We start from the raw sequence: 144,179 nt of genomic DNA, 5'->3' as shown, positions 1-144,179 counted from the left end.
CCTCGCTGCTCTTTCTGGGAAAATCAGCTCAATTAGTCAATGTCAGCTTCATCCCTTCCTGCTCACTGTCGTTTAGGGACTACGAACCCCCTGTCCCAGCATACCATGCTTGAAACAAGGCTGTGTGTGGATATATTCATGGATTTTGGCCTTGAGCTGGCACCTGAATTCGTTGCAGTCTAATTAATCTGATCACAAGATGTATAACAATCTAGGGGGATCAAGGAGGTCTCAAAGCCTACCCGTGGCAGACATCACCTGGGACAATGGACTCACCTCTTTGCCAAAATCCCCCTCAGGACCATTTTCTCAGCACAGGATGTACAAGTTGGCACGAGGTCCTTGCTGGAGGTTTTGCTGGTGCTGATGTGCCAACCGCTGCCTTGGCAGAGAGTGTTTTCCTGCAGAGGAGCAAAGGCTGGAGGAAGCATGGGCTGCCTTGTCTGTATTTTGCAGAGGGATGAAGTCTTTTCCTGCATTGGCTCGGGGCACCTGAGGAGTGTTTTGATTTTTCTGGTATTTTTAGGACCTGCGGATCTGAACTTGATTGCTCTGAGCAAAGCCTAAAGATGGGCAGAGCTGCCAATGCACAGGATTTTATTGCAAGCTCTGTGGTATTTCTTAAGTCCCAGTTCTTGGAGTCATGTGACTAAGACAGAATTTCAGTGTTCGTTTAAAAAGTTTTCTCAAGTAAGATGTGAAACCTGAGATCACCTTCAAGACTCAGAAAATACAAGGGACAGAAAATGAGGGTTCAAAAAATAGTGGGTTTTGAGTGAGTGTCATGGTTTCAGGGAGCTGGACTTGATTTTAAGTGTGGTAAGTTACGCTGAAGGAGAAGGCAACACGGAGCAAGAGCACAAAAGGCCATCCCTAGCAAGAGAGGCCCTGTCGGGTTTTCCCTGACCTGAACTTGTCTCCTACCACTCGACATGGGTCCCTCTCACCTCTCCCTCTCCAGGGAGAGCCCTGGAAAGGGCGATATGGGCCACTCCCAAACCCGTGGCACTGCATCAAGCCCAGGTGCCCTCTGCAACACACCTCTTCTCTGCTCCTGGACGTGGACCAGCATTCATGAAGGTCTGGCTACGTCTCCTCAGACTTTAGGTGCCTCCAGATGATCCAGTCCTCTCAGGCTTGCTGTAGAGTTGGTGGGCAGGAAGAGGTGCTCCCAGGATCCCATCCACCCAATACCTTCTGCTGCAAAAGGGGAGAAGGGCACCTTTGATTTGCCCATTTCTCCCTGATGGTCATAAAGGGAGCTTGTGGGATCACCACAGATGCAGGTCAGAGATACCTATGCCAGGTCAGAGGGGTGGGGAAGGTGGCCGTCCTAGCCTGACAGAGGTGACAGCAGGGTCCACCTTGCTTGCAGGACACTGCTTACAGGTATGAGGGTACCCAGTAAGGCAGGTGACAGCAGAGATATGTCACAAGTGTGGCTAGCAGGAAATAAAAAGATAGCCAAGTCATTTCACATCTGCAAGAGGTGCAAGTCTGTGAGGTGGGAGTGACCTCAGCCTTGTATCCACCTAGGAGGTATCCTCAAACATTATTGGGCCAAGTTTCTAGACCCCCATTGCTACACCTGCTGCCATAAAACCTAGGGAGTACACAGCCTCATCAGTGTCAGCCCTTCACTTCTGAGGACATCTTCCCTCCCTTTTCCTCCTTTCTCATCTTAAAGCAGTAGCTGAGGGAGCTGGAGTCAGTGCTGCTGATGCCATCACAAATCCTGGAATTTCCTTGGCAAGGTTGGTTTCTCTCCCCTTTCCACTCCCTCTGGCTGCATCCTTTCAGCCCCTCTTCTACCTTTGGAGGTCTTGGTGGACCTCAAACTCCAAAACCTCAACTGACATTTCAGCAAATCTAGCGTTTCTTCTGGTGAGTCCTCAGGAAAACTTTGTGACCATTGCACTTTCCAGCGAGACCAAGGATCTTGATTTATGTAGCTTCACCTTGTTCCTGCCTCCCATAATTAGTCTATCTCACGTTGATGACCACCATCCATGCTGAATTACGGATCTAGCAAGCATAGCTACTGCTATGATGTTCAGTGTATAAAGCAACCTGGCAGTTCCCATGGGTCCTCTTGGCTTTTGTTAGCGTTCAGCTCTGAGCTCTGTGCCAGTTCAGTTTGGGATCAGATGCGTGGCTTTGTTGGAGTCAATCATGGATACGGACACGCCAGGGTGGATCCCTTCTCTGCGCTCTGGTCTTCTATAGTTTCCTGGACATCTCCAAGCTGAAGAAAATCCCTCTGCATTAATCTTCTTTGTATCTGTTGTTTTTTGTTTGTATGGCAGCAACTTGCTGGGTTTTCTTCTGAAGATGTGCATTGCGCTCCCAGATGTTTTTGGTCAGCCAAGGCAAAACAATTAGGTGTTTTTATTTTCTTCTGAACTTTGCTTTTCTCCTGAATACAGAGTGCAGCCACACTTGCTTAAGAGGCTGTGATAGTTTGATGTGTGGGGGGGTGTTCTGGTGGCAGGGGAGGGGATTTGCTCCCTGTGCCACCAGATCTGAGTCCCATCCCCCCCGGGGGAGGTTGAGCCAAATCGGCGCCTCTGCGAATTGCCCTATTTAAGTTGGGACAAAGGGGCGGGAAAGGGGCTCTTTGCTCAGGAGCGAGGAGAGAGCAGGAGGGCGCTGCCCTCCCTCCCGGCTCCCGGCCGAGCGGCCGCTCGGGCCCGGGCCGGCGCCATGTGCTCAAGATGGCGCCGGGGAGCCGCATGGGGGGCTCGGGAAGCGCCTCGCTCCCGGGGTGCCCGCCGGGCCGAGCTCCCCTAGAGAGGGTTAATATCTAAGAGAAAACAACCACAACGACCGGGTCAGCCAAGATGGAGCAGGAGGAGGTGTACTGGAGCTGAGGCTTCCCTTGCAAATCGGTGTGAGATGGCAGGCGGCCCCCCTGCAGCCAGGGTGTACTTGGCGGAGCAGAGACCCACTCGTGGCCCGTGGAGAAACCCACGTCGGGAAGGAGATGCCTGAGCCCAGGAGAGGTCGTGGAGCAGGGGATGCGCGACCAGGTACTGTTGATAATGGGGCATGGAATGCACGACGAGGTCGTGGAGGCATCTGGAGACCGTGGGACGACCCACGCCGACGCGAGTGGCAGCAGCTCCCTAAGAGGCCGAGACTGGTAAAGCCCGAACTGGTGCGATCCATGGGGAAGGATTGCAATCCTGCGGGCAGGACTTACTTTGGAAAAGTTTGGGGACTTTTTCTTTGTGAGTAGGGGATCCACCGAAGCAAGGGAAAAATGGTGTAAAGACTCCTCCTCCTTTAAGAAAGGAGCGGCAGTGAACAACATGGATGAACTGACCTGCACTCCCCCATTCCCTGTCTCCCTGCGCCGCTGGGGGGAAGGCAGAGCCAGGAACGAAAGGAAAATAGGGGGTGGGGAGGTGTTGTTTTAAGATCGGGCCTTGTTTTCTCTTTTCTCCTCTCAAGTAACCGGTTTCGTTCCCTTATGTTTCTTGTTAAGTAACTGTTAATAAATTGTTTTGTTTTATGAAGACAGCCTGAGTCATGTTTTGCCCGAGACCATGTTTGGTGGGTGCTCCCTTTTCGGTTCTTGTCTCGACCCTCAGTCCAAAAACCACGACAGAGGCTTTCTCGTGACAGTACCACTTTCCTTCCTCTCTTACAGACAACTTTTTGTCTGTTAATTTCCACCAGAGTGAAACCTGGGTCTGACAAAGCCAGGTGATTTCAGCATTTGGATCTAGCGGGAGTGGATCTTCCAACTCCATACTTCTTGGACTCCAGCACAAAAAAACGGATCACAACATAATGTAGGAGTGTGGTATTGGAAAAAAAACCAACTGACAATCCATTCACCAGCTCTCCTGCACTGTCACAGCCACAGTTTTCCTAGGTCCATTGTTAGGTCCATCGTTAACCCTGGATATAGTCCTGCTGGACTGGACAATGCTGACAGCAAGCTGAAGGCTGCTTCTGCCACTGCTACACCTCCCCGGTGCACTGGGAACAACACACGGCAGAAAAAGATGATCTTTCTGAGAATTTGCTGGCTAGTTTGTTAACTGTTTGGCAGCCCTCGCCCTCCCAAAATGACACCATAATGTTAAAGAGCATAAAGGAAAACAGAAGAGAGAAAGAAAAATCTTTGCTGAATCTAATTAGTTGAATCTAATCAAGGGCTACAAACATAACCATGCTTGAATTATAACTGCGTCATTATTTCTTGACTGTAGGGCAGAGTTAAAGAAAGAATATCCTGAATGAACACACCCTGGACTGGTTTCGATTTCTTTCCCATTTCAATTTAATTCTGATTTTTCTAACCTTAGCTCCTGGGGTTTGGGATGAGTCCAACGTCTCTGTAATGGTGTTACTCCACCTGCAGCCTCCCCTTCAGCCCGAATGTCTGTTAAAGACTGCAAATTTTTTGAAATTGCAGTGATATCTGAAGACCCCCTCCAGGACCAGACCCCATTGTGCAGGAACTTGCACCAACACCTACCAACGAGGTGGCTGCAGCTCAAAAGGCATGCGGCTGCATTTGAGGGGGAGGTCCCATGGTCCTCCTGCTAACACAGTAGCTTAGATACTACTGCACCATTTCCTTTCCAATTTGTCACTAAATCCCACTTTGTGACTATGCTCTGGACAAAAGGAGCAGCAGATGGGTCAGCAAAGCTGTAATTAAGAGCTGAGGATTGGTTTAGGTCTTAGGATTGAGACAAATGCACAGAGAAAAAACACCAAGTGTGATCCTTGAGTATAATTTCTGGATATAAAGAAAAACGTCTTCATGATGAGAACAGACAACCATTGGAGCAGGTGACCCAAGGAGGCTGTATAGTCTCCATCCTTGGAGGTTTTCGAGGCTGAACTGGATAAAGCTCTGAGCAACCTGGGATGAGCTCAGAGATTGGATTAGGGGCATCCTGATGCTCCTTCCAGCTTAAGTTACCCTGTGGTCCTATAACACTTGCTTTTACCAGATCATTTTCTAGACCATGTGGTCACCTAGAGCTGATGCATCCTGTCACACCTTAGTGATGGGTGATAGAACAAGAGGAAATGGGTATAAGCTTAGTCAGGGGAGATTCAGGTTGGATGTTAGAAAGTATTTCTTCTCTGAAAGGGTTGTCAGCCACTGGAATAGGCTGCCCAGGGAGGTGGTTGAGTCCCCATCCCTGGATGTGTTTAAGAATAGGGTGGATGATCTACTTAGGGATATGGTTTAATGGGGGTTAGAGACGGTTGGACTGGATGATCTCTAAGGTCTTTTCCAACCTAGAAATCTATGAAATCTATGAAATCTATGAACCTTCAGCTTGGTCCCTAGATGTGCTACAGTCTGGCACGGGGAGTGCATGAACCTCACCTTGTCTCATGGTCCCAGCCCAGCCAAGTGCTGGGAACTTGCGTGGTATCCAGGCCTGGAGATCAGGGTGCCCACCCACTGATGACCATCCCATCGCTGCTTCCTTCTCTGTTCTACCCTTCACTGCTGTCTAAGGCAAGGACAGGCCTGCAAGGAAGGACCAGGCAGGGTCTAAGGAGTCTTCACATCCCAGGGCAGAAGGTGGCTCTTAAGATGTGTTGGTGTGGTATGGAAACCTGGGGCTGGATGAGCATGAACTCAAAAATCAAGTCAGCATAGCATCCATAGCATCTCTCTGGGATCAAGATACAGCCGCACCAGGGAACAAAATAAATCATGGAAGACATTCTACCTTCTTGGGACAAAAGCTTTCAGGCTCTGAAGCAAAATGAGGGCTTGAGAGTGAATTCACGACAATATGTTTAAAGAGCTACAGGCTGCCTTCCTTCCCTCCCTCAGCAGGAACATGGTCCTGGGGCACTCAAACCTCAAGGGATTGCTTCTACATTGCTAAAATTGCCAAAACTCAGCATGAGCAGCAAAAAGAGTTGTAAAGCAAAGCCAAATAACCCTCAATCAGAGAGGACTCTGCTGATAATGAGAGACCCCGTCTGGGGCTCTGGTGTGTTTGGGGAGAGCACAGGGTATCACAGGCTGAAGAGGTGTCAGCAGTGCTTTGCCTTTTGTGAGCAAAGCAGACATCAGACTTTCAGCGATACGCAGAAGACATGCAAAGTTATCCATCTGCTCCACACAGCCCCGAGAAGACCTTTGGCTGGATATTGAATCCAGCTTTTGGCACTACACTTGAGAAAAGATGAGGACTCCTTAGAGAGGGTCCAGAGGAGAAGAACAAAGAGGAACAGAGCTCTAGAAAACATGACCTGCGAGGAGACACTGAAAATCTTGGGGTTGTTTAGTCTAGAGAGGAGAAAACTGAGGGAATAGATGATAACAGCCTTCAAGTATTTTGAATTTCCCCACTGGATAGGAGATAGGAAGCAGTCCTCTGTGTCTCCTGAAGCTAACATATAAAGTGATTAGGCTAAGGGCAAGGGTGACTGAGGTCAGACTTTAGGAAATATTTTCCAAGGGCGAGAACTGGGATTCCTTGTGTGGGAGGTGGTGGAAACTCCATCATCGGAGGCTTTCAAGAGGAAGTTATTTAACTATGTGCCAGGATAGACTAGGTGTATAAGACCTGCAGGGATTAGAAGACGAGGTGTCTATATGTCATGTCCTATATGAATTCTCAGGCTGAGCTATTCTAGCTTTGTTCATGTGGACAAATTATTATTATTGCTAGTATTATTAATATAATACTAATAATAATACAATTAAAAGTAATAATGATAAAATAACAATAACAATAAATGAATATATATATGTAACGGTAATAATATATACAAACAAGTGATGCACAGGTAATTTCTCACCACCCGGTGACCAACACCTGTTCCATCCCAGCAAGTAATCCTGAAACATGTAAGTCCAGCAACGACAACCCCAGATAGGTGAGAGGCCTGAAAAGAGAGAAAGAGAGAGAGCTCCAAGAGACTGAGAGTCCAAAAAGAGGCCAAGAGAGTCCCCTGAAAGGGAGATCCCAACTTCCCAGGTAACCGTCATCTATATACTGGGCATGACATTGCATGATATGGCATATTCCATCGACCACTTTGGACCTCAATCTTAAATCTAAGCTCAAATCCTAAAATAGGAGTTGCTGGCCCTTCGTCCCGGCCACGCTCCCCCCCAGCCTGTTGTGCTCCTGCACACTGGCAAAACACGGGAAGCTGAAAGGTCCTTGATGTCTCAGTGCCAACTATAAACATCAGTGCGCTGTCAATACTCTGCTCATGACAAATCCCATACTACATCCAAAACACAGGGCTGTTCTAGCTGCTAAAAAGAAAACTAACTCTGTCCCAGCCGAAACCAGGACAGTACCGTGGGTGGTTTCATTGTAGATGTTTTCATAATTTATAGCTGGTGAGCCTGAAGTCTGGGAGGACTTTTTATGCTCTTTTGTATAAATCCAAATAAATAAATTCAGGGAGAATCTCTTAGGCAGCCAGGGCCCAGCCAACATATAGCTGTTAAGATTAATATCTGCCTCTTGAACTGTGCCAGGAGACCAGAGAGGGAGCTGGCGGGGATCTCAAAGCACTTTGTAGGTTCTCAGTGTGTTGGAAAGTCTGTCGAGTTGTATGTTGCTCCGGTGGGAACTGAGTCGTTGGGCAAAACCAATCCCAGAGGAGAGTGAAATACGGGATGTTCCAGCCTGAAGTGTTTACCTTGAGCAAAAGCTATGAGTGTTTCTAGAAGGAGGGGACATCCCAGCTATGGAAAACACGCTGCTTTGCTCGGCCCTGAAAATGCTGCCGGTATGTGGGATGGGGGGCCATCACCCTTCTCTGTCCCCTCAGATGTGCTGGAAAGGGGAATGAGAGCAAAGCCCACCCCAGAAGACAAGCCAGGCAGCCCCAGGATCACTGCATCCCCACCATGGTTTCAGCGGATGGAGGAGGACAGCAAGGGAGCGGCGTGTTGGTTTAGTAGCAGAACAGCCAGAAGGTCAACTTCTTTTGGAGGGGAACTGGGTGCCGCCAGTAAAATGTCACCGCCCAGTTGAAGCAGTGACAGAATAATGGATAGGGCTGAGTCCCGAGGAAATTTTGGATCCTGAACGCTCTCAGATGCTGTGTTCAATAATTTTATGACACGGGTGTTCAGGGGAGTTTCTCCCGGAAACATTTGTTTTATAAATGGCTCATTTTCTAATTACATTCTGCAGGGCTGAGCAGCAACAAGAAAGAGGAAGGGAAAAAAAAGAAAAAAAGAAAAAAAAAAAAGGGAGGGCCACGAGTCTTGCCAAAGCTGACTTGATGCACATTTGCTGCAGCTTCCACTTTGATGCAAATCAGAAAAGTCCATGGAACTCGAGTGGTAGCCCTTGCAGGAAACCCTGCACCTGCGGGACCAGGAGCAGTGGGGTGGCCAAGATGACTTTAACAGGGAGTGCCCAGGGTAGGGCGTCTTCTGCTGTGGGTGGTTGCGGCCATTCTCCGCAGGCTTCCCACCAAGCCCAGTCTCCCTCCCACGCAAGCCAGATCTGCAGTCTCGCTTGCTCTTGATTGAAGAGTGGGTTTGCAAACGGATCCCGTCGTGGGGCGGTGAAGGAAGAGTTAACCACTTCCTTCCAAAAAAAATACAGGAAAAGGCCACCGTTTCCTGACATTGGGCAAGACGAGAGGAGCAGCTGGGGCTGGTGGGGTGACCCTCACCCGTCCCCTTCAAAGAGGGGCAGGGAGAGGTTAGAGCATTGCTGGCTGGACCGAGGGCCCCAACCATCTCCTTATCTACAGGACTTTTTTGGCTCGGCGCTGTGAGGCCAGGGATCCTGCGAAACCAGGCGAGAGCGTCTTTAAAGCATCGCCCGGAACACAGGGAAGAGGGGAGTTAAAGGATGCGGCCCGTCTTCACGCTGGAAGGGAATCTGGTGGCCACATGTATCTACGCCCTCCGACTTGATGATGATGATGATGAAAGATGTCATGCTAGGAAACTCTGGAGATCAGAGACACGCGGACCACATACCGGCGTTTCAACACAAGAACACAGCTTCCAGCGTCTGCTGAACCTCGGAATTTGCACCTTGTAACACTAGAAATGGACATCTGTAGAGGAAAGAAAAACCCTTGTGTACACACGGATTTTACGAAGCAAGGGCTGGGGGGGCTCTTTCATCCCTCCAAGGCTGCGAGGGCAGCCCTGCTGCCAACTCTTCCCTTTTGGATGTGAAATGCAAGTTTAGAAGCATTTGTGTGTGTGTGTGTGCGCGTGTGTACGTGCATGGGTGCACGCGTGCGTTATTCTGGGAGTAGAAATCTTTTCCAGGCTCAACAACAAAGGGTGGCACATGGCAGCTATTGTCCCTGCTCACCAGGGTGAAGTCAGGGGAGGTCACAGATGTCCTGACCATATTTAGCTCTCAGAACAGGATTAATTTAGTTTAGTTTAAATTCATGGGGTTTTTTTTCTGCTTTTCTTTTTTTTCTCTCTAAGGAAGAAATTGCTGGCTGGCTGGCAGGAATGCAAGTCACAAGTTTCAGAACCAGTAAAGTTGATTCTCATCATGGAGAAAGTCTCAGGAAAAGGGTATTTTTCCAGGGAAGGGCAAGATCCTGGTGCCCTTTGGTGCCAGGGTCCTCGCTGTCCGGCTCACCAGTCACCTTTGATAATCAGGAAGCTGTTTCAAACAAAATAAGGGATTTTTGGCTGAACCCTTTCTGAGCAAGCATGGCTATCTTCTCCTGGCCCTCTCGCCTGCAGCCATTAATGTGAGGGGACAACTTTCCCCTGAGCAATTCCTTCTACCAGCTGTTTGCAAATCTGCCCCCTTAATGAAAATAAGAGGGAGAAAAAAACCATTCCAACCCAGTGACCCTCCTTCTTCTTGCCAGATGAGCTGTTCCTCAAAAACACCTGTCCGGTAAATTAGAGTGGGAATTGTAAACGCCAAGCACAGCATATTTTCCTTCGCCACTAATATATTGAAGTTGCATATGGTGCCCTAGGGGAAAGGTGATTGTTTCAAGTCAGATTTTCAAATCGTGAGCAAATCCTAGGGAGAGAGATTTGCTGATTTACAGCGGACCTTGAGAACATATCACCATCCCGTGCCTCGGGTAAGGAAAACACGGAGCAGGAGCTGGGGGTATTTATCAGGACCAGGACCAGGACCACCTTTCTGGCCAGGTCCACGAAGAAGAGGACAGTACCATATATATGGAGGCTGAAAGCAGAACCCGGGTGATTTCCAACTAAAATACAGACGTGAGTTTTAACCATTATAAATTAAAAAGCAGGAGGAATCCCCTCTGCATTCAGATATTCGGGCTAAGGCCAGGGAAACGCTTTAGCCACACACAAATTGCTAGCCCTGGTGCAAAGGAAAGAGAAGCAACAGAGAGAAATCAAGAGGCACACCGGGTGGTTTTCTCTTCCCTTTTCTGTCCCCTTTTTCTTCTCCCCATAAGCGATGAGTCTGATCAACTCCGCCACCCCAGAGATGGGAATTTCCATGCAGGAGCCATGCAAGATCCCTTAGGATACGTACGTGTAGAGGCAAAGTGAGCGACTTTCAGGTCATTTCTGGACAAATGTTAATGCAAATAAAAAACATTTAGGTAAGCGTTTTGTCGTTTGGTCCCCTCATAGCTGGAATAAGTGATTGTTTCAGATTTATGTGCTACGTGTTGTTTTTCTTGGCAGTTGGCGGAGTGCCGTGGTCTCAAAAGGCTTCCAATTTTAGGGTTATTTTCTGATATTTGAAGAGAGCATTTTGGCTGAAGTCCACAAACTGCCTATAGTCACAGATACTAAAACTTCTTTCCAGTGACTGCCACTAATCATGCAACACTTTTGCGCTTAACATCTTGCCCTCGAGTTGACCCGGGCACTAACGGATCCCCATTCCTGCGTGCCGAGGTTGCGGCTTCCCCAAAAAACGGTGCGCGGGCAAGTCCAGCGAGGTGGGAGCAGCCTGGGGAGCTGCTGCCTCTAACAGGTACTGGCTGCAGGCGTTCAGTGAAAAAAATCCCAAACATATATAAGGGGTTCCATGAAAAAAAAGAGAAAAAAATAATAAATATATAAATGCTGGCTGTTCCTGGCACTGTGCAAATGTTGATACAGAGCAGAGGCAAAAGCCAGTGATGAGAAAACGAGTTTTTTTTTCTGTGTGGGACATCAGTGGGATTCAGCTAGTAGTGGAAGGGAATAAATGAAAGGCAACATGGAAATAATAATAATAAAGTCAAGGTAGAGAGGAACTGAGGGAAGGGCAGGTGTTTTTCAATGTTATTACCAAAAATGGTCCAGCAGATTATTTTTTAAATTTTAGTTTATTAAAAATAGGACTAGCACTTCGTATGTCAAGTTCAGGCATTTATATCCCAGTCGAAGCTGCCAAAGAGAAGGAGAAAACGTGGATGCTGCTCCCACCTGTCCCCTGCCCTGGGGAAGCGGGGCCGCGCCACGCTGCTTCGTACGCTCATTACCAATCCTGCTAATTTTATTTCTGATTATTTATGTTTTTTTTTCATGAGCGGCCATTAAATGTTCATTTGTTAAAGGCTTAACACATTCCATTACACCACAAAATTTATATTTGTAGCAAAACGATGTCTCAGAGTGATTCAGAATTAAATTAATGTGACATGGACTATTTATCAATATGGCAGCTCAGCTGCTCAGGAACAAGGGATGATTTAGTGGCACGTACGTGTGCAAACCTGTGGGCTCTGCCCTGGTGTTTCTCTCATACTGCAGAGGAACTGATAAAATAATCCTCCAAAGTACCTCGACATATGGTTTGGATCATCAAAGAGAAAAATACTTGTAAAAGCACAAAGAAGGAAACCAATAAACATGTACATCTTACCAGTTAACTCCCCCTGTAGGAAATGTAAACCATGAAGGATGGTGGGTTTTGAGTCAAATTCTGTCATTTGTGTATTTTTTTAATTACAGTAACATGCTGGCTTAAATTACAGCGTGTCAGTCCGAACAATGGCAGTGCAGGAAGGAGGAGGAGGCAGAAGCTGGTGCAGACCAGCAGCGCTGCACTGATTTACACCAGGAAAAGACTGAGCCCGTTTCTGTTGCTGACCCTCTGAACCTGCCTGGGTTTGTCACTACTCCGCTCTTCCAGGCCTTGCTGGGTTGTTTTTAGTAAAAGAAAAAATTTATGACATAGTGCTGGGTATTGCAGCCCTTTTTATTTTTAAACAAGCATGGCTTCCTGGTATTCGACGATTCTTTTTAGAGAGGAGCAGAGCTAAAATCAACATATGTTTTGGCAGATTCACATCGACACTTATCACAAACTTTATCAATCTCATATATTTTTAAGGAATTCTCCACTGAAAATCTTAATGTGTTTGGGATTTGCTCTGCCATATACCACAGTTTAGGCGGTGATGTTGTGCCCAGACTGAGCATATTAAGATTATTTTTTAAAAATATGTCCACTTTGGCTACCTGGCATTTGGTCAGCAATCTATTTTCGAGCATGCAATTAAGTAAAAATAAAACTCTCCCTGCATGTGCTTGCATATACCAGCATTAAAGTAAAGCAGTAACTGAACTGAAGCACATCCAGACAGCTGAGGCACTACTGTTAGTGCACCTGAATTAATAATTTCCTGATTTTTCCAAAATAAATTGGATAATTGTTGAACGTTTGCCGAATTTAAAGTGTCAGATAATGCTCACAGCAGCAGATGAGCTCAGGAAAGGATGAATCTTTCTTCTGGTGGAGTTCTCTTTGTTTTCACGTATCTTTTTAGCTGTGTGGAAATTAATCTCACTTTCTGAATTTCCAGCAATGTATTGCAAGATCTGCTCTCACACTATGTGTTTCAAATACTTTCAAGATCTACTCTTTCAAAAGACTATCTAGTGTTCTAGTCTTTTCCTAAGAAATTCCTCTGGATTCTTTTATATTCTGCCGTGTCAAACTTTGTGGTTACAGCAGAGCAGGAGTTATTTATGGCTTCCCCGAACATCCTCCATTTCCTAGAAGACATTGTCTGTCACCTGCAGTAACTTCAGGGAAATTTATGAAGCGCATCGATAGCTCCATTTGTGATGATGTCACTCTCTTTAAAGGGAATGACTCCTCCACTTATTGTCAATATTTCAAATTGAAAGTACCAAACTTAACCTTAAATAGATTCCACTCGCATTTCTTTCTCATCGATCACGTAGAAAAGCTCCATAATTTTGTTATCCCCCCTTCTCAGTCTTCTGAAAAAATGAAATTGGCTTTCCCCCGGGTCTGTTTTGCACAGCTCACCCTTAGCCCAGCCAAGAAACCCCTCCTGCCTACCCCTCCATTGCACCCCAAGGCCCAGCACAGATCCAGGACATGAGCCCAGCCCTCACATGGACCCCACAACACATCTTTTCCACTCGTTTGGCAACAGATTTCTTTGCATCCGGTAGCTAAACGCACTATTTTCAGATCATCCTCGTCTTCTGTCTTTAATGTGAAACCTACTGGTCTCTGAAGGAGATGGGGAATTCTTGGGCAAGGAAGGAAAATATAAGCGAAAAAGATTTTTAGCAGGAATTTACATATTTGCCATTAAATCTACTGAAAACCACACCGCTGTCCTCTCTTTTATTTACCCAGAGACCAAAAGACCCGAAAGACCAAAAAGACCTCAAATCGAGGCATAGAGAGATCTCAGAGTTTAGGAGCACAGTTTCTGGGTTTACTGACTTCACACCAAAACGAGGAAAGTACATTAGCAGCTGGAAATCCTCCTGACCCTGGAGTTTCACCCACAATTAGAGAAAACCGACAACTGCGTTAACCATCTGCTATTTCTTTCTTTTCCGAAGACGATCAAACACTTGAGAAAAATGTTCCTTTGTAAAGTGTTGTCGGGGGAACAAGTGCATGACGTGGGTCCATGTTTATCTAGGAAAGCAAATAAACCACTTGTCTCGCAGAGGGAATTAAATGGAAACTCCCGAGGACCCAGATCATGTGTGAAGTCAGCCGCAAGACCTGTTTCGGGATGTTCATGGCCTCAGTGTGTTTCTGTTGTGTTTTTCTTCACCGCACACCTCATGTGAGCAATGTGCTTCCAATGCTCTGCAGTTGCTTGCTCTCCAGCCAGGCCACCACGCCAATATATGCACCTTGAAGTTTTTAGATCCTCAGTCCCTTTTCATGTTTTTACTTCTGCTCTGTGCAATAATCATAGAATCATAGAATCAGAGAATGGTTAGGGCTGGAAGGGACATTCAAAGGTCATCTAGTCCAACTCCCCTGCAAGGAACAGGGATATCTCCAACTAGGTCAGGTTGCTCAGGGCCTCGTCCAACCTGGCCTTGAACGTCTCCAGGGATGGAGCATCCACCACCTCTCTGGGCAACCTGTAAGAATCTTGTGACAACTTCTTTTTGTAGCCTATTTTCTGAATAAAATTCACGTCTTCCAGTGCCATTCAAACGCTTAACATGGACGATGATCAGCAGAAGACCGTGGTGCTGTAAGAAAACTGATGAATGTTTGCTGGAAGAAAAGGGTAGCATGTATTTTTGCACCCAAAAATGAGATTTTCATAGATTCTTTTTCTTATTTTTTTAAATTCAATATATTTATTTATTCTTAGGAAGCTTACTCTCCTTCCCCCTAGGACCATTCCCAGTGCTTTACCCTCTCCTCCCAGCTGACCTCACCTGCTTGATGCTCGAGACAGCCTCAAATGATGCAGTTGTGCAGTCTTTGCATTTTCAGTCTGCTGTGGAGGAAGCCCATCTGATGGTGTCTGAGGTCATTCTGGCTCATGTTTTCCATGAGATGAGGGCTTTGGGCTGGGGCTCCTATTGTTTCAGCTCCTTTCTTCTGCCAAGGAGCTGAGCACCTTCCCTGGGGTCAAGGATGGAGGGTGGTTGCCCTGCCCTTAGCTTTGGAAAGGGACTGATTTCCTCCTGCAAACATGAACCTCCAGCAAGGAGGTCTTGCCATGCAGGCTGGTGACTTGCAGCTATGCTGTAGGTAGCAAGGGATCATCTCTCCAACCCTCTGAAAATGCTTAAGCAGTGGGCATCTGTCTATCTACCAGCAGCTCAAACTCTGACTGTCTTCACGGGACATCATCCCACCTCAAGAAGGACCCTTCAGCCTGGTCATGTCCCACCTTGGCTGCATGGGCAAACATGAGAGTATCTGGGGCGCAGGGGGGTGCTGGATTGGGGGATGCCATGGGCGTGTGGCCAAGGGGCACTCCATGGCACCTCAGCTGCATCCACACCACGCGGAGGTGAGTCTGGATGTGTGTCTGGCCAAGCCAGAGCAGCGCAGATGAAACCTCTTTCCAATACATAATAAAAGGAGAGTGAAGCCAGCTGGAATATCCTGTACATTAAGTGTGATGACTAACTATAGCAGATGTTGGTGCATTTGTTAAAGTTTCCACCAGAGAAGGAGGGACTGGAATATGAGCATTTGAAAATCAAAGGTAGCCCATGAGTTAGGGAGGAGAAACGGGAGATGAAAGGGAATGAAGCTGTGGTGAGGGGAGGCGGCTGCTGAGTTGGCAAGAAGGATGATGGGGGAAATTGTGGTCTGGGGTAAGGGACCAGGGGAAGCTTGCGAGGCCTGGGCAGGGCGTGTGTGTGGGACTCCACTGTCAGGAGGGGAAGGGCCGTGGAGCCTTCTGCAGCAGAAGGTTAAATGGCTCCGTTCCCAAGGGTGAAACAAATGGAAAATCACACACATGGCTTTGGGCATACATGGAAACTAGCACTGGGAGCCGTGCATGCATCTCCCACCCTGAGCCACTACCAGAGGAAATTTTGAAGTTCCTTATTACAGCTCAACCCCAGCTGTCCACGAGAAACCAAGAAGGAATTTCTTCCCTCTGAGGGTGGTGAGGCACCGGACCAGGTTGCCCAGAGAAGCTGTGGCTGCCCCATCCCTGGAAGTGTTCAAGGCCAGGTTGGATGGAGCTTTGAGCAACCTGATCTAGTGGAAGATGTCCGGGGTTCGAACTAGATGATCTTGAAGGTCTCTTCCAATCCAAATCATTCTATGATTCTATGAACCTCTCTGCCAAGGCATTTCCTTTATCTGTTGTGGAAATATTAGGTCTTCCTCCTTAACAGGTGTATTAATCTTGGTGTAGTTACACTATATGCAGGTGCGAGCCCCAAAGTCACAACACCATGTATACAGAAGAGGGGGTAAATGCATTTAATTAATGTTATCAATATGTAAATGTAATTGATGTACTTTCTTGTCAGTACTGTTTTCTGAGGGGTGTCTATCCCGTAAGCTGAGCCAATTTCTAAAAAACGTGACGTGAGCATTCCTGACTGATCTCTCTAACAAAAAAGAAGTGGATTGTAGAGTTGCTCAAAAAAAGTAAAGTCTATTTTAAAAAAGGATTAGAAAGCATTTTTTTGTGGCTTAAGAGACCTACATTACACTGGTTTATCTGTTTTGATTTTTCCCCAACACTGTCAAGATTACGTTGGAATATTTTGTTTACAGAAAAAATTGTATTTTACAGAAAACACAGCTTCCAGTGAGCAAAATGAGCCATACAAAGAAAATTATAGTTTTACAGAGAGGTTAGTAAGCTCTTTATTTCTTCAAATTTTGTAAATAACGTGGTGCTTTTTTAAAAATTCAGAGTAACAAGTGTATCCATCATTTGACTTTTACCTTCTCTTTCACCGATCAGATATTTCGCAAGTGTAAGTCTGTTGGCCAATACTTTGGCAAATTCAAAGAGAAATCTTATCCCCTGGAAAAAGGCAAATGGAGTAGGAAGCACCCAGAATGATTTATTAGTACAACTGCGCACCTATCTGAATTGATTTTTCTCCCTTTGATGTTAAAATAATTGTAACATGATGTATCAGCTGATATATGAAGCAATCTCGCTCAATATTTAGTAATTGCCTGCTGTGGGTCTGATGTAACAGTTTCTCAGATTTATTCAGCCAAATGTTCCTCTCCGCACAGGGCAACAAGACTCAAATTTTATATTTCTTACACACAAAATTATAAACAGTAATGACCAGAAAATGTATTTTACTGATCTAAGTGTTCCTGAAAAAAAATGCTTCTAGTTATTCTGCACAAAATAATAATTTGTCTGTGTTACATGACACCGCTGGTGCTTATATATGAGTAGTTTCAGCAATATCAAACAACCCGAAAGCAAAGATTTAATTATTTTTGTTTTTTTTTTCCCCCCAGAAATTAGATGATGCCAGCAGTTTAAGTTAGTGGCTTAGATTTCTTTCACTGCCACAGTTTTTCTATGTTTTTGCTAACAAAAGGCAAAGCAGATGATCGGCTCTGGTTAAGACAAGTTCTTTTAGCCCAGCTGGCTATTCTAATAAAATAATTGTCACTTTGGATATAATGCAATATTGCCTTAGCCTTTCCTTGGCAAATGAGATGAACATTAGTGGGGAAAAAAAAAAAAAGGCACCAATATTCAGCTTGGAAAAATGGAAGTTCTGGAAGAAAGATTAAAATAAATGAAATATCACTGGCTTGGCTAGCAGCAACTGGGAGAGAATGAAACAAATATTGGAATGACATAAATCCTGAGGAATTACAGAGTTATAAGGAAGGATTGAAAGTGAAGAAGGTAAAATTTTGGCTGTCTAGCCACAAAAGTTTCCTGGTGCAGATATCCATCAGCGAAGTGGTCTTAGGAGGAAATGGTGAAGGATATATAATGTACGACATTTATAACTAGACTAAACAAAAACTACACAATCCTTCCTTCACAGGCAAGCGCCCCAAAAATCCACTCCTACATCCCATGCGATCCCATGCACTTTGTGAGCAGTCACATCCCGTAGGAGGCACAACCCGTTGGAGCAGTGACTTTTTTATTGAACCACAGCTCAGCCAAACCTGGACTTTGAATGACGCTGAACTCCGACCAGAATGGCTTGAGCTAGAGCTCCAGTCACAACCAGCCCTGAACCGAAATATCCTGTGGCTCTACTCCCTGATACCAAGCCAGACTTTGACAAGATGTAAAAACCTGCTGATAATGCACCAAGGGTGATTCCACCTTTCTTGGTACTTCTGTGCCAAAGGTCTTTGATGATGTGTTGGGATGACCTTGGATTTGGGCCGTGCTGGAAAGCCTTGAAAGTCTTGGTATCTGCTCATCAGTTGGCCTTTCACAACAGCAAATGTAACTTTTGTAAACTGACTTTACATCTCTATATTTAACCGCCTGCTTCCTCTCTGTTGCTAGTATATAGGTTCTGCCTGCAGCAGAAGGTTAGAAATTTCCTTAATTCAGACACATTGTTTTATTCACTGTTCAAGGCCTGGAGGAGGATTTATCCAAGGTGACCAACTGAACTGTGATGATCTCCTCATTGAACACTGTAGGTGGTGTAACAATGAGATCACCTGGAAGAGGCTTCTGCAAAGATAAGCCCAGCTCTCAGTCCTACAACCCTGGTGCTGGTGCTCTTCTTCCACAAGCCTGCTCCCTGTTAAAGGTACTGCAACAGCTTTTATTGTACTTCAAGGTCTAAAGTTTCTTCTTGTCCAGTCTTGTTGGAAGTAGCTCCCTCCTCATTTTATCTTGCTTCTTGGAGGTTTTTTTTTAACGTCAGAAACCAGAGACAGCACTTTCTGAGGAGGATTGAGCATTTTGGAGCTATTTTTCTCTGCAGTTTTTCTGTTCCCTATTAAGAAAACTTGGCAAAATACTGAAGGGCAACATGCACAGTGAGGCCGTTTGAGAGTGGGATGCAAGCATGCACCCAGCTGAAATGGCTCACGTGAGACTGTGTCTGAATGCCAGGACAGGTTCATCTTCCCAGTTGTGCGAGGTCAATGACCAAAACTGAAAGAGTGGGAAGCAAAGAGATGCAAAGCACTTCATCGGTCAACTGCAGCTTCATTTCCTTCCTGCTTTGTCAATGAGTTTTCCGTGACAGATAGAGAAACTATGTCACTCCAATGACCAATAAGCACACGTATCTCCATTAACCCAGCGGTGCAGCAAGCTGGCCATCACAAATTGTTTTTGTTCATGGCTAAAGTGAGATTTCAGCTTCCGGAATCATCTTTGGGCACAAAGCAGAGGAGAAATCAGCTCTCTGTGACACTGCCAGTTCAGCGTGCAGCAAGAAAAGCCTCATATATCTACCACACATGTCTCCTGAAAGCGAGGAGAGACAATGAGGCCCGTCTATTGTCCTGCAGTTGCTCAGGATTTTTTTCCAGCCAGAAAAGAATTGCATTCAGTATGATGACTCCTCTTTATCCCAAGGGGCAGCAGTGGGAGAAATGTTCTCATTCCTTGAATACTATTGTACTGAGGTTCCCTCTGCAGCATGTACTCATAAGCTGGTGGGACGTCTCTCCATGATGCTGGCAATTACACCCCATTCAAGAATGGGTGGGAAAAGATCTGTGCTACTCATCTCCACAGGAGTACTGTTAAATAAGGCTTAAACACAGACCCAGGCTTACTGGCATCTGGAAGAAACTCTGATGATAGCTTTCAGACATCAGATGTGTTTCACATTCTCTCTATGTGATGGGGTCCACAAACCACGTCTCTTAAAACTGATGGGGACAGCTTAGTGGTGTTACTTGGTTGAATCCAGTTTCCATGTTCAGGAAAGGTCCCCACGAACCGAATATGACAAATCCAGTAAGTTTTCATGTAGAGAAAACATGTTTGTATTAAGGTAGGAGATACCTCAAGTAAAATGCCAGTGGAAGTTCTCCTGCTCACCTTAGTCAGCCATGCAAGCCAGAACTGGTGAGTTTGTCTTACCTCTTGCTCCTATTCCGAAATGTCCTTCTTTGGGATCTCTTGCCACCACTTTAGCAGTGGTCACTGGTACTGGGGCTAGTAGTACAAAATGTAATCTCTCAGCTGGGCTGCTAGCCACCTCCCTAGAAGCCATTCTACTGGACACGCTGGCTGTGGTCACTGTGTCCCAGACCCTCCAGGATGGGAAGTCCCAGGAAGAAAACCATACACTCCTGTGGACAATGCCCAAGAGAGATTTAATCTGTGGCTGTGGTGTTCTCATAAACATGAAAAACAGATCATCCTAAAATTTATGGCTTTCTGACAATTTGAGCTGGCCTCTCTGAGCCAAGTGGCCGCCAGCCTGAAGGAAACTATTGGGATAAGACTTAACGCCTGTCCCAGGCAAGAAGCCTCTGCTATCTGGGTTGCCAGGTGATTTCTTTAATGGGCAACCATTTTGTTTTTTAAAGCTTTTCTTCAGCATGACAAAGAACTGCAAAGAATTAATGTTAGTGTTTGTCATAGACAAGTCAAAGCAAATTGTCATCATCTCCATTACCACTGCTGTTAGTGTTAGCATTATGGCATGATCCCAAAAGGCTGTCCTGCTCATCTGGGAAGTCCAAGGCAGAATAGATCCTACCGCTCAAATCCTCCAGAACCACCTTCTGAACAGCAAGTCTTTCATCCATATCTACAAATTAACCTTTGCTATGTGGCTGGTGCCGCTATTGCCCTCCACTGCAGGGAGTGGGCAGCATCCTGTGCTGTGGCATTGGCCGGGGCGCAGAGGGACAGGGCATTTAGCTATTAGCATGGTCAGAGGGACAAGCCCTTCCCTGGTCTCATTAGGCATCCGAATTGCTGACATTCCTGTCAAATGCTAAGTGGGGACCTTTTCAAGAGTGGCAGCTGGGTCAAGATGTGTAGGCTTAATGAGTTCATGCAATTTGGTCCTTGGCAAGGAAACTACTTTTCAGCGAGGAGGTCTCCAGTGTGAGGAATGCTTTGGGTTGTTCCTTCAGCAAGGGGGAGATGGAGCTGGATGTGTGGGGCAAGCACGGAAAGGGATATGAAATGCAACCTCCTACGGCTAAAGTGTGTCACCTTCCTGAAAGGAGTCGGCTGGGCATGGGGGAAAAAATACCAGGGACCCTTTGATGGCAAACACTGGGGTCTGTCTGGTCCTCACACAGTGGATGGAGCAGTTTGGTGAAAAACGAAAGGATTAGAAACAGGTTGGGGAGGCAGTTCTTAGGTGGATTTATGCAGTTGCAGCTGAAAAGCAGAGCTGTGGCTTGGACCCCTGTGTTATGGCAGAGTGGCTCTTGGGCATGGAGATGCCACAGGTGCCATACAGATGGCACACAGCCCAGGTGAGAGCCCCTGGTGATTTCATCACCATTTCAACAGCCAGAACATTTCATTTGGGGTTGTTTTTTTTTGGTTTGTTTTTTTTTTTTCCTGGCTTGATAATATAAATACCCCCTAAGAGCAAAGCACTCTTTCCCTTCCTGCTTACCCCTCTCCTTGTAGGAATAGATTCAGCAAGGGCTAGAGAGACAGCGGGGAGCAGCTCCCAGCTGACTTTCAGGGATGCAAAAGATAACAACAACTGAGGTGTTGGTACCTGGGAGGTCTAAGATGCGGCTCCAGGTGTCCTGGCAGACAACATAAATGCATTGCACCAAGTGCCTGAATAGCTGTAGCATGAGTAGAAAAGAAGGAAGAACATACTGAATCCCTTCATTATCATCACTTTCCTGTGGGAAATACATGAGAATAGCTCTGATGTCTCCAAAGCCTCAGCTAACTCCCATGTCAACTGAGAGATGGGGTAAGGGTGAGGGGGGTTGGGTTTTTTCCACCGTCCTCTGGGTTGGGACCTGGAAGAGTAGAGCTTAACAGGAGAGTTTTAAAAGGCTCTAAACCCCAGGATTTATGCTGCAATAGCAATAAAACTCACTGGGGTATATGTTATAGAGGCAGCTAATACACACCTCGGGTGGCGAGATGCATTCAGGCCGTTGCTGTGTGGATTAATGTCCCCATAAAACACATCCCGTCGTGTGACATTGTTGTAAGGAGAATGAAGCAATAACTCTGAGACGCGCCGGGCGAGTGCCCGCCCCAGCTCCATGCTTGCAGATGGATTCCCAGCCCCGGGGCTGGAGGCTTTCAGGGCTAATAAGAAACATTTGTCATAAAACTGCCCCTCTGCTCCCATCCAACACCAAACGGCACAGCCCAGGGCCCCTTTCCCTGCTGGCTCCCCCTTCTTCCATGGCTGCCACACCACCAGCATCGCTGGCTCCCTGGTCCCCATCCGGGGCTGTGTGCACGGCTGGCTCGAGGTAATCCTTCGGCAGCCGGGCACGTCTCTGGGCAAGCCCAAGCGATGGCAAACAACAGGTTTGGCAGGGCTGAGGGTGTAAATAAAAGAGCCTGACTCAGCCAGGGCTGCTGAGCGGACGCTGCAGACAGCCCTGAAAACTGGAAAGTATTATATCATTTATTAATAGGCATTTCTGTTACACTCCCCACCGGAGCGTGCGTGTCCCTGATGACAGAAGTGCTTACTAGTGCTAATGAGGCAGAATGGAGAGGAAAAAATGGCCCTGTGGGTCGGGGACTGGCCAGGGAGCCGGGAGATGTGAGCTCAGCTCCTGGCTCTGCCGCCGCCTCTGCCACCGACCTTCGACGGGCTGCGGAGCCCCGGCGGTGCCTGGCGTCCCTCCCTGCCGGCTGCGGTGGATGGGGCTGCTCTGCCTTCACCTCTGGGTGTCGGGTGGGTAACGACTCCGTAATTAAAACGGGGGAATGATCACTGCAGGTTTGCCCCAAGCTATAGTTTTCTTCCCCCTCGCTTCTCCTGCAGGTGTTTCCAGGAGCAACGTCCTCTCCGTCTCCCTCCTCCGTGCTTTGCACCACCACAGAAAAGGGTTTTTCTGTGAAGGTGAAAATGCCGAATGTGAAGGGGAGGCACACGAACGGGGGTTGCTACAAGGCATACGCCGTCCCCCAGTGCTCCCAACCAACACGTTTCCATGGCTCATCTGGGGAAGGAGGTACCCCAGGGATCTGCCTTTGCCTTCTTGCTATGGTTTGGCAGACAAGACATCGAAATGTCCCCTAGAAATATCCGTCACCGCTTCAGGGTTACAGACCTGAACGGTGCCCAGGATGTGTCCGAAACACGCCGAAGAGCACTGACCGATGCACCTGGAGAGCGGGGAGAGAGTAATTGCTTTGCGGATGGGATCACAGATGCTTACAGGGTATTTGTGGGTGCTATTTTAAGGCCTAATCCCTAAAGGCAACTTTAGAATCAACAGAAAACCCCTCTGTTGACTTGGGTGGCCATTAACAGGCTGGGATGAGATACAGCACGTTGTTTGGAAAAGCAGTGGGCTGGGCTGTGTTTATCTTACGACCGCTGCTCCTCTCTATCCCTCTCCAACAAAGCTTCCTGGCACTGAGTGCCGAGTGTTTGGGGTTAGGACGGAAGACCTGGTGCGAGGCGGTACTTTTCAAGGACAAAATTCACGTGCACTGCCCTGTGGGAAGGTTGCAAGTGATGCTCAGCTGGTGAAGGCTCCTAAAGGACCACAACACAGCTGCTTTGTGTTGACCCACCTTGGTCTGAGCACCAGAACCACACAACAAGAGGTGAGGGCTTGTGTTATAGCCACTGGAGACATCCAGAAGCCAGGCTGGCACAAGCATGCATGAAACTCAGGTATTACACGCTGAGAAAGACAAATAACAAGGAGGCTGCAGTGAATTTTTACATCTTTCATTTTCTCCCCTTCCTCAGAGTGGCAATGTCTGCTCAGCACATCTTGTGAGCAAAAGGCAGCTGAAGTAGAGCAAAAAATAAACTGGATAGCTGAAACAGGAGAAGTGAGCACAGCTACAGCACAGTTTTGTGTAAAACCTCATTCCCTACTGGTAGTAAATAAAAATAGTTTTGTTTTTTTTTTTTCTTCTCAGTGACTCACAGCACAGACATTGCATGGAAAGGGCACTGGAATCAACAGCCAGGGGAAAAAAAAATACCGAAATGGAAAAATGATCATCACAGTGCATTTTTCCCATTCCCCTTTCATCTCTTACACCTGTGTTTGACTTCAGCCAACCTTACATAAATCCTTTAAACATCTGTCTAAGTCACTTATGAAATAAGCTGCAATGGTCTCAGCCAGGCTAACAGTTCATTCTGCTGCATATCTGAATGTTTAAACCCAAACAGGTTTGCGGAGTTTGCCAAGCCAGGCAGGCAGCAGGCTTCCCATCAAACCCCGCTCATTCAAAATGTGAAAAACTGTTTGTGCCAGAACTACTTCTGCAGGCACCACCTTATGAAAGCCCCTATTTATAGCCGTGAACTTAAGGCAGAGGCAACGAAAGTTTGCTTGAGTGCAGCGACTGACTCTTATAAATTCACAGTTTGCAGAGGACGGTTTTGCAGTCTGACTGTACCTAGCAGGGGATGGGCGCCATGGGGTGGGAAAACAGGAGTTTGGGCTAATATTGGAAAGATGCAATCCTTCCTAAGGTGTAGAGCATTAGTGGGGATGGTTGCATCCTCCAAATGGCAGAGGGTGGGATGGATGTGGTCCTTGCCTATATCAGGTCAGAGCACATGACTGTGATCATGGTCATGACTTCGTGCTAATACAAGGCAGGGTTGTGCTGTTGCTCTTCTTCTGTGTTTCGTTGGTGATTATTTCAGGTGATTACATCTGAAAACTTCTTTGCAGCCACCAGCTCTGCTGCCTGGAGAAATTCATTACGTCTGCAAAGATGATTTCCTTCTGTTCCATCTCCCCTGCACTTCATAGAATCATAGAATGGTTTGGGTTGGAAGGGACCTTCAAGATCATGGGCAGGGACACCTTCCACTAGATCAGGTTGCTCAAAGCCTCATCCAACCTGGCCTTGGACACTTCCAGGGATGGGGCAGCCACAACTTCTCTGGGCAACCTGTTCCAGTGCTTCACCATCCTCAGTGTAAAAAATTTCTTCCTTAGATCTCATCTAAATCTCCCCTCTTTCAGTTTAAAGCCATTGCCCCTTGTCCTATCACTACATGCCCTTGTCCAAAGCCCCTCTCCAGCTTTCTTATAGGCCCCTTTAGGTACTGGAAGGCCACAACAAGGTCTCTCCGGGGCCTTCTCTTCTCCAGGCTGAACAGTCCCAACTCTCTCAGCCTGTCTTCATAGGAGAGGTGCTCCAGCCCTCGGATCATCTTTGCGGCCCTCCTCTGGACCTGCTCCAACACTTCACTGATTGAGCCTACACTGAGGAAGACAAGAAGTAATAGGGTGGTTTGGGTCTAGGTTTTGTGTCTCGACTGATCTTTTGGGCTCGTTGAATCGAGAGAAGTTCTGTTCTGGCATGGAGCTAGCTCTGCAGCTGGTCTGGCCCTTGCCAGCTCCATGCTAGGGTCTGTTGCAGTCTATCATGGGACTGATTTTATACCAAAATACTTTGAAATCTGCTGCTGAGTAAGGTAAGTGCTTGGCTTGTGGGTGCTGGTGCTGCTCTGCTAGAGGCAGTGTGACCATAGGCAGCGATAGCTGTGGGATGCACGCAGTACCATGATGAGCATCCTGCACAGGAGAGGTTCCTGGGCATGCCACCCACTTTGGGACCTCGGTAAGCAGCCTGCCTCCTCAAAGTGCCCTTGCATTGTACAGCCCATGTTCAGCTCTGGTCCTGCTGCTTTCCACAAGCACAGGCCCCCAAAAAGCTTAGACCTCCTTTCAGCTTAGCAAAGAGAATGAAGGCCAGAGACTGCAAAGTTGAGGTCTCCGTCTCTTCTAGATTTACTGATGAGTTTAGAAGACAATTTAAGGTGTTTTGGTTTTTTTTCAGGATGGGATTTTTCCCTTGACAGAAGTCAGAAATAATAAAAGGGATTTGTTTAAACGCATCTGATAAAAGTCTTCCTTGGGTTGTAATCAAGGCAGGTCAACTTCTGCATTGGGTTTATCTCGGCTTGTAAATTTAGGCTGTCTACTTGCCTATGTAGGTTTCTGTTTCTGCAAAGGTACCTGCTGTTCATCAATATTTATTGGATATTTGTCATGTGGAATTTTGTTGACCTCTTTGCTTTATTGTGCATATTCACGGTAATGATTCTTCAGAATCTAAGGATGTTTCTCTTCCCCTGAGCCAAGATGCTTTCTTGATCCACAATCCTAACATGTGAGTACCTCACACACATTAACTATCTCACAACAGCTCCAAAAAATCTTAGGAGTCTTATTCTAGAAATCAGAAATTAGGAAGAATTCAAATCTCTTGCTTGATGTAATGGAGGAAAAGCTGCCAGCCAGCCACTGAACATCAAGGTATTGCTATATTCAGAAGACCTTCAGTGAACAAGGAGACCTGCACCAAGACCCACTGGTGGAATAAGATACTTTTCAGGACATGTTAAAGTGGCAAGCCCTAGCTCTTCCCACCATGACTGACTGGCAGAAACCCTGCTCTTCTGGACACTACTGTGTGAGATTGTCCCTCTGAGCAAACAGAATCAATATCAGTAGTTATCATGTTTGAAATTCATGTCCCATTGCTTCAGCCTACTTAATATCTCAAGAAGTTCAAACAAAAGGGATTTTTCTTTTGTGGAATAAGAGGATGCTTTCTAGGGAACCTGTACTATAAGGTACATCAGTAAGTAATACATCTCCATTTCTTTTGCTAGTGGGACATACCCCATCTTCTCTCTTGGTTGATTTGAGGTTTTTCATAACCTTATTGGGAGGCAATATACACACTCTTTTCATGTTGGACTTGTGCAGTGTCATTCCTTCCATGTCCCCAGGTAGTCAAACAGTATCTCCTCTTGTTTCAGGCTTCTCTAGCCTTTGGCACCCTCTCCATTGATATGGTATCACCTCCTGAAGGTTTGAGTATTCTTATGTGTCTTCTTCAGAACTGGCTTTTCCTAAGCTTTGCATGTGAAACACCACAGCAGAAGGTGAAGTGGAGATCAGAGCATGCAGGCAGGGGGGTTTGCTTATTGATAATGTCAACCCGAGCTCAGGCTTTGCTGATATACCTAATAAATCTGCGTGTACTCCCTTCTTAACACAACAGCATCTGGTCTCTGTCTTCTTGCATAGGAGATGATTTAGCATTGTATGTTTTCTGTTGAGACTGAAGGCTCCACTCAGGTCTTCTGTGCTCCCAGACAAGTGAGAGGGCTGGGTAACACCAGAAATGGGGTCATCTGCCACACTTTTACTGGCAGGATGTTTCACTTCGCAGAAGACTGGTATGTAAAGCATACCCTCCCTGGGTGAGCAGAGACATTAGGAATCTGGCCATTATAAAAACACAGAAAGTCTCCGTGTCCTGATTGCTTGCACACAGTAAAAAACAAAAGCACTTTGACCCAAAGCTACCCAAAATCACTTGAACTGAGGTGCCTACATCAGCTGAATTAAGCTCTGTCTCTGATGAAACGCAAGCAAGAGTGCTTTCTCCAGGGGCAGTTCCAATCTTCACTCCTGGCAGGTTCTAGCACCTCTGCTTTGATGAAAGTGGGTGCTCCAAGCAACTTGGCTATTTCTCCAGATCTCAGTTCAGCACCCACATGGAAGGAATCCAGGTCTTGGTGACTATGGCCAGGGCCCGTGGGCAGGTAAAGAAATTAAAATCAACCACAATAATTATTTTTTCTATGTCAGTCAGAGGACCCCATAACTACTTTTCAGCCGAGTGTGTCTAAATGACACATGCCTATACGCATTGTCACAGTCACCTGAGATGCACTGTTAGTGGAGTTCAAAGAAGAATCAAAAATTTATCTAATTAAGTCAGACATCAACCAATGCGACATACTACACAGATGACAAGAAGGCAAGAAACATCTATGATATTGCATTCAGGCACCTACACAACACTAAATGGGAGTTGGAATGGCAAAAGTACTGGAAAGGCTAGTTATTCCTCGGGTATTTTATCATATTTTCCTTGGGATTGCTATGACTACAAGTCACTACTAGAGATGCAACAGTGCAGATGAAGGACTAGTGCACAGTCTCATGTGGCTGTTCCTGCAAGAGCATGTGGAGATGACTGGATGATCAGACAGAGCACAAAGCTGAAAACCTGCAGTATTGGATAAGAAGTTGCAAGACCAAGATGAAAAATAGACTTGGGTTTTTTTTTGGGAAATCAGTAAATAGACTAAAGCAGAGAATAACGTCGCTGTGAAACACTGACTGTTCCAGCTTCGCTGAGAACTCCCTGGTCTCCTTGTCTTCCCAAGCAGCATGTTCCTGGTGGCTTGTCCATATTGTGCTTCTAAGAATGATGTTGCATTCCTAGGAGATGAGACCACTCCAGGACTTGTCCAAGGGAAAGGGCTTTGTAGGTGAAGGATGCAGATGTTCAGAGATGTTTTGTTCTCAAGCCCTGGAGCAACCCAAGGTAAGTCACCACAGCCTTCTGGACCTTGCTTTTCCTTGGTGGAGCAGAGATAGCCTTTCTTTGGTTTCTCTCAGGTTGTCTTTTTTTGCTGCATTTTGCAGAATGGGGAGATTGATTATAGCTGGGAGCGTAGTAAATAAAAGAATGAAACAAGGAGCTCGTAGGGGAAAGAAAAGAAAGTTTAGCTATGACTTTGGGCACTCACAGTTAACATACTGGACTAAAAATTTTCGAACTGGCATCAATACCAAAAGAGTAATGGTAGCAAAAGCCTGGATTTGTAATGAATTCTTTTATTCTTGAATTAGCTGGGACTGCTGGAGTGTGCCATAACATTAGACAGGATAGAAAACTGCAGTGACACCAAGTGCAAACTATAGTTTTGCACTGCATTGAACAGGTCAGGTTAACATATTTGTGCTGGTTGGGTGTGCGAAAAAAATCCAACCTCTAACCAACAAATAAAGGGGAAAACCCCCGTTGTAGGATCACTTTCACTGTTAAAACGTCCCATCCCTATGAGGTGACACCACGGGTAAGGCAGCTACCTTCTCTGTGCCACTTTCTGCTGGGGTGCAGGAGAGGACCGGAGCATTTTGTGACAGCCACGTAAGCTTTGCAGGGGATGTGCACTTTAGGAACAGGGAGACAGACCCGTTCCTCCCATGCAGTCAGCTGGCCTCCAGTCAAGACAGACCTCTGGAAAACCTCTGTGAATGAACACCCTATACCTTCATGTTTAAATATGCTTCTCTTCTCAGCCCATCTATATCACAAAGTGATTTTTCAGCCCATCTGTTCAGTGATTAGGCATTGCTGCCGATATAAAGGGCGCTGCCAAAACCATGAACGCAGTGCTGTGGTGTGGACAGACTTTTTGTGGATTTCAGCACAATTTCCTGATGCTCTCTTGATTGAATTACTTGGGGGTTTCAGTCCTGCAGCTCGTGAAGGTGCAGCCTGCATTGCAGCATCACCAGGCATGAGTGCTCACGTTGTCGTAGATCTAGGCAGGCTCTGGGGAGAAAAAAAAGATCTAGATCTCCCAGTGTGCTCAGGTGCCTGCCTGTGGGCACAGCTTTGTTTGCTGTCTACATTCGTTGCAGAGACCACCATCGAGGTACCCCAGGAGTAGATGGGACATGGTAGCGTTCAGTTTAAGGACAGGTGGCAGGGATGATGCTGCAGTGTGTCAGCATTTACAGAAGAGCTTTCATTTAGATGGTAGGTTTTAAATTTTGTTTTCACTCAAAATCCCACGTGCACAGAACTTTTTGGTATGTGGTTGCTTCTGAGGCACTTTGATGGCTGGAGATATTGTTCAGGGCTGTGGGCAGCTGAAACATGGTTGAAGAGGCCCCTTCCCAGGCCAAAGCTGGGTGCTGTGCTGATGCAGGAGCTGAGGTGGGACACATTGCTTGATGTCTCCAATTTGATCTGGATCTTCCCAAAGCTGGTGGGAGAACGATCCCCCTGAGACACCAGCCAGGTATCAGGTTGCCTTTGCTGTGTCCTGCTGCACAGGTGAATGGACCACACTGCTCTCTTGTCCTTGGCACTGTGCTTGTCTTCAGAGAGGAAAGGGAATGGACTATCTCCTGAGGGAGGACCAGCAGATTGCCCAGAGACACCCCTAAATAGGTCCAGCTGACAACTCAATATGGTCTTCTTTGGCCTCTCCCCATAGGAGAAGTTTTCCCTGTGTTGTGAGGATACCTGTTCAGGTATAAACAGTTAATAACAAAGTGGCAGCAGCTTACACCCACAGATCCTGTAGATTTGTAGCATGAAGAGCACTTCATTCCCTTCACGTTGAGCTTTTCCATCTGCTTTTTACTGCCTGCAAGGTATTCCCATGCGGAAAGTAGCTCAAGCCTGCCATTTTCAAGCCTCATCCAAAAATTATGTCAAGCATGAACATTTTATCATTAAGGGTATTAATACTTTGCACATACAGAAGATTTGTCTTCTGGCTATCCCCAGCTTGTATTACAATGCATTTTGCAGGCACTTTGCCAAACATTTTACCTTTGGTCAGATATATGACCTGCTGCTCTGGAGGGATCGGAGGCTGGTCCAAAGCCTATTCCCCTATAAAAGGGAACCTTTATACTGGTTTAGTAGAATTTGGATAAGTCCCTAAAGGCATCACAGATGATCTGAATTATCAGGAGTGATCCTAGGAAGTTGCAAGTAGGTAGAGATCAGTCTGCAATTGCCAAGGTATCTGAAGAAGTTGGACCAGATTGTTTCAAATCATCTGATGAGAATTAGTTCAACTTAATCAAATCACAAAGCAGTTGGAAATTCAATCTAGACTAGATGGAATAGGTTTATGGAAAGGTTTAGGACTAGATAGAAAGCTAAATATACTAGAAGAAAACAAACAGGCAAACAAACAAACAAAAAAAAAAAAAAAAAAGAAACTCCATTAGCTGGAAACTGCAGATAAACAGATTCTGACCAGAAACAAAGTGTGCATTTTTTCCATTTGTCTAGAATGAAATATTTTCAACTATGCAGAATCTTTAAATGAAACCAAATATCTTTCCAAAGGAGATGCTCTACACCTCCATGCTGACCTTACTGACTTTACAACCTCTGCTTTGCAAAATCTTATTTAGTTGATCATAGCAATCCCTTCTTAGCCTAAAATGATGAACTTGCAGAAGTCCAAAGATAGTGAGTACCATTTTAGAAACAGGTAAAGCTCCTGTTTCTAATAGATGAAAGTTTTTCTGGTAGTGACCAGGAGCATACAGAAGACTATAAATCTACCTTGACATAGCCCATGAGTTGAAGCAGTTGCTTTGTCAGGTCTCACTCAAACTACAGCTTTTAAGAGCCCTCATCCGATTAATACCTCTATTAGAAATTTAGCCCCAGCTAAAATGCAGGTGATGGGCTAGATGACCAAATCATACCCAAATTATCCTAACTCAGTATAATTTTCTTTTCACCCAAAGAACTGGGATTGCTCCTGTGTCTTTCAATACACAAGTTCCATCATCCTGACTGCTCGGAATTTGCTCTTTGTGTCACCAGACAGCTCTTGGAAAAGAGTGGCTTGTCATGTATTCCTGTCATTTTTATACGGAATCTGAAACCCAAGAAGCATTACATCAAGGCCATCTCTACCCTGAAGCAGTTATTTTAATGGTATCAGGTTTTAATTCCTTCATCTTCCCACCTTCCTCAACCCTGAAAGCTAGACCCAAATTTCCTGTGTAATTTGTGGCCCATTGATTTATACTGCCCAACCACATCTCTGCTATACCAGTTAAACCACCTCACCTCTTGCCAAGTTAAATACTATGGCTTTCCCATGCAGTAGTGAACTCCTGCAATTAGCACGGAGGCATGTGGCATTTGACTGCTAGTAGACGTTTTGCTTGTTGTCCCCACTCTGATGAAGCCCTATGTCTACTTGGAGAGACGCCTCTCGCCTATTATTCTTTATTGTTCTGGCCACTGGAAATTCAATACTTTCCCACAAATCCTTCTCATCTGCATCCTCCCAAACCTTAGAGCCACCTACAGTGTTTGTGGTCTGAAATAAATACTCAGAAGTTTTCCCAAGCAACTAGTGGTTTCTTCTCTTCTCTTCAGCTGCATTCCCTTAAAATGGAGGCTGAGATGACCAAGGCAGAGCAAATGACAGGGAGCAGGAGCGTAAGAGCAATGCAGTGGGTCAGACCATAGGTCTCACTGGTTCAATGTTCTGTCTCTGGAAGCGACCAAAACCTGGTCTGGGGAAGAATATGAGATTTATGTGACCTCCCCTAAGAACTTGCTCAGCTCCCAAATATTTGCACATCACAGACTTTCTGAGCCAGACGTGGCTGCCTGTAGTTTACCTGCGTGGATTTCCACTCCACGGACACATCTGTGTGTGATCTCCTAGTACTCCCTCTCCTATCCACCCTCTGGTCTTGAGACGTGAGTCCTGCACTTCATGTTGGTGATGGTGAAAGGTGAAAAAGTCTTACCATTGCGTTATTCATTTACAGATTAGCTGAAATTCCTGCCTTCTCCATCAAGCCTCCTTTCTACAGCAAATTCCTAGTGTCTAATAAAGTTAAATCACATCCATTCTTCACCACCAGGCATTGACACGAGTTGGCAGCCCCCTTGCATTTCAGAGGAAGCTGCCATAAATGGACTTCCTTCCTTCTCCCCTCTCTTCCCTCCTCCAGCTCTTCCCATCGCTTGCAATAATGAGCCCTACAGCCATAGCCACATATTCACCCCACCCCTGTGGGCTCTTTGCAGGAAATCTGAGCCCCCTCTTTCAACGCAAGAGCTAAGGCACTTATCTCTCCCCTTGCCTTCTGACCATCTGTCTGCATCCAGCAGCAGAAGTGCCACGCACTCACTCGCTCTCCCACCAACTCAAGCTAAGCCCCTACCATCTGGAGATGATCTGTTTGTCTATTTAGACTCCAAGCTCTCCAGGGCAGGAACTGTCTCTAATTGCGTGTTTGTACCGTACCTACAGCTGTGTTGGACTGAATACACCCACTGTCATCTTCTCTTGGAAACCAAGTTCCTCCTGGGAGTGTCCAGCACTGAAAAGTAAGACCACTTGTGAATCCAAGTTGCTGGAGGCACATGCCAGAGCTCCTTGGTTGCGCTTATATTAGCTCACAGAAAATTCTTGCAGTGACTGCAATAATCATCCAACCCAATTTTTACTGCTGAGCTGACAAGGGGGACTGGAAAGCAATGAAAGCACTGCCTAGCGTGGTGGAGCTCACATCTGGCTGAGCCTCCAAACGTGCCCAATAGTATTGCATCCCACTGGGGAAATGCCTGAGTACCCCAGATTTGCCAGCGCCTTGTTCGATGACCTCCAGCCAATGCCACCAGGGAGCCGGGTGATAAAGAGTTTTCCAAACCAGGTTTTGCAGGCTGAATTTTGTCCTTGTTCCAGCACTGCAGGATAGCCTCATACGTGCAATCCCACTGTTCACAGCGAGCATATAACCTGCCTCCCTGTTTCAGGATGATGAAGTCCTTAGGTGCTTTCATTCGGAAAAAGTGCAAAAATCAACTGACTTCCCCTCCCTGCTATTTAACAGCTTTAATTAAAAAAACTCCTGTAATTGTACTAAGGCCTCTTCTCTGAGCTATAATCTCATACCACCCCTTGTTTATAACTCATTTTTCAAGCTCTGTATTTTCAGTGAAACAGGGCAGGTGGTAGAAAATGGAGGTGTTATCATAAAAATAACTTCTTTTTTAAAAAGAAAAAGGTTTAATAAATTTTCTAGTCTGATGCAAGAGAGAGCATTAACGTATTACCACATAAAGTCTCCTACAGATGGTTGAAAGTATCCCGATTCAATAATACAATAAAATAAAAATGTGCATCGATATATTTTCCCATTTGGTTAACTCCGGAACACCATTTCTGCTTGTTTTGGCTGATTTTTACCCCTGCCTTTGAGTGTAAAGGAATGGTAAGGAAGTTTATGAATGAGGTCCCGCTCGCATTACAGACTCAGCTATGTACGCGGGCTGTTTTCTGTCGAGTTCCTGGGATGAGGTCATTTCGAAAACCACCTAGTTTGCCCAGTGTGCTAACTCAAAAAAGATTGAAACGGACAGATTTGCAGTTACTGCGGTGCAAACACGCATACGGTAGTTTTCCCGCATGCCAGCCTCTGCCAAACTTCAGCCTAGAAGTGGAAAGAAATTAAAAAAAAAAAAAAAATCAAAAAAACCACTCAAATCTTTTTTCCACTATCAAAGGCTGTTTATAAAACAGGCTTGATCAGCTCAGGAATGAGCTGAGATAATGTTTATCCACACCAAAACAGAAGATCATGCAACTATCTTAAAAGACCAAGCTAAGATAACTACTCAGCTGGAAAAAAAAAAAAAAGAATTAAAAAAGGTTAGAACAACAGGAAATGGCTCATTTACTACCAGTTGCTCAGGTATTTTAAAGAGCTTCCAGAACATTTGCTTTTGTGTACCTAAGAGAAAAAGGTCGCTGATGGGGGGGAAGGCCTGATGGGTAACATAAAAGTGACTTTCCTTGCTGAAAGAGTAAAGGCAGAAGAACAGTTTTGTGACAAGAGGATATAAAATACCCTGCAATTCATCAGCAAGGAGAATCAAACTCCACCGAAGCGACCGGCATTCCTGGGGATTATGAAGAGGATTACGGGGCGAGGAAGCCACTGAAAGATGGGCTTTCCTACTGCCTTGAAATAAATGGGACAATTAAGGCTTTGGGAAAGTTAATGAGATATTTTTTTTTTTTTATTAAATTTTCAGAGCGGCTGGCCAGCCTGTGTGTAAGAAAAGCCATTTCTTAGAGGAGGAAAGATAAATAGGTAGTGAAAATCAAAATGTTTGCACTCTCTAAAAATACACTTCAAGGTTTTCAAGGGGGAAATCAATTATCCACAAGGCCATCCTGCTGTCAGGTAGAAAAATCTAAGGCATTTTCTAGCCGGGGCTGCCCTCCGCTCCGCGGCGCTTAGCTGATCTCTCTGTCAGATGGGTCTCATCACGGCGGCATTCGGTGCCTCTGAGTCTTTCATGTGTTTAATCTCACAACCCACCTGTGAGAGGAGGAATTACAGTGAGAGAACTAAGGAAAAGGCCCAGACTTTTAAAGGGATTTAGCTGCCCAATTACCTGGCTCAGGGTTAGACTGGAAATCCCCAGGAGAGAAGGGTGTTGCACCTGGGTCTGCGAAGCCTTGGGTTAGTGCAGTTCTCTGTAGCAATGCCCATTTGGGCCTCGGAGAAGGAAGAGCTGATCGTACCTGTGAATGGGCCATTGTTTCTTCTTTGATTGTTATTAAGAAATATTTTGAGCCTGACGGAAAAAAAAAATAAAAATAAAATCAGAGTCTGAATTCAGAGCACGAAGACCAGTTCTTTCTCCCGAGGCTGAGTAGGGTCTCGCAGCGTTGCTGCTTGGGTTTATTCTCGGAGAAACAATTTATAAACAACCTCCAAGCGTGATGAAGAAGTATTGCTCCTTTCCGAGTCACCGTTTTGTTGCCTCCCCATGCATCAACACCACTTACTACTCACCCACCCCAGACCTCTTGGGCATGCTCTAATCTTGGTAGAGTCCTACTAAAACGATCATCACAGAATCATAGAATCGTACAACGATTTGAGTTGGAAGGGACCTTTAAGACCATCTAGTTCCAACCACCCTGCCATGGGCAGGGACACCTTCCACTACACCAGGTTGCTCAAAGCCTCATCCAGCCTAGCCTTGAACACTTCCAGGGATGGGGCATCTACAATTTCTCTGGGCAACCTGTTCCAGTGCCTCACCATCCTCATTGTAAAAAATGTCTTCCTTAGAACTCATCTAAATCTCCCCTCTTTCAGTTTAAAGCCATTGCCCCTTGTCCTATCACTACATGCCCTTGTCCAAAGCCCCTCTCCAGCTTTTTTGTAGCCCCTTTAGGTACTGGAAGGTCTCTCTGGAGTCTTCTCTTCACCAGCCTGAACAGCCCCAACTCTCAGCCTGTCTTCATAAGAGAGGTGCTCCAGCCCTCGGATCATCTTTGTGGCCTCCTCTGGACCCGCTCCAACAGCTTCATGTCCTTCTGATGTTCAGGACCCCAGAGCTGAATGCAGTACTCCAGGTGGGGTCTCAGAAGATGTGCAGGAAAGAAGATAGCTTATTTTCTCTCTAATTAAGAGCAACAAGACATTTTCCCCAGGTGAGACTTCCTCTCTTATTCCTCCTTGCTTTTCCTCATGACTCTCTTCCCATGGGCACTTAACTCAGGCTTGACAGGTTCATGACGCATCCCAGTGAGGACATGGCACCCTGGACAGCTGGCTAAGTTTGGGCACAGACCTCACTGTGCTCCCCTGAAGGCATAGCTTAGGCTGAGCTGTAATCCTAATGTTGAAGGCTGCGAGTGCAACAGGTGATGCTGCACCACTCCAGCTCCATGATCCCACACACCATGGGGGTGTCAGGGACACGTAGGAGTCTGACCAGGAAGACCAGAGCACTTGTATGGCAACAATTCCCAGAGGTATTCGTCCATCCTCCATGAATAAGTCTCTGTTTGGCACATGCAGACAGCTGCTGAGCATGGCCAGCTCTGGCTTCGGCAGGGGATTATCAGCCGTGTGAGTGCCCAAGGCCGCACCGTATCTCTGCAGGTCTCTGAAGCCCTGGCAGGAGGTGGGACAGGTACCACATCTCTTGTAATCCCTTCTTCTGTAGGCTGATTATGATAAGAGCTAGAAACAGAAAAAGAGAGACAACAAATAACAGAGAGCTATTGGTGTGGTACCTGTACCTGCTTGGATGTGAAGACCTACATTTGTTTTTAGTTGTTACATGCTGTCGTTCATTCACCACAGAGTCTCTGCGTAATTTTTTCTCTGTCACGACTTGACCCAGAAAACACGTTTTGCGCTAAAGGAATTTAAAGGCAAAAATTACAAATTTCTCTAGATCCTAATTTATGAGGCATTTTTCCCTGTGAAGGGCTGCCATGGGTGTCGCAGTTTGATTTTTTGCCATGACTTTGCTATCGGCTTCCGGTAAACCATAAAGCCCCCCCAATTCCCTAAATCTGCAAAATGGCATGACAAAGTGCAGTCAGTGTCTTATAAATTCACACGGATATCGAGGCGGTTCCCTTCCCATGCACTGTTTCTTATTAAATAGATATCTATCAGCCGGTCACACATGCTGTGTTGCATAGCTAGGTATCCAGGCAACTTATTCAAAACTTGCTGAAGTCAATGGAAAGAGTCTTCTGTTCCTACAACACCACTGGCTTTAAAATGAGCTCGAGCTCTTCATTAGGAAACAGCAGGCTTCTCCCTGGTATGTCAGCTCCTTGCACGTGGATGGAGCAGGGACTAAAGAGGAAGAACGTCATGAAAGGATAGGACAAGGGGTAAATTAGAAAAGAAGGTAGATTCAGACTAGATATAAGGGAAAAAGTTTTTATGATGAGGGTGGTGAGACACTGGCACAGGTTGCCCAGAGAGGTGGTAGATGCCCCATCCCTGGAAACATTCAAGGTCAGGCTGGACAGGGCTGTCAGCAACCTGATCTAGTTGAAAATGCTCCTGATTACTGCAGGAGGATTGGACTAGACGACCTTTAAAGGTGTCTTCCAACCCAAACCATTCTATGATTCTACAATTCTAAAGTTGCACAAGTCTAAATTTCTACAATTCTAAAGAACCAGAGGAGTCAACACAACTGAACCCAAGTGGTTGCTGTTACTGGTTGGACGTGTCTCATTTTGTCCCATCATGAGCAAAACGGTCGGGCGCATTGATGTACACAGCCTCCATCACTCCCTAAGACAAGCTGCGTGGAGATGTGGAGTTTGAGACAATCGGCACCCGCCTGCCAGCTGAAGTACAAAGCCTAATTGAAGAAAGCTGTTCTTTCATCCACACAAAGTATAAACAGCCAGTGTTATGGTGACAAACTTTCCAGCAGCTTCGTAGCTGCTACTCCAAACGCTCGCATACATCAATGCTGAAAGCAGAAAAAAGAAGGCAAAGTCCTTATTTTGCAAAACTTCTCCGGCTGATTCCAGAATGGCTTTGGAGCTCACGCCCAAAATCTACACGTCTGCCGTGGTCCTGAATCATGTACCAGAAAAATCTTGTTTGGGTCCAAACTGTGGAAAAACTCTTCATTTCAAGAGCTTTTACATAAGCTCTTTATTTCCCCTCTTTATTAGATAAGGTTTTTGGGTTTTTTTCAAAACTTCTGCTGCTTTCTCCTCTTTACTGATGGCTCCATGGACACTAGCTGTACCTTGGCTGAAGCAATTCTCTATCGCAGACCGTCCCCTTGGCAGGAGGAAGCTCCCCAAACACCACCCCAAGCTCTCAGAAGGGGACAAGGGTACCATTTGCCCATTAAATGAACCTGATCCAGCGAGGGTCTGCTTTGGTGCTGGGGTGCAGGAACCACGTCGAGGGGCTTCACGGGACACGTGGTGATCTAAGAATCTATTTTTGTTTTCAGTGGGTGCTGGGAGGAGTGGCAGAAGGTTAGGCTTTTCCCATCACCTTCCTGCCAGAGATACGCACGGCCCCGACACTGTACGCTGTTGGCTACTCATCACAAGGCCCCCTGTCAAAACCAGGATGGCTGATGAGCTACGAACAAGCTCACAGTCAGATAATAGATGAAAGAGCCTCAAGATAAATTAGGTGCCTCCAGAAAACCTGGCCAAATGTGTTTAAAACAGGAGATCCAACACCATTAATTCTCATCAAGCAGCTTTAAAAAAGGCAACCCGGCACTTGACTTCTGCTTAGAAAACGTTATCTTTCCTTTTAACAGGGGTTTTATAGTGTATTTTGAGAAGATGACAAACAATAGGGTTATTTTGAAGTCATGCCAAACACTACATTCGCTGGAGGAGGAGAACAATGTTACCTCCTATCTGTCAACTGACCCTGCAGCCATTAAGCCATTTCACCAACAAACAATATTAATAAAAAAAGGGAAAGTGCTGTTCTTAAGTTCCTTACAACCAGGGCTGGGGAAAGGTCTTTGAATGAGATATTTGTCCCTTCAGGAAAGATCACTTGGTCAAAAGTGAAACTTTCTGCAAGAAAGCATCAGTTTGATCACTTCTCAAGTAAGAAACTAAATCAAAAGGAAGCATTTCAATAATTCCCATGGTCCATGCTGCAACACTGAAGGCTTCGTTTGGTTTTGCTTCCCAGCAATTTTCAGTTTCAAACTATACCGTACAAAATTGAAATGGATAACGTCCGAGCCACCGCTCAGAGGGTGGGGAGTTGGGGTAGTTTAAAGTTTCTGGAGCACGGGCCATATTTTTTGTTTTGTGCCTGTTCAGAGCCTCTGATGTGCTACTGTAAGCAAAACAAGCTTACAGCAAATAATAATAACAAACACATAACATCTTTTCACCAGTGAGAATCTTTCCCAAATCGGCCCCAGTCACAAAGAAAGACAAAGATTTAGGGAGGACAGATGGGAACAGCCATTTTATCTGAACGTCTTTGTCGGCAAAAGGAGCACTTGCTCACAAAAGCATCCAGCCAGCAGGACCAGTAGGTGCGTTATCGTTAAAAATGCTGTATCATCCCATTAAAAAAAAGAGTCAATGAATCAACCTCAACGTTTTCAAGGAGCAAATTCTTTGCTCTCTCTTGTAATTGGAATAAGGTTGTTCTCACGTGATGCCTCTGTTTGGGCTGCACGCACCAAAACGGCAAATAATGCTGACTTTAAATCAAAGGAGCTGTTTGCACAGGTGAAGCTGCAGGCATGGGGGTGAGGAGCTAATAATAGCCACCGCGTACAAAAAGCGGACCGAGTTGCACTTCCAGTGCAAACCTGAGTAATAACGATGCTATTTCCAGCTTTGTTGGCACATGTCACCCTGGGTGCTCAGATTGCGAATTCGAACACATGGTGAACATGGGACAAAACCAGCTTCTTCTGGCCCCGATCCACCCAGCTGTCTTTGCTCCGCGCCGAGCCCCGTTAAACTCCCTGCAGCTCCGGGCAGGTGCAGAGGTTTGCCCGGGAGATCTCGGTGCAAACAGGGGGCCTTTGCAACCCGATACGCCGTGGGCAAAAGCCGCTTTCATGTCCTGCGTGTTTAGGCAAGTTGATGTCTTTTGACCAGCACAAAAAAAAAATCCAGCACAAGAAAATAATTGCATGTTAATTTCCGCCAGCTTTCCCTTAATTAAGCACAATTTGAGAAAATAATGCAGCGACGAGGGAGAACAGTCGTCTTTTAATGGTGTACTTTGCTTAGGTACGTCTTTGCTGAGCAAAGGCTCTGACGGTGGCAGGGTGGGCTGTACACATGTATAATGCCTGCAGTGTGACCCCTGAAACAGAGAGCTCGTGGGCTGGGGTGGCAGCACCCCATGGGAGCAAAGATTCTACCCCAGGTGCCCAAATCCCTTGGCTGCTTGGAAAACCTGAGTGGGAGACATCACAGCCCTCCAGACCCCCAGGGAGAAGCTTGCTGAGGGTCTGTCCTTGCCCCAAACGTACCGTTTGAGCTGAAGTCACTCAGTCCCCACCATCGCTTGGCACCCAGAGCCTTCTCCACCTCGGGTGCCCTGGCTGGGAGCACTCCAACAGCGGCTCCAGTGCTGCTTTCACTTGGGCTGAGAGCAGATTACTTAATTAACTAACGACCCAGGAGTGCCAGGTGAAAGCCTATCTCTCCGGAGCAAACGTACCCGGTTCCTAGGCGTGTACACATGTGGTATCGTTTTTCCATTATTTGGAACATACAGAGCTAAATTAATAACAGTTCCTACAAGGCCCTGGGGCTCTCCGTGGAAGAATTTTTATCTCCTTAGGAAAGGCTCACCATTTCTCATAGGAGAGATGCACTTGACTCCTGACCTCTTTTCAAAGGCACCTGTGTGAGCTTTTAAAATCCACTACCACCAATTATCCACTTTCAACCTGAAGTGTTTAAACCTCGGACCACATTAACTGAGCTTAGCACATAGCCATGTCATTGCAGACTTCCTGATGCGAGGAGATGCCTTGACACGGCTGAAAGAGAGTTTAGGGATGAGGCACGAGATTATCAGCTTCTCCTCCTGACAGCTTCAAACAAAGGAGCCTTTTAGCCACCTGGTTTGTGTCTCCCACACCTGCATTAAGATTGGGAGACAAACCTTTGTACTGCTGCCTTGATCCTATTATTTGCATGTACCTGTCCACAGTCACCCTGCATCACTTTTTAGCCTTCAGAGAGACCAAAGGGAAGAAGATGCACATCTACTATTTCTCTTTCAGGTTTAATACCTTTTCTTCTCTCTTTTTTTTTTTTTTCCTTTTTCTTTTTTTCCCCTCTCCAAGGCTGTAAGACTTTTAGGACACTATGGCATTTATTTAAACCTTAAGGAGATTTATTTGGCATGGGGGATGGAGAAGGGGAGACTGTAGGAAGGCTGTAGATGTGGACGAGGGCTGAAAAGGCTGGAAGGCTAAAATGGCTGAAAACCATTTTAACGGTTTCTGGCTGGGTTGCAGAGAGCAAAGCCCAGTGCCCACTCCTAGCACTGGGAAGATGGCTGGCTGTGGGATTCCTCTGCTCCGTGCATAGGTCTGACCCTGAGACTCTTGTCTGGTGTCTGGTCCCTGTGAAGAGACACTGACAGCTCTTCCCACCACTGCCTCCAAGCCCAGACAGAGAGGGATGCTGGCACTCGAGGGGCTTGACCCACACCCCAGGCACCTGCTTCCCATCTCAGCCCCTGTGCAGGGGTGAAACCTCACTCCTCTCCAAGAAACGGCACCGCTCTCTTACACCCATGGTCTTGAATGCTCCAAGAATTCAGCTCTAAGGTCAGATTTAGCCTTGATGCAGAGTTCAGCATGTGCCCCGCTTCCATCTCTGCCTGCCGGTGAAACTCGCTTTGTCTTCTCTGTCCCAGAGCTGAAGGAATGTCTAGGTTTTAAATTAATTTCATATTCTCTTTCCCATGCTCACTGAATTGGCCAAAAGGACAGGACATTATTAACCTTCTGGCCCCAGCCTTAGCTGACAAGGTGTCCACGCAAGGGGAGGTTTCAGCTGTAGCCTGTGTATATACATCGCTGCGTTTCAGCCTCAGCCAGCTCCTTGACTCACCAATGTAACTGAGTAAGGTAGAAATATTAGAGTTGCATTCATATTCCAGGCCTGGTTTAAATCACTAGCATTGTGGAAAGCTCTGGATAGGTCCAAAAAAAGGAGGGAAGGAAAGAGTTTTCTGGTTCTAGTTTTTCATATTTTCTTTTCCCCTCTGAAAAGTGAAACCCTCCAGCTGCCCGGCATTGCACAATGGCCCAAATGCTGTGAGTTCCAGCCCTAATCCCAACCTTCTCCGCACGCCAGCCCCAGCAGAGCTCGGCAACCTGCCCCGCCACCACCACGCTCCCCCGAGCCCTTCCCTTGCCAAAGCGTCAACTGCTCCTGGGATCGGCAGCAAGTGGCTTGTCCCCATCACCAGGCCACATATCCATCAGCTGCAACAAACACGGGAGGAGGACAAAGGACAGGGTCAGCTGCCTTGGCCACCCGATCATTTGTGCTGTCACAGGAAGAAAAGTGGGTGTAAACCTCTAGATTTTGGTCATGTGTTGTACATGCTTTCCATTATGGTCAAAGGAGTGCTGCTGGGGATCCACCAGCATGTCAGGTGGGATGAAACCAAGTCCTCAGTGTCTTCCCCTGTTCCCAGATGATAGATAGACCCCTCGTTCTCCTGTTGTCCTCACAGAGGGGACACTGCCATGGGTGCTCTGCTCACCTTGCAAGATCTCTTCAATCATGACTGCAGGTGCCAGGCTGCCAGGGAAAGCCACTGAGATCCAGGTCTGTTTTTTTTGTTGTTGTTATTGTTATTATTATTGCCAAAGCAGTAACAAAGCCTCAGATCTCCAGTGTCAGCATTGCCTACACTCAATGCCATAGGGCAAAGCTTCACCAGGGCTCTGGGTCTCTCTGGGAGGGACCAATGGGAACAAGTAGGCATCATGCATTATGCCCATGTGCCAGGCAATGAACTTGATGACTCAGCCAAGAAACGCCCTGTCAAGGGGGCTGATCCTCAGCAAATAGTGCTGTACCAAATGCCATTCCCTACCAAAGAGCAAAGGCTCGACCAAAAGTCAACAGCACAAGAGGGAAAGGATGGGCTGTGGTTAAAGATATGTGCTTAGCCTTCCAAATGGGATGGCTTTAGCTCTTCTTTTTGGCTTAGCTTTCCTATGATCATGACGTCAAACGAATCACTTCATCTTCTGCCACCTCAGCTCCCCATCTGTTACAGCATATTTTTAGTATTTTTCTCTTTTCTCTCATTCTTTGTCTTTTTCATTCTTATTCTGAAGTCCTCAGAGCAAGGTTGTCTCTTACTACACAAGGTCCATCAGAAGAGGGCTCTGACTTGAGTTCCTACTGCTGGAATACAAGTATTACCTAGATGGTAATGCAGTGCCTACCATGTTTATGACACTGTTTGAGAAACGTACATTACTATCTGTGGAAAATTTTGATTTGAATGAAAACGTTGAGTGGTTTGTTTGGAAAAGGAGAACCCTGAGCACGGTTTCCATTTTTCCCAGAAAAATCTCTGAAGGAAGTTTACAAAACCCAGAAATTCTTGTGAAATCAAAAAGCATTGAACAATCAGCGCTACGAAGTAAAACAAAAGACAATATCGTCTGTCCCACGGGCGGATTTCCTTCCTCCCCGCAATTCGCTGGAAACTCTTTTCTGTCGTTCAGCCCTGGTCAGGACTCTCATTCCAGAGGCATCGCCACTGCGCTTGTGTGTCAAGACAAAAATCTGTTTCCAATAGGCGGTAAAAGGTCTGCTCATCGTGCTCCTGTTTCACAAAAAGCACTCCCAGCTCCTTGCGGCGGCACATTGGCAGTGTCTCACCCGGCATTTCTCATTCATCTGACCATCTGCAGAGCTGTGCTGGGTCTGGGAGGCTCTGAGTTGGTCCAAGACCGGATTGTGGAAAGGGTCTGTGCTCCAACGTGATGCTCTGCCCGTCTCGACCCAGCCGGCCATGGCTCTACTCCCAGCTTCCCCTTTCCTGCTGCTGTAGGGAGCTGCTGGGGATAAAGATGGACAAATGAAGGTGCTTTCACCTTGCTTTGCCTCTCCTTGGAGTTTCCCAGCAGAGCAGCCAGCAGCTCCTTGGGAAGGGCTAAAGCTGCCCATGTACATTTATTTATTTATGCATTTTTTTTAACTGAAATTCCAAAGAAAACCTGCACTGTGCAAATTAATAACTTGATACCTGTAGGTGGCAAAATAGTTTAAGGAGCATCAGCTGATCTGTCTTAAATTTAGCCACAGGTCAAGATTCCACATTTCTCCAAGCAGAAAAGGTGTGTTGGTTTTGGTTTTTGTTGTTTTTTTTTTTTTTTTCAGAAAATAACATGTCCATAGTTTTTCCCCATCACAGACAAGGCTGCGGTCTTACCTGCAAAACCATGTCGCTCCTGAGTCAAGGTGAACACCAAGGACTTGTGCTGGAGACCACGTCCTGCTGTCACCAGGAGATAGCCCTTTAGGAGTGATGGGGGAGACCCAGAGCACTCTCTCCTCCCGCTTCTTGCCTCATTGCCCCCAGGATGCGCTGCCCATACCATTGCCTTGTCCTCACCATACCTCGAGGAGGTCTGTCCACTGGACAAGGTCCCATTTGCAAACATTCAGGAGCTTGTTACTCACCCGGAATCGTGAAGTTCCTCAAGTGGAACCAAAAGCCGGGCAAGAAGCATCTATTTGTTCCATCTCTCCATTCTCAGGAAGCCAGAGCATCACCAGAGGAGGCCAGCGCAGATTCCCAGAAGTGTGACCCATCCTCTCAGTAATGTGAGTATAATTCAGAGCGTGCCGCGGGCTTGCCGGCATCTCCGGAGTTTGCTGTCATGACTTCACAAAATGCTGCACTCCCCCAGGAAGAGCAATCCAAAGAGGAGGAGTCCGGTGGTGCCTCCGCTGCCCTCAGACAGCAGGGGCTCGTGGTTGTGTAATGTTTACATGACCACAGAGCTCACCATGGCTACATAGACCTCGGGAACAACTGCTCCAGCCCATGTACTTGGAGGAGAGCAACCCTCTTCCCCTTGAGCCAGAGGAGCCTGCTCTTGCCTGGGCCAGTAGCTGAGTGCTGCCTGGGTCACAGGGAGAAACCATCAGAGCCCTGCACACCCTTGTGTTGGTGTTCTCCATCTCAGAGCCAAAACACATTTCCAAAGAGGTCATTAGACTGGATGATCCTTTGAGGTCCCTTCCAATCCCTAACATTCTGTGATTCTGTGATTCTGTGATTTGCACAGCTGGGATTTCTGCGACGCCTTGTCCTTCCAATAGTGCACGCTATGTAGCCCCAGATCTCTCGCTCACACCTCGGATGTGTTTTGGGAAGGCGCTGAGGTGTGCACTTTTTCTGAGCTCTCTGCTTCACAACATGGCCAGCAGTGAGCAGAGCAGGAGGGATGGGACCTGCTCATCCACCTACCTGCAAACGCTTTGCACAGCCTTGCAAAGACACAGTGAAATACAACAGTGTCACGGTGGGTTACCTTTAAGGGACCACCCTATAGAGTCCTTGCAGCTCTAGAGTCCAGCCTGATCTTGGCACAGTCATGTCATTCTGTATTGCAGCAGAGCACAGATCCACTAATGGACTTCCCTTGTCTGCTTACTGAGCTTCCTCTGTTCCCTCCCCTCCCCATCCTCTGAGTTAATCTCTTTGCAGTCAGCCTTGTCCAGTTTCTCTCAACAAGGTAGCACAACTGTGATCTAGGAATGCTTCAGGATGCATCCTACCATTCTGCCTACAGTCCACTGCGGACAATCTTTGCGACAGGTCAGATGGACCCCCAGCTGAGGATTTGAACGGAAAAGAAGGATAGATACAGGCTTTGCAACTGCTGAAGCATTTGTGGTGCAGAGGACTGGAGGAAGCCTGGAGAGGCTTGGTCTCTTGCAAGGTGGAGACCTAAACAGCAACTTCTTAGGCCTGCTCTTGAATTTTTCATGCATTTCTTGATCACATCCCCATTGCCTGCCATCATATTCCCAATATTCTAATGTATTATTCCCATTGGAAATGTGGAAATGTGGCTGTATATGAATATGGTGGCATGAAGAAATAGCTACCAGAAGGTATTAAACCTGTTAAGCAAATGCCAAGGGCAGACTTCCTGATGGCCACAGCAGACCAAGCTCTGCATCCCACCATGTTTGGGCAGCTGCTGGGCTGGCAGCCTGCTCTGGTACCCGACAAGCTCGGGCTTTCCAGCCAGGGGAGAGCAGTGCTGGATCCACACTCCCCAGCCAGAGCATCGCTGGTGTTCGTGCAAACTCCTGACTGATTTTGTTCCAATGGAGATTATCAGCTTGACTTGATGCAGAACAACTTCTGATGGCAAACATGGGGGTGGGATGTGTTGGCCAGTTGGAGGTTGTTTTCTTCAGTTTGTTTGTTGTTTTTTATGGAGATTTTTCCTGAAGTGTTTAGTGCTGATACCTTTTTGAGCTCCAAATTTGGATGAATAAACATCCTGGTGAACAAAACCAAAATCTTTCCCAAACCACATCTTCTGGGAAAGAAAGAAGTCAGCCTCTGAGACAATCCCTGAGGAGCCTTACTGGGACAAATCGTACACACTGCCATTCAGAGGCTCTTTTTTCTAATTTCCCTGAACTCAAAAACCCGTAGAACCTTCCTCTGTGCCATGGGGCCTCTTTTTTATCATTTTGGGGGAAGATTTTTCATCTGAAGGCTGTTTGGCCTTTTCAGTCTCTTGCAGTCCCTCAGATCTGAAAGCCCAGTGGTCCTCCTCATGGATCACACTGCAAGCATCCTTGGTGACCTTCCCCTTCACTCCCAGGGTGACTCTTTCCCTGCTTCCTTGCAGATGGCTCTCTAGCAGCAGGCACACGTCTTCTCCCATCACGTCACCGATCTTCTATGGATCCTTGTCGCAGAGGTACAATACACTAGTTTGGCTGGCTTTTGCAAAGCTTTACCAGACATGGAGGGCTCTTGCAAGGTGGTATTTGACTCTGGTGCACAACCCAGCCCACGCCCATGGTGGTGATAGAGATGTGTGGCCATTCCCATTCTTCCAAGGAAACCCATGACATGGTTTGGAGAGCAAAGAAGCGGAGGATTTTTGAGGACTGAAGACCTCACAGGTGAAGCCCTTCTCAGGGTAAGGGCCAGAAGTGGAGTTTAGGGAAAATGAAGGCTTGTCTACATGGCTTTGCCATGAGGCTGGGGATCATCCAGTACAGCTGTTTCTGTGACAAGACTGAGACAGCTTGTATCAGTGCCTGCAGTGAAATAGGCTCTCCCTAGAAGAGGACTCCTTGGGATGACTCTGTTCAAAGGCTATGTTTTTTTGCACACTTTAAAGGCCCAAACTATGTTGACAAAGACACACCAGGAGTCACAGTCGGAGAGATCCCTCAGTACCGGTACATGATGGCCCTTAATGTTAGACTTTTTGCCTGGCATTTAGGATAGGAAAACAAAGAGGCAAAATACACAAGTTAAAAAAAAAAAAAAAAAGCCATGAGGACCACACACCACCCACATGGAGAGCTCCAGATGTTCCCATCACCAGCCCAGCAGCCACCAGTCTATTAGATGCTCATTAGCAAGTGTAGACACTGGCAAGCAGCAAATTTGGGGGCGTACAGTCTGCAAAATTGCCCCTCTTCTCCCTCCTCAGCCCTTTCTTTGAAGATCCCTCAGCCTCCCGCTGATGCACATCTTGTGGAGATGCCTCTAGTGAGAAGTTCCTCAGCACCACCCGGTGCAGTGAGGGTATAGCCTCTGAGGATGGATGGTATCCAAATGTTTGGCACAAATTTCAACTTTCCTTACTTTTAGGCGTATCTGTGGCTTTCTGATACTGTAAACAACTGACATAGGCATGGAAGAATAGTGTATCTGAAACAGTTTACACAAAAGAATTCCATCTGTCAGTCTGTTTACAGTTCACATGTGAAAAGGCAAAAATCTTTAAAGGGAAAACCCTGGGGGGAAAAACATTTTTTTTATACATATATATACACACCCCCCATACATATATATGGGATATGCTACAAATAATTGTTGAAGTGAAACAGTATTAGTGTAGACTTTTTTTCTTTTTCTCTTGAAAAGCAGTATTCTTTTTTTTTTTTTTTTCCCCTGGTGTAAATTAAATTTTCCCAGTTTGCCTTTCTAACTTATTCAAAGCAGCACAAAGAAAGCAGACTGAATTAACAGGGTGGTTTGGGCTTTTTTTTCTTTCTTTCTTTTTTTTTTTTTTTTTTTTTTTTTTTTGCAAAACACTTTCCAGTTCTAAAGTTATCCTAAAGCTTCTTGAAACTGTGCATTAGATCATGGTATTGCAGTGAAGAAGAAATACTGCTATTACACCCTGGAGAATAACCTTGAAACCCAGCCGCCGTGTTATCTAGAAGGGGGTTTTAGAAATTGCTGTGAGAGCTTTAACTTCTGCTTGGACAGCCACCAAGGAAAGCCAGAAATGATCCAGGTTTCATGTCTTTTCCCAGGGGAAGAAAAAAATCCGGTATAATTATCCACCTCACTCCTAAACGCCAAAGGGCAGAACCCTGGGGACAAGCGTGGTAAAGACTTGATTTCGTAAGGTTTGTGCTGAGCCGACACAAACCCGGGTGATATACAAGCTCATGCATAGGTGCCACATAGGCCAGGGATGTTTTTAGCCCTGCTGTTCCTCTCTCTGGACCCAATCCTGTGGGAGCAGGCTGCATGGATGAGCATTAAAACTCTTTGGTGCTCAGCAGGAATGAGGGATTTGTCCTCGGCTGAGAGGACCCCTGTACTGCTACTGATAGGCACATGTTGAGGACCAGGGCTCTGGATACATCCCTGGGGATGATGGATCAGATATACAACAGAGATCAGACGTGGGTTTTCCACCTCTGGAGCATGAGTTTTTACACAGACGTGTGTGACGGTGCCCGCGATCACACACTCAGTGGGACCCCAAGCAAGCTGGGGAGGCTGTGAGAAGAGGGTCTTCTCACAGAGACACCACCAAGGGCAGACAGTATCAGCACTGCCCCACAAGTATTGTGTTGATCCAAAGACTAGCAAGTGTCCCATCTCAGGCTCCCCTTGTCCTCCTGGCCCTGCTAGTTTGGCTGCTGCTTAAGGCACCAAGGAAACTCAGACTGCAGCACATCTCAGGTCCTACTCCAACAGCCAGAGTTGCCTTGTGCTGTTTGTTTTTAGGAGCCCCAGGATGAAGCAAGATGGCTAAAGACAAATATTTACATGTGGCAACCGTTTGTTTTAATTGCATGGGCTGAAATGAAGATTTTCTGTTGCCCCCACAGCAACAGGAGGAAGCGTGGGGGTGTTTTTATGGGCATACCAGAGCCCAGCCAGCCTTGGGAGGTGAAGGAGCAACATTGCCCACCAGCTTGACCAAACATGTGCTCCTTATATTCCTCCACCATGAAATAGCTCTGTTTTGTTGTGTCTTGACAGAGTTATGAGCCTGCAATCCTGGTACGACTAACATCCCACTTCTGGGAAACTCCACGGGGTCAGATTCTGCTCGAATGTCCCACATGGAGCGGCAACAAGTGTGAAGCAGTAACACACCTGTGCCCACTCTTCTGCAGATGTTATTGAGCTCTTGGAGACCCTCTTTCTGCTCCATATCTGCAGAGTTCATAGCAGAGGACAGTCCCAAAGGGCAGGAGAAATTATAAATACGCTGAGGTTACTAATGGAAGGTTGTTGCCTGCATGTTGTAGCATCAGGGGACAGTTTGTTTGGGGCTGGTGTTGGCTGTAATTTTTCCCAAGAGATGTTACCAAACTCTGAGCAGAAAAAGGTCACTTTTTTGGAATGTCATGTTTTCCAAACCACTTCCTATCTCCTTAGTCGAAGCTGTGTGTGACCAAAACTGTTCAGATGCTCAGAGACAATGAAAAATTGAAGAAAAGATGCTGATTGTTTAACAACACCCCCCCCCCCCCAAAAGCCAGAAAGAAATATTTTTAGAAAAGTGTTGATAATAATCACTTTCCCATTGTTTGGCAGTCTGTGCCCTATTTTACATCCTATTAAGAGCTGTGCTGAAATGATGTTGCAGAATCTCCAAGACCAGGGATATTTCTTAAAGGAAAAAGATACATCTGGGAAATACCGATATTATGTATTTTTCTCTTTCTGTTTTGGGAGATGCTGTCACAGTCTTACAGGCTCTGGGAGCAGCTTTGCTATGATGTGAGCAACCAAAGGTAGGGAATTTCAATTCTTAGACGGATGTTTTCTGGAGAGGTGAGAAAGTGGTTTTCACCGGAGATAGCTTTCCTGGGCATAGATACTAGAACCAGTTCAGCTGTGTTTGGGGTAAGGAGAAACCTCATCTTGGACTACTCTGTGCTGCCAGATGTGGGCCCCAAATAACCTCTCTGCTGAGAGGCAGCTGTGCTGCCATCCCCAAGGACAACTGACCACAACGGTGTCTGGATGTTTGCTGGGTCAAATGGGTAACTTTGTGCTCGAAAGATCTTCTGTACACATGACTTTCCCAAACCAACTTGGCTTCAGTTGAGACCAGCTGAGAGTCAGTCTTGCAGCTCATTAGAGAGTGGTAGTTTTTTTAAAATTTATTTGGCAAGTGAAGGCTGAATTTCCTTTCTTTTGCCCTACAATCCCTGTTTGAGGGTGTCTTCTGGGCAACTATTCCTGATTTTTTAGGATGGGGTTGAGAGGTGTGATTTATGGGTCATTTATTTTTGCTTTTGTAATCCTGCTACCTCGATCTCGGCTGCATTGCTTTTCTTGCTTTGCTTGTGCAGACTGGAAGGAGATAGCGGGCTTCTGCCCAGGCCCATGGAGCTTGAAGCAATGCAAGAGGTGACCAGGGACAAGGTCATTCCTCTTGCTACCAGCTTCTTTGGACACCACAGTGAATCACCACAAAGCTTTTCTCAGACAGGAAATCTGGAAAAAGCTTCTGAGGTTGGCATCTGAAAAAGGATAGATTTAGATGAGATCTAAGGAAGAAATTTTTTTACAATGAGGGCGGTGAGGCAATGGAACAGGTTGCCCAGAGAAGTTGTGGATGCCCCATCCCTGGAGGTGTTCATGTTGAATGAGGCTCTGAGCAACCTGTTCCAGTGGGAGGTGTCCCTCTCCATGTCAGGGGGGTTGGAACTAGATGATCTGTAAGATCCTTTCAACCCAAACCATTCTATGATTCTGATTCCACGATTCTATGATTCTATGATTCTATGATTCTATGATCATGACTGTTCTTAGAAAATTTTCCTTTTTTTTTTCCACACCAGTGTGTTTCCTTGGTTTCACTCAGCCTGTGGTTAGTTTTCTTGGGTATTGATTGACTTCAGCTTGGTTTGATCTTCACGTCTCCACCAACCTGTATGGCAGGCCGGATGTCAGATCCTGCATGAGTGGAGATGGGGACACACAGCCCTAGATGCACCATTGCCTACTGAGCTGACTTTGGACCTCAGAACATGCGGGGCACTGCATGAGAATAAAAAATCTCTCCTTGGCTTGTCCTCAGCAGGAGTGATGTGTGCGGCCTCACATGAAAGGTGCTGCATCGCAAGCGGGTGCTTGGAAACTCAACACACTCAATCTTTGTGCAGCACACCACTCTAGCAGAGGTTTCCTCATCAACAGGAGCACCGATCTGTCAAGGACTTCATGGTACCTGTGTTTTGGGGAAAAAGGTCCATGGAGGTCATAATGGGGTTGTCTCAATTAGTATTGCAGGTGAAGAGAGAGGGATGTTCCACCAATGTGCATATCCAGGTGTGGATATTCAGACAGACATTGAGGTCAGCCTGCAAAGTCTTTGAGTTTTTTATGACTGCTGTCTGGGGCTGATGAAGAGCTTTGAAACATGATTTGGCATGAAGCAAAAAAAAAATGGATAGGAGTGGGTGTTTGGTTAGCCAGAACCCCCGTATTTCCCAGTGAAACGGAGGACAAAATGTCCAGAGCAAAAGGTGGCACAGAACTCCTTGGCTTGACCACACTGGGATGTCACACCGTTGGTGGCTATCTGTCAGATAAAGCTATGGAGCAGGGCAGGCAAAGCAGATGCAGGGAGGTTGCTTCTTTTCCTTATGAATTAGAAGCATATTATTTTACAGCACGGAGCGGCCTTGATCGAAGGTGGATAAAAATGCAGGGAAATTGAAATTGCCTTGTTTGCTAGCATCCTGGTATGGAAGCATCCCATAAAGCTGTAGGTATTTAAGAGGGACACAAGAGTTGGGAGTGTGGGATCCCTTATGAATGGACACTGACACCTCAGTCGGTGAGCAATTCAGATCTGCAATAGTCATCTGTGCTGTGCTGGTTAGGAAGGAAAAATTAATATGACCAGCCTGTCTGTGTTGATGTATCCTACACCTTTCCATTGGTGAAGGCACAAGCCACTTGGCCAGTAGACTTGAAGCCAGCGGTCCTCACAGTTTTCCAGCAATGACACCATTTCTGGCTTCCCTTTGAGATGCCCCATTCCACTCCTGGTTGCAAGCCAGGTGACAGCAGTTGAAGGTCCATGAGTCTCCCAACCCCAGCTCGGGGCAACCCTTAGGCAGTCCATGGACATGGGACAGGTTGCACACTGAGATGGCCCTACAAGGACAGAGACCACAGAGGACAAGGACAGGGTGGGAGCGCTGAGGACAAGCAGCATGCAAACAGGAGCTCAGAAACTTCGAATTTCCCTGCATCGTCAGCGTCCCCTCCCTCCTCGTCGCAGAGCAGCTTTCCCATCCTGGCCGGGACAGCCGGACACACGCACGCCTTAGCGATCTCGACAAACACAGCCGGCCGGGACGCATTACATCAGCTCTGGGTGGGGTGGTCCGTCCGAAACGGCCTCCAGACATCGCAGGATGTGCACCGCTCCGCCGCCGCGCTCCGGTCGGGGCTTTGCATCCAGAGATCGCACACAGACCGGCCCTCGCCTCGCGCTGAAATCCCCCTCCCTCCCTCCCTCCTTCCCTCCTTCCCTCCCTCCCTCTTTTCTTTTAACCTCTTGTTTCTAAAGTGGTTTCTAAAATAAGCCCGAGTCAGCAGCAGCTGCGAAAGCCGTTTGCCGTCAGAATTGGCCCCTGCACTGACGGTCTGGATACTGCAGGCGCTTGTTTTGCATTTTAAGCCTAAACATTTTTTTTTTTCGCCCTGCTTTTGCAGTTCGACTCTTAGTTTTTAATAGTCCTTGTCATGACGGAAAGTGCCAGACTCCAGCTGTTCTTCCCAAACCTCTGGGAGAGGCCTGGTTACATCTAGTTCTCATAAATCTTGAATCCAGTTCTAGCAAGTCTTTAAGCCTGACCACTACGCTGCCCGGGCAGTCTATGATTGAAAACAGGAGCAGAGGAAGAAAAGGGGAAAGGGGGGAAATAGAGAAAAGACTGTGCACACTCATAGGCTGTTTCAGGAAAAGTCTCCAAAAGGTACAGTGTGTAAGTCCCACCGAGATGAGAGTCAGGGTGTTCCATACAGTTCCCATTTCACCTTATAAACAGCTCATGGCGTTGGAGAGAGGGTTGGTGGAGAGGGAATGCTTGGGAAAATGATGGGGGGATTCACTTGGCTTGAGCAAAAAAGGACTGGGAAAATATTATTGTGTCAGGAGCTTTGAGGATCTGCATAACCGAGATATGGAGATCCTAGATCCCTCAAGGATCTTCAACTGGGACAAACTGGTCTGAACTCCACACGTCTGAGTTATGTCTGTTGTGGATTTGGCCTTCATGGTTGCAAAAGAGCCAAAGAGAAAAAGGAAAGAAAGGAAATGCAAAAATACACACTGCTTTAGGAAATACGTACCCACTGGTGCAAGTACATGTCTGCCCCGTTGCTTGGTGAGGAGTGGGAGAGTGTTTGACCGCCGCAGAACATTAGCATCTCTGAGCTGGGTTATGCCTTGAGGGACAGCCCCTAGTTGTGCAACGCTGGGCTGGCCCATGGGACCCAGGCACCCAAGATGTTCAGCAATGACTTGGAGTCACCAGCACTGGTGAGGATCTGCTGCACTCAGTGCTTCAAAGCCCATGGTGTTGTACAAGGTGGACCCTCTACACAGCCACTAGCTGCTCCTGGGGTCAGACTTTCATGTATCTGAGTGACCACAAAGGCTCAGAGGATATCCGAAACACTAGGGGTTCGATCATGGGGGAAAACGAAACATGTTTCCATACAGATGAGAAAGCCATGTCTTGGCCCAGAAATCACAACCAGCTTGGCTGCAAGGTGCTCAGGTGTATCTTGGGGAGGATTGCTGCCTGAGCTGGGCAGATACTTAGTCTCATGTGGTCCCACGGGAAATGATGGATGGAACCCTCCCACAGGCACTGGTTTTCAGTTATGGGTGTTAACCTCTGGCCTTTCCAACAGTAGCACAGGAACACCAGGGCTACCTCAAGTGCCAAGGACCTTCTGTCCTCTGCAGGTGAATGAAATCTTCAAAAATTTGGTCCTGCTTCCACCAGCCAAACTCCCACAGGAGACTGGGAAACTCCTCTCTCTCCTCCTGTACAGATACAATGCTGGAATGACTTTCTTGTGGGTTATCGATGGCAAAAGGCTCCTCTTCAGCTTGAAGAAGGAGCTTGTTAAATTAGTGGGTGGGGCTATGTTTAACAATCACTGTGTGATGCTCTGGGAAGCTTTTCCCAGATCTCTGCAGTCTTTGCTACAGACGTGTCAAGAGGCAAGAGACAATGAAGACATTGCTATGTGTCCTATCCTCCCCATGACTTGGAAGAGGAAACAGGAGCTGCACATTTCTTAATTCAGAACAAGATAGAAAACAGCAAATGACCACTCCGGCAGATATAATGTCCCAGGCAGCACTACGCTTGCTTTTATTCGGTGGGAAGGATTGAAACCTTGGCCATATTCATCATCATCATCATCATTCACGCAAACTTTTGTTTGGGGACGAACTTTGCATGTGGGAGTCTTCAGGAGCAGACGCAGGGAGAACCACAAGGAAAAAAAGGTATAATAAACTGAATAACACCCCCACACACCCCTCGACCTTCACTTGGTTACCAGACAGAAATCCCCTCCAGCAAATAACAGTGACATTAGCCAGTAGCATTGAAACAGGCACGTGTTTGGAGCATGGAAACCAGTAACTCAAGGGAAATGTGGAAGTCAAGGGCCACGTGATGGATGGATGGGCTATGACTTTTTAAGTATACGCATTTCAAGGGAGCATAAACGTTTGTTTCTCCAAAAGCAGCTTAACCTCATCTGACTCTAGGGGCGTCTTTTCATTGACTTCAGTGACTATTGGATGGGGCCTATCAGAAGCACAAGTTTCCATGGGTAAGCCATACACTTAAGCAGCTACATATTTAAATACTTAGATGAGCCTCCTTCCTGGATTTCCCGACATCTGTGCTTCCTCGCCTTGGAAGCCATTCCCCTCTTGGATCTGGAAACTCAGAGTGTGCAGAAACCAACGGGAGCAGCTAAGGACAAAGTTTCTGCTGTAAAGCAGTGCTCTGCGTAGCGATACAAGAGTGCCGCAGCCGGCGGGTGCTCCACGAGAGCTGCAACCAGCTGTAGTTGCGTTATTGCTGTTGCTGCACTAATTGGGGCGTCCATCTGCAGAGCATCATGAAAACGGCAGGAGGGATGGTGGAAGCCCACAGGATGAGACATAATGCTCTTCTTCTTTTCTTCCTTTTGTCCATAGCCTGTCCCAGGACCGTCTTGCCCTCAGAATCCTTGTGGGAGAGTGGGGCAACCAGATTCATGCCAACGTAGGCTGAGCAGCGAGGATGGTTTTGCTGCACGTCTCATTTATTGCCACAGACACGTTTCCAGCGCTGTTATAAAGCTTATCTCCTCCTGTTATTTCCCAATATCAAATCGCAGTAAGAAAACAGATTTCCCTTTGCTTAACACAGGTAGTATTACGCTAGGGAGCGTTAATGGCTTAAGCAAAGATTTTTCCACCTACAGGCGAGTGACTGATAGTTTATCCATCTGCTGCACAAAACCAGTGCTTAAATCCCAGTTTTAATGGGTCATATCACCTGTGGTTTCAAAATAACTCTAAAGTTTCCCCCGAAGTAAGATGCAAAATAACGAAAATTAGTACTTGGAAGGGAAACAGATTTCCTTCAGTTCAACAAACAACCGGAGCCCATCACTTTTTCTAGTTAAGTTGTCTTGAATGATTTTGTCGTAGGTCAGGAGGAGGTCAGACAAGTTAGGCTTGGTCTTTTTCCTGCGTTGTTGTCTCTCAGCAGGAGGAGGAAGTGTACCTCAGCAGGTGTCATAAACACCAATTTCCCAAAATTTCATAATCGTTTAGATCTAATTACAAGACACACATGGTTTTTGACTTTCCCCAGGAAGACTTTGATGATCTTCCACTGCTAAACCAAATAAAAAGGAGTTTGCATTGATTTTGCTACGCCGGATGGGTTTGCATTTTTAATCCAGGCAATTCAGCTTAATTCCAGAAACTTATTTTCACAGGCTGTGTTATAAACTCCAGATCAATTCCCTTACTGCAGCATCACAGAGACAGGGAGGAGAATGACTCGTGCACTTTTCTTCAGTGTGTTGATCAGGAAAAGAGACACCAATAAATTCAGCTTGTGCCGCTGCCTCCATCTCTGACTCCTACAATAGAAATTCCCCTCCACAGTAGCAATTTGACCCAAAGCTCAAAGGCTGAGAGAAACCCCAAAGGTGTCAGATTTGTGTTCTCAGCTCATTTTAAGAAGGTAAAGCATATCACAAAGCAAAGAAACCTGTTTGCTGTGGAGGCCACAAAAAGCAGCGTGAATGATGGTGGCATTTTTAGCTGCAGGTCTCTCATAGGAGTCTCCTCGTGGCCTTGCCTGAGCTGTTTATGGCTTTCAGGGGTGACTAAGATTAGGCCACTTGCTTAAAAGTCCCATTTTAGGTACTGACTGGCAGTGTTTGTCTCCCTTCACTCTACCCTCCAGAGCTGCAGCATCGTGCTGGTGGCATCTCTCCCTCTGAAGGCCACGCTGAAGTGCTTGTCCTGGTGGACCTCCATGGTCCTCTTCTACTCTTCAGCCTAAGGGGACTCTTGGCTGCTTGCAGCCCTCAGCTGGGTGCTGGTATCTAAGACTTTTCTCACTAGTAAATAGCAATTTGCCTTAATGGAAGGGCACAGGACAAGGACACTTGAGGTAAGGCTGACCATAATTACTTTATCTCTGGCTGGCCCTTCAGAGGGAGCTAAGCCACTGCAGAGCAGAAACACTGCTAATATGGATGCTACAGTTATCCTTATCTCAGCTTTCTGTCCTTGCTGGTTGTTAAATTATCCCGCAGCCCTTTACAGACAGTGCTGCTGTATCCACAGCTCTATTAATAAACCTTCTGGGCAGTAAATCCCTGTGCCTGACTGCAGACTGTCAGTACCTCCTCTGATTTATTCTCCATTTAACCGCCATTTGCTTCGTGGATAAAATGAAGCGGCCGATAGTTCTACTCCCTTCGTGACCCCTCAGTGATAGTGGTGACAGCCTCTGAGAGAAGGTGCTGAGGCCCCCCATGGTTTGCAGTTGCAACTATAGGCCAAAAAAAAAAAAAAAAAAGCTCATATGGAGATGCTCAATTGCAGGATACCTAGAGAAAGACATAAATGAGGGAGATGGGGCCATCGGCTGCTGTCAATGGGATACTCCAGCAGGCCCACATCAAAATGTCTGTCTCCCCTCGCTCTGAAAAAGGGATCAGCTCTTTGCCCCATTGCACGCTGTGGCCATCAGACTTGCAGCCATAGGAGCCGTGGGTTGACAGGGCTTTGGCCTGTGAAATGAATGGTGGAATGGTGGAAGCAGCTTATTCCTGCTCCTCTTCAAAGACTGGTTGAATGAAAAGACTCAAGAGCAGGTTGGATGAGGCTTTGAGCAACCTGATGTAGTGGAGGGTGTCCCTGCCCACGGCAGGGGGGCTGGAACTAGATGATCTTTGAGGTCCCTTCCAACCCAAACCATTCTGTGATTCTATGATTCTATGATTCTATGATTCTATGATTCTATGATTCTATGACTGCAGTTCACAAATCAACTTTGCCACAAACATGGTCAACACAACCATAAACGCAGGCAAGACTGCTTCAAGCATGGCCAACGTTGCTGCAAACATGGCCAGCACTGCCATGAACATGGTCAACAGTGTCACAGGCATGGCCTGCCATGAGCAGACAGATGCCAGGACAACTCTTGACTCCAGGTATCTGCAGCTGCGCCTCCAGGGCAATGGTGGAAGATGCAGAGGAGCTCTTTAAGGGACTGTGGAAAGTTAAAGAGAATTTACAGAGTGAGGGTCCTGGCCAGGAGGTGATTCTAGTGCAAAGCACCAGCTGTGCATCCAGGGGCACCATGCTTCGGAAGGGGAACTGGACGAGCAGGAGGCTGCTGGCATGTGCCTTGGGGTCCTGTCCTTCCTAAGGCAGAATGGCCCCACTTTCTTAAGTTCACAGCTGACTTGTTCTGTGGTGGGGGAAAGTTTAATAGCCTGTCTTGGCCCGGACAATGTTTAAATTCATTTTCTGGACTCCAGAGGGATTGTGGTTGGCCTGTATCAGCCCCAAACACACTTTGATTCATTTTATTTCCTGGACTCCTGAGGGATCCTCTTTTGGCCTGTTTTGGCCCCAAGCCCTCTTTGATTCACTTATTTCCTAGACTCCCAAGGGAGTGTGGTTGGCCTGTTTTGGCCCTGTCTTGCTGTCACTTTTCCATGCTGGTATGCAATGCATCTGCACGCTTTAGATTTCTTCACTTCTTGTACTCTCACTGTAGGCCAAGCCGGGATATAATATTTTGCAATATTTCGGGAAAGATAAATACATTTGGTCTGTCTTCACTCATTCACCTTGCTAAGACTTTTCTGCCGCCTTTCACTCGCTTGTCTTTCCCACCATCCCTGCATGGCAAGAATCAGTATGGCTGCAGTATGGCCACCCCCTTGCTGGAGAGGGGACATTCACTATGGGTTTTGCAGCAGGGAGCTCTCCAAGAGACCCTGAAAAGGGGGAAGGTGGGAAGAGCTACCACACCTGTGGCTACTGTCACTATCAAAGGTGATTTCACACGCTGGCGTGCTGTGAGGTTGTGCACCTTGCCCCTGAGCCTGCCCTCCCACCATGAGAGCAGGGCACCGAGGCTGTGAGGAGATGGCCTTGGTCATGCCAGTCCTGGTGGCACGGCTGTCTGATGCATTGGGCAAGACCCAGGGCAGGTTTGGGACTAGCTTTTCCATCATCTCATGGATGACCTGGTGTTGCAAAGCCACCCCTCCAGACTCGTGGGCTGAGGAGCTGCCATGGCTGGTGGCCCCTGCTCAGCACACATAGAGCGAGAGCATAACGCATTAGTCATCACTCCTACTCTGGCACCACTCATGTTCCAGCCTTGTGTTACCTTATACAGCCTAGACATGAATGATTATGAACAAATTCTTGCCTGGTTTCCGTTATGATGGAACAGCAGCCCTTCCTCTTCATAAAATTACAACCCCAATGTGCTGGGCGGGAAGCTGATCTGCAGATGGCCTCCACTCCATGGAGAAGCTGTGCAAAGAAAAACTTCTCAATGCTGTCTTAAAAGAAATGGATTTTATCTGATGGTGTCATCTACTACTCTTGCAACAAGCTCAATGGTGTCTTCCCAGTCCCAAACCAGTCTGTCACTGGAAATCGGGGCAGAATGAGCCCAAGACGTGATGGCTATTGCTGTCCTCCTACCTCTTTTTGGACACCCCTTGGACTTCTCCAACCACCTCTTGGTTGGTGTTTGCTCACATCGAGCCTCAGCTTGTCCCAGTTTCCCTTGTCCTGGCAGAGCACACAGGGCTGCGACCACTGGGAGAAAAAACAGCTAGGGGTCTGGCTTCCCTGTTAAAAGTCCATCTCTCCCTCAGACACCCCATGGTGGTGTCCAATGCTGACATCTACCGCTCTACAATAATACTTTGCTCCTGAGATTTCAAAGGAATTTGACAGAATATGGATAGGGTTGTCTCCCATTAAAGTCCTGAAGTGCAAAGCTGCCTGTGGCAGAGTCCCAGTCCAGAGTGCACAGAAGAATAAAATCTCACTCTCAGTAATGAGAATATTGCACCAGAGCTGCAACAACACACCTATTTTATGTCTTTTATAATTTACAGATATCACCGTGGTGCAAACTCATTACATATCCCAACAGAACCGCATTTCTTTCCGTGTAGACTGTCTGGAGATAAATGTTTCAGCACAGAATTTATTGTTTACAGAGCTTACTCATTTACTGCGCAACTTCTTTTTATCAAGACCTAGTTTCAGAGCTCAAACAAGAAAGAAATTCAATAAATTCAAGAGCCTGTTAATAGTGTGAGGAGAAGGCAGCTCTTCACTGCGTGAGCGAGTTTCATTGTTCAATTGTCCCAGGAAATTTAAAGCAGAATGTGTTTTTGACAGCTTCGTTAATGTGACTTTTTTTCCCTTGCCAGAAATTCGAGCATAATTGAGACATAGCGTTGATCTTCAAATGTTTCCCTGAGACTTGAATAGAGAACTTGATGAAGCATGTAATATGGCATAACCTCCCAATTATTCACACGTTCAGATAACTATAATCACACAACATCCTATCACAGCAAGACGGTTGTTCTAGGCAGATATTGGCAGGGGCTAATGGACAGCATATTGCAAGGGCAAGGAGGGTTTGGAAGGAAACATTAATCAGAATTTGGTAGCAAAGTCATCAATCACAGCTTAACAAAGCTGTCGCTCACCGCTGCAGTCCCAGGACCTCTATCAACTTAGAGTTCAACTCAGCGATCTCCAAGAGCAGAACGTCTCAAAGAAGAAACGCGTTGCCTCGGTGTGACTGTCCCCAGGACATCCAGCCTTCGCAGCATGGTTTCTCTAGCAGCAGAATTCATCATCAGAATTTGTAGTAATCGGGGCGTATGTTTTTCAGTCAAACAGCATCACTTTTTGTTGTGACTGTTAGATGCTTTCTTGCTCTGGGTTTGAAAACTGCAACTGCGTTCTGCTATTGGAAATTATTCTAGCCTGGATCTCTTCTAACTGCTTGAGGAGGCACCCGTAGCAAACGGTGACAAGCAAAGAGAGAAGATAAGTACAACAGAAGCACAGCAAGCAGACGAGAGGTTGTGATTATTCCCATTTAGTGGGCACTCATTAGACCTCAGCTGGGATGCAGTGTGAAGGTTTGGGTCCCCAGTACAAGTGAAATGCTGATAAACTGGACTGAGATAAACTTGGCCACCAAGATGGGCTGGAGCACGTCCTTCAGGGAGATGCAGAGGATCAGGTCTTGTTCAGCCTGGGAAGAAAAAGTTCATAAGGGGTTTTAATACCAGCCAGCAATTTGGAGAGTGAAACCTTGGAGATTTTCTAGATGTGACTGGAAAAGCCCTGAGCAAACTGATCTGACTTCAGTGCTGACCTTGTTTAAGCTACAGACCTACTGAGTCCCTCCCATCTTGAAGGGTTCTGTGGTTCTGTGGCTGAAGGAAAAATATATAAAAGGCTGATGCAAAGAGGAATGAAGCTCTCTGTTCTCTGTGTTTTCAGGGGGTGAACACAGGCCAGGTGTTCAAAGGGCAGAAAGGAAGACCGAAGTTTGAGATCAGGACACCCAATGCCCTTGCCCAGGAGCCGGCTGGGAGGTTGCACCACGTCCTATGTTCATGGGCTCCAGAGCATCTGGGAGTGCTGTTGCCTTTGTCCAGGCAGCTTTCTCAGTTTCTTCAGAAAAGTCTCTAGCTTAAAGCCAGCCAGCATGAGTCCTGACATTGCTCCTGGACAAAGGCAGTTCTCCTCAGAGAGGATGTTTTTGTTTCATCCTTTGACACAAAACATGTCGTGTAGAGTCCACATACCTTCTCACCTAACCGAGCTCTCTGATTACCTGCTCTTCTGCTTTTAGATCCTACCTCTTGCGCTGTTTTAACTAGGCCAGCTCTCTATTTTGCCACATTTGTCAAGTTTTGTACCCAACATACTCTCAATTTCAGTTGGAAGAGGGTACCTCTATCAAGGTTCTCCTCCAGGGCACAGCTGCAAAGCAGGTCAGGAGTGGGAATTTTCTTTCAATCTCCAGAGCTGGCTTGAATCTGCAGCACTTTTGTGTACAAAAGAGCAGGAGGAGAGAGGTCTCTGAGTGCCTGAGGAACAGGAGAGCCTCTGCAAATCAGTTCATGAGGACTCAAGCTTTCTGTGCCCTCCTCATCTTGTCCTGTGTTGCCTAAGACATCGTTTTTTGACAGCACTGGAGCACATGGAAACCTTGATCCACCCAACACATTATGCTGAAAAATTTCATGCTTTGGGTGCATAAAGTTTTCCACATAAACAGGTGGGAGTCTGGCATGGCCAACGTGATTTGAGGCCAGTGCATGGTGTTTTTTAACACTGCGTGGAAAACTTTGGGTGCTGGCTGTCTTGTGAGGGGTCAAGTGAGTCATTATTTTCATTGGCTTTCCTCTCGTCAGGGTGTCCCTAAGAGGTTTGTAGCTCCTGAGCCACCCACCTCCCTCTCGTTCCTCTGGCAGAGCTGCAAGCCACCAAAACTCCCTCCTGATGCTGCTGTGCAAAGGTGACAAGGGACAATTCTGGGGGGTGTGTGTGTGTGTCACTCCAGCAAAGCCAGTCTCCTCTGTGTGCACTCTCAGGAGCAGAAAATTTGCGATCATGGTTGGTTTGCTCAGTTGTTGAATTACCTAGGTGTGATGTCACCTATTTCTTAGAAACTGGGGTCCTCAATGATACCTGAGTCGCTCTAAAAGAGAAAACCATGAGCGTGGTGGGTCTGCATCTGCCCTGGCTTGGCTGGAGGGTGGCTTTGTAGAAGGGAGGCATCGATGCTGACACGTGACGTGAAGCAAAAAACCCCATGAGGTTTAGTAATATCCTGCCCCAACCATGGTTCTTCTATGCTTCAGCGTCCCCCCCCACTAAGGGAAAGTAAAAGAAAAATCTCCTGAGAGGAAACTTAACATGTACCATTTGTTTTCAAGGTGAACCTGCACACTCTCTTTACCTTCACCTTCTCTATGGGGTGGAGGAACATAAAGACCATACTGCTGAGGCTACGGGGACACGAGCATTGCTCTGGGCCCAGGCACACCTGTAATTGGGCTACTCCAGTTCCTACAAAATCATGGACAGGAGAAGTGAAACACAGGCGTTGGGCTGTCTGCCTCTGCCCTTCCACCTTGCGGGAGCTTGGTCGGGTGGACCTACACAACGTTCATCCTCCCCTTGCATTGCATGGAGGGGCAGGCACTTCTGGATGTCTCAGGCACACACTGGGCTTCTGTCTTTCAGACCATAAGCAGAATCTTTTTGTTTATTTTGTCCAACAAGAACCTTGTAAAACTGGAGAGGAATCAATGCACAACAAGCAGGTGGTTCTGCACATAATCTCCAACTGTGCAAACACAGGGAACAACCACAAGTCGAGCAGAGTTGCCAGTGCACACATCCTACCACGACATGCAATTAGGAACAAGGTCTGTAAGCCAGGCAGATCCCTCAGGCTTTGCAATGCTGTCTGGGCTTTGGGTCCAGGAAAGATGGGGACACTGGAGATGCTCCAGAAAGGAGCACTACGGATATGGGACACATCACCCACAGGGAAAGGTGGAAGGATCTTGGGTCGTTTGTGAGCCCGAGTGTCTAAATCTGTCGCAGGGGCTGCAGTGAGTGGTTCAACCATGGCCCAAAGCCTACTCTGTGCTGCAGTCGGACGGGTGCTGGCGGGATGCCGGTTGGACGTGGAGCTGCCCTGGTGGCACGCAGCCAAGAGGCACTCAGCAAGCCCAGAGAGGGACTCGGCGAAGGCTTCCCAGCCTGGGGCTTGCCAGCTTGCACTGCCGGCAGCATCCAAGGGAGGGACCTGGGCATGATCCCATTCGGTCTCCTTGAACCTCCCCAGGCCAAAGGGCCAAATACCGCCGACAGCCAGGTCAAGCAGGGACAGCTTTTACCGTGAGCCAAAGCTCCTCCTTACACCTTCTTGAGTGGAAATGAGAGGTTTTGACTGCTCTCCCACCACACCCACAAGGGGAAGGGAGGGGACAGGGTGGGGAATCGTTATTTTAGTCATTAGCTGATGGGGAATTTACCAAGGAAGACTGAGCTCGAAATCCCACGGCTTTCTCGTTGCAGAAGTAGCCAGTGTGAGGAAAATGGCACGTACTCCAGAACTATGACAGAGAGGAGAAAACCCTCTGCTTCGGTCATTCTGCTGGGATGAGCTCCCACGCTCTGTACACAGACTGCATTCTCACTTCACAGCACCTCCAACCTCTGTGGAGGCTTTGGGTTTTTTTTTCATCACCTACAGGCCATGGCTGCAGTCTCTCACTACAGCTAATGGACCAAAACCCACCACTCCATGAAACCAAACCTGGGCAGGAGGCTGCATCACAAGCTCAGTGGTGCAAAGGAGGTTGCTTGCAAAGGCGTTTTGGGGATGACTCCCTCCATTGCTGCAAACCATTAGACCTTTTTGCTTAGCTTCTGCTCTTGGAAACCATGTTCACATGTATTGTTCGTTAGAACTTACTTTGGGCAAAAAAAATCTTCCAGCCTGAGCTTTTTTTTATTTCATTATTTTACAGGTGGTGACTCCAGAAAGCTGATTTGCTCATCTGGTGGCAGACTGAGAACATGTCCCATCCAACCCGCAGCATGAGCCACCAACGCTCACCGCTCCTTCCATTTGCTGATACATCCCAGAAAAGTCACGTGAATCATTCCTGCCCTGTTGTTGTTCCAGGACTCATGATGGAGTATAACATTACATGAAACCTGGGCTGTTTTCAGAGAGGGTCCCATCAGGGTTGCAACCTGATGTCTCATTTCCCACCCACTTGATGGTGCTGTGGGGAGACCAGAGGCTTGGTTTTGGGATGCTTTCATATCCAACGCAGTAGGCAGAGGGAAAGCTGATTTGGAGGAACATATTTAGAAAGAGCAAAGTAAATCAGGCTTCTTGCACCAATCCCATCTTGGGGAAATGACTCTTGATAATATAAGTGTCAGATCAAGGCTTTTAGAAGGAGAAAGTGAATGTGAAAAGCTTTTAAAACCCTTTCAAGATCTGTCATAAAAAGCCCTTGGCCAGCTTTCTACCCAGCACAGACTGATCCAGCATCTTGGAGGTCACATGTACCAGATGATTCACCCCAAAAGGAGGGTCTGCTGCATCTCCTGGCCTCAGCATTAGATGATGACTTCCCCTTTCCAAAGCACCCTCAGAGGCAAGACAGAAAAAAAGGAGATGGGACATCTTGCATGGCAAGCTGTGACTCCAAAGCAGAGCATTTGCCCTTGGAAACAGGTGAGGGAGATTCACCAGGGTGGTCCCCCCATTGCAGCACAGGGCTCTGCGTCCTAATGAGAGAGATGCTTCAGCTCCTCCTTGGGTGACCCTACTGCTGCATCCAACCCCCTACCTGTACCCTGCCACACTGCATGGACATGGAAGACCTCCCAAGAGACACCCCAACGGAGGCCACGGAGTGTCCAAGAGAAGGAAACGCTCATTGGCAGGTGGCCAAGGGTCGGACCTCAAGAACAGGCTCCTCTCTGGGGCTCTGCCCTGCATGTGCTTGGTGACCTGGAGCACAACTCCTGATCCCTGTCTCTCCTCTCATTCCTTGCCCTGCCATGGATGTTTTTGGAGCAGCCTTTCTCTCCCTGGGTGTTTGTACAGGGACTTGCGTAACGGGATGATGATTTTAGCTCAGGGCTTTTTGGTCCCAAGCTAAAGGCCGTAGTAGTCGAACGCAGCGAGCGACGTGACAGCAACCAAACGGCCGTGTGAAAAAGAGAGATGTCTGTTCGAGGGGAGGAAGGAAAAGCCTACTGATTTTTGTGTCGTAATGAAGTTTGTCCTGGATTTGCTTTACCGTGGAGGAAAGGCAGGGAATGGTTGCCCTACTAGCAGAGGTTGCATTACAGGCTCTCGTAAGGAAGGGAGAACGCGCTGCTTTGTGTGTGTCTGGGTTTGACCAGCAAACAAGGCAAAGATTTCTTTCAAGATACCAAGCCCAAGCACACCACAGCTGGGATGCACACATGAGCAATAGCTTTCACATGCTAACAAATAAAAGATCCTTGCAAAACAGATGCTGAGGTTTGTGGGGCTGGCACAGGCTCGCTGCTGGCAGGGAGTTAACTCACAGAAAACTGAAAGGTTCAGAGATGGAAGAGTATCTAGAGACCGTTTGTTCATAAACACAGCTGAGGGCCAGCAACCTGCTTTATACCCTGCCCAAGCTGCGCTGCCGGAGTCATTCCTTGCAGGGTTTCTACAAGAGAGAAGGCAGATATGCAATTCTTCTGCAGCCCACGCTCTAGAGAAATAATTAAACAGTTTTTCTTAACCTCTTGAACTTTTCATTTATTATTGCCATCCATTATGTCTACCTTCTCAAATAGCAGGATCCTGAAAGCCAGCTCCAGGGGTCAAGGGTTTATTGTTTAATGGAGATAGAACATTCTGTAAATTGCACAAAGTCACAATGTTTAGAAGAGAAGCTTCTGGTGTACTGAATCTTTTCAATTTAACAAACAGTGAGCTTTGACATATGTTCTTCCTCCATAGCAGGAAATTTGGGATAAGTGCAGTACTGGCATGGACATGTTACCAAATCCTTCCTGTAAACCAAATGACATCTGCATTCAAATAAAAACATTCCTTGCACCAAATACCAGGAAATACTAAAAGTATCGCTATTCTTCTAAGGTCATGCTAAAATGAAGTTTTTGGCTTTTAGAACACAAAGTAAGTTTGTACAGGGCCAAGACGTTTTGTTCAACACACATTTGCTGTTACAAATCCCAAGAGACGTCCTTCTGGGTCAAATATGTGCATGTGTCTGTAGAATTTTGCAAGCATTTAATCTTCTTCATATGAAAAAAGAATAAATATTTTAGGAGCATGGACTTACATTAACAAATATTGCTGTTGCCTTTGTTTTTACTAGTGCTCTGTTTTTCAAAGGCAGAAAAAGGATTTGCTTAAAACAAAGCAAACATCCTCAAAATGCACCATGCCAAAATAATCAAGGGAATAAATACCTGGGATTTACAAAATATGAATATTCTTCAGCAAATAAACTGAAGCAAGAGCAGGCAGGGAAAGAACGCTGCTGTAGTGATGGGGGGGAGTGCTGAGTGTAAACACTTTCATCTCATAGATGGCAAATCAAGAACATTTAAAGAAAATAAATGTATGCAGAGCAGATTCCTCCTTCTCATGTTACTTTCAGGGGATTTTACTGCTGATAGTTAACGCCACATAAAACCTTTCGAATATTATGCCAGCAGATGAAAAGCTACAATGGCAGAAACAGCTTCCCATGGATAATTAGCATAAATATCTGCTTAAAGCTGAGTAATTTGTTCACTGTACAGGATGTACTTCAGTAGTTTTATGAGCTAAAGAACACGGGGAATGTTTTGAATGACTTACATCTGAGACAGCCCGGGCAGATACCAGTCACTTTTCAGCGACAGCCACACAAAAAAGTGCTCCGAGTGAATGAGCGTCCGTTCCCACCAAGCTCAGGGCCAGGCATCCCTGTGAGGCTTCACCCAGACACATCCCTGCAGCTTCCCACTTGAAGGAACGTTTTCATTTACTGGGAGGACTGGAGCATCCAGGCACTGAAAACGGAAAAGAAAGAAGAGAATGAGGGAAAAAATGAAAATGGAAGAAAAAAACATAAAAAATCAGTGTTTTCCAATGTCCTTTGAAAAAAACCCGCAGTTTCCAAAAAGTAGTTTGAAAAAAAGGTCAGTTCTTTCAACAGACACCATGTTTGACAAGCGTGTTTTCAGGAAGCACCTGGAGGGGTGGCACTGGCTCGGGGGCAGCTCCAGCAGGACCCTCCTCACATATGTCACTCCCACCTCCAGCATCTGAGAAGGCTTTCTTTAGGCTTCCTTGGTGCATCCCTCTTCTCCAGGGCTGGACGCTGGGGTTTGTCTGGTCTGTGTTTCCAGAGCCATGGCATCTCCAACCTCCCCAGCTCCTGCTAAGGCGAATGGATTGGGAGGAGCAAAAGGACCAAATGGGAACAACCTGAAGGGGAGATGGTGAGTGATCCTGTAAACCTAATGTTATCCAAACTCTGGAAAAGAGCCTGAAAAGGACCTTTTAAAAGTGTGGGTAGGAGACAACCCAACCTTGCAGCCCACAGGTGGAAAACACAGCTGAAAACACACAGATATTCAGGTTTTAATGGAGAAGCCAACCCACTGAGAGGGTTCCTCATTTCAGTCAGATTCCCCACCTGGCCTTGAAGCCACCTGTGATGCTCCCAGGTTCAGCTGTATCCCATGAGTGATACCCCTGCCCCAGGGTGCCCCAGGCAGGGCACAAACCATTCAACAGTATCTAAAGGGAGCTGAAGCAATCGATCAGAAATGCATATAACTTAGTCTTCTACAGCACATGTTGAGTTGCATTGCCTTCAAATGCTGCTGAACTTATCAGGACCTTTATAGCCTCTTGATACCTGCACACGGCTGGGCTGTAATCCTACGATCTCCATCCTGGACACTACAACAAGACCCGAGGGGGATGAACTGCATGTGCACAAATGGGAAAAAAACCATGTCTGTTCTTAAGGTTATATTTTTCATTTCTCTTTAATTAATTTTTTTAAAAAAACCCTTTTTGTTGCAATCTAAGCAGGGGGAAGATGACTAGAAAGTCTCTATTACCTACTAGAAATGCCTAATGTAGGCAGTACGACTGCTCCACTCCGCCCAATGGATTTGCCCATTGCTTGTTTGAAGACAATTCATAATTCATCCTTTGAGATGTGATCAAACTGCAGCCAGGACAGGAACCCCCTAAGGTCAGCAATGACCGCTCACCTGGTTGCAAGTCCCCTTGGTGCCTCAGTTTACCCAGACACCTCAAAGATCCCAACGCTTTGCTGGTGTTGCTCCACTTGTTATCCCAACAAAAGTCTCCCCCCAGCTTGGATGCAGCAAAACGTGCTGCTGCCAGCCTGGGCTGGCCCCATGCAGCTGCCCACGTGCTTCAGCCTCAATGGAGCAGCTCGGCTGGTGGCAACTTGCAGGGAAGCCCCCCACACCGGTTGCAATCTTGAGGTACTGCCGGAGGCAATCATCTCCCTGCTGAGTTAAACCCCAGCACTGCGCTGCAACTTTCTTTCCAAGTGAGAGCTTGGAGCTGCTATTCAGACCTTATATTTAGAAAAATGTGGGAAAAGTACTAGATCCATTTCAGGGTTTGTATTTTTGTTGGCAGGATATTTGGTATCATTATGGAGAGCAAACCGAGAGTTTTTCTTCTTTTTTTTTTTTTTTTTTCAAAGTATGCGTTTTCTTGCCAGAAACATATAGAAGTGGGATCTGATGGGGGGAATTTGTGGGTGAGAAGTCTGAAGAAGCAGCAAAATGATTTCATCGTCACATCCTTCATGTGCACAGATGTGTGGGTCCCAGGGCTGGGAGGACTCCAGAGGTCTCCTCCTCCATTCCCCTGCCCTGTGGCAGAACCAGCTCAACCTAGTGATGGAGACACCACGTCCTTCCTAGATACTCCCATCCTGACTTCGTTATGCTCCCTGTTAGAAAGTTCCTTGAGTTTGCTGCAAGATGCATCCAGGATTGCTTTTCCGGCCAGCAATGAACACAGGGGACAGATTATTCCCTCTCTTTGCTGCTGTGTACAACCCTGGGCAGCTAAACAGCATGATAGAGGACTCGTGAAGGATCTGCAGAGGTTTGCCTGGCCACTTTGACCACCAGCACATGACAGTGAGGTGTGATTCACTTTGAGGGCTAAATTTTGCATTGACCCGGGTTTTAATATGTTGGCAGCAGACCAAGGCTTGTCACCCCACAGCACATTTAAGGACAAAACGCTGGCAGGCGATTTGACACACGTACTCTGGCAAATGTACTTGCGTGTCACTATTTAAAAGCCTGCAGGACATCTGCTCTGCCAGAAGTCGTGGCAAGGCTCTTGCAGACGGGTCAGCGGATGGCAGGGATGGAAAAACACAATGATCATGAGAAAACGACACCCGCCCTTTTCCACTCCTTAAGAATTAGCAAAATCACCACCGAAATACTGGACCACAGGCTTAAAAAGCAGACAGGGAGCCTTTGGGAAAAGCCAGCTGGCCTCTGGCAACAGGGACTTGTCATGTGTTGCCCACTAAACTGTCAAGTTAAGGACTTGTCCTGCTATCGCTCAGTCCTCAGAAGGTCAACGACTGGATTTGCTTATCACCCCGAGGCACTTTACTCTGGTTAATTGGCACCCCTGGTGACAGGGCAGATTGATGGCCACCCATCAGAGCCTCTCACGACCAGCCCAGGAAGGACACAAAGCTTTCCCTAACCGTCTTCTACAGTGTTTCCCATGGAAATAGGAGACACAGGGAAGGACTCACTCATGGGGAAAGAATGGGTGTAATGTCACTAATGTCAAGGCAGCCCGCAGTCAGAGGAGGATGGTTGAGCAGCCTCGGAGTTGTCTGTTCATGTGTCCACCCCTGGAGGATGCTGTGCTGCCTGGAGATGGGACATGTTGCCTTGTCCTGGCCCTGTAATGTTGTGACAGGGGTGAGGAGGCAGCACCAGGACAGCATCTATTCCCTTTAGACAGTTCTTTCCTCCCTTCAAGGCAGCTCAAGTGCCTCCACATAGCACTTCCCTGTGGAGCACAGGTGGGTTAAGGTGGCATCTAAAGCGATCGAGGCCATGGCTCCAGGCCTGATGCCTTTCTCATGCAGCATGGAGAGATGCTGGGACCAGAAGAAGACACCAAAGCAACATCTCTGACACTGACTTTCCTACTTGCATCCCCTGTTGTGCTGAAGGACAGGCTTCTTTGGACACTTCACTTCTCCAGAGAAAGCCTCTTTCTATTGGTGATCACTGAGGAGGACCAGATGTTACCTTTTAGCTCCCTATTGGCTCTAATCTCCTTTCTTCTTTGATCCCAACCTCACTTAAAAGAAACCCCGTATTTAGCTCCTCTTGGGTGGTCCTCAGGGAAGGCTCAGCTATTTCTAACCTCTTTTTGCTTTCTCAAGGCTCATGCCCAATGACATATTCCTGCCTCCTTGCATAGTAGGAGGAGAATAAGCTATGACCCCTCCCACAGCTGGCAGCACAGGTTCCTGCAGTGGGGATTTGGTAAGGGTCTTGCTATACTGTGACTCCATCAGGGTAGGCAATTCAAACGGCCTAAAACGTTCTTCTCTCCCCTCAAAGAGCCAAACTTCTCATTTCTGCATGAAGCTCTCCCTTGTTTTTACAAACATCTTCACTTTTGAGTTCTCAGAACCAGTTTTTTGTTGGGTAGGGCTGGTGGGGCTATAACTTGTACCGGTTTGCCCAGAGCCCCCCCAGACCTGGAGGTACTCATGGAGAAATCCTGCATGCATTCACCTCTTGTGCCTTCATCCTTGCTTGCACAGCCACCGCTGCGTGCATGAACCCTGATGGCCCAAGCTCAGAGCACACACATGGTGTTAGTGACCGAGATCCACCATCTGTGTCGGCAAACTGCCGCAAAGCCGAAGACAACGTCTTGCTTTGAGCAAACAAAAATGTTCGGGACATACCAGACTTCATGTTGGAAATCAGAGCCATATTCTTCAAAACTCTGGCCCTTTGTTCAGACGCCCTTTGGAGACCTCCCGCAAATACCTCACTTGGACTCCCAGATGCAAGAAATTAATTTTATTTTTTAATTCTGTGCCACAAATCCTTAATTTTGGAATGTGGACATTTCCTGTGCAGTCCTTGGCTCCTAGAGACTACAAATACATGTGAAATTGCAACAGACGTTGATAACAAAAGTTTGAGGGTAAACCAACAGCTTTTCAAAGCCTTCTCTAGATAATTTATCCTAGACTGGCGAGTAGCCACAAACTCAATGGTGGGGAAGGAGGCTGCTTTTGATTTAGCTGATGTTTAGGTGTGAATGAGAAGGAGAGATATGCGATTAATCACTGGAAGCAGAGAGATGGTATTATTTTGATTCATACTTGACAAGTTTTCTAGGAATGCTGAACTCGAGTAGAAATGCATGGCGGTCCCAGCTGTTCAAACAGTGTGATTAATTAAACTGATTCCATGTGAAAAACAACACTGACTCTCACTCTCAAATTGCAAATCATTTTCAATATATTGGGGAAGGGCCAGCTGAGTTTTATTAATTGCTTTGGAGGTGATGAATCAGGATCGTCTACAGAGACCCACACAAGCGCACATTCCTGAGAACATACGTGATGATGGACTGGTTTCACGGCTGCTCGGATCGGCAAGGGTTGCTTTCCTGGAGATGCTGCCATTTGCACACAAGGCGGGGATGAAGCCCCAGCTTACAGATGCTCGGATGAGCGCTCTCCTCCCAACCCCGCGCCGAGACGCTCGCGAAATCGCAACGCGCGCAGACGGAGCCGGCGCTTGTGTTTCGACCAGCGCTAATAATAAAACCTCCTCTCCCCACGTACGTATGCAGCTCGTTCACCTGCCAAACCACGGCTCTCTCAAAATATCAGCAAACTGGGAGCGAGCTTTGCAGCGTATGATTTGCCCAAGACCACACAGGAAGCCTGTGGCCAAGCTGAAAATCGAGCCCAAGGCTCCTGACTCCAGGGTCGAGGCTCGGCCGTGGGCTCGGGGCCATCCTGGGACCCTTCCCCATGCAGTGCTGGGCCAACAAAGACAGGGAGACATGGGTTTGACAAAAGCACCTTGCTTGCACATGTTTAAACCCAGACCAGTGGTGGGATGCTCTTGCAGCAGGTGCTCAGCGGGACTCGCGCACCCCCAGGCGAGCGTCCCAGGGACTTGGCCCCATGAAAAGGTCCGGAAAAATCCTGCCCTGCAGTGGAGGCTTTTGATTTATATTTTCTCCGCCAGCTTGTCTGTTTTACTCATGCTGCTGACAAGGAGAGGGATATTTGATACGTGCTGAGGGGCAGATGTGGAGCACCGCGGAGCAGCACTTGCAGGAGGCAAGGCTGCTTCTCAGGTGTAAACCGTCTCGTGGTCATAAAATGACTTACAGGGGGGTGGGAGGGAGAGAAAGAGATTAATCTGCCTGGTGCTCACAGATGTGGAAAAATACCCTTGAAACAGCTCGGCTGGATGTTTGTCACCACAGCTGCCAAAGGAGGGAGAGTGACAGCCCAGCAGCAAGTGCGCAGACATCTTTCGACTCGACCAAATCCCGCAGGGCACCTCGCAATACTGGGCAGTGACCCTGTGCTAACTGCTTTCAAATGTAACGTTTGAAATCATACCTTGCAGATATACTTCTGAGCCAAGATTTCCACCCTGAGCCTGGTGGGGAGGCTCTGAAAGCTTATTGCAAGCACTTGTCTGGTCTTCAGAAGAATTGATCTCCTACTGAGGTCAACAAGAGGAATTAGAGAGGCTGGTGGTTGCTGCTCTTTCTGAAAAACCGTGATCATGATTCCAAAATTTGCTACCCAGGGAGCCCTGTTCTGACCCTTTGTGTTTGATCCCGGCAGGAGAAGTCATGTGCATTGAGATGTGTCCCAGACACCTCATGTTGGTGGAGCCCATGCAGCTCCCACCAGCCTTCCTCAGGGGCACGGCAGCAGGCTGGCTCTGGGAAAATATTTCTTTGTCCACCCTCTTCAGACCTTACGGGCTGCCATTTCTCAAAAAAAAACCAGAGTGATGGCTAAAAAATGTTTGCCCTCTTTCCCCTCTCTCTGAAAGGAACGTGAGTGTCTACAAATCCAGTTATATTGCTGGCTCAACTGAAGTTAATAGGAATACTCCCCCCCTTCTCCACAGGGGCCATGTTTTTCCCTCGGGAGATCTATAGGGCCATTTACTAATTTCACAGACATCTCAGCAATTCCCCCTCGTCAACCTGAGCTTCTTAGAATTGGGGAATGTGATCTCCACTCGGTCTCCGGGTGATGTGACGCCCTTGCGTTCATGCTCGTGCTGCTCCAAACAACACATTTTCTGAGCACACTGTGTTTGTCTGAAAATACACCAGGAGGGCTGCCCAATTTGGAAATGACTTGAATTACAAAAAAAGCACAGCTGTCTTTAACAGCTCTCGAAGCTCATGCAACTAGTCTGCAATTTATTGACTAGGATTAGATGCTTATTGTCTATGACACTTTAAATACCATTACATTGAAGTTTATACAAGAAAGTCCAAGTTTTCAAACTGGAATCTTAGCAATAACAGCTGGACCATTTGTTTATGTGATAGACAGAAAAGAATGACTTCTGTAATCTGTGTATTTGGCTTCAGGATTTGCTACGACATGGGGAGACAGAAACCTGCCCCATCCCTATTTGAGGATTGTTAGGCAGAGCCGAACACCACCGGCTAATTTGTCCCTGATGTTAAGACCGCTGCCAAAGCTGGGGTTGAGTCCTTCCCTCGTCCCCTCACACCTGACAGAGAAGCACTTGAAACCCTCTAGCCCACCTCTGACAGTCAGAGCTAAGTCTCCCGTCTCTCTCCCCCAGGCTGCTCACATTCCGCATTTTGTTTCTAGCATGAAAGACTTTGTTTTAAATCATAATAGTAACCAGGCTGTAATCACATTATAGCACACATGGAGAACTCGCACAAAGTCATGTGCTTTGGATTTGACATTCTGATTTATGGTCCTGCGCTCCAGTTACACAGCTGCAATCTCATTTTCGACAAAGATGTTTTCTATTTTTCTATTACTTTGTTTCACCCTGTCTTTATGTCGAAGAAAATGAAAGCCACCAGGTGAAGGCAGCACAAGAGGACAAATGTTTGCATGTTCTGGATCAAAACCATGGTCAAATATTTTATGCTCTACTTTCATAAACAGCTCGCTACGGGCACATGTGGAGGGGGTGTAGATTCTTCATTTTGAGCCATTTGAAGTTCAGAAAAAATTCCAGACTTTTATTTATTCAGAAATTAGATCAGCCTATGAAATTCACATCCCAGCCACTTGATCATGGTGACTTCACCGAAGAGGGAAGAGGCTTGCAGAATTACTCCTTAGACATTTGAACAGGCTCTCTGCTTGCAAGGACCCAACGCTGCTCGCTCTCTGCTCCGTCGAGCAAATTTTACTCCTGAGCAAAGCCCAGCAGAGGTGACAAAGTCTTGCTCTGCTCAGTTAAGAGCAGATTGCAGTCGTTAGCCCTTCCCTCTGTCAGTAACCCCTTCATTTTGCATTCCTACGAAGAGTAGCAGCATTCCGGCTTAATTAAAAAAGTGAGCACTTCTGCAGTAAATTGCATTAAAGTTGGAAAGGGGCCAGTGCTTATGTTTTACATGAACCTCTCTTGTCTTTAGTGGAGTAAAGAAAAGAAAATGTCATCAACATTCTTTTCAGAATTTAAACACTGATGGTCTATCTTTAGGGCTGGTGTTGGCTGAGCATTACTTACAGCACGAAACCACCGCTGCGTCCCTTACCGGGGGTAAATTACGCGTTACAAACTCATAAACCTTGAAGTGTGGCGTAAAATTTTACTAAGACCATCATTTTCAGTATGGGTTAGGAAGAGCCTAGATGGAAAACGTATTTATAGTGGTTCTAGAGCATGTGTTAAGGAGCTGAAAACACACGTGAATGGAGCCTGTGTGGGTCAGAGCCTGACCACGAGTCCTCACTGCAGCAAGGCTTTGACCGTAGGCTCTCTGGGGCAAGTAGCTCCTTCATCTCAACAATGAGTAATTTTACCTCCTGTACAAATTCTGTAGGCTCCAAATGGGAGAAGCTTCCATCTTCAGGACAGTGCTGCTCCAAGTTAACAACTAAACTTAACGGTAGATCTGGGACTCAGTAGAGCTGAGCACTGAAATGAAGTGTCAGGGTGTTGAAAACACTCCGTGGACACAGCTGGGCGCTTCTGCGGCAATGGCCACATCTGTCTGTGTCATGAATGAAAACTCCAGAAATGCTGTGTACATCAAGGGGACCAGAATAAAAAATTCACATTTTTTTCTTAGGTCAGAGGTTCTCGACCCACAAGGACTCAATTTAACCACAGCCTTCAGCTGCTTCTGCAGGGACATGCATGGGTGGGAGGTGGGAGGAGACACTGCCCAGGGCCACAGCCTGAAAGGGTCCTCGGTGACAATTTCTGCTGCTCACAGGTTGCCATCAGCAGCAGATTGGCAGTAACTTGTCTCTGGGGGTAATGAGGTTGTTTAGTATCGGACCTATTGGGTAGCAAGAAAATGGCTGCATCAAAAACCTTGCATTTTTCAGGTGAAAACAGCGGAGTGGAGACCTCCTCTTTGCTCCACAGAACTTTGATGAAAAAATCCCAAATTTGAGAAAGGCAGAGGAATCTGTTTTTCACTGTTGGCTAAGTCCCAGTATTCTGGCTATGGTAATCACATTAATACCAGGTCTGTTGATCCTAAATATCTCTGCTATACAGTGCCTGAAATGGGCAGGTACACACTAGCATGCAAGATCAGCTGCCCCTAAGCCAAGCAGAGCAGGAGGCCACCAGGACTTCCTTTTCCATGGCGGTCCCTATGAGTGGGATAATTTCAGAGGATCGTTGGGTTATCATGAGGGTTGGTCTCTCAGCAGAGTAAAGAGCAGGGCAGGTTCATAGTTGGTGTCCAAAGCAAGAAAGGGTGTGCCCGGCTGTGTGTGCCTGTGCATGTCCCAGTACCAGCTCTGGCCCATAGACCCCGAGACGGACAGAGTAAGACTGAGCAGAATGACTCAGGCAGAAAAGCCATAGCATTTATTTCTCCTGCAGTCACCCTCCTTTTCTATCCCTAGCAGAGCCAGTCAAAATATTTCTGACCAAGAGGTTTTCCACTGGAAAATGCTATTCTTCCTGAAATCAAGCAGGAACTTGTTCAAACCTTAATGACAGTTTTTGGACAGGAAAAAGTCAAAACACTGCATTTCGATAGAGTAGTTTCAATTTGTGACATTTTGACTTTTATATCATAATACAATCCTGTTCTATTAGAGTAGATTATGTAGTTCTACCTAATCAGTTATACTTAAAGGTTGACATAATGTAGAAGTCAAAACAAATTACCTCCTGCAACACAGTCTAATAAAACATCCCAATACACCCACTTTCAGTATTTTTATCCTGAAGGCAACAGTGACTCTTAGCTTTTCATACTAAATGGGAATGATTCTCATTTTACAAAACACTGGAAACCCTAACAGAACAGAAATTCCCACTCCTGGTGAGTGTCAAGTATCTGCCCAGCGTTTGGTACGTCAGCATCATCTTTAAAAACTCATTAACTGACGGAAGTAATTAAGGAGTGTCACCACTGCGCTCACAGCCACCTGTCCATCTGCCCTGGAGACGTTTGGTCAACTCAAGATATGTTGTCTTCTAATTTTGTTGTCAATGGCATGGGTGTCTTCACCTGAGCAATTCATCCCAGGCTTTTCTTTATATTGAATGGGAGAAAAAGAAATTGTATTATTTCACATGTGATTTTAATGACCGAAAGTAGGCATCTACTTCAGGTTGAGGAGGATGGCATGTGGACAGCTTCCTCATGGCCATCCATATGGCCCATATCCCACACTGATCGGACCTCTGTGGCCTATAGAGGGAAGTAAGGTGGGTAGCTCAGACTTAGACCTTGATGTACCATCAGATGAAGTCTGCCTCTGCTGCCTTCAGTCAATACACATCTTATTTTCTCTCATGATATATCTGGTTAGTGCCTTTGGGAAATATCTCACCATGTGCTCCTTGGGACTGGTCTAAGTTGGAGTCTTTTGGAATAACAGTCATAGAGCTGCAGATTAACTTGAAAGGGAAATTTGGAAGTAATTTCAAAACAATTCCATCTCCATGTTTTTTCATTTTGTGATAAACCTTTCTCTTGAGAAATTCTATTCATTTGTTTTACAGTAAAACTCAGAGCATTAGGGAAGATCGAAGTCGCCTGTGTTTGGTGTGGTGCACATGAAGATATGCCTTCACCAGAAAGGCTTCCTTTCTAAAACAAAGCTCCTGAGAAAAAACTTCTGACATGACTGAAGTTCTACCATTTTTCTACAAACTATGTAAACAAAATCGTAGGCTGAAATGATGTTTGTAATTCTTCATTTCACCGACAGCTGTTCAGCCATGCACTTGCTAAAGACGGGATTCCAAGCACACGATAATTTTTTAAAAACTCCAAAAACTTCCTTGTATTTTCGAGGGGAAAAAGGTTTATGGAAAAATGTCTAAAAATAATTTCCAGGAAAACGAGCCCATCCAGCCCTTGCAAAGTGGAAACATTTGGGGTATTTTGCACAAAACCATCTTCCCACTTCCTTCGCCAAGAGTCGGTGCAGGTGGTCGTGGTTCAGCCCAGCCGACGGCTCAGCCACCACGTAGCTGCTCACTCACTGCTCCCATCAGTGAGGTGGAGAGCAGAAAAATGGAACAGAAGGACTGAGGGTTGAGACAAGAACAGGGCGGGATAACCCGTCGACCATGGCCCCGGGTGAAACAGGCTCGGCTTGGGGACAAAGCAATTCAATTTATTAACAGTTACTTGAGAGGACAAGAAGCAAAGCCAGATCTTAAAAACAACACCTCCTCCCCACCCCTCCCTCTTCCCGACTCTACCTCCTCTCCAGTGGCACAGAGGGACGGGGAATGAGGGGTGTAGGTCAGTTCATCAGACACTATTTCTGCTACTCCTTTCTCGAAGAAGGAAGGCTCCTGACCTCTTTTCCCTGCTCCAGTGGATCCTCTTCTCACAGGACAGTCCACAGACTCCTCCAACATGAGTCCTTCCCGCAGGATGCAATCCTGACCTGCTGCCAGAACCCTTTCCCATAAACCTAGCACACAGATGCAGAGGCATTTGCGGGGGAAGGAGCGACTCACGGTTTTCTAGGGGAAAGGAGGAGATTCAGCCCCTTGCCCTGCCTGGAGGTGGGACATGAGGGTCAGACCCTGTGCGGAGGGTGGAACATGAGCCTGTGAGCCCATGTGAGGGTGAAACTCTGTGCAGATGGTGGAACACAAGCCCATGAGCCCACGAGCCCATGCCAGACAGCTCCGGTCACCGCTTCCCACTGATGGATGGTTCCAGACCACTCGGGGAAGGCTGAGATTTGCTATGAGCCCCCACATTGTGGAGAGCACCAAGGTTTCCCTAAGCATCTTTACCTGCTCCAATATTATTTTAATAAGACTTTCCCATTAGCTGGTACAAACCCTTGGAGAAAAGATGAATTTATGATTATCACAGCGGTGCAAGGACAGGCTGGGAGCCGGAGATGATATTGCACAACTAGGATAAACGTTTCTTCCTGAGGCTTCACGGAGGCTGTCTGCCATGGGCAAAGGGTTTGCAGAGCTGCTGAACACCATACCTTGCAAAAAGACCCTGGAAGAGAGATTATGTTTTCACATTGTTTCCCAAATTACTTTAAATGTCAACTTAAAAGGCTTTCAGGGTTTTTATTTCAAACGGAAGTATTAACTGGAACTGCCAGGGGCAGTTAGCTTGAGAAAAGCAATACCGTGCATCTTAAACAGGGTAGAAATTTTTATGACCCAAATTCTTCATTTATTGTACACAGATGGTGGAAGAAGGCTGCTGTCCCCAGTGCCCAGCAATGAAACAGGCCTGGCCACACTCTTCTGCAGACAAATGATGCCTGCTCAGAGGTTTTTTTAACACAAAATGTTGTTGCCCTCCTCGTCCCTTCTATGCAGAGTGACACAAAACATTCGCAAGGCTGAGCCTGACTTGTAGGGCTGGTGAAACCTGTCACACTCCTGCCACATTTCAGACTGAAGATGTAGCAAGAAGGGGCATGATGCTTCTCATCACCATGCACAAGAGTTGGCTCTGGGTGACATGTCCCTAGAGGGTGATCACATTCACTAGCGATGGTCATGTTGTATCCTCTGGTTCTCCAGGTGCTTGGAGATAACCACCTGCACGTGCACTCATGTTGGTTGTGTCTCAAAGGCAGGAAGTGTGTGTGAGCACCCATTGAAACCTGTGATGAAAACACAACTCCCATGAGCCCACCTTAGCTCATCCTGCCATTTGCACTCGTGTGTATCGTATCTGCCCCACTCACAGGCAATCAATGATTGACAGAGCAGATGCCAAGAAGCTGCGCAGGGTGTGCTGGCATTGAGAAATTGAGTGTGTGCTTGTGCAGTAAGAAGCACAGAAAGAGTCCTAGCCCCACAGCAAGCAAGAGGAAAGACAGCCCCTGCATCAATCACTGAACCGGCCAACGCGAAATCCATGTCTTGTTGAGCCATGCAGTACAATAAAGTACGCAAGGGGAAAATGGTACTTGGAAGTGGCCCATGACCCATTCTGGAGCAGAAGTAGGAGTCCCAACTGTAATTGCCTATTTAAGTTGATATAAAATTTCTGCTTAAGCACAGATCTACTGATACTTTTACGACAGAGGCAGTGAGCAAGACCCACCTGAGAAGTATCTTGGTGTTGTAATCATCAGCTCTGGCTGGGACCAGTCACCAAAGCTTTAGAAAAAGTAAAAAAAACAAAACAAATCTAGGAGTGAGATTGCACAAGGAGAAGCAGAAGAGCTGTGGTGAGGAAATAACGTTCATGCCCTGCAAGAGCCAGGAAGTTCCAAAGCCTGTCATTAATTTAATGTGCTGTAAATGCTGTATGACAAACATGGGCATCAGCTCTCCTTCTAACCCCTCTTGGAAATTCCAGACAGTACAACACCAAAGACATCATCTCACAAGCTTTCATTTCTAATGCCAGGATCGTGCCTGCCAGTGCAACACAAGCAGCTCTGGGCTCTTCATGCCCTGAACTTGGTGAGGAGTCCAGAGTACCATGTCTCTAAGGGTCAAATTTCTCCTGATTTCCAGCCTAAACGTGTTTGTGACTAACATATTGGCTATTTTCATGCTGGTGGTCCATAGTCAGTCCACAATGAAGCAGTATTTCCATCTCTCCCATCTTCTACATTTCCAAACCACTGGTGTCCAACTCAGGGAAAGGTTCTAGCTTGCACTTGACCTTGCATTTGTGTGGCCAGGTGTCTATCACTTCACAAAATTACTTTGTCTACCTCTTTGGTAGCACTCAGAAGTGGCAATATCACCCAAAGTTGTGTTACCTGCCTTATTCACTAGTGCCACATGTCTTCAGGTGTCATGTGCTACACCTGGTCCTCCAGAAACACAGGAAATTTTTCTTTGACCTGTTACTCCATTGAAGGTACAACGGGTTGCTAGTGTAAACCTGTAGCCAGATCCCCACTCCTTTTTGTTCAAACCCAATATTAAGCTGCTTAGGGTCAGATTTGGACCATTAGTTCCCCTTGTCAGTTATCTTATTGAATATCTATGATTATATATTGCATTAGAGCCGCACGATCTGTCCTTAACAAAACCACATGGGATTTTCTCCATCTCCCATGCTCCCGCTCCCCCCTCGCATCAAACTCTGCTCTCCGTAAAAATGAGATCAGCTAATGGGCATGCAGTAGCCACAAGCATCCTGCCCTTCTTACCTTGTGTGAATTTAGGCACTAGTTTTTCCTTCTTCAGTCCCAGGACACTGGGACATTATCCTTCCTTGCTACTGGAGCTGCAGTTTCATGTGCTGGTGCTTTTACTACCTTCAGTGCTACCCCTTCGCTTAAACACCAGTTATTACTGGGTTCAGTGCAGGGGTAAGCAGGCAAAATTCTCCAGCCTGCATTACACAGGTCACAGCAGATGATCTAATGATCCCTTTGGCCTTAAGGACTGCAAATGTTAAAAGCATTAAATGGCACATCCTTTAAAAAGCTCAACATTTTTGGCACTGTCCCCTTTCTCACTGTGATCTTATCAGCCCTCACAAGCTGAATGCTGCTGAAATTTATTGGTTACTTAACATGAATGGAGGGCATCAAGAAATGCTCTGGGGAGTGCTGTGGATGATTCACACGTGGGAAACCTTCCTCCCCAAGCAGTACTGAACCATATCTGCGCAGGATGCATTAGAGGAGAAGCACCCTGCAAAGACACCAGGAGCCAAGCTCAAAATAAACATAAAGGAGGTATTTCCCTCACAGTGCGTAATGGACCAGTGCAAATCTTTGCCAAGGGGAATTACGGGTGTGAAAAGTTTACCTAGGGTCCCAGGGAGATTGGACAAGTACTTGGAGGAGCAACCCAATGGGATTGTTAAATAGATGGGTCACATCAGGCTAAAGAAATCCTCCAAGTTGGAGATAGTGTGAGTTTTGGGAGAAGCACCACTTGCACTTCTCTTGTGTCTTTTTCCTGTTGGAGACAGAACCTGGGCTGGATGGACTCAGAACTTATATAGGATGCTGCTTGAAATGCTGCCTTGCAGCTCAGATGGAAACCCAAGACCTCCACAAACATCACCTCTGAAAGTCCTACACACTTGTGCACACTGGGCATCTACCAACACATAAATGTGCAACAATTCTTCTGAAACTGTTGGACTTACCTTCCCAGAGCACCCACTGTTGGGCAGAGAATCTGCCCATTGTATAACCTCATTGTTAACACCAGTGAGAGAAGTCAGAAAACAAATATTTTCCATGGAGAAAGTCAATAAACAATTTTTATAGTTATATTTTTATTTCACCAAGTTTAAATTGGAGTATAGTTTTCATCAAAAGAGGTCTTTTCCAGTGTTTGATGTTCACGCAAGCACATTTTAATTTAAACAAATTTCGAAAACAGCTTTTCCTTTAGGGAAACAGAAAAGCAAAAAAATAATAAAAATAGTTCTAACTGTTTTGATTTTTTTTCACTAGCTCTACTCATCTAATTCCAGGATGGATAATTGTATTCCGACTGATTATTGTAGGACTGGAGCTCCGATCGAGTAGAACATTCTTTTTATTGGAAAGCATTACATGATGCTGGTTTCGATTAAGGAGGCAACCCTGAGAAGGCTGCACTGCAGTCTCCACTTTTCTTGCCTTCCTCTGCAAGAGAAACATTTTTCAAAATCCACTAAAAGACATATAAGAGAATCTTTTGGTATTGTTTTCAAAATTGATAAAAGATTCTGAAAAACGATGTTTTCTCTGCTGATCACATTGCTATTTTACCTTGCATAGAGATTCTCCTAAGGGCCGTATTTTGAAATCCTTATCACTTCTTACCTGGGCAAAATTTTCACTGGCTTACTTAGTCAAAAGTGACTTCTTTTCCATTCTTTACTTACTCAAATTCCTATTAATGGAAAAACAAAGTCAAGACTTGGAGATACAGTTCTAGAATTTTAAAAAAATTGTAAATCCATAGCTATGTAAACATACAAGCACAGGCTCTTAGTTAAGGGTATGCTTATTAATTGGTTTTTAAAGTCAGTCTGGCCGAAAAGGATGAGTATATTTTGAAAAAGGTCATAGGTTTTATTTTGTTTGTAGTTTTCCATATTGGAAAAGGAAAAAGAAGGGCAACAAATAAAACTTCTTTTTTTCTCATAAAACCAAAATATATGTTCAAAAGTTTACTTTTTTCCCTAAAGATCAAGCCATTTCAAATGTTTTATTTGTGTATTGCAAAGAACTGTGGTCTTGCTACGGTATCTTTCTCGTCAGAAAAATGAAACCAAATTATTTCTAATCATAAACGGAGTACAAGTCTGAATACTCTGGTTATAGATTGATCTTAGTGGCCAAATGATGGCTGTGAAGGACCACATAAGGCACCAAAGGGAGGAACCATTTGCAAAACTGCCTGTTAATTTTTTATTAACCCTTTATAAACTCCAAACATGACATGTGACCCATGTAACTCAGCTTTCCCTTTCCTAAACCTCGATGGCATTTTATGGCTTGTGATCAGCGCCCTGGGAGAAACCCAGTGATTCAGCTCTCTCTACTGGGAAATGAAAACCATGGTGGTGAAAGGAACTTAATGGTAAATGGGATTATCTTCATGGCAGGTCTTCTAGAGCTATTCAAAGACCAGTGACCTTGAAATCACTGCAGATATCCCTCTAGATCTAGGCTTTTGCTGTTTCCGTTAAGTGTGCCTTGCTCTGCCAACAAAAAGCAGCACAATCCCATTGCAGCAAATCCCTTATATCTCAGTGAAGAAACAAATGCACTGTTGCAGATCATTAGACAGTTGGAGATATCAGGGTTGTTGGGCACTCAGGACTTCAATGATGCCTCCAGCACCTAGAAGGTACAAATTAAAATGTACGGTGGGATTTTCCCCATACGTACATTCCTACAGTGCCGTTTTGAGTGATGACCAAGAGCCTTTGGAAGAGTTGCCTCCCCAGACAGCAGCTGTACCTCCAAGAAGAGATGGTTTGTTTAATACTCACACTTAAACTAGTGTTTCCTGAGAAGGTGTTTTTCATTGGGACTGTCTGCAGGACTCTGGAGGGACCCCATGGCAGAGACACAGAGAGCAGATGGGCATAGCATCTTCCCCTGTGCTCTCTAAATCCCATGGTGGGTCTACTTCAAAGGGCGAGTTTATTATCCTGTGCAAGTACCCACTTTTCCATATGCCAAAACCCACTACCAAGAAAAGAGGCCAATTAACACAAAAATGGAGAAGACCACATGTTCTCTGTTGACTTCCAGGAAACTCCCTGTGATACAGTCTGTCTCCTCGCCTGATCAGGCGCTCTTCACACTGATCTCAGATGCCTTTTAGATGGGGTCCCAAGCCCGGCTCCTGCCTGGCAAGGGCTCATCATCATCCCCCAAACAGCAGCAACCTTTCTAGGAAAGCTCCATGCACCGCTTTCCTCCTGCCCTCCCTCCTCCTGCCCCATGGTCCCTCCTTTCACCCACCCCGGCTGCTGCACCACAGCCGTTCTCCTCCCTCCGTGCCCAGCCAGCAGATGCCACGAGTTTAAGGGTGTTCACTCTGGCAGCAGGAGCTTTCAGAGCAGCTTCCCTCCCTGTTGCACTCTCCCAGCTCCAGTACGCATCTGCAATTGCCGGAGCATCCCGCATCCCCCGTCCGAATCGGGGCCCCTTGGCACGAGGCACGGTGCGGAGGCATGCGAAGACGTGGTTTCCTGCCTCGGAGAAATTCCCTCCCCAGAAACGAGAGCCTGTGGAGTAAAACACAGCTGCAAATGGCACTCGGCGCGTCGGGAGGCCAGGCTTTAAGAATAAGCAGGCACCTTGGGCTGGGAAGGTCCTAGTACATTTTTGCAGCTATGTAAACAACAGTAAACTGCTCTTTTTGGCCGGGCGGGAGACTGATGGCATAACAGGAAATTCTGGTGGATGATTTTCTTTTTTGGAAACCACATGAAAGTTAACCAAACTTTCCCAAAACAGATGAAAGATTCTGACCAGGAGCAATCAGAGGATGAAGCAGAAGTTTTAAGGGCAGTTGTAATCCGGTCTAACCCCAGGCATGGCCGTGCCAGCAGGTTACTGCTGGGGAAAACAAGCTACTGCTCATCAGCTGCTCTGGGCAAACCCCTCGCCACCAGCTCATGTCCCCAGGGGCTGACAAACCCAAAGTAGGATATTAGCAAGGAAAGGTGGATGCCCTGAGGGTTACCAGGGTGAAGATGGCAGAGCAGCAGTGCCTGCCCTGCCCTGGCTATATCCAGCCCTGTTGGTGTATTTCCAAAGAAGCTGTGGACCTGAGGAGCAGAGAAAGGTTAGGACTTCAGGGACCAGATGTGGCTTTTCTTTTATAAGCCAAGGGCTTTTTATGAGGACCCAAACCAGGCCACCGAAACAGCTGCTTTGGCAAGTGAAGGCAATTCAGTCATTAACTCCATTGATCTGTACCCTGCACAAAAGCCATCAATATCTACTCAGCCTTGAGCACGCTGTTGGGTCTGCTGGTGGCCCCCGAGGTTCCTCTTGGGCCAGTTAGAGAACAGGTGAGGAAAAATAAAATAAAATAAATAAAAAAAAAAGAAGATCTTTCTGCAAAGCCAGTAGTGACCAGCCAAGAGGCTTCCACACACAAGTGGCTTCTGAAACACGAACCAACCACAGAGGTCTCAGCTCTTCCCACAGCGCAAGTGCGTGGGCTCGGCTGGAAACCCTTCTCCAGCGGAGCCTCTGCCTGCTGAACGCTGGCCAGCAAGCGGAGGAGCCCGGCACTGGGCCCTGGAAAGGAGGCACACCGGGTCTCCCAGGCCACTTCCCAGAGCCCCATGGCTTCGTATGGGGTCGGGATGGGCAGGGAAAGGGAAGGGCTTGCCTCTGGGAAGGGAGCAGCCACTGCAGCTGTAAGCGAGGACATCCTCTCCAGCTGCAGAGACCCTTGGACCCAGGAAGTTTCCATAGGTCAGGACTTTGCAGGCTGCTCTGCAGTGTTTGTTTAGGTTGGCTTGCAAGCTTCCCGGTGCGTATGTTTACTGGGGCGGACACATCACTGCAGGGCTGGAGATGTGCCCTGGATGTCTCTATCCCAGAGGTAGCTCGCCGTTAGGAAGTAGGGGTCCCCATGATGCATTCACATTTAATCGACGTCGATTGCGGTCTTAAACGAATCCAGCCACAGCCCTGGAAACTTTCTTTTGAGGAGCAGATACCATCTCCAAAATACAGCGTTCAGCAAGCTCAAGCAAATGGTCTAGGCTGGGTTGTAAGACATGAGCTAACTGCCAGCTTCTATTTCCATCTGTGAATGCAAGAGAGCCAAAATTAATAAATCATCATCGTTGCCACCAAGAATTTGGTTTTATTGGATGATAATATATTTCCTACTGGTGAGACCATGTACCAGCATCTGGAAGAGGAACAAATGACTATTTACATTGCAGAGCAGGGAAGACAGAGGAAAGAAATAAGTAAACATATCACATATGTTATATGGAGATTACTGCGGGGTTAGTCTCCATTATGACATCTGTCTTGGAGGGGAGGGGAAGAGGAAGGTGACTCATAAATGTCCCAATACTAAGTGAATTATTCCATCACTTCACTGCCCTGTATCTCGCATGTACGCGGATCCCTTCTTCTCCCCTCCTATGCAAACACCGGACATGGGCCAAACGTTTAATTGCCAGATCTTCGGATGACAGCAGGGGCTTTGCTGACGCACAGGGCTATTGCGCAACACTTGAGACCCCCACAACAGTGGGGCTAAGGGTGTTGTATTCTCCCTTCGAGGAGCAAGGTGTTGTTAAGCAGGGAGGATGACAGCTCTTGCCTTCATTCTCACCCTACAGAGATAGGGTACCCATAGCAGTATTGCAGACTGCACCAGGGGCTGGTAGGAGGGGTGCGGTGGGAATGGCTTCGAAGCCACTGAATCCGCACGGAGCATTTGTGCTCAGCCCTGTGCTCACTGCCTGCTCCAGGTCTCCAGACTGTTCCTTCTTATCTGCCAGGCTCTGGCTTCTCTTGCTCATCTGCTGTCTGCAGGGTCCGTGCCGCCTTCTTCCCCCAGGCAGGACATGCTGGGGAGGGGGGAGACAGCAATGCATCTGTGCAGAAACTGAGCACTTTCCTGCTGGAATTGAAGGTTTGTCTATGTTGAAGCCTTCCCTGGAACAGGGAATTTTTATATGATGAAAATTGTCATTCCCATCAGCCTTTTTTTTTTTCCCCCTAGAAAGCATAATACAAATATAATACAATGTACAGCCAACACATTTCCGTGCTCAAAATGAGCTATCCACCCCGCTATAATGCAAAGACCTTCCCAGGAGACAATCCCATCCTCCCCAAGTGCAGCCTGAGCTCCCTGATCCTGATCTCTCTCCCCTGTGCCACAGGGAAGGCCGAGATGGGCATAGAGGGGAGAGGTGGTGCTGGCCGCTCCGTCCTTGCTGCATCGTGAATCAGTGCCATTTCGGTTCCTGCCTCCCCTGCTCCTGACCATTTGGTCTTGGCCTCTTAAACGGGCTTTCATCACCCAATTAGAAGCAGAGCAACCTCCCGCTACTTAGTTGTGTTTGGCAAGGCGAGCGCACACGCAGAAATAATCTATAGACCTCTCCCTGGATCAGCACGTGCTCCGGAGGAGACGTTTGGCAGCCCGGACCTCCAGCCATGTTCCCCTTCTGCATTTAACCGCCTCCACCGGTCACTGCCGATCAGCAGCTCATCGGCTCGTTAAAAGCAGGAGCAACGCCCGCGCTTGTTCTTGCAGTGTGGCCGCCTGTCGCTCCCGCCTGGTCGGAACTACGGGAGAGCTGATGTCACCCACATCCCGCTGTGCCGTGGCAGAGCTCGGCTCAGGGATCTCCTCCTGGTCCCTCGTCTGGTAAAAGAGAGGTTGGAAAATGGTGCGCCTCCCACCGTGCGAGATGCTAGGATAGGAGATGTGCAAGGAAGGAAAGGAGCGAAGATGCTGTTTTCTGAAAGTCTGAACTGTCACCAACTAAAGACATCCCAAAGGCTGCTGTCCCGACATTCAGACATCTCAGGTTTTTTGCAGAGCTCCTCCAGCTCCAGCTGATGTCTCAGGACCCATACAGTTCCCAGGACATTTACTCACGCCTTGATGGCAACCTGACTGGCTGGACCTGTCCAATGCAAAGTCAGGCTTACCATTTCATTGCTAAAACCAGGATGTGGCGGTATCTGCCACCCTTCCACAGAAAGGAGACCAAGAATCATAGAATGATTTGGGATTGGAAGGGACCTTCAAGATCATCTAGTTCCAACAACCCTGCCATGGGCAGGGACACCTTCCACTACACCAGGTTGCCCAAAGCCTCATCCAATTTGGCCTTGAACACTTCCAGGGATGGGGCAGCCACAATTCCTCTTGGCAACCTGTTCCAGTGCCTCACCACCCTCAGAGTGAAGAATTTCTTCTTTAGATGTCATCTAACTCTGCCTTCTTTCAGTTTAAAGCCATTGCCCCTTGTCCTAACACTACATGCCCTTGTCCAAAGTCCCTCTCCAGCTTTCTTGTAGCCCCTTTAGGTACTGGAAGGCTGCTAGAAGGTCTCCCCAGAGCCTTCTCATTTCCAGGCTGAGAGCCCCAACTCTCTCAGCCTCTCTTCATAGCAGAGGTGCTCCAGCCCTCGAGTTGTTTTCATGGACTTGCTCCAACAGGTCCGTGTTGTTCTTATGTTGGGGATCCCACATGCATGCACAGAGTCAAGCAGAGCCGTCTGATGGCACAGTCCTATTCCACACTGTACTGTGGTTGTGGAGCATGGGGCTTGCTTCTCCCAAAACCCCTGGTTTTATGTGAGCTAGTCTTTCCTGACTCGGGGATGAAGACCCAGGGAAATCAGCACGAACTGAGAGAAGCCAACTGGGCTCTGCTATTGCTCCCTCCAGCCTTTGGAAAGTGTTAGGGCTGCATCACATCCATCCTCAAAGATGCAGACCCTGAGGTTCAGTAATCACATGGACTCTTGAGAGAGGCCAGTCAGCTGAGTCTCCTGTATCCCAGAGCCAGAGGAAGGCTATGGCCATGCAGTGCCAAGGAGAGTGATGCCACTGGTGGGGTACTGCTCCAAGTCATGCACTCCAACAGCCACCCCGTCACTGGGCTGCCATGTCGCATCACACGACCCCGTGCTCAGAGGCTCAGGCATTGCATTTTAAAAAGTCTTTTGAGTCCTGGCCGGTAGAGAAGTAAAGTCATTCCTTGGCTCAGATAGGGGACACAAGCTGCACATGTTTATAAGGTGACAAGCGAGGTGTCCTCACCACAACGGAGCTATAATGAGCTCAGCAAGAACAGGGAGTCCCACAGGGGCCCTGGTTTATTGAAATTTGTGAGGTTACAGCCACTGCGCTAGCAAACCTTTCATTGGAGAGGCACAAGGAGAACCCTACAAGCTGTGTGGCATCAGGTTGGGGTTTCCCCCAGTGCAATACCCACCTGATGGTTTAAATCCAAAACACCATGTAAAGCAGTGGGGGTGGGCACAGGCTCCATCTCCACATCAGGTGCAAGGCTGAACATGCTGGTTTGTATTGCATTGCTCTGGTTATTGGGGAAAAAGAAAGTGCTGGGGCAGCAGCAATTATAAAATCTTCTGGAGAAGGGAGAAAACAAGGCTCTGGGGACCCCTTTTTGCCTGAGGAGCTCTAAGAAGGCAAGCAGTAAAAAATCAGACCTGGGAATAACCCTTACTGAGTTGAAGCAGGTCATGGGGAATGGACCAGCTGCAACACCTGATGGGCACACAAGCATCCAGCACCTTGAGAGCATCCAAGAACCCATGTAGGGGGAATTTTTGAAACTTAGGTACTTAACTCTGCCTGAATCTGGCTTTAGGCACCTATGTGCGTTTCTAGACCTCATTCCTCAAAAAAACCCAGAATTTATACAGTTGCTGTGCACAGGTGTATATACACAATGTCTATCTTTCACAAATAGTTTTTAACCTGTTGATTATTTCAGCCCAATTTGGAGATGAGTAAAACTCTCAAAAAGAGTTTGACTCCTGTAAGTTTGTGGAAATGGATGGGGGAGAGAGATCTTATTTCTGGCCTGGATGAGGTAAAGGCTCAGCCTTTAGGAGACACCGGAGAGTCCACACTGCCATTGCCCACGGCAGATGGGCTTTGCCAACTGTTCTCCCTTCCAGACCCACCTGATAGAAACAACAGCGAGGGGGCAGGACAGGAGGAGGGAATGGCAGCGTTGCATGTTAATGAAGTTGGGTAATAATAATTGTTTTATTTATAGGCACCCCCACCCCTGTTGAATCGCTCGGGGCGCTGCACAACAACCACAAAAACAATTGCTCATTAATTAAAACCACACCAACCTCCCCAAGATTGCAAACAGATGGATAAACACATCATATGATATCATATAATATCTCGGGAACTGGGAATGGGAAGGGACCACCTGTACCAGCCGGCTCAGGCAGGCAGAGGTTTAGCCCGTGCTTCCGTGGACCCCAGCTTCACAGCACTCACCAGTACCCCAGCAAACATCAGGACCTCTGTACAAGCTGTAACATGTGCCCAGAAAAAAGCAGGAGGGCATTACTCATGTCCTAAAGCCCTGCAGCAGCCTGGAAATGCCCAGATGATCTTGTAGGTACAGCACCATTTCCTCTCATATATGCATGTTAAAAAGTGAATCCAAAATCTCTTCTTTCTCCCAATCATAGAATCATAGCATCATGGAACGGTTTGGGTTGGAAGGAACCTCCAAGATTATCTAGTTCCAACCACCTGCCAGTATGAGTTGGCGTGGAAGGAAATACCCTTGCTTCATGTCTGGAGAGCAACACCATCCTCATCCTTGGTAGAGTCCACCAGACTGGCACTGTCCTCTCCACCTCAAAGCCTCTCTGGGGCTGCAGAGTCTCCCGTGCTTCAGGAGAAAACCCCGACAAGGTCTACAGGTGAACTGTGCGCTGGGAAGTCTGTCTGGCCCTGTAAGTGCCGGCAGCTTGGGACTGATAGAGGGAAAATACGATGCAACACGTGGACTTAACAAGTCCCTTCCCAGCCCTTCAGCGCTGCATGTGTTTTTCATCTGAAAATCTCCAGCCAGTCGCAAGCACAACGGTTTACCTCCAGATCACCTCCCCTAAATAAGGCGAGCGCTATTCGATCCATCCACCCCAATAAACCTGGGAGTCACTGAGCCAGGCTTGGTTCTTTGTGATTTCATCAATGAGGCAACAGTGGCGTAAGAACAGGGACTTTGACAAACCCACCATCCCCAATACCCATGAGTTCAACCTCTCCCCCTCAAGCCCCGTGCCCCGTGGGAGCTGAGACTGAGCTTTCCTCCTGCCTTTCTTCACCGCACCTTTTCCACATGACAGACCTTATTGGAGAAAATGTTCCTGTAGCGGCGTCCCGGGGGCCCTGCGAGCGGCTGCCAATGTTTTCGGAAAGGTGAGGACGGGCTGAGCCGGCCCTCCTGACTCACGGAGGCAGCTGGCGGCTCTCCCCGGCCAGCTGGAGGGTGGGAACATCCCGCCGAAGGACGGGGACGCAGGGTGTGGGCTGAGCATCGCCCAGGGAGCAGCCACATCTGGGGAGGAGGCTGCGGGGGCTGCAGGTTCAGGCACGGCTCTCCTCGCAGCTCCAGACATGGAGAGGTGGCGGGTGCCCACCACGTGTCTCTGGGAAGGCACCTCTTTGGAAGAGGGTGAGGAAAGCCCTCACCCACACCTCATGTCCTCTGCAGAGCTGCAGCCTGGCTGGGGTTTTGTAAGAGGACAATTTGTTAGGTTCCTCCAGCCCAGCTCGACCAGCCATGGGACTTCTCACTCCCAGATGTCCAAGGAGCTGATAGTGGGTGAGCCAAGCAAACAACCCATCCTCACGTAAACCACAACCACAGCTCTTTGAGCACAGGCTGGGGATGCTTTAGCCCTGATTTATGCTGCACCCATTTAGACCTTTGCTTCTCTACAGTCCATTCGCCCCTTCCCACTCTCGCGTTAGGTGTGTTATTGAGCAAATGAACCTAACGAGTTGTTGAGATAAATACTGAGTATGCCACCCCAGATGTCTGTGTGTCTATGTCTTGGGGAGAAAACCTGAAACGGCACTGGAGATTAGTTTGCAAGGGGAAGACTTTGTTTGCCCATCCTCCCAGAATGGTTTGGCAATGGAAATATCTACCCTTTACCATTGCACAGGGCCACCTTGTCCCCATCTGTTGTCACTCAGGTTCTCTGTGTCCCAACAGCCCGCAGACAGAGCTCACAGCAATGGGGCCAATATTCAGGATGCTCCATGCTGACCAACACCTTTCACCTGCAACAGGGACACCTGGGAGATTCTTCATCTGGAAAAGCTCCTGTTAATGTCATTTACCTCAGTTTCATCTGAATCCTTGTGGGAATACACCACAGGCTTTGTTTTGGACCAGAGATTTCTCTTCTATGAAGCATATGTACCACCGGTCGTGAATTCTGACCCGTTATGCCACATTCTCACCAAATCTAAGTGATCTCCCCTTGAACCAACACAGAAATTGCATCCCAAGTTGGGTAGTCCTTTCACCATATCTCTCTCTTTCGGAGGAGTGCTCCATGCTCTACAGGGGAGCACTGCCCTTGACATTCATCTTGCTCCCCAGTGCTACATCCTTCTCTCCATGGGCCTCCCTTGGAGAGGGACCAGATACCCGCAATCCCAGCTAGAGTCTGGGAGAGACAAGGAGACCTGGGCTGTGGGAGGGCTGAGGCAAGTTACACAAGCCGATGCGTAGCCCAACAGAGATGCCGGTGGAGCTGCCAGGGATATATGCCTAAATAGCAGAGGTCAAAGTCTGGCCCAGGGTTATTAATTCTCGTTATTCCGATGACATACGCGGCACTGTGTGGCCACAGCACAGCTGGAGAGCTGCTGTGTTATCAGCTCTCACTTCTGGAAGGCTTCTCCAGCTCTTCTCCTCAAAGGCCGACTTTCTGACCCAACGCAAAGCTCCACGCAACCACGGAGGAGCCAGTGGCCTATCTCAGGGCTAGATCTGTCCCCTCAGGAAATTACTGTGGGCCCTGACTGATCTCCAGTGGACCCATCCAAAAAAAGAATAATACAGCTTTTCTGCAGACGACTCTATCTTTGCTACATACCAATCCCATGACAAACCAGTTGGCATGCAAACGCAAGCACGAAAGCAATTTGGCTTCCCTCCTCCTGATGTTGACAGCTTTAAAGCCGCTCTCTTTAAACTCACCTCCCGTAGGTGGTTCGGCAGCTGAGCCAAAGGCTGTGATTACACTTCCAGAATGTTTGTTAGCTGCAGGTCCCCAGGCACCAAGTTCTGGAAAATATTTTTCAAGCAATGTCCTCAGGGTCAGAGGCAGGTTCTCTGGCTTGTTCCTGGCTGACTTCACACTGGGGTATGCATGCCGCAGCCAATGTGTTTTTTAGGACTCATAGGCAGACAGACAGATCTGATAGTCTTTCTGGGTTCCCGTCTACTTAGATCCCACCCTGCACCTAGGAGGATTCGCCCCTTCGCCTGGCAATGTCGTGGGATTTGCTCCCCGCACAGATGTCTGAGAACAAAGCAGTCCACAAGGCTCTCCAGGCTGATCAGATAAGGCGGATGCATCTTTCTGAACGTGGTGACTAAGAAAGCACTGGTCTGACCCTGCTCGGCTGGTGATCGCACCGCGCAGCGCGGGAGCAGCTGAGCAGGGGAGTCGCAGCATCGCTGGCAATGATAAAAGGTTTCGTGAAGTGTAAGGGGGTTAGTAGAGGGAAACTTTAATTGCAGGAAGTGAGAAACAGGATGTAACACACTTTTGGTAGCCCACCAGCACTGAGCCTGCATAATTGGCCCAGATCATCCGTCTCCTCGCACAAGAAAATCTCCGCAAAAACAGCCTCCAGCCGTGCTGCCTGTCCTGTAGTGCACATGTTTAGATGCAAACACCCATTAAAGCAATTAGGACCTCAGCCTCATGTGCCATTTTAGGTCTAATCATCAGCACGTTGATCACAGGTTCCCCTGAAGGACACCTCTGCTCTTTGGTGAGTTGTGGGTCTGCAATGCGGGAACCCACTTCCCCCGGGGCTGGCTCATCCTCTTGTTGAAGTTGAGTGCTTGTGTACCCTTAGGGCATCATTATATTCCTGTCAAACTCAATCACTGAAATTAAACCTGTGCTTTAGAGCTGAAACCTTGTATTCCCACTAAAAAACAACCAACCAAACAAAAATAAAACAACCAACCAAACAAAAGTAAAAACCCAAGGAGGCAAAGAGGTGAGGGCATGACAGAGTAGGAAGCAGCCAAGCAGAGGCAGAGGCTCGTGGTTCCTGCTCCTGCAGGGACAAGGGGCTGCTCTGTACCATTTAAAGGTGGCACTCTGAAAACCAATGAAAAGAAACACTTTTCTACCCAGTGTGTGGAGCTGAGCTGTCGAATTCCCAGCCTTGAGACGAAAGAGTGTCTCATTTTACATACACCACCCAACGAGCCTCAGTGCTACCTCCCAAGTCTTAAGTCATATCATTGGTGATGCTGGAGAAGGGAATGAGAAAAAGGAAACAGGCTGACATATCCGACCCGCTGAAATCACAGTCAAAAATGGCTTAGCTAAGAAGCCAATTTAAAGGAGAGCAAGCTCTGCGTGAGCTGCACATCCTTTTAGCTGCCACATGACTTCTGCACCTTTATTAAAGGTAACTCATAGAGGTCCACCTATTCCTTGCCATGGGCATAGGGCCAAGCACCAGCCAAAGGAGCATCCATGCCATCTGAGTCATTTCAATCAACAAATTAGTGCAGGGAGTCTAATATAGAAGGTACTGTCCAGGGAGATAGGGTCATGGTTGGAGCTATTTGGGACCAAGACCCTCAGCTTCTCTGCAGCACTGAGGCCTATGTATGGAAAACCTCAGCATCCCATTTCTCTTCCCTTCCAGTTCTCACACAAATGGAATACAGCTTTTTTGGTGCTCTTTTAAATCATTAATTCTGTTCACATTTTTATGCAAAGAGGAGTAGAAACTTCTCAGCAAAACCAGAATTTCCTTGGGCCGGAGTAGCATAACAAAGCATATATTCTGCATTTTGCAGTCTGTTCTTACCAAAACCAGGTCTCTGACCACATATATTAATATTCTGGCATCATTTTCTCTGCAAAATTAGCTCTGAGTAGAACCTGTGCACTGACGTGTTGCACACGGTGCCGGAGCACGAGGGAAATAGTTGGAAGTGGAAAAGTTATTGAGACTATAATTAGAATGCCCAAAGCTAAAGACAGAGGCAAACTCTGCCAGGAAAGGTAGCTTTCCTGCCCCAGGGGCACTTTGACCCTAACCCCACAAGTTACACGCTACTGGTTCACCTCCTCCAGTTATCCAGTAATTGGGTGGGAGGGAGAAAGGAGGGGGATCTCCCAAAAGTCTTGGGCACCTGGGGCTGATCTCTGCACATGCATGCATGCGTCATCTGTGTGATTGACACACGCACACACAGACACAAAAAGCATTTTATAAGCAACCTGTGGTCTTCTAAAGACTCCAAGTTGCCGCAACTGTATCCCCTTTATTCCCTCCTCATTTATTTTCTGCCTGTGAGTTTATCAAACAAAGCATCTCCATAAAGAGCTGGGGCTTTTATCTTCTGTGCCAGGGGATCCAGCAATCCGGTAGCTTGTAGCAGCCTGGAGTCCTCCGTCTCCATCCTTCAGTCCACCAGAGCGTGAAAAACACATCCAGGCTCTCCAGGAGCCACATGAGCGCTTCCTCGTTACTGTAACTTGCATTCAGAAGTTTTTTGTTCACAAACTTTCCTCTGGAGTCGTTTTCTTAAACACGGGTTGCTTGCAATATTCTTGATGTTTATTCATTGCATCTCTAATAACTATTAGTATTCAAGAGGTCACATTAAGAGCCTGGTGGGTTTCCAGCTGCAATTATCCTGCTTTGTTTTCCTTAGTTGTCAAAAGAGCTGGTCTAGGGGGTTATGTTTGTTCTGCTGAAGGAAGGCTTTATGGTATGTTTCAGGGCTGACATTATGACACTAGTAGGCCAGACAATCTGTCGTTGGAAAGAATTTCTGCAAATCCCCAAAGTTTTTCTGCATTTCTATGCTGTCATCTAAAAAGCAGCATCTGCTCTGTAAAGCTGCCAAAAGAAGGTCATATTTTTATTTTTACCAATAAAAGGAAAGGACGAGCCTGCGGTTCAGGCACTGGACGAGCCTTCGGGCGGACCAGGGTTCACTTCCCAATTCAGCTGCGAGCTCCCTGTGTGACTTTGGGCAGTGGGCCCAGCTGGGGACAGGTACCTTTTCCCGTTCGGAAAGCAAGGAAGTGCCTTCCTTCCACCATTGGGAGTAATGTCCTTTTCTGGAGTGACTTCTGGGCAGGAGTTGTCTTAATTGATATATATGTTGACAAAGAGGATGAAAATGCTCCAGCATTGCAAACAACACTGTTGGTCCCTGCACTTCTCCCATCCCTCATCTTGCCCCACTCCCTCTGGCTCCTCTGCATCTACTGTTTGTTACCTGCTCCCATACTTTTTGCAATAAATGCCTTCCTCTTAAATGAGGTTTTTCCTCTTGGTTTGGCCTTGCCACAGCTCTGAAGACAAACAGCTCACATTAAAAGCGTTTCTAAGAGAGTGTTATTTTCATGCCATCTTTGCTAATGGCATCTCTGTTGGAAACTGTCAGTTGAATGCTGTTTGACACATCCTTGGCTGTTATGTGCGGAGGAGAGCCAGAAAACGGGAACCTTCTTTCCAAAGGAGATGAGATTTCAATGGAAGTGTCAGTTTTTAACTTAAGTCTTCTCAAATATTACATTCACAAAAAAGAATTCACCAACAGCTGCACTTCTAAGAGACCAAGGGACTGATTACATCTGTCATGTGGATAATATATTGCCCTTTGAATGATAGGTGTGTACCCAAAATTGCAGCGCGTCTACGACCAGCGAAGTGACTTCAAAGGTGGTGGTGGGTGGCGGTGGTGGTGGTGGGCTGGGCTGGAGGCAGGGGCGTACGCTACCTCAGGTGTTTTCAATAAATCTCATGTACTTCACACAAGGATGCTTTAAAGCCCTTTGACAGCTTCAGCATTTTAACACCTATTTTCGATTACGCAATGGCTGCTATTTGTAAACAGGTTAAAAAAGTGGTATAAGTGAGTTGCATTCATATTTTAAACAGAAAGTACAGCACTTCAAATGCAAATAGGAGACATCCTGTCTACAAGGACGTGTAGCCAATTGCTTGATGCATGTGGTTTCAAAGATGGTTGACTTCTATCCAAAAGACACAGATGGGATGACTTAGACACAAACAGCTTTTAATTTACCACTTATGCTGCGTCTTTACTTTACCTGCTGCTATTAGAGCAATAAGGGTGCAAACACAGACCTAGAAAGAGCATTCCTGGTTAGAGCCCCTGGTTAGACACGTCAAGAAGCTATTCTTGAAATGGCCCTTCTGCACTGAAATGCTGCAGTCTCCAGAGTCAAAAAAAACCCACCAGAAATCAGAGTAGACCAGGCCCTCTGTGTGATGGGCAATTTCTCATCTGATTTGAAATACAGTTCAAAGGTTCAGTATTTTAGCATCTAGGGACAGAGTTGTAGCTGAATTACTCTGCAGGAATCAGTGGGATGTCCTTTTTCTGTTTTATTCCCTCAAAACAGTGGCACGGCACTCTTGCAAAACGTATTAAGAAATACGGGGAAGTTTCACACCATTTAAGTATTAAGGCAGATGGGTAATTCATACTCAAGATATCCAGATACTTTGAGGGGTGATCCAAAGTCTGCGCAGCTCCACGGAAAGGAGACTCACAGAAACCTCCATGAGCTCTGGATTAAGCCCAGCAGGCATCTACCAGAAAGGGCAAATAGAAAAAACGGTTTATTCAGTTGCACTAAAACAGACAAAATAGATAAAAATAAAACGTATGAGCAACCGGTCCACGTGTCTACAAGGGGCATAAGTTTCCATCGACCTCTGTGCCTCGGGGACATGAAATAATTGTGATTCTTATGTGCCAAAAAAGCCCTGTGTAAATATTGCTCATTGCTAAACAAAACAAAAGGTTGTTTGACCAAATCAGATGTGACAAAACGAAAAGAACACCACAAGGAAGTAAACATGTGAAGTCCACATTTTCTGAGGGACTCTGAATAATACTCTAAATGAATATTTTGGAGCTTGGTTTTGTGCAGGTGCTAGGAAGTTTTATACTCAGAATGCCTGGAATATTTTCTCCACTACAGGGAAATTAATAAATACTAGTACGCTTGAGTCTTTTGTGCCAATACTAACCATTAACTTTTGGCTTCAAGCCACAACTGTCTACTTTGCAGTGGATTCTGCCACCAAGGGAAAGGTCATTACAGGCCTGTACTTTCTTCTCGTTAGTGTGTTCCGAAATAATTAACAGAAGTTGTTCAGCAGATGGTTCCCTTTCTGTCAGCAAGCACCTACAGTTTAATGGGTTGTGCTGGATTCCTCACCGTGAGTGGGTGAGGCTGGAAGGAAAATTAAAATGTACAATCTTTGATCCACCCACTTGTAATTAGCTCTTAGGGTTTTACATAATAGAAAATATAAAGGAGGTGGGAGAGGGGAAATGAAATCATTATAAACCAAGAGATCATCTGCAGCCATGCAAAGCTGTGATTACGTTATCCAATGACATCTCAGCGCTGCACAGGCGTGGAGTTGTAATTGTCTCAGCTGAGGATATGAAGATGTACTAATTGTATGCGTTTTGGTGTCCTAGTCTGGAGATTCAGCAGGAAACCACAAAAAAAAAATAGGAGTTGCCTGTGTTTGTAAACTGAAAATGATGATCCCTTCGTGTCCTTGCAGCAGCCAGAGGCTCAGGAAAGAGGGGATGAGCAAGCAGCCGAGCTCTGTGCTGCAACCGGAGAGAAAAAGTACCCTTGCCCCAGGAGTTTACATTGTCAGCAAACACAGACTGGACAGGAACTGGGATTACCTACTTCATTTACAAAAGGAAAACCAAAACTCACATCAAGAATTTAGGGGCTGCCTCTTCAAAAAGCCTGAAACAGTTTCCAACCCATTAAAAGCACTGGGGTTTAGGCAGCTGCAAACTTTCATCCTACTCCAGCCCATGTGGATCCATCTCACCTGAGCTCATCAGCATGGTCCAGATCCCCTCTGCTTCAACGGGAAGAGGGTCTGAGTCACCTTGCAGAGACTGTGCCTCTCTATCTCCTCTGGCTGCAGAAGGAAGCCTCTGTGCAAGACATCTGATGGAAACACCCGTTCCATGGAAAAATAATAAAAATCAGCCCATCCTAATCACGATTGTTGGCATTTCTTCTATTCCTAGCTGTCACAGAGGATAGGAGGGTTCAATGTGACAGGTCATCACCCAACTTCTGTGCATTTTTTCCTAGTGCTGGGGCAAAAGAGATTTTAAAGGAGAGAGGAGGTCAATGAGGTACCTGTTTTGGGGGGGAGGGGTTGGGTTGCTTCCTCCAAGCATGGGAGAGAGCACAAAATGCAGCACATGTGCAATGAAGGTGATCCCCAGGGACCTGTGCAAAGCTTCTTGATAGTGAATGGGAAGTGACAAGTGACATGAGAATAGGACAAGGGACAAAAAGGACAGGTATAAATGAGAGGAGGAACCACCTAGGAAATGCACTGGTGGCGTGACAAGGTGAAAGCCACATGCTGGGACAGTTACCTTTGCAGGAGCTTCCTAGGTGGGCAGCAATGGTTGCAAAAGGCAGAGGCCATGTCGCAGTATCATTGTGGTAGGAAGAGCTTGAACAAAGTTATAGCCCTGTTGACAGACAGAAGAAAACACATCTTCAGGGTGTGCTGTAGAAACACCAGTGTTAGCTGCAGGTATGAGAAGGGCTTGTAGGTACAGATGCTCCGGATCTGCAACGTGAGGAGCAAGCCCTGCGTGAAGAGAGAAGGTGAGAAGCACTGCTCCAAGGGAAGGGGTGAGACACAGAGCCAGGAGAGCACAGAAGCACAAGACACCACCATGGGCAATGTTGCAAGAGAAGGACACATGAACTGTGCTGATGGTGGGTTCAGAGTGGGGTTTTTAGAGGATTTCACAAGCCAAATCTGTGGCCAAGCCTCAGGCTTGACTCCCAGTGAAGGCCAGTGAATAAGACCAGCAGCAAGCCATGCTGAAAAAGCTATGCTCTTAAAGAAGGTGTGAGTTTGATCATGCTGCCTGCAGTGTGAACATGCAAGGACTTCATAGCTGCCCAAATGCTGGTAATGGGACTGGGAATTGCAGGGAACCAGAGGGACGTTTAGGATCTTTGCACTGAGGCCCTAGTTAGCTAATAAGCATGTCTTTGACATTGTCCTCCGTAGCCACAATTTGAAGACAATTGTCTTCTTTTGTTTCTGGGAGAAAAAAAAATATCCCTTAGGGAGCTGTGGTATTGGTTAAAAAAAATTACAAAAATTAAAAAGGCTTTTTACTGAAAAAGTAGAACTAATTTAACTCTTGCATTTATGCATTCAGAAAAGAAGAGACTGGGAATGATGCTGGGGGTGCTGGGCTTGCTGAAGCTGGAGAAATAACCACAGGACTTCATTCAGTATAAAAGGAAGAAGCAGTCACACCTACGTATGGTTTCATGGAGCTGAGAAACGAGAGCCCCAAACAAAATCATCAGCATAGGGCAGACAAGACAGGCAAATCAAAGCAGCTCTGGTAGCACGGCTTTGAAAGATCTGAATAAAAGCCTTTTTTGGACAAAGTGCTGTCTGCACGAGGCACTGCAAGCAAAAGGCTGTCATGTACTTGATCCTGAGCATGTCCTGGGCTCTCCATACTCATAGGAGCTCTTGCTTTCTCCTCCTAATGCACGAGCAGTTTCTTCTCAAAATCAGCTCACTCTTCATGCAAAAGGGGCTCATAGCATGACAGGTCTTCCAGCAGTGTCCCTTGTCATGCATGAACCCAGACCTTCTGATTCTCAGGCCACAGACCTCTGTGGCTGGAGATGAAGGAACGAGCCACTAGCTTCTATATGGAGTCAAAGCCACTAGAGGGAGTCGATGTGTTTGCATGGTTCACACATCCATTCATCTTCTCTTTCTCACTCTCCCCCTTGGAAGAGAACAGGAACAGAAAGGGAGGAAAACACGCAGGGAAATTGCTCAGGACATTGCCCAGCTCCCACTGGTGTACACTGCAGTAGCTCCACTGACTTCAGTGTTTCCAGCGAGTGGAATTGCTCTGGGTTCCCAGCAGTGTAACTCAGCAGAAGATGGTCTCTTGGAGTTCCCAGGAACGTTTATGTATGTGTCAAGATCCTCCAGGAGAAGCAAAGGAAAAACGAGAGTCCAAAAGAAGTTGGATGGTTGAGGTAATGGAAGGAGTACACATAACCTACAGGGAAAGGCTTGAGGAATCATGTTGGTTTGGTTTACAGAGGAGAAGGCTCTAGTAAGGGACAAGACAATGGAGTTCTTGTAAAGAAAAGGCTGCTTTAAAAGCATCAGGCTTTGCTTGTTCTCCTTGGCCAATGTGGGAGGACGGGCCGATGGTTCACACCCTCCATCTCAGGGTCCAGAAAGACTCACCCTTGTATCACTGCAGCAAGCTGAGGTAGGACAACTCTTGAGATCCCTCAGCTCTGCACTTCCATGAATTGTTGCACTGTGTACCACAACTCAAAGGCAAGGAAGTGTGTACCAAAGGTGGGGCTGTGCAGTTGTCTATGATCGCCCATACAGCCAGTCCTTCAGTATTCCCTTTCCAAAGGAACACCATGATTAGCAAAGAGGCAAGAATGTCCTTTGGCACATGGAGTTCATTGAAAGCCACAGGGCCAGTTAACCATTCTTTCCTCCATGCTCCAGGACAGCCCAGCCTTATGCTGCCCAATGTTCATTGCACGCTTAGTCAAACTCAGTCCTCTCTCAAGGGTGAACGTGCACCACTTTGTCCAACGTCGCTACCCAAACCCACCCAGTAACCTTCACAGCAGGGAGGAGTTGCTCTGCCTCTTCGTTGCAGCATGGTTAGCACCTTTTGTCCTCCAGAAGGGAGACTTGGCTGCTAGCCTTTGAACTAGCCAGCCACAACTCTGTAAAATGGCTTTAAAAAGTTTAAGTTTCACAGGCTTGAGCAAGACTGGTGAGACTCTCAGACAGAGGGAGTCCTCTCATAGTCCAGTCTGGACTATCAGCACATCCTGTGTCCTCTGCAGGTTGTCTACAGCAGATGATGATGATAAGATGGTGGCCAGAGGTTACATTTATGAGCACTCAAGAAAGGGTCTGGAAGCAGGACTGCGCCTTTCCTTGCTATAAATATTAAGTAATCTAATTGCTCTGTTTTTGCAAAGGGAATTCAAGCCATTCGGGGAAGAGATGTCAGGAATGTCTTTGTGACAAATGGGGTTTTCATCAGAAAATGATGAGTCCTAACTGAATTTCCTGGAGGAATGTACCAGTTTCAACCAAATTTTTTCTTGAGAAAAGTTGTTTGGGTCTAGCTCAATATTTGTCATGAGTTAAAGGCTGTCCTGAAAAGCCCTTCAGAGGGACTCAAGGAAATGCTCTTTGCTTCTCATCTAGGGGAACATCTACTGCTCCCGTTGTCAAGGCTTAGCTGGTGTGCAGCGATTCACGGTAATCTAAATGTACATCTAAGCTCCTCGAAAAAAATCTAGAAGTCCCCTTGCAAGTCACACCTGAAGCCTCTTTTTAAGACATGCAATAATCAAGATGACCAAAATACAACCAGTAAAAGCAGAGCTAGTAAAAAACAGGAAATGAAATTTTGTCTTTTTTTTTCATTCAAATTAAACATTCTGCCAAAAGTAAGTGTCATGAACACTTCAAGGCCACAGCAGCATCACCTGTCTGTTCTCACCAGTGGCCTTGCTCTGTGAGCATGCTGTAGTTGGACTAACGTATTTCATTTGAAGTGATACAGGACCTACCACGCTGAGCTCTTCACCCATGAACAGTCATTCTTGTTTTAATACAGTTAAGTAATCCTGAAATGCAAATTCACCAGACTTCCTTGGTGGGATCTGTGCTTCCAGTTTGCTTAAGGAGATTTTATTTTGAGAGACCTTTCTACAGCTTTATCTTTCTATCTGAAAGCTTCCGCGTTTGCCTGGATGCTGGCACGGCAGAGTGACCGCACTCAAGTTCCCCAAATAAAGTAGTGACAAATTTATTGTCTGCAATAATATTTTCCTACCTCAGTGAGGTGGGTTGAACCTATTCCACTTTCCCTTTAACAAAAAACAACACTGATGGCAATAATTTATGTTTTGGTCAAGGCCAAGAGGACTAATTAGAGCATATTAAGCTGAACCGTGCAGGCAATTCCTGCTCTTCTCCGTGGTAGAGATCCCATATGTCATACGCATCCTCCTGTCGATGTTCATGAATGGCTGTTCACGGGCTGGAAAGAGAATTTTGTTCACAGATATTTGTGCAGTTCCTTAGTAGGAACTTCCACTGGTTCCGGGATTCCTTAATCATTTCCCTAACAACCACGGATAACAAACGTGACCTTCTCATGAAAAGCGAGGCTAGATCTATAAACATGTTATTAAGAATAAATGAAGCTTTTAGTAGAAGGGGTTAGTTGGGGGTCTTTGCTAGGCAGTCAGCCCCTGGAAACTTGAATGTAAATAGAAAACAATTAAAATCGGATCCCCAAAGGATACTACACTCAGCCAGGGCAACTGTAGCTAGGTTTCTGCCACCGTTAATCGCTTCTAAAGTGAGTGATGATAAATTACAAATGTGTTCAGAATCCTCTCATAGCATGATATGAGAAGCCTTCTTCTCTGATCTGACTTGGGAAAGGAAGAGAGAAGAGAAGAGAAGAGAAGAGAAGAGAAGAGAAGAGAAGAGAAGAGAAGAGAAGAGAAGAGAAGAGAAGAGAAGAGAAGAGAAGAGAAGAGAAGAGAAAGAAGAGAAGAGAAGAGAAGAGAAGAGAAGAGAAGAGAGAAAGAAGAGAAGAGAAGAGAAGAGAGAAGAGAAAAGAGAAGAGAAGAGAAGAGAAGAGAAGAGAAGAGAAGAGAAGAGAGAGAAGAGAAGAGAAGAGAAGAGAAGAGAAGAGAAGAGAAGAGAAGAGAAGAGAAGAGAAGAGAAGAGAGAAGAGAAGAGAGAAGAGAAGAGAAGAGAAGAGAAGAGAAGAGAAGAGAAGAGAAGAGAAGAGAAGAGAAGAGAAGAGAAGAGAAGAGAAGAGAAGAGAAGAGAAGAGAAAGAAGAGAAGAGAAGAGAAGAGAAGAGAAGAGAAGAGAAGAGAAGAGAAGGAGAAAAGAGAAGAGAAGAGAAGGAGAAAAGAAGAGAAGAGAAGGAGAAAAGAAGAGAAGAGAAGGCGAAAAGAAGGAGAAAAAAGAGAAGGAGAAAAAAGAGGAGAAGAGAAGGAGAAAAAAAAGAGGTGAAAAGAGGAGAAGAGGCTTTTCCTTCCTTCTCTTTCCTACTGTCCCACATGTATCAGTCCGGCTTCTAAATTTATGTTGGAATGGGACACTCAGGCTAAACCAAACCCTGGTGTTGCTTCTTTTTCTTTAAACACACACACACATACACACACATGCTTGCATAGTTAGCTAAATGAAGAAAATGTATCTCCAAACATCATATTTAATTTCATTAGCTACTGTTGCTTTCTTGGAATCCACTTATAGCACATGAAGATAAACATTCTCCGAGTGATAAGGGTGTGTTTATAAACTCTGTTTGGGATGAAAGAAGCCCTAGCTGGTGTGTTTTTATAGTAGGGTTAATGGTGCTTTACTAATCCTTTGCCTGTGACCAAGAAACACAGACATCTTGACTTTCCTGTGAGACGTGCATGCGTTTTCCTTCTTCCCGGGCCCTCAGCGTGTAGCTGGAAGACAATGCACCACCCCCAGGCTCCGCGCGAGTGAGTTGCAAAGCAGCAGCATCACATTCCTGGGACTTCACCACTAGACACTCAGTGTTCCCGGAGAGCAGAATTAATTCAACACATTGTTATTTTACAGTTTGGTTTTGTTTTTTGGGGTCTTTTTTATTTTTGTGGATTTTTTGAGAAAACTGCTACAGCAAATGCTCTGCAGCCTCTGAACTCTCACGCAGGTACTGCCTAAGCACCAGCACGTCCACCCAGGATCCCGGGTGCAGTGTCTGTGGAAGGATTTCAGCCAAATCTGAGACCCATTGGACAGCAAAGGCTCCAGCCTTATTTTTGTTGAATCCATCGCTGCACCTACATCCCTCTCCCCGGCTCCCTGCCATGCACACAAGTCATCACCCATGGCCGCGCTGCCCTCAGCTTCCTTAGCCACATCCTTTTGGCTGCTCTGTTTCAGCTCCTCGCTGGTAATCTGAATTGGAGCCTTCCTCCCCCTGCCAGTCCCTCTGCGTGGTGTAAAACCCAACCTTCCCGAAAGGTCAGGGCTCTCTGTTTTTCCTACCTTCTGTTTCGAATTTAAGAGACAATGGCTCGCAGGGAGCTGAGCGGGGGTAATATGCCGCAGTGCTGAGTCACAGGAGTCCAAGCTGGATTTTCTGTTAACACTGAAATATTGCCCTAATTATGATATTATACAGAATTAGTCTCCCACCAAAGAATGCTACAACGCTGAGAGAAACGGAGTGCTCATGCCCTTGCACGTCCACCACCAGACCACCTAAACGCTGCAGATTAAGAAAGACTCTGAACATCTGCTTCCATAAGTAACGTACTGGTGATACCTGTTTTCTTAACAGTTGATGTTGCATGTGTCTACAACACCTCCCAGAAGTGCTTTCAGCCCCCTTTCTGCCCATGCATGTGTGGGACCCTCCTACATACCCTCCCCGGCATGAAGACATAGTTACTCCGCTATCAGGACTGGCCCAGGAGGAGATACTGGCCCTCACTGGGTCCTTGTCTCTTCCACCAGTTCTCCAGCTGAACATAATGTTTGAGTTCAGAAAGTTTGTTTCCAGAGGAAGCCAAGGAAGAAGCCAAAGATTCATGTGGATGCCAGGAAAGAGAATAACAAAAATAAAAAGGAACCCAAAGGCCTAGCTTTGAGACATTAACGTCCCTCGTGAACTGATGATGATGGGAGGACAATTCTGTAGGTATAGGTTAGTCTAGATTTGCCTCATATGAGGTGTCCTTCCCCCTCAAGCTGCTCTTAGCATCAGGATCCTATGAAAGCACATAGCTGTTGTAGCCCACGGTTCTTACTTGCCTCTCCCTGTTATGGAAAATAGTAGCCCAGACTGCCCCCCCTTTACAAAATAACCCCCAGCCTAACTATAGGCTGCAGCGGAGCAACCACCACACTCTGCAGATATCCTGCTCTGCCAGACTCGTCTCAGCACACAGCTGTTTCTCAGATCAGTGATGGATGGATGGATATACCAGGAGGTGCGATTCTCCCTCCATGATCTGTCAAAAGCTACTACTGAATTATGTCTAATGGGAAAAACTGAGGAAAAAAGCCAAATAAACATGAACTGAAAGAAAGCGATGGGTCATCCTTTACCTTCCTCAGACATAGCCCAACCTTCCGTCTTCCAGCCAGCATCCATACCTGCAATGTGAACGTGCTCTCTCTAGGTAGGGATTAGGCAGGACTGTTTCGGTACGGTGACGTTTCTTGGAGGGTTGCTAAAGCATCTGGTCTTCTTAGCGTCTCGCCTAAGAAATGGCTGCCTGGCTGGATGCTTCTCTGATTTGCTTTCCAATGTTCAACTCGCTGTGTCTGTTTCTCCAGGCTCATTAAGATTTGTGCTGCAAGGACATGAGCATCACATTTCTAGCAGGGTGCTGTAATGTTGCCATCGGCCAACTCCAGATGAAGACAGAGATCTACCTAGTCATGAGGAAGAGCAACCCAGCTACCTCTGGCAAACCCGAGCACTTTGCAGAAATGAAAAAGTTTTCAGCCACATGTTGCTTTATTTTAATGCCTTTCCTGAGAAAAGTTTGAAGCAAAGCATGGGATACTGCCCATGGCATCACTTCGTAACGAATGCCAGCACGGACTTTTTAATGTACCACTTGTTGTTGTGCAGTCGGAGCCTTTTTCTCTCTGGAGGCCTCATCCTGTCTGTGAAACGTAATAACCTTCAACTGTTCTCACCAGCTGGAGGCAATGCGTGTTCGTATCGCCATAGGCTGCAGAGCATCTAAACCTTTTGCTTTGGAGCAATGTCCTGCAGGAACGCGGCCAGCCCGGAGGAGACTGTGAGAAATTCTGTCCTCTGGAGAGTCCTGTTTATTTTAAGCAAAACAGCTAGTTTACATGTTGGCCTTTTAAGCAAAATACTCCGGTTCATTCTGCCCTGGATTTAGTTATGTAACCAAATCGCTATGTTTTTTAGATAATCTAAATGGAATTTGTAATGTCACCTCCCAAGGGAAAGGGCCCGATTCTGGTTCTACAGCTAATGCTTTCGCACAGGTGAGGCTTCCCCAATTTCAATGCACTTCTGCGGGAAGACTGCGTTGTTTGTCCTGCCTTGCACCCAGGACAGCTGAGGTGCAGAAAAATGGAAGTGAATAGACCAAAGCTACTGAGCAAAAGAACATCAGAGCCAGGATCTGATGCAACAGTCCTGAGCCCTGGGCTGTCTACTAGCTGGCACCACCTCCCACCGTGGCAAAGCATTGGGAATGATCCAAGGTGACTTGAATGCTGCCAGTCTCTCTGGAAGCGTGATGCTCCCAAGAGATGGTAGACTTAGCCTTTGATTGACCCAAGTTGTCCTGAGTCCTGGCCCATGCCTTCCTTCCACATCAGTGCCAGACCTTGTCCCTAGGCTGTGCCACCTGGCAGAAAGTGGCCTGTGGCTTAGAAACGTGCCATGTCTGGTTTAAACCTTCCATTCTGGAAGGCGTGTATCTTGGCACTGAGACACCCTGGGTGTAGGGATTGGACATCGGTGTCAAGAGAAGTAACATCAAACCCAATAGCTGTGGTGAAAAGTTGCACAACATGATGCAGTGAGGTACAAGTGTCCGAATTTGCCCTTTCAAGTTTTCTTTCAAGCCGCACCATACTTTTCTCCCTGCCTCACATCAGCTCCCTGAGAGCTGACCACGTCTTGGCATGCAGGTATGAATTTCTTCATAGCTTTCCCACACGGTGCTCCATGTTGCAGCTCCTTCCCACAGGTCTGATGTTCCTCATGGATGGCATCAATCTGAAGAGGACAAACTAATCTTTTTTCTCAAAGCCACAATCAAGAGTTTGGAAGGTCGACATATGTTTTCCATAACCTATCCTACAGGCATGTGGGTTGTGGGCATATGTGTTATTCTGTACTTGTGTTAATTCACACCTGGTAACCCCTGGTAACTCAGTATGGGTGGACCGCACCCGTGTACCCATTTGGGGGCTTGTGTCCTCGGCTCCTACCTTGGGACGGGCACACAGAAGGGGTTGCGAGTCCTTGCACGTGAAGTCACTCTTTTGATCAAAGGTCATTATTTTTGCTTACTACTGGAGACTACTAGCATATTTGTCTGTCTCTGTACTTTTTTTCCAACCCAGACGAAGGTCAGCTGTCGTTTGCAATTGCCACTGTCTGGGTAAACCAGAACACAGAATTTCTGGAAAACTTGCTTTTGTGAGATTTCCAACCCAAATTAATGAGTTATGAAGAAACACAGCCTTTGATGTATGTACAAACAGCATCAAGCTCTCAGCCTTCCTGAACTCAAAGAACTCCTAATCCTCAATCTTTTCCCTGCAATTAGAGCAAGGGCAGTTGGTGCTCTCCACACGCCATATGACCAGTAACGCCGTGTTTTGGCTTGGAAGCATCTATGTTAGCAAGGAGCTGCCGTGTAAGTTAGAAGTCCAGCCTAAACCATCTGTGGTTAGCAGCAGCTCTGAATTTTTGCAGTGCCTATTTATACAATTTAGATTGACTTTGAATTCTACAGCTTAATTTCTTTTCCATCACAGTATCGTGCAAGGGAATGAAGCCCCAGTCTTGTAACCGATCCTTACACTGTCAGTGCAAGATCCAAGGCTAAATTTCTTGTAGATATGTATGAGTCCTGACATGGCAGATGGCTCTATCCTGTTTTGAATTATGGAGTATATTGTAATAAAAATAGTTGCTTGATAGACCTTAATTGTACCACAGGAGGGAGCCTGTATGGTTTAACCTGAAAATATGCTCCTAATCAACTTCCGGTCTCCAAAATTTATCAAGCACCTGCTAATGTCTCCAGAGAAGCTGATCGTTTTAGGTGACTTGCATATAAAGAGGAAATAAATATAAAATCTTGAGGTGGAAAAGTTGCCAAGCTGGTTTTGAAGGCCAGCATTCTTCTTCAGCGTGTATTTGTTTATGTGTAATAACATTGAACATGAATGTTGTGATTCAGTGATAGAATCATAGAATGGTTTAGGTTGGAAGGGACCTCAAAGATCATCTAGTTCCAACCCCCCTGCCATGGGCAGGGACACTTTCCACTACACCAGGTTGCTCAAAGCCTCATCCAACCTGGCCTTGAACCTCATCCAATCTGGCCAAGTTCCTCTTGGACGACACCACGGGGTTCTTCCACCTCTTCCCTCAGTAGCCAGGATGGCGTTGACCTTAGCAGGACGAACCATGCTACAAACCTTCCCTCCCCTCCATCTGATCCCTTCTCTCTCAACCCTCTCTCTTCACCCTCCCTCTCATGCAGGGACACAAAATGACGGGTAGGTAAAAGTAGGGTGCCTTCTCCAGCCAACACCAGTAGTCACCATGGTTTTCTGCTTTCCAGGCCTGGTGTGCGAGCTTAAAGCATGCTACAACCAACTCAATACTTCTGTCTTTGCTTCCAGCCCCATCGCTGTGGCTGAGGTCTCAGGGAACAGAGGATTTGGGGTGGCCCCTACTGAGCCTCGCCCTGTAAGAGACCTGGCATCTCCTGTCCTCCTCATGGGTAAGCTCACCACCCGGGCCCGTGCTTCCCTTGCCTCGCTTGGCCGTGTTCCTCAAGGCCAGTGTGCTTTGGCTGCCTCTCTCTGAGCTCTCTGGTTCTCAACCCCGGAGTTATTTCAGGCAGAGCTGCACAGTTTCCCTTCCAAGGGCTTATGAAACACTCTTCTGGGACTCTTCACCTGACTCATTGTTTCCTCTGCCACCCCATGCTGGGAAGCACCGCCGCGCCGATGACTTCTTTGGGAAGCTCCTGAGGAGAAGAGAGCAAGAGTAGCCAGACTGAGCCTTTAACCCGCAGTTTTATCTCCACGGGCTCAGAAGAGTGGGTGGGTTTTGTTTTTTTCTTTTCTTTTCAGCAGCCCCTCTGCTTTAGCTCCTTTTTGCTTCGAAGAGATTCGCTTTTGCTTAGTGGACATCTGAGATCACGCTCTGGACATCTCACGGGCCAAACCAAAGCGTGACAAGACGGACCGCTCCGTACTTAGCAGGACACGTGGAATTGCTAAACACCATACAACCACGCCCGCCATCAAAGGCCCGTACGCTCCCGTTTCATCCGCTCAGTTACAAACCACAGGATGACTTTGTTTCAGTCAATGGCAAACGGTCTGCCATGGAAGCCACCCACCCTCAAAGAGCTTTTGTTCGCTCCTTTGCTACCTTGCTCCGGCTGGCTTTTCCCACCACCTTCTCACTCCTTGTGTCGGAGCGGCCATGTATAAATGTGGACACGCCTTTCATGTCACGGGTTTTTCCTGAAATTGCAATTTCTGCCTCATGGTTTTCGGCTGGAAGTGAGGAAAAGGCTGTCTTGGTGCAGACAGAATTAACCCTTTTTCTTCCTTGCTGTTGGTCTGCATTCCCCCCCCCCCCCCCCCCCCCCCCCCCCTACTATTTTTATTTTAAGAAACCTTTTTTCCCTGAAACTCTCAAATTATTTCTCAGCCGTGAGGCTAGTGATTTGAAGCATGGCCCCAAATCTACAAACTCTTTCCTGACTAAAATATTTCTCCTTTTTTTATATATCACAGCATCTCTAATAAAGAGAACAACAAATTCTTCTACTGAGAGACAGACAGGGACCCATCTATATTTTAATAAACACAGGCTTCACATAGACATCTTATGACCTCCATCTACTCTCTTTTAGCCCAGCTTCTTACAGAAACAAGGCCCTGTTTGATCAGATTATGTGTCCATCTGCCCGTCACTCCTCACCAATTACTGTGGAATTCCCTGACCATTTTCTGTTGGTTTTGATGAGGTCTTCAAGATGTTAAGTTCCTACAAGGTCAGTGAAAAAACAAAAAGGTGGCCAGCAAGAAAAGTTGAAGCAGGAGATCAACTCTTATGAAACATCATCAAATCCACATGGGCACTCACATTCAAATCACAAACCCGTAGGACACCGAGACTTATTAATCCCATCACTGGTGGAACAGCTCAGACTTTCTTTCTGTTTCTGTTTTTGTTTGTTTGCTTGCTTGTTTGTACATTTGCTAGAACAAACAACTTACTCTGGTGGAGCACTATAAACTTCACAGATCCAACCCAAACACAGTTCTGTCTACAGACACTCAAGAATTTGGGAGTCTTCTATCCAGACCCACATCCAAACCACCCCAGCTGAGACCCATAAGGAGCTACACGGGAGAGGAACAACTGTGAGAGAGAGTCTGCTCTGACTTTTGATGTCCTTCTTCTGTGGAGAGCCTGGGTACACCCTAGTCCTGCTTTTCTGGTAGATCCAATAATACTGCACAGATGAGGCCATACCTGGGATATCACGCCCAGTTTGGGGCATCTTCTCAGTTCATGAGGGATGTTGAGAAACAGGAAGGGCTACCAACATGGCTTTATCAAGACTTCTTCTCAGTAAGGGCAGGCACTGTGACAAAGTACTGAAGCTTGAGGGGTTCAGATACAACAATAAGAGAAATGCCTTCATTAGGAGGTGGTGTAGCACTGGGAGAGGTCACTCCGGAGGTGGTGACAATCTCTATCCTTGGAGGTTTTCAAGGCTCAGCTAAAGTCAACACTGGTCAGATCCCATTCCAAGCAGAACCTACAGAGCTCCAGAGATCCCGTCGCACTAGTATTTCTGTGATTCTGGGAACGTACTTAGTTTTCTTTCTTTTTTTGTTTGTTTTCTTTTTTATCCCATTTTGCCTTCAAAGAGAAGGAAAAAGTTTGGCTGGATTGTCTCAGTAAAACCCCCTCCTCTATCTGCAAATGCTCTTACTCTGTGACTCGATTAACCAGGTTATGAAATACCTGTTCCTTGGACAAAGAAGACACTAGAGACCAATCTTCTGTCTGCCCTTTCTTGGCACGATAGCCAAGAACATCACTGTTTTCTTCTGTTCTTCATCTCGTCCTCCTTGTGTATTTTCACAGCTCCATTTATACATATGCATTCACAGTTCACAGCATCCCAAATTGCAGCAATCAAGAGCTGAGTGCATCACCCATGTTAATTCTCAAGGTTAATTATTTTGAGAGAAAGGACTGGACTGATGGGCCTTTTGCTGCTTGCCCTGTCACAGGCTGGTCCTTAGCACTGAATTTAAAGTGGAGGGAAAGGGCCAAAATCATCTCTCAGCTCAGAATAGCATTTTCAGTTCATTAATCTAACTTTTCACAAACCAACTCCTGTCCCATCTCTGAAGTATAAGACCGTGTTTAACAGAAGTCTTTATGCATAATAGTAATAAAACCTTGAAAAACACAAACAGTTATAGGCAAAATATCCAAAAATGCCCAATAAGACTGAGTTTCCCTTTCTTTTTAGTATGACACCAAAACTGTCTAGGAGCATAGAAACTGTGGGTACTCCACTGAGTGCACGTACCACGATATGAGTGCACAATCTTGGACAGCTTGTCCCTAACTCCATTTTGGAAAATTATTCCTACATCGACAGGTCAAGGCAATATTATAGATGTTGCCAATTCAAGGAGCTATCTTTGAGAGAACAGAAACAGCTGACATAAACCTAGATCTCTGTTTGCTACGTGGGTACAGAGGCTTTCAATTCTGTTGAATAATTACCATATTTATCTCTTTTGCCTAAAAAAAAATAAGGAAATAGCCCCAGGGTCACTTATGGGCACTTCCTCTGCACACACTTCTGATTTGTAAGGCAAGCAGATAAAAAAAATAAAGTTAGAATGCACTAAATATATTCAGATTCAGAATATAAATTTAATTTAAAATCAGTTTGTGATTGCTAAAGACTCAGATTCATTAACTAGTTTGTCTGAACAGTGTCGTGAAAATCTCGGCTTTATTGAGTGCTAAAAGCCTTAAAAAGGATGGAAAAAATGAAAATAAAAGGATAAATTCCCTGCCACCACCACCACTCCAAGTGCAAAAGAGAATCAAACCAAAACAATGGGCTCATTACAAATGCTCCATCATTTTGTAATAACCAAGCACTTAAAATGTCTTTGGTAGCTGCTCTGAGGATGCCATTTTTTGCATTATGGGTTGTATTTGGTACATAATTTATAGCTGACTGGACAGGGATAATCCTACACTGTGAATAAGCTACAAGACTGCTGTAATTACACCAGTGCTGTGGTTATGGGCTTTGTGGAACTGATACTTCTTTTTAATTGTGGAGATGATAAGATCAAATCCAGCACCGTGATCCTCAGTGGCAGGTTTGTGGCTGTAATCGTAGCTGCCAGCTGCCTTCCTGGTCATCTGCTCTCCCTCCAGGAGCTTATAGATGATGGGATGTTTGCAGAAATGTGTCTCTCAATGTCAAGAACATTGCAGGGACTACTATGCAAGATAAGATAACCTATTTTTTGGGAGATGGGCTGAGAGCAGATGACTTCTCACCTCTGACTGCAACTGTAGAGTCCCTCTGTGGGACCCACCAAGTTCATCCATCACCCACCCACCTACCACATCCCATGTCCATGGTCAAAGAGCATCTCCCAGGGCACAGCGGAGTGACTTGCCGCAAACCCACTTTTTCCCCAGTTTTTCATCCCCAAAGCCATCCGCCAGTTAGAGCTTGGCCTCATTGGAAACAATAACACAGCACGAGCAATTTAAATGAATGGGCAGATGGGATAAAACCGAGGAAACATCCAGATGTTTCTTTTCCCTCACTTTTGGTTTGTGCTCCGTTTTCCCCAGTAAATCACTAAAATACTTTGATGTGAGAATTTTATATCAGTGATGGTTTTGTATCAGCCAAGTCACCAGACAATAGTCCCTTGGTGTTGATGCTAATTGGCTTTGTCATGTTCTTAGGACAAAGGAAAAAAAGACCTAAACCAGTTCTCCACCAAAAATAACTTTAGAGAATAAATATTTTGGCCCCATCTTGCAAAAAGTCAGTGTGACATTTAGAGGGAGCTAAGAAAAGGAGTCTTTCCTGCCTTAGGAAGAAACTTAGCTTAACTTGAGTCCTGTTAACTTCGTCATACTATTACTTGGGCACTGTTTGATATTAGTCACTAGCTGCTCCCTCTCAGCTTTATCCAATTTAATTTCAAATATAGTGCAAACAGATGCCTTTATGTTTCATTTTTAAATCATTTATTGTTCTGCATGTAGCAAAGAAGCTTAAAAAAGAATGCGAAAGAATTGCCAGAAAGGTTTTGGGTTTTTTTTTAAAGATATATATATATAATTGCAGTTGTGGTTACTGTGGTTTCTTTTGGGTGGATCAGAAAAAAAATCAAGTCTTCCTTCCTCGGGATATAAGGGGAAAAAAAAAGAGAAAAAAAAAAAAAAAAGAGGATGGAGAGGAAAACTCATTCCCATGTCTAGGACTTTTTATCAGTAATGGAATGAAGCAATCAGGTTTAAGGGCTTGTCTAGACGGAGGACTCTGGCACTGATGGAGCTCCCGCAGCGTAGCAAAGTCTGTGCGAGTCCCAAACGCCGCTCACAGCAGCAAAAGAAGCTGCAGGGATGCAAAGCCACCATGCAAAGTCAGGGGGCTCCATGCCCTGCAAAATCCCGGCTTAGGCAAGGCGACGCAGCTTGTTTGTGCAGGGGACAGCCAAACAAAATTTGAGGAATTGCTTTTTTTTTTGTTTTTTTTTTAATTTATCAAAGTGCCCCAAAGCACCATTACCCGCACAACAGAGCTTTTGGTCGACTAAAGTACTTTAACAACTGCTTCTTTTGGAGGGGACGGGGTTGTAAATGAAGAAGCATGAAGAGTTGCTGAGCCCAGTCAATAAGTCCAGCTTTTAAAAGAGGCTTATTTGAATTAAAAACATAACAAGCAAACAAATGAGCAAAATTTTCTTTGAAAAGTGTTCTGAGACCCATAATAACAAAGTGATACCTTGGTTTTACACCACTCTGTTTGTCAACAGAACTTAAAGCACATGGCAAGCTGCTCCATGTCATTATCCCCATTTTATTGGCAGGGACACGGTGTCACTTCCCAAAGGCCTGACGACAACTCATGGCAGCGCCAGAGAGAGCGAGCGCATCTCTTGAGCTCGGTCTCGCATTCAGCCAATGCTGGCACTTTCGTGTCTGTGACAGGTTAAGCCTGGCTGAGTTAGTTTTGTCATTCATTTTCTGTAGAAACGGAGGGAGGCTTCATTCGTGTATGTCCAGCTTGATGTCCCCTTTGGTGGCTGTGGTGGGATACCTGGGAACACTGGAAGAACACTAGAAACACTGGCCTTGAACATCTCCAGGGATGGGGCAGCCACAACTTCGCTGGAACAGGTTTCCCAGAGAAGTTGTGGATTCCCCATCCCTGGAAGTGTTCAAGGCCAGGTTGGATGAGGCTTTGGGCAACCTGCTCTAGTGGAAAGTGTCCCTGCCCATGGCAAGGGGGTGGGAACTAGATGGTCTTGAAGGCCCCGTCCAACCCAAACTATTTTGTGATTCTGTGAAGTCTGAGAGAGCCCTAAATTTTATCCCATTTATATAAATAATCCAGGAGATGGGTAGATCCTGGTTTGTCCGTAAACTCAACAGACCAGGGGCCAAATCCTGCTCTAAGCATCCCTTGCATGACTTTGAGAGAGCTCCCCAGACAGCCAGCAACTGAGAACGGAGCAAGCCGGGTCCAGAGGCAGAGTGCTAAGAAAGATGCAGGAAGGACTGGGATACCAGGTCCTGCACTGGGTGAGGGGATCTGCTATGAACCTCCAGCCCTCTTCCATGAGGTCACAGGCTTCTTCTCGCCAGAATGGTGATTTCAAGTGGGTACATTCACACCGCATGAATAATCCTTGTCCCCACGACGGGTCACTTGGGGAAGAGTTGCATCACACCAACACCTTTCCAAAGGAAAGTTCCCTGTGGGACTGCCCCAGTGGGGTATTAAATTAGGGCAAGTAAAGTCTAGTAGCCCCAAAATACACTAAACCCCTTCAAAAGATTTCAAAGTTTATCAGCCAGACCTGGTGGAAGTCAGGGGAGAAAACAGACATGGCTCAGAGTGTTCCTCCACTTCACCACTTTTACTAGAAGAAAGAACATCCCCCTTCAAAAAAACCCACAGAAACCCCCACACAGACTCAGAGGGGACAGCATGCAAGTATAGATGGTAAGATATAGGGCCATAGGAAATAGTCAACCAGCCAGAATCGTCCTGAAAAGCCTAATATTTGCATAATACTAAAAATCTTTTTGCCTTTCGGATCCTTCCATGAGAAAAGGCTAAAATATTTGGTGTTCACATTTTTCAAAACGAGAACATACCATACATAGTTAAAGTAATGACTAGTGCTCTTAATCCCAGACACAAACTTTTCACTGGAGCTTTTTTTGGGCTGGATCATGTGATTTATTCGGTTTTCAGTATCTATATATAAAACTTCTTTTTTTTTTTTTTTCTTCTTCTTCCTGGTTCATCCTTACCCATATTCCAAAACCTGCACACTTCATAGGCTATTTTGGTTTACCACATGGCTTGGCACTTGGTATTTTTCCTATGATGTGAAAACAAAACTCCAGCTTGGCTGTTGGTGGCCATTATCTGAGATGCAAATCTCCTCTCTTGATTGCCAGGGCTTGTTACCCTTTCTGGTGACCAGACGGTCCTGTTACTCAGAGACCTTAAATAGGGGTATCCCAAACTCCCAAAGTGGGAGTTGTTTGTTCCTAGGGACCTCCACCTCCAGCGTGGATGGCCCACGAGATTTTGGTGCCAAAAGCCTTGGTTTTGGGCAAAATGCCTAGGGGCCAGCCAGAGGAGAGCAGGCCTGAGCCCTGTCGGCTTTTGATTGGCTTTACAGGGCTACCCATCTTCTGGCCCCAAAGCTTTTATTTGCTGTGAATAAATTAGTACTAAATACATCCTTGAGCCTCACTTGCCCAGTCGGAAAACTACTCTGCTCAACCACACACATGACATCATCATAAATTTTAGTCGCAGGAAAGTAAAACCAGGATTACCTGCATTTTTAGCACCAGCAGAGGGGAAAAAAAAAAAAAAAAAGGATGTTGCCTCCTTTAGGGTTTGAATGTTGGGTTTGGGTTTTCGGTGGTTTTTTTTGTACTCTGACCTTCCTTTATGTTTGTTTACAATTAGAGACACCACTTAAGGCACAGGGAGACTTTGAATGGAGAGCAGAAAGACCTTTCAGATAGAAACACATTAACTGGGGGATCTCCAAGCTGTCTCTCATAGATCACGTGTGGTTTTCTCCCATGTGCGGACATACATGGAGAACTTGTTGAAACCTTTGCCTGGCCATGACCACCACCACCTATGCTCGGAGCTGGGCTTAACCCCAAGTGCCCATCTGGCAGTGCTCGCCATGAGTCCTGCCTTCTGCAGCAGTGGTCAACTTGAGGACCCCTCAGAAGCATCTCCCAGGGTCCCCCAGCTCTGCACAGAGGGGTGAGGATGCAGCGTGGTCAGCAGGTCGAGGGAGGTGATTCTGCCCCTCTGCTTTCGTGAGATCCCACCTGGAATACTGTGTTCAGCTCTGGAGTACCCAACACAAGAAGGACATAGAGCTACTGGAACGAGTCCAGAGGAGGGCCATGAAGATGATCCGAGGGCTGGAGCACCTCTGCTATGAAGACAGGCTGAGAGAGTTGGGGCTGTTCAGCCTGGAGAAGAGAAGGCTCCAGGGTGATCTTATAGCAGCTTTCCAGTACCTAAAGGGGGCCTACAGGAAAGATGGAGACGGACTTTTTACAAGGGCATGTAGTGACAGGACAAGGGGCAATGGCTTTAAACTGAAAGAGGGCAGATTTAGATTAGAAGTAAGGAAGACATTTTTCACTCCGAGGGTGGTGAGGCACTGGCACAGGTTGCCCAGAGGAGTTGTAGATGCTTCATCCCTGGAAGTGTTCAAGGCCAGGTGGGTGAGGTTCAAGGCCAGGTTGGATGAGGCTTTGGGTAACCTGGTGTAGTGGAGGGTTTCCCTGCCCCTGGCAGGGGGTTTGGAACTAAATGATCTTTGAGGTCCCTTCCAATCCTAACCATTCTATGATTCTATGATTTCCTGGGATATAATTTGGTGTCCTTTGGTAGGACCGCACTTCCTCCGTGGAGAAATGGCCTCAATATCTGCCTGACTCTGTTAAAGTGGATTTTCTCAGGCTCCGGAGAGGCACGAGCACCCTGCTGCCAGCTCCCAGAGCTCACATGTACTTTCCCGAGCTCCGTGGCTGCTGCCAGCCCTGTTGTTCTGCCCCCCACCAAGTCCCTATTGTTCATGTCCCTTGCTGGTGGCATCGCATCTGGCTCAGCCAAACTCCTCCTGAGCTGGGGCCCAGGCTGTGGGGATTTGGTGTCTTGTTTTTTTTTTCCAGGAACGATTTCGAGTGATCATTTTTAGGGGGCCAGCTACAGACACCGCAGATGGAGCTGATTTGCAAAAACATGGTGTTGGGGTGGAGGGTCAGTAAACCAGGTGCTTCCGTGACATGGCAAAACGGAAGCCCAAAGACTGAGAAACCAAATCAACACGTTGGTTCTGAAAACTTGCAGAAAAAAATCTTTATTTTTTTCTGTCTTATCTCTAGCAGGTGCTGCCTCATGGGTAGCAAGGTGGGGAGAAGTTGTAAAGAGAAATGAGAGCCGTCAGCCTTGGAACAGACATGCTGCTGCTCTGCAAAGATCTTGGATCGGTAAGATCTAAACTTCTCCTTAGGTGCTGGGCTGCATCAGGGCCTCATTTGAGGGCAATGTCGTTCCCAGAGCGGAGGGGAATGAGCTGTCGCTCAGGACTGTCATGCTGCTGACAAGCATCGCGGCTTGTGGTGCATCAGAACAGCATGGGAGCGTGCTCGTTTCCATCGGGAACTGCGCTGGATCGGCATTCGAGTTACTGTTCATGTTAAAATGTTGGCGTCCTTTTTTTAATGGGGAAGCTGGGAGAACCATGCAGCTGGGGTTTCTATGAAGTGTCACCAATTAAGTCACTTTTCAACAGGATTATCAGTGCTTCAGCAGACCCGGAGGTTCCCAAGTGAAGTATCTCCAATTTCCAAGCCGAACTCTTGTCTGGCAAATGTTGACCAAAGCAGATGTTGGCCAACGCAGATGCTAGCACAGCACCTCTCCAACCATCCTGAGATGCCCGCCTTCTGCCAACGTGGCTTTACCAGGTCCTCACTGTCATGGCCAAGAAACAGCACGCACTTTCTACCTCCCCAATGTGTTTTAGGGAGAGAAGGACGAGGCGAGGCACAGACTTATATCTACAGCAGCATCGCTTGGACCCCATGGTAACACAACTGTTTGCTTCCCTGCTACATCAGCGAGAAGGGCAGAATCCTGACCCTGCAAAGCTCTCAGGGAGTTGTGTTGCTCAGGCCATGGGATACGAAAGGGTCATATGATGGGGGCCTGGCTGTAGGTACAGAGGAGAGATTGAGAAACCCCACATGTGGAGTTAAATGTGTGCCCTTGACATAGACAGCTCCTGGGACCATTCCAGCACACACAGGCTGAGTCCGTGGGACAGCCTTCTGCTACTGATTCCCCCTGGGGAGTGGTTTACGCAGCTGTGCGGAGCTAATGTGGCTATCTCCAGCTCTGGCTCCTGCAGAAGAAGCTCTCCAGAGCTGAACCAGGAGCACTTTGCCCACTCCAGGCAGATGAAAGCAAAGTAATCTGGCTCTTACCCACCAGCATCAGTCCCAAGGTTGATTTGTTGACCCAGGGTTCCTTCCTCGCCGGCAAGCGCAAGGCAAAGGAGGAGCAGAGAGCAACACTGCGCTCAACACCCAAGGTATGGATCAAAACATTGCCATGAGACAAAATATGAAGAGCTGCAAAGCTTATCACTGCAACGGCAAGCCGAGATGAGCCTCCATCCACAGGGTTTGATGGAGTCAGAATTGGTCCCGTAGATCTGGAGGTCTGAATCAGCAGGGAGCCGGTCGTTTTTTTGCAGGCCACCTTTCAGAAAAGCACCTATTCTCCCATGGCCTGAGAGAGCTCTTTTAAATAACAACCCTGCTAGATGCTGTGGACCTCTCCTAGCAGAGGAGAAGTTTTACCTTTTTACTAACGTTTGCCTACAGCCACAGAGCTCCAAAACCCCGGCCAGCTCAGTAATACTGGCTTGGCTCCTTAATCGTACATAAACCGTTTAAATACACAACAAATAAATAGACACGTTTTGTGTCCCTCCAGCAGGGCTTAGCACCTTTACAAAGGGATTTCTTTGATACTTCAGCAATAATAGATTGGCTTTCATTTTGTTAAGACCTTACTTATATCAACATATCTGTTCAAGTACTACACTTCCTTTTATGAAACGCAGGAATTCTTTCATGTTGGAAATGCTTTTACAGCCAAGTCCTCAGTTGTGCCGGCATTTCTCGTGTCTTGAACTCCAAACTGGCTAACCGCAGTCTCAGAATTCCCAAAGGAAATAATGAAAATTCCTAAAATCCTTGGCAAGGAAACAGTTGAAATTTAAATTGAGTTAATCGTTTTAGCGAAAATGCTTGTAATAAAATAAATATGGGGAGCTGGGGTGAGGAAGGGGAGAAATCTGCTTCAGAAATGAGCGTCAAAGGGAAAAAGAGAAAGGGAGAGAAGATCTTCAAAAATGAAGCCTCCTCTGCTCTCTTACAGTATTTTGTGTTGGGGATACCTGCAAACTCCTGCTGAAAGGAGAGCTTTGTTGGGTCTCCTGGTGCTGTGGTGAAATTAATGCACTTGTGAGCCCACTGAATGCTCAAGATCACTCTGGTCCTAAAGGTTTGGCATGAATGATGCCAGTTGTCTCCAGTGGTCGTTAATAGGTTTCTGAGGGCAGAAACCTGGTCTCTAGGATTGCACTTCTGTGACACCAGGATGATTTAACTTAACTTCTAACTCAGCTAAGCAACATAGTTCCTTCACAGGCTTCTTTTTCTTTTTTAATTAAAGCTTAAGGGCTCTAATTATAGCTGTTCAAATATGTAGGAGAACCAAAACCACCATATTTTTTGCCTCTTCCTTTCTTTTTAGCAAAGGCAATAAATGGCTACAAGAACACTCAGATACCAGATCTCAGCAAATAATTTCCAGATGGCAGGTTGTTTGTGAAGACTCTTCACCATATCTTTTCTCCCTACCTTTTTTTAGATGAGCCAGCCCAATTCAACAGCAGCCACAGCAACATCCAGGTGATACACCACCAGGAGAAGGACATGGTGATCAAGCAATTTGCTCTGCTCCCTGAGTAGCTGCTGTTTCACAGCTTACCCTGAGCGTGAGCTGACAGCTTTGCAAGGCATTACTTTATTATTTGGTCTTCTGTGGCCATCACGTGTCAGACCATCCCATGCTATATGGGAAGAGTCTGTATTTCTGGATGCATCACTTCCCCAAATCTCCTCTGGCATCCAGATATTCGTGCTGCTGTGCCATGTACTGCAGTGTTTGCTCGTCATCTGTGGTTTGGAAAAACACAACAGCTGGATTCAGAGCAGCACACAAATGTCCACAATGTCCAAGGGGTTTGTCAGCTTCTACTGCACACCTACCACCATCTTCTGTTTGCAAGGAGGTCTGGGAGGTTGCCAAATTACAGGATAGCTGTCTCTAAGTGTAAATTACACCCTAGGGGAAGGTGACAGCCCCTTCCCACTTGTGCAGTGCTGTCTTGTTCTGCAGGAGGGAACATAAAAGATCATGCCACATGAATACCATATTGGCAGCACTTGTTCAAAACAAGGGCTCATTTGGAATGCAACTGTGACTCCAACCATGGGCAGTACTAGAGATGGAGTGTAGGAAAGGACTGCAATAATTACACATGGAAATAGCAACGAAGCAACTATTCTGGAGTTCTGCTCTGCAATTTAACTCAACACTTTCTCCAGAGAAGCATCCCTCTCCTTTTCCAATGAGGCTGCAACACGTGTTGATATCAATTTTATTTTTCCTTTCCAGGCCACTGCAAGCAACTGGCATCACAGAAGCCTCTGAGCATCTCTGATGGTGGTGACTGCATACAGATGGCTTTGGTGCAGGGCTCACTGCCCTGGGGGTCTGAAATACAATCCGATGTGATACTGCAGATACCTGGTGTCCACTTTGCCCATTGGTTTGCTCTTTCCCATCTTACACAGGAGAAGAAGGCACGTCTCAACCTGCCTGAACCATGTTCCTGCCAGCCCTTAGTACATCAGAACAACACCTTAACTTCCTTCAGGCTTCCATCATCAGAGATCAGACTCCTGAAACAAATTGTATCTCTGCTCCTGGATCAAAATATGGGTTTCTAGGGTTTTATGTCTCCAGAACACAACAGGTCCAAGGTATTTTTCAAGGAGATCCTGCCCAGCACAAACAGACTCTACTGAGATCAAATGGCTGCTAACCGAAGGTGCATGTCCCAAATGGCAGCATTAGGGATGTTTTGTCTGGTGATACCAAGTTCCTATTTCTCACCAAGAACATAGAGCAAGAAGAGGACACAAGAAATGAAGGATTCCTCACTGGCCTACCTATTTATTTCCAGTGCAAAGCAATGTATCTTCTTTAAGGATCCTGAAAGTACATTCCCAAACTTTCCATCTATCTCATCTCCCCTGGAGATACTGACCTCAAGTATCTGAGGGAGCCACAGTCTCCCCAAGGAAGCAGGTTCAGGCTGTTCATACAAGGATCCCTTCACATGACCATGCCAGTCTGGTGCAAACCCAGCTGAGGACACTACTCTCGAACCACTGACTTCCCTCCACAAAAGTGGGACTTCTCTTGGGGCACTTGGCCCAGGGGCTGCAGCAGGTGGACTTGTCTCCACCAGTAAGGTCCATCTCGCATTCACCAAGAGTCGTGGAGCAGGAGAGAGGCTGTTGCACTGCACCGATCGTGGGACTCCAGAAACATTTATTTAGGAAAATACTCTTATTTCGCCTTGGAGAGGGAACTCACCAATTATTAATAGGAAAGAATTAATAGCTGGAGAAAGAATTTGGATGTTTTCAACAATAAACAGCCTTTTTAAATAAAAAAAAAAAAAACAACAAGAGAACAGAAAGAAACAGCTCTAAAGCATGTGATGCTAAGGGGAGGTCAGGAAAACAGAGCAGCAGGGGTAACAAGTCAGATAAGATCATGCCATCAGTGAAAGCACTTGCAAAAGGAAATGGATATTGTTCTAAACCTCAATTAATTTAATCTAGTGCATCACTGAAAACAAATTATGATATCAGATAAAACAAAACTCTGGTGAAACAAAGAACAAAGCTATTGCTGTCATGATTTACAGTTCAAAGATGTTTTATTTCCTCTTCATCAGAGATCCTCGTTTCCCCTAGAGAGCATATGAATAATAAAAGGTGGTTTCTTATGATGTATTTGCTACTGCTCAGTGTTGCCAACCCAAGGACTGATACAGGAACGAACAATGGTGAGCTATTAGACTTGCTGGTTGCAGGCTGTCTTCTGTAAATAAACCACAAGAATAAATTACTTCCCTGCAGTAATAGCAATCGTACTGCTTTGTTTAAGCCAGGGACCTAAGTAATGGGCATATGAAGACTCGTGTGGTTTGTAAACTTGAGTGGTATTTGGGGAGCACATGATGAGGGCCAAGAATCAAAGCAGCTTTGACTTCTGAGGAAACACCTGCAAGGTTGGGAGGAGCTGGTCCTCTCTCACCGGAAAGGTCCAGCTAAGCTCCATAGACTGAGATTGGACAAAAGCAATAATGCAGAGCTGTCCTGCCCCAAAGAGGAGCATAACTCATTGGTTACACACAGAGCCAAACCCACATGAAGCACAGAGAGCACGCAAGCCCAGCTCCCTCATCCACGCCATCTGGACCCAAGGGCAAGCATGGGCTTTGCAAGCCATGGAGGCATCTTCTGTGAGCAGTGGAAAAAGTGGGGAGCAAGCCTGAGAACAACTTGCCAAGCTTGAACATACGTTAATACTGGGATGAGTTGGATTTCAGAGGTGCCAATCTCTCCTCTCTAGCTCTAAAGGAAGGATCATTAGACTTGATTCCTGTCTTCTGGTCTTCAGTGAAGGGAGGTGAGTCCAGTCAAGGTCAGGGCACACCTGACAGTGTGGGCAGAAGGTACGGTCAAGCCGTGTTTAAGATTTTGAGATCCCTTTAACATGCAGACTCTCGAGCCAGGAGATACCCGGCCAAACAAACACCATCCTGGAGATGACCTGCACTGCGTGGCCTAGGGAAGGGCAGCTGTACACTGACATATGTTACTCATTTTTTTTGACATGTGAGGACAAAGGGGACAAGAGAAATCCTCATTTGCAAGTCACTTCTCTGCAGAGAACGGACTGCACTTGTGAACAATTTAACTATGAGAATGAAGGAGAGCAAGAAGATTGTCTCTTTGTCTGTGCATGGGGACAAAATGGGGTATCCAAGGAGGCAAACTGAATCACAGAGGAGCCCTGGCTGGCGCTGGATGCTGGCAGGGACTCTGCGCCAGGCTGACTGCACGCAGTGACTGCAGTAAGCACGTGGCAGAGATGGTCCAGAAGCAGCATCCCCAGGGACCGGGAAGGAAAGTGTCTTCATTGTACCATTCCTAAGACATGCTGGGCACCTCACAAAACATATGGTCAACATCCTGGCTGCAGTAAATCCCAAGTGCTGGTGGGGTCCAGCTGAGAAGCACGTGGACTGCTGCTGACAGGACAGGACAGCCGTTGCTGGATGCCAGAGCAGGACAATGGCAGGACACCAAGCATCTCGGGGGCTGCCAGCCCACAGGGGGAGGGCTGCCTTGGGGTTATTGGTTTGCAGTGTGCCTGGTGTAAGAGGGTTTGGACTCTGCTCCTGGAATGGGGTCCCCAAGGAACGATCACAATTGAAAGGAGAATAATGAAAGCTCTGGTCTTAACACAAGTCACCCTCTCTCCCAACGAGGCCCTGTTCCAGGACCTCTGGTTTAACCCAAATTGACACCAACTTGGCGAAAGCCCCCAGCTGCACATTCCTTCCATACAGTTTTACAAGCTGCAAATGCAAAACCACAAACCAAACTGGGAAGAAAAAAAGAAAAAAAAAAAAAAAAGAAAAAAGAAGGAGCCTGAACCATGCAGAGTCCCCCCGTCTTCCCTCCTGTCCCAGTTTCTGATCATCATACCCCTGTTGCCTGCGTCTTTTTACCAGTAGCTTCTTACCTTTCAAAACCCTCAGCCTCCCAGTTAAATCAACTTATCTCCTTGCTGAGTGTTAATATGTCCTGTCTTTGCCTCAATGGCAGAAATCAGCTCCTGAACTCCAGATCGTTCCTGGTCAGGTTAGACCATCTTCCTGGGGACAGGCTTGAGTTCAGGAGCTGGGACACCTCTAAGCCTCCTGGTAACAGTCATAACTGCTTAAAAAATCCCCAGAACTGCTCATAAAATCTCAGCAAAGCTCTTCTTGGACAAGGAGAACACTTGCCAGTTGGTCAGGGCTACTGAAACTCAATCTGTGACACTGTGCTTGTGAAACGCATCCTCACTGGAGATTCTGTTCCTTGGCAAAATGGCTCACCCAGCTTTGTGGGCAGAAACAACAGAGATGAACTTCCTTCCCAGGCCAAGCCAACTGCTAAAGCACCATCCAGATGTTAAGCAGGTTGATTCCCACCCTGGAGCTTCCTAAATCGATGATGTGACTACAAATGCCTGCTCCTCCAGAGCCTGCCAGATGTGTGCTAACCTCTGCTAGAATCAACAGAGGTTGTGTCACCAGCCTTTGCCAATGGGATCTGTTTTCTGCCTTCCTTTTCCTCTCCATCCCCATTTCAGTGGTGTTAGCTCATCCTCCAGTCTCATCAGGTCGAGTGATGCCCAAACCACCCAAGGCTCAGCAAATCTGCTGCTCCCTTTCCCCGGGCAAAGAGATACAAAAGGGCCAGGTTTGCTCAGATAAGAGATGAGCACCACATTATAACAGATGTCATAATGGGCTGATGAGCAATCAATGTCACTGAGGTGATTATTGAAGAACACTTTCCAAGACCACTGCCATGTGTGCATTTTTGCTCTGAGAGACAATTCTCACGTCACCACACACCACACCTTGGAAATGGGAAGTTCCCTCTGCACCGAATCGAACAACAAACCTGATTAATCCTCCTCTCTCCCACTTCTCTGTCCAGACCTCATCTCCATGGGAAGATCTCCAGCGTTGTTTCCGACAGCTCAACTCCTTGCTCAGCTGGGAGCCGGCTGGAAGGCTGCCCACATTTACCAGTATCTCCCAGTCACCACGAGGTCTGTCGTACAACCAGGGCTGTCGTAACGAAGTGAGCCATACAAACAGGCACGTGCACATTTGTGGTTCCTGGACTGATCTGAGTCACTCCATCACGTTCCCACTCGACATCCGCTGCCCTGCCTCTAAATTTAGCCCTGGGGATGAGGTGATTCCTCCTCTCCCTTTTTAGGTGAAAATCACAAGATCAGCCAAGAAATCACAGGGAAGAGGGAGTCAGCACTCGTGCCAAGGGCTGAGAGCAGGTTGTTTGGGTTTGGTTTATTTCCCTTCTTCTCATCCTGCTTCCGAAGCAGCTTTATTTTGGTGTCTTCTTGCTGCCAGCTCTATTTGGATACTGCCCCATCATACACCAAACTCTGAAAACATCTGAGAGAGATCTGGTACACTCAGCACTAACTAAAAGAGAGCAGAAAGTTAAAGAAGTAGAAGAACTGGGCTAACCCTTGCGCAGGAAAGTGATCTGGTTTATTAATACCAGGGAGCTCACAACGGAAAGCGCAGCGTACCTACTGGCTCTTGTCGTGCTACTTCTGGAAGGATTAAAGCGCGCTAGGACAACAGCTGCTCTCTGAAGATGCGTTTGCATGTCAGCGGTGCTAATGCATAGAATAAACTGGATTTTTCCAATTGCTAATGGTTTTAATCTTTTCCTTCTGTCTCTGAAGTCAAGGGGCCGACAGAAAATAGAGTGGCTCATGGTGTTTCCTTCCCCTTTTCAGTGCGTTTTATGTAATGTTGATCACATGCAAACTTGGAGATCACCTTCACCATGGGGTTATTGCATTTCCATAGATGTTACTTCCCCCAGGCTGTGACCCATTGCCACACTGAAAGAAAGATGTTCTCAGGACCTTGTTCTGCAGTTTTTCTTCATGCATCCCACCATCCCTTGGCCTTTGTTTTCTTCACCAACGTTTGCCTGGGAGCCATTCCCGGCATTGTTAGCTGAAGCACGGGACAAACCTCCAAATCAGCTGCTCCACAAAAGCGAAGCCACGGAGCTGTTTGCTGCCTTTTGGTAGAGCCAACCTGAAAGCCACAGTGCAGCCTGTGGGCTGGACAGCCTTCCATAATTATCTACGTCCAGCAGCTGGGGTTCATCTCCTCCTACCTGAAGATTTTGCAACTGAGGCGAAGAACTTATATGATATGAATTATTATCATTACAGGCACCTCCCACCAGGTTGGTTGGATGTGTCTTAGTGATTCAAAGAGTCCTGGAACAAGGATCATTCTGTTTTTCAAGGGACACTATTTCATCCTGAATTTTGCTATAGGATACAGGATTTTCTCTGTCTTTACCACACAAGTGACAAACCTGGTCACCTTCCCACCATGACAGTGAGGGAGCAGAAGCCAACACCCAACTCCAAGAGTCCCAAAGGAGGGATATAGCTCACCAGTCACCCAGGACACCAGCAACTAGAACATGGGCAGATCCTTCTGAATGAAGAGCATCATTTTCCCCGTTTCAGCTCCTGGGAGCTTGCACACAGGGCAGGCAATTACAGAGCCTGGTCCAGGATGGATTCTTGGGGATAACGGGATAAAGATGTGCAAGACTCTCCCTCTGTTAGCTTTATTCACCGCAGCAGGTAGCCCCCAATCCTCTTTCACATCCTGGACACGTCTGGGCCTGGCTGTAGCAACATGTGTGCACTGAGTTCACATGTGCTCAACAGAAGTGACTCAAATCAAAAGGTTATAGCTCAACGCACCCTTCTTTCTCCTCTTTCCTGCTCCCACCCCCACTCCTGGTCAGTATTCAGAGCATAAATCTTCCTTTTTGTTTTTTTTTCCCCCCAAGTGAAACGTTCAGTATCTTATTATTTTGAAAACAATTTATAAAGGCAATAATAACATCCTTTGGCTTCTCGCCTCCATAGCCCCAGGCGTTATATATGCCTCATTATGGGAACAGTACACGCCCTGCCATGTACTACTTATATAGGCAACTCGCTGAACGCTCGTTAAAGTTCTGTAGGCATTGGCTGATATAAACAAAGCGGAAAGCGCGCAGTACTAGCAAGCCTTCGCATTACTGCCGAGCGTAGAAAATGACTGCATAATAGGTCGTGTGGTTCAGCAACGCGGCTCGGGATCTTGGACATCTGAAACCTTTTGTGGTTCCAGCATCCCACACAACCGCGTGCTGTTTCTGGACGCAGGAGGTGGCGATACGACGGGTTACACAAGGAGGCAGTCGTTTTACACGGATCCACGCTAGAACCGATGCGAAAAAAAAAAAAAATGTTCGCCTTTTGTGGAAGGAGATAAATAACACGAAATCGAAGTGGCTGCGACAGAAAGCTTAGGAGAAAAAAGCTGAATCTTGGAAACCCCGAGCTCTTAGCGGAAGAGTAATGCACCTCAAAATGGCCAAGAAGAAAAATGTGCAGAATGTCCTTGCGTTGTGTAAAGAGTAATTGCACTGGAAAGGAGTTATAAAGTAAGCAAACATGACTTCCAATTTGATCCGTATTAAGATTTATTGAATCTGAAAGTCAATATTCTCTGCATCGGGGCCAAGGTTAACATTGACTTAGAGGCCAATGGGAAAGCTGTAATGAAGTGCCGGTTAAGAGGCCCTTACAAAACTATCTGTTTTCCCAAAGGAGTTTGGAAGTCTCTACACATGATCAGCCCCATCTTCCTCTACATTTCAAAGGCATCCAAATCTGCTAGGCTTTCAGCAAAACCCCAGACACATTGATACTGTGCCAACCTGACAAACCCTTCAGATAACTTTTCCAGCAGAAGTATACACCATCTCTGTGCTACAATCACCCTGATGCTTTGATCGTGGTCAGAACCTGTTCTCTCAACCCATTATAAACACAGATGGAAGGAAAACTTGACCTCAGCTGATGACAAGCAAAGAAAACATTTGACAAACACTGTAGAAAAAAATAGTATTAGTGAACTTCTGTCCTTTGACAACTCTTGCTTTAGGGAAAAGCAAGCATACACCATCAACCAGAGGTTTGCAAGGTTGTGCAACTAAAAAGTACTTCTCTGGAGTTAATAAAGATGTGACAGGTCAATTACTCAGGGAAGGAACACTATCCTGTACTGTCACACACCGACATTGCCATTGCAAGTTTACCATTTCCCTTGGAAATCGCTGAGAGATGTTAGATAGGCAGAGAATGGACAGTCTTTGTAGATTAAAAATAAAGAATTGCTGCCAAAGTCTGCTCTGAGGCATAACACATAATTTCAAGATATCTGTGCCTACAAAAACCCGGCTTTCCAAGGTTGGTTGGGCACTTGCCCAAAGCCTTGCTGCACCTGCAGAAAGGCTCGTGTCCCAAACAGGATCTGCGTTCCTCAGTTTTACCAATCAGGCCAGAGAATGACACTACGTCTCCCAGCAAATCTTGACTTCCTTAATACTGATTTGCCAAACCTTCACTAGCAAGAGGTGGAGGGCAGAGTTGGAGAGAAGACCACGGATGTTACGCTCGTGGTGACAGCACAATCCAGCACAACTCATCATGAACTGTAGGAATGGTTTTGGAGACTATACGAGACCACAACTCTGACGGGGAACATGGATTGCTTCGGAGCACGGAGGGAAAGCAGCATGGCATTTATTTCAGCCCAATTCCAGAGGCAAAACTTGCTTTTAAAACTACTTTGAACAAAGTTGCAATGATTTCCCTGGGACTTTGTTGGATTTGTACACTTTTATGTCTTTCTCCAGCTGCTTGCTTTCTCCTTGTGTTCATTAAGACATTTGGTTTTGTTACAAGGCCTGTGCAAAAGAAAAATAGCTGTATGTATATATAAACAGACTATTAAAATAAAGAGCACCACGTACTGGCACAGAAGAATTCGTGGTGTTATTCACATGTTTCTAGGTTCAGCGAGGCTGTTGTTATGCACAGCAAACAGCATCTCAAGCCAGCTCTTACCAGTGTTCTCATCACAGCCTCGTTCTTTCTGTGCTTCGTTTCGCCTTTGCCAAGAAGCACCCACTTTGGGTCAGACCCTGCAAAACACAATTGTCTTCTGTAGGAGGGAGGTTCACTCAGCTCCCCTGGATCTTGGGAAAATTGGTCCCCGGTGACCTCTTTTGGCACTCTGTCATGAGCTAACTGTTAAACACCTCCCTCTGACCCTCCACAGTTGTATTTTGCTCTGTGGCAACATCTCCTTTGATATCCTAAAATAGGAAGCACCTCAGCAGGCTCTACAGGGTGTATCCAGGCTGCTTCATTATCTCAGAATTAGGCAAAAAAGAGAAAGACAGACAGACAGACAGACAGGCAGTGTGTTTTCAAATGGGAACCTAACCCTTTTCCAGTAACACAGGCGTGCAAGCAACACTCCCAGACCACCAGATGAGCAAGTCATTAGGGAAAGGAGGAGATCTACTGCCTGCAACTCAACAACAGCTCCAAATACATCCCAAGACCTATGTTGTACCTCTTCCTCAAAACGCAATCAGTAAAAAGTCAGCTCTCAACATAAACCTTTATTTAGCTGCTTTTTACAATTACCGCATAACTTGGCGTCGTTGGCATGGCCCTACATGGACTAGGAAAGCGCACAGCAAACAGGGAGATGAGCTGGCAATGCAATTTTCCCACACTTTCTTAGACAATCAATTTTCTTCTCCCAAATGACAAACAGAAAAAAGAAGAAAAAGAAGAGGGAGAAGAGGAAGAAGGCTGTTGGCATTCACCAGCTCCAGGAGTGTATGGAAGATGACATGGCCACAGCAACTTTGTTCAGCCAATGCAAGAAACGACCTTTTGCATTTCCGCACAAAACCGTATTTTGTCCCTAAAAGGTGTCACTACTAATTTGGCGCAAAACGCTCACACACTCCTACCCAAAGCTTTCGTTAGCACACAGGCATTTGAGTCATTTAAACAGTGCAAAGAAAAAAACTGTGCAAACAGAAAAGACTTTGGGGTCCATCATCAGTGAATGTCACCACTTTCGGAGCGGGGAAAACGGCACAGGCAGCAGCAGTGATGTTTGAGGTGATGCTCCAGCTTTCCCCACGGAGAGTTTATACCTTTAAGAGGCACAAAACAAAAAAGAAACCCAATCTTCGAGATGAGTCACTCTAAATTCTGCCCCTTTTTCTCCTCGCAGGCCTGAGCAGCCTCACACAATGCCCCAGGGGCACAGGCTCCTCATTTGGCAAGGCTCAGCGCAGAAGCAGGCCGGGGAATACCTTTACGCTGGAGAATTTGGCTTGTAACAAGGCTTTCAGAACATGGCAATTGCCCACGTGAACGCATGGCTTCCTGCATTAATATGCTAAAGAGACAAGACAAGCATCTTTAGCTACAGCTGAGGACTAATTAAGACTGCTCTTTTACAAATATTGCATGGTTCATTCCATTCTTCCCCGATTAGAACAAAAGAAGAAGAAGTCATTTATTGTCATGAGTCACTTCAGATACAATGGAAGGAATTCCAACAGATGACTGAGACAAAACAAAAGCTGACATTATGAAAGCCGTGTCTAAACACTAATTTAAGCTGTCAACTTGCTAGTGAGGAAGGTTCATGACAGAGGAGAAATTAGAACTTAAAGAGCACATAATCATTGAGGAGATTAGCAGCGTGTGATGGGGTCAAAGTACGCCGCGCTGGAAACTTGCTGAATGGTAGCAAGCTCCCTCGCAATTTGGGGGTGAGTGCTGTGTTTTGCCAACAGTCGTGTACTAAAATGAGTAATTCGGGCCGCGTTCCCAGAATTGGGAGCTGTGTGAGTCAGTGGCGTTACTCCCGATCCAGCAGGTGAGGATCACACCCTTCGCGTCCTGCGCGGCATCGAGCGTGAGATAAAATCTACCCAAGTTTTCCTCCGACTTGTCGGAAGTGCTTAATTTCAGAGAGGAGCCAAAATGGCTTTGGGTCACATCCGGAGCTGCTGTAAATGGTCATGACTGACTCCCACGATCCGGCTACGCCACGCGGGGAACCACCTCTTCCCTTTCAACAGCACCACAGTATCTCACGCTGTTCTGATTTACAGGGGATGTGTCTTAGAATCATAGAATCCTAGAATGGTTTGGGTTGGAAGGGACCTCAAAGATCATCCAGTTCCAACCCCCCTGCCATGGGCAGGGAAACCCTCCACTACACCAGGTTGCCCAAAGCCTCATCCAACCTGGCCTTGAACACTTCCAGGGATGGGGCAGCCACAACTTCTCTGGGCAACCTGTGCCAGTGCCTCACCACCTTCTGAGTGAAAAATTTCTCCTTAGATCCAATCCAAATCTTCCCTCTTTCAGTTTAAATCCATTGCCCTTGTCCTATCACTACACACCCTTGTAAAAAGTCCCTCTCCATCTTTCCTGTAGGTCCCCTTTAGGTACTGGAAGGCTACAACAAGATCACCCCGGATCCTTCTCTTCTCCAGGCTGAACAGCCCCAACTCTCTCAGCCTCACACACTATCTTGAGGTAGTACCTCTTAATTCTCTGCACACCTGCTTTCCACCAGCAGAAAAATAGCTCATCTCCACTGCAATAAAGAAACATGATGTGTAAAAACTCACTGTGTGCTACAGGGCTTTCACCTGTGGATTTTTTTTTCCTACACATTCAAACAATTTCTTGTAAAGAAAGATTTTCAAGCAAGTGTGTACTTTTCAGCCCGGACTTTTCAAACTGGTACACAGCCTCCAGCTACCACACATCAGCTCTACAGCCCATATTATTTTGTATAAGTCTTGCAGGGGCCGTGGGCCACAGTTCCACAAAGTGAATGAATGTTGGGACTCTACATCATCTATAATCTGCTTCTATCCATTTACTCCCACTGTTGCTAAAACTCCCAAAACATAGAAAACATTACAGATTACCAAGGTAGAACGATTCATATTGATGGATTTTGAAGATTTAGCACCTATCTCAACTGTTTTAAAATCCAGGTGACCCTGACATCCACACAAGCAAAAGCTACATCTTTTCTTCACCTCAACACGCAAACTACTCCCCTGCTTCCCTCCTAGACCAGAAAGCCAGCAGTGAAATCCCCAACCACAACCCTGTCCCCTTGGAGTTTGCTTTAGTCAAAAGTAAAAGGCCAAAAACATATTTCATTCGATGCTGAATAGAAGACTTTCGAAAACCCAGTTGTTTACCCATCTTAGGGCAAACATTTATCCATTGCTGTGGGAACTGGTGGGCAATGCTACTTCTCTTGGACACCAGCAATGAAGAAGTCCGTCGTCCAGCTTTACCACTCTCTCAAGGACAGGGATATTAGTCTGGGCAGATCAAAGGCTTCCTTTAACTGTCTGAACATCGCGTCTAAAGCCGATGTGTCAGCCGATGGAGAGACTCTGCACTGGGAAGATCCATGCCTTCGCATCCTAGAACTGCTGCTGGAATTAGGTCACTCTCAGCTTTGGCTCCAATTCAGGCAGAAGTTCAAAAAGTCAATTATAAAATAAATAAAAGAGGGAAAGTAAATGAGATACAGAGCCCTTTAACATAGAGGGATGAAATCACTGTGGAAGGTTGGGGAGAGATTAAGAGCATCGGATCCTTTCCAGCATGCTCACATTTGGCTAAGCTTGTTGCAGCTCAACAGATTTTTTTCTTCCCATCCTTTCCATGGAAACCAATGCATTTTTTACTTTATCACTCTTGCCTGTTGTGTTATGACAGTGCTTGGGACGTGCAGTCATTAGCCTGATGTGTTAGGCACCACAGAAAGGCTGAACAAGGTGACTGATCTTGGTCAGTCAAGAGGCAACAGAAGAATACAGGTGAACAGTAGGATAATACTGACCACAACCATAAAAGCAAAGGTTTAAAGAGAATTAGAAAATAACTTTTGTAAGCTATGGAGAGCTCTTCACAAGTGTGAAAAGGAAGAGCAGTTGAGCTGCACCAGGAGGTTCATTACGTCTCCATCTGACCTCCAGTAGTGAAAAAGGATTAGACCAAAAAGGACTGTGTCAGCTCTCGTCTTTGCTTCTTCTTGTTGCTGGGGTGAAGAAACAGGAGCTATGGGAAAGCTGCAAAGCGAGGGGTCATAGTCAAGACAGGGTCAAGAAAAGGGCTTGGGAGAATTACTTTTGCAGCAGTGTACCAGATGATTTCATTGAAGCAAGGCTGCATGTGAAGACCAGAGGAAAGGGTATTGCAGAAACCAGACAAGGAATGAGATTTTGATGGCAGGCTTAGCTGTGTGAATGGGGGAATCCCACTGTGTCTGTTAGAGATGTTCTGCAAAAAATCTACAAGAATTGACCATGTCCTGGATGAGAGGGCACAGAAATGATCACGATAAAGTTGATGCACATTATGGACAAGAATAGAGACAGTATTGGCTATGATATCCTTGGCATTCAACAAAGAAAGAAGCGGAGAAACATTAAAAGAAAGTTGAAGACATATTGCAGTAGCCATGTTGGTGAGCCAAGGTGAGAGATCTCTGAGCCACTCTTGGAGTAGAGAACAAGGCTGGAAAGTTAGCAGCAGAGACATGCAAGTGAATTTTTGTGGAGTGGTAGAACTAAGTGTAAAGGGAGGAGGTCTCATGGGAAAGTTGGAGTGGGACAAACTGAGGGTAAGCTTGCAGGATTAAGAGAAGAAGCAGGAGCAGAAACGTGAAATTTCAGGGAGGACAAGATTTCACGATGAAGAACATGCCTTTCTCTCAAAATAATGCCAGTGGGGTCAAGGTAGATGAGAATGGGAGTGAGTACTGGCTTGCTCAAAAAATGTCCCCTCTAGATATAAGGATCATATCCAGGTCCACCAAACACTAGGTCTGGCTAGTGTTTTCCAGGAAATGGGTTGCTCTGCTGGTCCAGACACAGCCTGGACAAAGGTAAACCACCAGACAAGGGTCATGCTTTGTGCACTTTCCTAATAGCCTTCAGTGGAAAAGATGAAGCTCGTTGTGAGCCCATTGACATCAGTGGAGTCACACACTGGGCCGACATCTCATGCTGAACTGAGCTTTAACATTGCTGTGACTTTCCCAGAAGCCTCAGCTTAAAATTTCTGCAATGAAGGAGTGAATCAGGCCTTTTCACATTGACGTCAGTAAAGTTACACCCAGGGTAAAATTAGCCCCAGGACAGTTGTTCTGACACTTTCACAATAGCACTTTTGGGGTTTTGGCTTTGTTTTGCTTTCTTTTCTTTTTTTTTTTTCCCTTCCTTTTTTTCAGTCGTTCTCCACTAAACCAACTTCTACAGCGTGGAGATGGAGGCAGACAGCCCCAGCCGTTTCATGCGAGAGAATCACGAGGCAAGAGGCAATGTAACCATGCTGACAAACAGCTCACGCTTTGGAGATCCAAGCCTGAGCGTTACCTTATGTTTAGCTGCTAGACTGGCTCCCACGCCTGGGACTGTTTGAATTTCCCACCAGCTCAGAGCAGCTCTTTCCACATATTTTAGGTGTTGATTAATCGTGAGCTCAAAGGAACAACATTTCCAGGCTCTTGATGAAGAGCATGCCTGTTGATTGAGAGCAAGAAAAGTTGCCAAGCTTTTCGAAGGTCGTCCGCCTGCATCTGAAATGTGGGTGAGCAGCTCGGCCCTGCGGGGTTATTTAAGGACCTGCTGGTATGTGCCGTGATGTGAAGTCAAGTATCCTTATGTATGTGTGTGCTGATCGAGTAGAGGTCCATAAATGCATGTGCAGTTGGCTGCATTTTTCGCTCAGGCTCCCATCCGTGTTTGTAAACACTGCAGAAAGAGACCCAAATCTGTGTCCAACACCAAGCAGTTACAGAACATACTGTAATTCTGTAATGCGAAACAGAGCGGCTTGCTAACCGTGCAGATCTGGAGAGAATTCCTGACATGATCCTTTTACGTATTTTATGCTAATGACTTCCATCTCAGGAACACACGCAAACAATACCCTATTAGACGTTCCCTTTGGCACTTGGACAGCAGCGCAAGCTGCCGCATGTACCAGAGCGGCGGCCGGAGCAGCCGCAGTAGGGACAGGAGGCCATTGGTGGATGCTGCAAATGGGAAGCAACCGAAGGCAACTTGGAAAGAGCAGAGCCACAACTGCTAACTCCTGGTTTGGTTTCTTTGCTGGCTTTGCTGGCTTTCCTATGGGTTTGTCCAGCAAAGCAGGTCTCCATCCGCTCGCCCAAGAGGGCTCATGGATGTCAGAGCTTTGCCATGATCCCGGAGACCCTAAAGCTTTTCTGCTTGTGGGTAGGAAGGAAATTTTCTCAGCACAAAGCTCCACATCACTGTACCTTGAGCAGGTCTCCCCTTGGGTAGTACAGAAAGGGTAAGGCTTGGGATAAATTGGTACCTGCCTGGTCAGGTTTCCCTGTCCCTTATCCTTGCCTCTTTGCAGAGTGGTACTAGGGACCGTGAAGGTTTAATTCTTTAAATAAGTCTTGAAACTACCCAGCAAATAGTTTCCCAGCGGAAAGAAAGACGATGGATTACCCAAGAGCGGGATGTGCAACAGAGCTATGGCAGCCTGTGACTCCAGTGACCCTTACAGAAGGGAGGTGGGACACCCCTGAGCATTGAGGCACAAATCCTGCTGTTGTGGGAAGTAGACAGGAGCCCATGGGGACATCAGCACCCATCTGAAAAGGGCCTGGGGAGCAGGCGGAGGGAGAGGAAGCATCTGCTGCAGTTGCAGAAGCAACTGCTGGAAGAGGACACATAAAACAAGCTCGTTGTCACAACAAGGGTGATTCCTCATCATTAATAAAATACTCCCTGTGGTGAAGGTAGATTGCTTTGTGCGTCGACAAGTCAGCTCACCATGGAAGCAAATACAGCTGGCATGGCACCCCATTGCCAGTGGGGAGGGACCCACAGAGATGCCTCCATCCTCAGACGTACCTGGCATGCTTCGGCAGGTGGGCATCAGCACCAGGTCTGTAGGCATCCTTCAGGGAAATCAGAAAGGAGAAGATCTCTTCAAATGCACAGCAGTTACACACAGTCAAGAAAGGATCTGAGCCCTCGGATACTGTGTTTTCTCTCTACAGCAGATTTTGTTATTTCTCACTAAAATGAAAATTTCAGGGGCTTACATCACAACAGGCCTTTGGTCGCAGTAAAGCAGGACATATTTGCACTGATGCCACTGAGAAGCAGCGGCTGAGTTGGGACATTTCTGCTCAGATGTACTTTTAAAGCAATTAAAAAGCAGCTCTGACTTTGAATGCTAACACTGAAACGGAATTCACTCCAACATTCACTAGCCCGAATGTCTTCGCTGAAATCACGCTGTTTCCCTATTGTTACTTAACAATAAATCCTGCCCCCAGGGAAATGTGTATAAATATGAATTTAAGAGTTCCCAGATACAAAGAATCTCCTTTTTTTTACCCTCCTGGGAGATAAATAGCTTAGAAATCTTCCTCCAAATATGTGCTTTTCTCGATGCTTTTCTCCTTAATGCTTCTGTATGAGAAGGAGAGCATCCGGACGTTGCAAGAATGCGGCACGAAGAAAAGCATTTCAATAAATAGATTAAGATAATTCCTTTATTCCAGTGCTGAGGGGTTAAACACCTCCATGTGCATGAGCATTTGCTTCTCTGGAGCCCAGCTGAGTTTTTTGTGCTAGAGCTGACTGGGAAGGGGAACGTGGATTGTTGCAGTTATTGCGCTAACTGCTGTTTTCCTCAATTTTCTGGAGTCCGAGAGGCAGTTTAGGAGCTGCCCATGGGGGTCTTGCTGGCTTCTTCATCTGAGGTTGTGCTATGCAGAGATGCTTTTTTTTAGAAACTTCATCTTCCAGCCAGTGGGAGGGAAATGCCTCACCTTCAATCCTGGAGTACTTGTCCTTCGTGCTTGCATGGGTCTCGAAGCAGCAGCAGCCTCTGGTTTGTGGGTCATGGGGATCAAAGGACCAGAGAAGCAGCTTAAGGGACAATTCAGAACAACTTAATAAATCCCAGCTCTGCATCACAACCAGGGGCACTCCTCGATCCCCACTGAGTGTGGAGGGATACATGGAGACCAATTTCCTGTGGTTCAAAAAATTTTGGTGAATAGCTTCCTAGTCCTCCACTGGGCACATATAGAATCATAGAATTGTTAGGGCTGGAAGGGACCTTCAAAGGTCATCCAGTCCAACCCCTCTGCAAGGAACAGGGATATCTCCAACTAGATCAGGTTGCTCAGGGCCTCGTCCAACCTGGCCTTGAACGTCTCCAGGGATGGAGCATCCACCACCTCTCTGGGCAACCTGTTCCAGTGTTCTACAACTCTCATGGTAAAAAATTTTTTCCTAATATCCTATATCAACCAGATATTACGATGTAGCCCATTTGCCTTTGTGAGTTGAATAGAATAGAATAGAATAGAATAGAATAGAATAGAATAGAATAGAATAGAATAGAATAGAATAGAATAGATTGCTCAGGTATAGTGATATCCACAGCCACATATGTGTAGAAATCCTGCAGATAATGGAGCAAACTCACCAAGAGTGGCAGAGTGCAGAATTTATCTCCTTACTTTTTTTAAAAAAAACCACAATTATTTCCTAACAATATCTTCTAAAAGAAGATTTATCCCAAGTGAAGTGGGGAGCAACACGTGTCAGGTCAGCAAATAGCAAGGCACATGTGCGCCTCGGCAAGGCACGAGATGTGTGGTGCGATGGGTGCCGAGCACGGCCAGAACATCCGACCTCCCTGTCTGCCGGTGGAAAGACACCACACATTTTCCATGAAGGCTGGACACAGTCCCTGGGAGTAACTTGGTAATGCCCCAGGCACTCAGAGAAATGTTGAAATTAATCCAGCTGAAGCTCCACCTGGAAAGCAGTAGGTGGGAATTTTAAGAGCTTGGTGATTGGTGTGCCAAAAAAGCAGAGGTGTGAGAGCTGTAAGAGAAGGCCCCATAAGAGCTGGTGCTACAGAGGAAAACAACTGGTTTTTGGTCACCTCGTTTCTACGTGTCTGTCCAACCCGAGTTTTAATCAATCCTCTACTATAACCATAGAATCATAGAATCACATAGAATGGTTAGGGCTGGAAGGGACCTTCAAAGGTCATCTAGTCCAACCCCCCTGCAAGGAACAGGGATATCTCCAACTAGATGAGGTTGCTCAGGGCCTCATCCAACCTGGTCTTGAACGTCTCCAGGATGGAGCATCCACCACCTCTCTGGGCAACCTGTTCCAGTGTTCTACAACTCTCATGGTAAAAAATTTTTTCCTAATATCCAACCTGAATCTACCTCCCTCTATTTTAAAACCATTACCCCTTGTCCTATCACAACTGGCCCTCCTGAACAGCCTCTCCCCTATCTAACCTAACCCATAATAACCTAACAAAGAACTTCTGCCCTGCTCAATGTCCACAGTTACTCATTTCTCCTGACTCCCTCTTCCCCTACCACATTTCTTTAACTCTAGTTTTGCCCTGAGTTTTTTCATTGATGTATTGAATGTTTGGGGAGAAGAGCCCAGCTTCTGCCTTTTTTTTTCGAGGTGCTAGTGGTATCAAGGGAGAGCTGGCCATCTTTGTGATTTGTGCTGTGAAACGCTCCCTCTGCCCCCCTCCCTTCCCCATAAAAAGCCAGAATACCACTTAACTAGCTATTGTTCCCTATAATTTAATTTCATACCACTGCTCAACAGCTACAGCTATTTACAGCAATCCCTTGTTAAGTGATCATGGCTTAGCCTGGATATTTACGATTTTTTAATGGAGCAAGCTCCTCCCCAAATTCAGCATCTCCCCTTGCAGCAGGGGTGTAGATAGGACATGTTTACTTCATGTGCTGGAAGCTCAAATGTTTAGCTAGTGGTTTCGAAGACTGAACAACCTGTACCGTGCTTGAGGTCTAGGTCCACCTCGGAGGCTGCGGAGGGAGAACAGTCTGAGACTGAAGGTGCAAACGTGTTTGTCCCTATGCTGAAGCCCTGCCCCGTCACTGCTTCTCGCCTCTCGTAACGCAATGTTTAAGAGGGCATGAATTCATACAAACAGCCCGCTGATGTGCATTTGACAGAATATGTGGGAAATTGGGCTTACCTTGAATTATGAACTGGAAGGCTGTTTCTCATCCTGATTAATGGTGAGTCACGGAGCGAACCCGAGGCCGTTCGTGAACCCGCGTGCTATACGTCAGGTGTCATGGGAGTGAGAACAGTGGGAGAGCAAAGAAAGGTCTCATGACAATCTGTTAACTAATTTTCATGTGCCAAGTGAAGACGTGTCCTGGAATTTTGCAATACTATATTAGCAGTGCTGAGCGTCTCCAAAGAGAGCTTTGTAAGATGCTGGAACAGGAAGAAAAATACACACAGGTATAACAGCACTCTAAGAAAGCAATAACTTACACAACTTTAGAGGGATATCCGACAATACATTTACTGCCAGCTGGGGACTGAGATGAATATCCAGAAGGCTGATGAACCGCAGGCAGCCCAGCCCCATGCTTCTGCTTGAACACAAGTGCAATAACAGCTCTTGCATGGCCTTTTTCTCCATGGATTTTCAGGGTTTTTTCCCCTGGGGAGCTGGTATTTCTCTGGGACATTCCCACATCGCAGATCTCCTTCCAACACAGTCTCATCCTCATACTGAGGAACCTCAAAAGAATTATAGAATCATAGAATCATAGAATCATAGAATCATAGAATCATAGAGTCATAGAATGGTTAGGGTTGGAAGGGACCTCAAAGATCATCCAGTTCCAACCCCCCTGCCATGGGCAGGGACACCCTCCACTACACCAGGTTGCCCAAAGCCTCATCCAACCAAGACATATGATTTTCTTCAGTTGCTCTACATACTTTCTGGCACGCCAGTTTGTGATGATGGTAACTCTGATGTTGGAGGAAGAAGGCAAATCCTCAAATCCTCAGTTGTGTACAGAGAAGGGCAGGGAAAGGCACCAGTCTGCTGCATGACGGGACACTGAGCCAACTCAAGACGTGACGGAGCTTGGGATGACACTTGACTGGCTGCTAAAACCCACCCTTTAAGTGCAGCCATTAATAACTTAACGCCCAAGCAGGGTAGCCCACAGGTAGGTTAAATCCACTGTGATCATAGGAGACAAAGCTTCAAGCTGCAAAAAGAGCCACTGAAGGCTGCTCAGCCCTGGTGCACAAAGAAATATGATATTTCATATAAAGAGACTTCCTTTCCCTGCCAACATGAGATTTTTAGGAGAGGACTCATGATTTTATGTATATGAGCAATGTCCAACACCATGGGCCTCCTGCCCTTTAGGAGCTTGATACAAGCTTTAAATTCAATATTCATTATTCAATCATATGGCAATACAGGACTAACATTATTTCACTCCATGGTCATCCATGGCTTGGTCCAACAGTTGAGTAGCATGAGGAAGATTTCGAGCATCTTCGTGGTGCATTTCACCATCCCACATTTGTTCCTTTGGACACTACATAAAAGGAAGGGGACTTTCACCCCACATGACCCTTCAAACTACTCTCCTGCTGAACAGTGGTACAATAAAACCCACCATCGCCAAGCAGCGTTATTATCAAATATCTCCAGGGAAAACAACCAGGAATTAACCTTCTGCAATACACACAGGTTTCTTTCATCAAGGAGAAAAAAAAAAAAAGAGAAAAAGATTAAAAAACAAAAAAAAAGAAAAGAATGCTACAGGGTTTCCCCAATAGCACACAGGGCACAATCTCATACTGTACATACTGTATACATGGCCACGCAGTGGAGACCCAGAGACACGTCCCAGCGTAGGAGCTGCCAGCATCCTGATGGACTTAGGAAGTCCTCTCTCGCAGTTGCCCTGTAGACATGAAATTACACAAAGAAAGGCTTCATTAGGATCCCAAACTAAATATAGTCAAGTGAGGAGAGTAGAACATTCAATTTTCCCTCTTGGCAAGCAGCACGGCTTTGCAACCTTTAGGATATTGTTTTAACTAAGCTGGAATTCTACAACGGCTGCGATTCTGACAGCTCAGCACCTACTATGGGGAAAGAATTATGAAAATAAAACCTTTACCTGAGAAAACCCTGAAAAACATATGTGCCCTCTTGGCAAAGTTCTGGCCAGGACAAAGCTGCTGCTGTCACTGGGAATGAAGGGCTGGGAAAATTATTGGTATCAATGAGAGTTTTGTACAAGCAAAGATCATGAGGTCAGAGCCAAACAGATTGTACACAGCTCCAAAAGTCTCAGAACATTGTGGATGAGATGATAGAAAAAACATTTCTGAGCCTGTAACAAGCGTTTCTGAACAGTCAAGGTCCACCAGCACCTTCACCGGGGATCAGCTATGTCCTGCCTAATGTGCTGCTCCTCATCCAGCATCACTGGTCCCTCAGCACAGGGATGGGAATTACCTCCTTACTGAGGCTTTTAAATGCAATCCCAGCCCCTTCAGGAGCTCAGCAAAAATACAGACATGTGAGGACCAAGATCTCTTTTGCAAAAGAGCATGGACACTTAGATGCTCCTGGGGGAGGTAAGACCACCAGTGTTCAAACTGGCATCACCTGGGGGCCTGGGTCCTGCTTTGTCTTCACGGGAGAGAGCCCTGGCAGCAGATGAGAGACAAGCTGATGAGAGGACACCTGCTCTTGCCTGGTAATCCCAGACTCTCCACCAGGCAGGAAATCGAGCACCAAGCACCCAGCTCTGCAATCCACCCCTCAACATATTTTTGGGGTGCCAGAAACAGAAGCCAGATTCTGGTCCTGTCTTTCATCTCTGCTCAGGTGTTTTATTTAAAGTTCTGGTGGTGTTGAATGTATACCAGCCCTTGGAGAAGAGGCAGACCTGGGTCTGCCCAGTTCGTCTGATGTTCATCATCAGCTTCAAGCTCGGTATCCCTCTCACAAGAAAAATCCTGCTGTTCCCCAGTACATGTAGACACCATCGAGTCAAAGTCAAGTTTAGGGTCAAGCAGCTTGAACAATTACACAGGCCAGGAAGGAAAGGAAAGCTGGTGGGTCAGGGGGAGACAAGCAAGGCTGAAGACAGGGGAACGAAGAGTACTAGGCTTTAGATCAGAAGTTCCCAAAGTTAATTTAGAGACCTTTACCTAGAGCTTGCACAAATCCAGAGCTCACACTGGCAGTGACCAGTCCTCGTAATTTGGACATCTTTTTAGAGCTGTCACACTCTGTCTCTGCCTGTTCTGCACAGAGCAACCAACACCCATGAGACAGCAGAGGACCAGCCTTCCTCGCAATAAAGCCAAAGGCACGAGGGTCTTCATTTCAAGCACATGAGCTCCCAACAATTCACATGGTGTTAGGAGTTAGGCACATAGAGGCTTTGTAATCCAGCCTTTGGACTAATCCTTCTGTTTGTCCTGGATCCCTAATAATATCAACAGTTCCTAATAAAGGGTCAGAAATCCCCCACTCATCTGTCATCCTAACAGCATCCTTAAAGCAAATAAACCACTCATGAATCCAGCTCATGATGCACTAAGAGGGGACAGGAAACCTCACAAACCAAAAGGACACATGAAGAGATGGAGTGGGAGGCAGAAGGAAAACATCCACCTGAAAACGATATCTCCTGTTTCCCCACAGCTACATCAGTGAGGGTAAGGCTTTTGATGGAAATAACTCCTCCGTGGGAACACTGTGCATACAAAACCTTCACATGGACATCCCACCTCGCACGC

Source organism: Tauraco erythrolophus, chromosome 6 (genome assembly GCF_009769465.1).
Source record: "Tauraco erythrolophus isolate bTauEry1 chromosome 6, bTauEry1.pri, whole genome shotgun sequence".
NCBI classification, from domain to species: Eukaryota; Metazoa; Chordata; class Aves; order Musophagiformes; family Musophagidae; genus Tauraco; species Tauraco erythrolophus.
The sequence above is the reverse complement of the archived record's forward strand: the minus strand, read 5'-3'. Positions refer to the sequence as shown.